The sequence below is a fragment of the Rhinichthys klamathensis genome, unplaced genomic scaffold, assembly GCF_029890125.1.
Source record: "Rhinichthys klamathensis goyatoka isolate OS25496 unplaced genomic scaffold, OSU_Roscu_1.1 h1tg000107l_1, whole genome shotgun sequence".
Lineage (NCBI taxonomy): Eukaryota > Metazoa > Chordata > Actinopteri > Cypriniformes > Leuciscidae > Rhinichthys > Rhinichthys klamathensis.
The window spans coordinates 1,396,114-1,520,000 of NW_026606645.1; the positions used below are offsets into that span (position 1 = coordinate 1,396,114).

Sequence of the window (123,887 nt, forward strand, 5' to 3'; positions counted from 1 at the left end):
AGGTTGCTGAACAGCATTAAATGTGACTGGCACCGCAAGTAAGATATCTAGAAGTGATCTGCATTAGTGTGATATAAAGTTAAGACAAAAAGAAAGAAATAAAGATAAAGGCAGGTGTAAAAATCAGGACAAGGGCCTTACCATTCCTTTCCAAAGCTCAATTAAGAGCTTCTGTCCGCAAGCTTCTTTTCAAAGTGGTGAATTATTTATCTTTGAATTGTTAATAAATAATAACAGAGGACTCGGGGGATCCTGCCCGGTCAATTAGACGATGAAGAGGGTGAGTCAGAGCAACGGGAGGTCGTCTTCATTATATCTGTCTTCTTCATCTTCATTATATCGCTCGCCGTCAGACACAATAACGCCTCGATACAATGCCCGACTTCAAACAGCCTGCGGATCCACTCCTTATTTTCAACTCACCTTCTTCTTTTGTATATTCATAATTTTAGCTGTCTTTACACCAAGGTTTTTCTTTTTCTCTTCCAGGTCTGCTCCCAGTTTGAGAGCTTTCTTTGGTGTTCATCATTAGATTGGGGATTACACATTTCTGTGGAAAATCGAAGGAAGTGCTTGAATCATACTAGAATAAAAGTGTGAAGATAGTATCTATATGTAGTGCGGTTTTGCATTGTTATACAGGTGTATGGGTATAGAAGATCTGGCACACCTGGTGCTTGGTCATTAGCATGATTATTAGACATTTGCACGATTATATATAAATTGTAGGCCTTAAAATCGGTAAATCCATGAGCATGAATCAGATTCGTAAAAAGGTAATCCGGGTACTTTTTGCCTACTCTTTTTTTATAATTTTTTTTATAATGGGAGTAGGCTATACTTCTTTTGTCACAAAGCGTTTTTCGGCTAGTATACAGTATGGAAGTATGCTATTTCAGATGCAGCATAGGTGGCAATTAAAGCTTTTACTACCCCTTTAAAAAACGTATTTGTGGCATGCTTGCGCATATTTTGCTTACCGGGGTTTTCCAGAGCACTTATGTTTTTAAAAACGTCAGAATAAGAGTTGGTGAGATGTGGAAAAATGGATGATAATCACTAATTATCTATATTCACTATAACTAATTGCCACGTGTTATCCTAATTTGAATGGAATATGAACATGCCATGGATCATTTATATTTTACACTTTTGTAGTCAGGGTATGTTGTATCCACCAGAGGGCAGTGTAACCATCATGTTGTAAGTTTGTATTGATGTAATATTGCATTTTATAAATGCCACTTTGATATATTGTTATATAATGCAATACCATTGACTCATTGTATAAGCATAGTAGTCACTGTTTAAGTTTATTATCACTGTATCGGGAATCAGCAGTTTTAATGTAACATAGCCTACTATAAAAACGCTGATAATAAACTATAGATATACATGTTCTTCATTCATAATTACTATGTAAATAACAATCAATCTGTTGAGTAACATCTTACTAATGCAAATTAATTATAATTCTACAATATATTAGCATACAAGAGATAATAATTTATCACTCACTCACTCACTCAATCTCACACACACAGCATTACATTCATTCGCTGTAACATTGGGTATTGCACCACTTCATAAGTCCATCACTGAATGTCTCTGGTCGATTGTCTCATCTTCATTCTAAAGTTTTGTCACTCCATGCTAAAGACTTTCTCTTGGCAAGCTCCATCCAGGACGGCTGAGCTCCATCTGACCGTGGCTGTTGCTGCTGAGAGACGTCCGGTGGCGATGATGATGCTGATGTTGCTGGAAGCTCAGATGTGACGGTAAGTGCTATTGCAGAGGAACACGGACATGCACATCAACGTCTATATCAAATGATTAAGCTTTGAAGAACAGCAGAAAAATTGCAAACATTTGAAAATGACAGTCAAAGCAGTGGCTTACTTTCTGTGTTAGATGGGACGTGTTTTGCATTTCCATCCATCTTGTTGGAGGCTGCTGCTCTCTTTGTTGTGTAATCTTCTGGTGTACAGTTCCTACCATTGTCCTGCAAAGAGTAAAGACATAATTAAATTATATTGGATGCATCTTAATGACCTTAAATTAATGACTTAATAATTTTGAATATATATGTATTTCATATATACACATTATATATACGTATCTAGCATCTATATAGATGTGTAGATATATATTTAATATTATATATCTACATAAAATATATATATATATATATATATATATATGAAAAATTATATACATGTAAAAGATCATATTAAATATTCTGTGTAGTCTCTCGGTTAATCTATATAATATTTTCTTTCAGTTAGTATTTATAAAGGATAGATAGATATATTTGTATTTGTGCATTGCATTGTGTTCTAGGTTTAAATGAATAGTTTGTAAACTCAATGGAATATGTCCTATCAGAATATTACCAATACATTTAACTTTTTTCCTTAATTTGTCTCTGTTTTTTTGTGTGTTATATATATATATAATATATATACAGTAGAGTAGCCTTTTATTGTGGCCAGCCTAAGGCACACCTGTGCAATAATCATGCTGTCTAATCAGCATCTTGATATGCCACACCTGTGAGGTGGATGGATTATCTCGGCGAAGGAGAAGTGCTCACTAACACAGATTTAGACAGATTTGTGAACAATATTTGAGAGAAATAGGCCTTTTGTGTACATAGAAAAAGTCTTAGATCTTTGAGTTCAGCTCATGAAAAATGGGGGCAAAAACAAAAGTGTTGCGTTTATAACTTGGTTCATAAAGTGTGTTCTGTGCTCTCCAGCCATGTTACCTGCTTGTCTTTTGTTCCACTAGGTGCTGGTTTAGTAGTAGGTCTCTGTGAGGCCGGCTGAATTGGTGTGTTCAGTGTGTGCTGTGTTTTCAGAGGATGAAGCGCGGCGGTGGTCAGTGGCTGTGTTTTAGGCTGTACGGATGGTTTGGGAGGCTGTGCAGGAGGTGCTGTTGGAGGTGACGGGTGGACTGGTGAGTGATTTGTGGCCAGTCTGTTCAAGAATGGCTGGTAAGCTCTGGTCTTCTCTCTGGGTAGATTCTTCCAGCCTGGCTCAGACACAGATTCTTTAGTTGCTCCTGATGTATTCTGGATAGGTGGTCTTCCATCTGTAAAAAAAACAAACAAAAAAAAACCTTTATTAAGGCAGACATGTCAACTAGAAAGAATTGTACATTTAAATTTGTTTTCTGTGTTATGAAATGACACAATAATAATAATTATTACTTTTGGGCACATTTCAATAAAACAGACTCTTCTTGTGTAAGTCGGCCATTGTTGCCCAGAATATCAAATAGTTAAAAGTTGAGCAACTTTTCTAAGACTCTCAAAGTAAAAATAAAATAAAATTAGCTCAGCAAAACCGGCACTTTTGAATGATTTTATGTTACTTTCAGATTACAAATAACATAATTTTTCTTATTTTATGTTTTTATTTTTATTTTAGTCAATTTTTGTAATTTTTTGTGTGTTTTTGTCATTTTAGTATATCAAGTCAAACTAAATGAAAATGAGAAATGTTGCCTTGGCAGCTAGGTGAATTTTTTTATATAATTTACAACATTTATTTTTGTAAATAACATTTTTGTTTAATTGTATTATTTAATGTGCCACTATTATGCTATTTTAAAGGTTCCTAATTTTGGTTTGGAGGTTTCCTACAATTGGTTTACATGTAACCAAGGTACATCATTCCAAACAATAATTTCTCTCAGAGTCTGAAAACAGTTTGTTCTAGGATTCAGTCTCTGTATAAAGCCCTCCTTTCTGAGAACCTACTCTGCTCTGATTGGTCAGATGACCCAGTCTGTTGTGATTGGTCTACTCTGCTCTGATTGGTCAGATGGCCCAGTCTGTTGTGATTGGTCTACTCTGCTCAGATTGGTCAGATGACCCAGTCTGTTGTGATTGGTCTACTCTGCTCTGATTGGTCAGATGACCCAGTCTGTTGTGATTGGTCTACTCTGCTCTGATTGGTCAGATGACCCAGTCTGTTGTGATTGGTCTACTCTGCTCTGATTGGTCAGATGACCCAGTCTGTTGTGATTGGTCTACTCTGCTCTGATTGGTCAGATGGCCCAGTCTGTTGTGCCTCAGACATTGTTTGCGGGCAGCCAATGAAGACCATAAGCAGGCCTTATTAAAATTTGTTTCATTATTACTTAGGTATTTAACAGGAAGTGAAATTGGAATTGCTGACGACTCGTTTCAGCAGTTCAGAATGGATTCTTTTTTTAAGAGACAATAACTGAGTGCACTTTAATCTTTAAAACTTTACAGACATTTTACATTCACAAACAACTGTACTACACACTACATGAAAGGTAATAGGCCTATTCGAAAAAGCATAATAGGGGCACTTTAACTATAATAAATAACCCTGGTTCAAATATCCAGTTCCTTAAATATTTGGTTTAATTTTATGACCATTTTCTTGAGGGGAAAAAACCCCGATTGAACCAATTCAACGAACAGATACCAAATATGATATAGTTTAACAAAGAAAAAAGACATTTACACTCACTGTCTTGGGCAGCAAGCTGAAACTCCAAGCTCTGTGAATCTTGTTTTTTGGGAACACTGTGTTTATTCTTGGAATTGCCATCGCACATATTTCTGAAGGTTTCTGTTTTCCCAGCATGCTCTTCTGAGTCAGCTAGCACTGTATTAGACTCTAAACTGTACCGTTTGGTTTCATCTTTAATTTTGGAAACCTCAGAGCGATATTTCAGCGACAGAGAGGTTGTGCGAAGCTGCACCCCAAAAGTATTCTTCTGTTTTCTGTCTTCAGGTTCCTCTAGTTTCTCTGTTTCCTCGTGTTCTGTAGCAATATCAGTCTTAAGATTGGTTTCTGTTGTTGGTTTGGACATCATAGGAGGCGCTACTTCTCTGCGAAAACTCTTTGTGTCTTGTGTTTGATGGAGGAGATTCTGAAACTCTGTTGGTTTCGTTTCTCTTGCTTCATCTTTCTGCGGCTCTAGGTTGGGTTTGTTGGATTGAGTCTTGATTCCTGGAGTACCTTTCAAATGTCCCTCATTCTGCTTTGTCACAGTCTCACTTGTTGTTTTGGAGTGATGCTTTGCAGATGCAATGAAAGGTTTTGTTGAGGCCTCCATGGCTCCTTTTGGAGACATAGGGCTTCTTATTTCCATTTTCAGATTTTTGATGCGAGGCAGAGGTACAGGAAATTGTCTAAAGGATGCTTCCTCCTGTGGGCTTTCCTTTGTATTTGTTCCACACACAAGATTCTCACTCATCTGAATCTGGATATCATTTGGATCATGTCTCTGGATAGGTGAATGGGCTCTTAATGACACTATTGCTCTTGATGGTTGTGTAGATTCTGGAAGTCCTGATGGTGAAGGTGGACCCGATGAGCTTGAGGTCAAGCCAAAGGACATGGGCTGCAAATAAAGAGGATTTGTGGTGACTTTGCCCTCAGATTCAGGAGGCTCTTCCGACTTAAGGATGTCAAAACCCAGAGATGGGAAATTAATTTCAGTTCTGTTGGGGTTCTCTTCCTGGTTCTGCACTGACTTTGCAGGAGATATCTCTGTAGGTTCTGTAGAGATGGGCTTCTCTTTTAGGTCCGAAGACGGAGAGGAAGACAAACGACGTTGCTCTGTCTCTGTGGACGTCATGGTGCCATCATCATCATCATCATCTTCCTCAGACAGAACGTTGTCCAGATCACTGATGCTTTCTGACCGATACCTTGGAGAAAGAGATACCTGGAAAAGAGAGATCGAAATGCCTTCACTTTTTTTTTTGTTTAAACCAACTGTTTAGTAATGATTAATAGGCCGTTAGACAGAGGGTTGATTGGTACCATTTTGAGGGATTAAACCGCATGGTGATTTTTGTGTAGGTATATGACCCTGTATTCGAAAAATGTGTGATAGCATTAGATTCAAGGTAGTTTTTGGTTACGGAGGACGATTTTCAAACATATGTCAAGAAAAAGGATAAATTAATTTGTCTTTAAATAAAATTTTTATAAAATTTTATAATTTTTTATAATAAAAAAATATATAATTTTTTTAAATAAATTTTTAAAATTATAAAAGGATAAATTTTTCTCTCTTTGTAGTCACTGAACACCTTACCTTGAGGTAGGATGATATAAGTGTTGATTTCTAATTAAAGCTACCATGGATCGGATGCTATCACACATTTTCCAACACTAGAGATGTGTACCTTCATGACAATCAAAAATAAATGTAATCCCTCAAAATGGTACCGGTAGCCCAAATTTGGGGTCCCGTCTCATGGCCTATAAGTATTCATAACTTTTGGCAGATTTCAGTTTTCAGTGATTTTCATCTACTATTTATATTTGATTTCAATTTAATGAAAACCTTTAGTAGTTTTAGTTAATATCCTTTGAAAATAAAATCCTACTTTGAATGGGACTTTAAAGTTATTTTGCCATTTTAAAATAACTAATTTAGTTACATAAATAATAAAATAAACACATATTTGTAAATAAAATAATTCTAAATGAATAAAATAAGCACTTCCAGTGTCCACACTGCCGTTGATTACAATGAGAGGGATCTAGTTTTTTAACACATCCAGTGTAACGTTGTCACATTTATCCAATTTAAACTACTTAATGCTCCCTAAATCCATTTATACACAGCTTGATGTGAAGTAGCTGAGGCATATGCATTTTATCACCCTCACTGTCTTACCGTTGGCACTCTGTTTCCCCTTGTGCTGGCTCTTTGTTTCCTCGGTTTGACTGACATGCGATGACGGGCAGCCGAGTTATCCAAACTGGCCATGTAACATGCAGGGCTGCTGAAGTCAACTCCTGAAGGGGGTGTGGTCGAGGCGGAGGTGGGGGAGATGATTGGCTGAGGGGACGCTTTGGAGACTGGGGATAGAGGCCTTGATGATGGCTGGAAAGGATCACCCTGAGTGAGACAATATTTACCATCAAAAAATGTATATATGCCAAATTTTTCTTTGTCAATGTTTATTCGCACAGATTGTTTTTGAATAATGCGGTGTGCTAATATTACGTATTATTATACATGAATATTACCTGTTCTTCTTCCTCACTTCCCGTTCCTGCTAAACTCAGAGAGCTCAGATGTTTCTGAGATCCGGGATACTGAAAGAAGAATGCCATTTGGATTCCATGAATAAGGTCGAAGTTAAAGTAGTAGCAAATGTCTCTGTTATGTTTTAACTTTCTATCTCTATTGTTCTGTTACCTTGTAAACGTCTGTATGCTTCACTCGCTCGTGGAAGGACGTCTCAGGTGGGCTGCACGGTAAACCATCATCCTCTGAAGTGGTTCCTGAGTCCTCTGTGCGTTTGCCAGGAATCAACATTGGCGGAGGACCTAGATGTAAGTTCTGTTGCTGTAGTTTCAACTGCCGGAACAAAATATAAACCACTTGCTATTTAGTGAAAACCGGCCTTACTCAAATTAAAGTTGAACAAAGCACACTGCTGTAGCATTATAAGAGTAGTTCAAATAATCTGCTGTCTTTTTCTAACAAAAACATTTGCAAGCTGTTGGTTTCTCCACAAAGAAGGCCTTACTTGTAAGGCCTTAATTTTGCCATGAACGTTCTCTTGTGAAAGAACGCATGTTGGTTCTGTGGACTGGGTCTGATCGGTAAAGAAGATGCTATCGTGAGACAGCGCCCTGGAGCTCAGACACTGCGGGTACCTGCGGATCAGATTCAGTGGGTTCATTTTTTTGTTTCAGTAGGATATCTGTACTAAAACATCAGTACAATATCTGTATAATAACATAGACATTGTACTAAATATGTTTATTGGTTATATGAAATAGTATATATTCAATATATTGTACCATTGTTTTACTATATTTTAGGTTTTATACATGCATACACCCCCACACACTACAATGCAATATAGTGTACAAATAACCAATTTAATTTGATATCTGATTAGTTAACAAGCTGGACAGCTCTTTGATGTTAAAGTGCCCTTATTGTGCTATTTTGAAGGTTCCTAATTCTGTTTTGAATGTCTTTTACAATAGATTTGCATGCATCCAAGGTTGAAAAAAATTAATAAAAACTGTCTGAAGCTTACTCTGCTCTGATTGGTCAGATGGTTCAGTCTGTTGTGATTGGTCTACTCTGCTCTGATTGATCAGATGCTTCAGTCTGTTGTGATTGGTCTACTGTGCACTGATTGGTCAGATGGTTCAGTCTGTTGTGATTGGTCTACTGTGCTCTGAATGGTCAGATGGTCCAGTCTGTTGTGATTGGTCTACTCTGCTCTGATTGGTCAGATGGTTCAGTCTGTTGTGATTGGTCTACTCTGCTCTGATTGGTCAGATGGCCCAGTCTGTTGTGATTGGTCTACTCTGCTCTGATTGGTCAGATGGTTCATTCTGTTGTGATTGGTCTACTCTGCTCTGATTGGTCAGATGGTTCAGTCTGTTGTGATTGGTCTACTCTGCTCTGATTGGTCAGATGGCTCAGTCTGTTGTGATTGGTCTACTCTGCTCTGATTGGTCAGATGGCCCAGTCTGTTGTGATTGGTCTACTGTGCTCTGATTGGTCAGATGGCCCAGTCTGTTGTGATTGGTCTACTCTGCTCTGATTGGTCAAATGGCCCAGTCTGTTGTGATTGGCCTACTGCTTACAACGTGTCATAAATGAAACGCCCATTACCATGTCTGAATTTTAGCCCCTGATCTTCCTCAGCACTTGATACGATCAGTAACAATGGCGTCAGTTCTACTGTATCAATTCCAGTCTGAGTCCTCATTCTTTGGAAGTGCATGCAATGTGGATTTGCTTTGGCAGCACAGAAAACAGTGTCTTTTCGACATGTGAATAACATGAACCAAACTTATCAGACTCAGCTACAAACTAGTGTTTGAGGGTCAAAGTAGATGATGTTCTAGGGCAGCCAATACAGACCATAGGCTGGCATTATGCAATTTTTTTTTTTAAACCTACGTAAGTTCGTGTAGGAAATAAGACTGGAATTACTGATGACTCGATGTAGGCAATAACTTACACATTAACATTTATCGTGACCTTTGCAGACCTTTTACATTCACAAACAGCTATATTATACACAACATGAAAGAATAAGCATAATAGGGCCACTTTAATTTATTGACATATCAGCGACTTACGAAAACTCCTCTTCAGAGTCGTAGCCTTCCCTTATGGCCTCTGGAGCAGTGATGTCACTAGCGGACTGGCTTTGCTTAATCAGCCCTTCGCTTTCCTTTTTCTTCAGTTTTCCAAAGAGACGCGTCTTCAGCTGCTTAAACCGTGACTTCTTCCTTCCTGTTGAAGAGACCAGGAATAAGAAAGATTGATTTGCATGGATCTCCAGAAATAGAGATTAATGACGTCATAAGAAGATCTGTTTGTAAAGTAAGGTCAGATTTTTTTATATTTTTTTTATAATAATTTTTTATTCAATATTGGTGTCTTATATCATAAGGCTACTGGGTTACAGTGATTTAACTATGGTTAAGGGAGTTTTAGACAATATTTCTTAATGTTGTGTCTAAAAATAGCCCTTAAGCGTAGTAAAATCACTAACGCATGTATTTCTCATTAATAAATCCTTAAAAAGAAAATGTGTGAATGTATATAAATCAGGAATTCGAACACAAACCTGTGAGTTCCTCTCCATTTTTGTCCATTTCTCCAGGGCCGGATTCCATGTTTTTATCTGTTGATCCACAATAGAAGAGAAAATCATTTAATGACTCTAAAAAAAAGAAAAGCGTATAAATCTCAGTGTGTGCAGACTGGAGTAATGGAATTACGAACAAGACTTTAAATAGAAACTGTGTGGAGGAGTGTCTGCTGCATGTCTTGTTTATATCAGTAAAGATCAGCTGATGCACTCTGTTTGCACTTTACTACATCATTTCCTGTGTTCAAAGGTGATGAGCCCTGTTCTAAGCATTTGTTAGAATGCTCAATGTCCTAATAAGGAAAGAGCTGCTCCTTTTTTCATTTTAAAAGCTCTTTATACAGAGTCAATAGCTGAATCTACTACTTTTAAAATGTAAGGTAAATGTAATTGTGCACTACTAAATCATATAACCCAGATTATTTCTCACAAGTTTGATGACGTACATGTAAAGACAGAGAGTCATATGCTGGTCTCTTTGCTTTTATATTGGCAAACAGGATGACGCACAGCATCTGCTTTCATCCTCTTTGGCGTGTCTTACTGTGCCACATGCAGTTTGTGCAAACATCTCCTGTGTCTTTCTATTGGCTTTGTGTTGTGATACAATCACTGGCCACTTGTAATACAGTGACTTCTAAGGGGAGAGAATAGTAGTTCACTTTGGCCAGGACACCAGTTGCTTAGTAATGCACAAGGCGGGTGACGCAATTTTTAGTAAATACTAGATTGTGTCTACCTGCAACCTGGGAAACCAAGCCCTTGTCCAAGCTCTTACAATTCATTAACCACACACTCTCTCACACACACATGCCCTCATATTTATTCTTTGGAGTGTCTGTAGAACAGCAGAGCATTAACATTTACTGTTCATTACACTTACAGTATTTCATTCACAGATTAGAATAAGATCAATAAACTTATCAGGTGTTGATACAGTATAGCGCTAGCAAAGTAGTTCTTTAGTGCATTGTTGTGCAGTTCCAACTCGCCCCTAATACCCTATTTGAGCACTATTTGAGGGGACAGCCATTTGTAGCGGTGTCCGAAACCAAAGTGGATGTTATCGAGTGCACTCATGCTATCCCATAATGCACCGTAATAACAAGTGTACAACCAATGTACGCTAAATGGCTAGAGAATACCCAGCCCGATCTCACGGCAATTCGTACGAATTTTACGAGGTGGCTAATTCGTACTAATTCATACGACCTCTCGTACAAATTCGTACGATTTTTGCTAATTCGTACATATTTTACGAGTTACCAAATTCGTATGAATTCGTACGAATGACCTACCCCTGACCCCGCCCCTAAACCTACCCATCACGTGGTTTTAGACAAATCGTACAAATTCGTACGAGTGAGGTCGTATGAATTAGTACGAATTAGCCACCTTTTAATCACTCGTACGAATTCGTACGAATTAGTCGTGAGATAGCGTTGGAATACCCATAATGGACTATGAGGGTCGCACCAAATGAATTCCCGCCTCCATCCATTTTCCAAACCGCTGGTCCAATGTGGCTACAGCGTAATATCATGCAGATAAGCACCTTTTTAATTGATTATTAAATTGTTTATTTAAGGTTTCTACATAGTTTCCATAACCGAGTTCTTTTTTTATTTTTTTATTTTTTTGTTTTTTTATTTATTTCAACAGGGACAATGTGCAAAAAAACATTAATTAAAGATGCTTTGCACCAGATTTAGCTTAAGCTAGTTTCCATCTGCAGTCCCCGAGCAGGTAAGTTGCAATACAAAATATACAATATAAAATGTAATAATTAATCACTCAAATACAGCTATTAGTTAATGCATTCAACCATTCCCCATTACAATCATCAGTCTAACTAAATCAGACCAATATTACTACAATAAGTTCCAGATCAATCTTTTCATCTTACTACTGGAGCTGCCTAAGTTTGCTGAGTTTCAAATGATTATTAAACGGCAAGCACAAACTATGCAAAAGCGGCACACTCAGTGTCTTTTTTTATTATCCATCAGGTGGAGATTTTAAATTGTATCTCTTAAAAGTAATAGCACATCTCTCCTCAACAAGCATGTGAATAATTATGCCAAATTTGAATACTTGGCATTAGTGCTTTGTTGAAATAGGTCCCTAATCTTAAGTATGAGTAATAATAATAGCATGATAACCATGCTAATAAAAACAATCATCAGTTTGTTATCATGGCTGTAACTTTATCCTGTTGTGCTCTCTGGGGTGTGTGTCTGAAACGTAGCATGAGATGGTTCTATAAAAAAATTAAGCAATCAATTTATGTAAATGTCTGTGTTCGCATATGCACACACACCTGCTACTACTGTCCTCAGGCCTTAACCAAACAATCTAATGACAGAAATACCAATAAACCCTGTTGTCCTTGCTGTCTAATATAAAATCTTTATGCCATGTGCTTCTGAGCGTGCAGAGGATGACAAAAGTGCTATACATTCTCTTTATGCATTATAGTCAGGATTAGGATCAACACAATGGCAGATAATAGACTTTTGTTTAACCAAAAGATCAAAAATCAATGTTATGTAATAGAGGAAGGCTAGAACATCAAGGGTCGGCTTTCTTCCCGCAGGTCATATTCATAAATATCAATGTGTTTTGCATATTAAGAGCCAAATTTATGGCTGTATTGGCTGTATCACAGGAATAAATTATATTTTAAAATATATATATTTAAAAATAATTAATATTGTAATAATATTTCACAATGTTACTATTTTTACGGTGTTTTTGATCAAATAAATTGTTTATTGAGGAACACTAAAAAATATTCCCCTAATTCAACTTAAAAACTTAAGTTCAGTTGCTGCCTTAAAGGTGCAGTAAACAATTTCTGAGAAGAACTTGATATTTGAAATCGACACCCAAAAGAAACATTGCCCCACCCCCAAATTAATGAACATGCTATGCAAGCGCAGGGAACTAGGAAATATTCACAAAATATTTGTTTAGGTGTTAATGTCAACAGCGTTTTCTCAACTCTCATTTCAACTCTTCTTTTTTTTATTCAATATTTCCTAGTTGGAAAGTAGTTTTTTGTATAACTTAAAAATGGAATTGGTTAAATTATTAAGAGTTAAAGTAATGGAAAAACATGTTGTCATAACTTGATCATATACATTTTCTTATAGTAAAGCACCCTGAATTGGTTGTAAAAATGAAAACGAACAAAAACATTAAATAGTAACTTATTCTAAACTTGCCAGCAGCTTTACGTTGAGGCAGAATGTTCTCCCTCGTCTGAGAGCTTCCTTTGTTTTCTTCTGTAGCTTTTTCCGCTGTGGTCTCCAGTCCTTAGTTTTAGATTACTGACATCTGCAAATGAAGTTGAAGAGGTGGTTATAGCCAGGCAGAAAGGCTAGGTTAGGGAAAGAGAGAGAGAGAGAGAGAGCGAGAGAGAGAGAGAGAGAGGGTGGGAACAAAGAGTTTGGTAGTAACAGGATGTGAGGGCAATAAATTAGATGTGTTTTAAAACTGCCAGGGATCTTCTCATTGGTTATTATTGTAGATATGGTGATATAGATTTTCAGAGCCTGACGAGATCCATCGTCATTCATTTCTTTCAATGTACTGCTAAATTATTTTCTTCACCTTCTCTATATTTGCTCAACTCTTGCATTGCAATGATCTCAGGGAAAGTCCCTCAACGATCTTTAGTAAAAGCCCTTACTAAAGCATATTTTGTCCTCTGTAGGAGTTAATAATTACAGTAGGCAGGTGGCTTTTCCCCTAAAATATTAAAGTGATCATTTGCTTAATAATTGCCGGGGAAAAATAAAATTCCAGTTTATTTTCTGATCTGAATACCATAAAGCATTCATAGTGGTTTATAATACGAATAGGTTGAATGAAAACCATAGGCCATTGCTTTTACAAATGTCTCCTGGAGACAAACACCTGAATCTTTAACCACTGGTAAACACCACATGACAAACTGTTCATTTGTTTTACAGAATGAAAAATTAAAGGACATTTGCATCACCCATTTCATTTACATATTTGCTAAAGTACTTTAAAATGTGTATACTGTATGTTTATTATGCTATAATGTTGGTATCCTGTATTATGTGTATACTTTTTTACAGTGAATATATTCTAGATTCTGTGCATCATGTACATCTTTTACATCTCGTGACTGTGATGTTGCCAGAGCCAAGATTTTAACTCACTTTTACACTGATTTGAAAACTCCAGTGTAGTTACTCGTTCTTACCACTGACTAGGCCACGGTAAATTTGATTAAAAATGTAGTTTAGTTCTTTGACCTGTCACATTTAGCTCTGTGTTGACATTGAAAACTGCTGGTTTAAGTACGCCAGGTGTGTTTTTCTGTATTTGCATATCTCTGTGGCCAACTATGTTTTGTGCACTACAACTGATTTAAAACTAGGCTGAGATGCTTGAGTAAAGTCCCACAAAGTGCACTCAACACATTTATATCAAGTCTAATATGTAAATACGAGTTGTAAATTTGTCTCTCGAGTCCTATTCATGACTGGGAAAGATCATTTTGCTACCCGAGTTTCAGAGTTGGGCGGGCTAAACACTTTAAATATATTTGAGGAAAGTTTAGTTTAGTTTTATTTGTTTTTCCCACAACATATCAACTCATGCGTTATATAGCCTATTTATTACCATAACCATTGGATGTATTATACATATCGGAAATTAGCATTTATTTGACGCTGGGATCATTAGCAACCTATCTAGATCTAGCGAAAGCAATTTTTAAACGGTTGCCAACAAATGGAGCGCTACATTTTTTCGTATGTTGACTAAATATGTGCGGTACATTTTGGCTTTAATAAGATTTCCCTAAGAAATAGACAAAAATGAACCTTGCGTCCTCCATGATTCCTATTCTTTCCGACAACAAGGCAAAGCGAGAATCTCGTAATTACGACTTCAGAAGTGGAAGTGTTCGGGTCAGAGGATTTTCTTTTCCCCGAAAATGTTAGTAAGTTAATATTATCGCATTGGACTCAAATTTACTGACTTTTTACACTAAGTATAAATACTTCCCAAAATGTTTTGGATATTTTTTCCCCACCTCGTTACACTTGTGGGGTTCCCGGTCAAAAATGACCGGCCGACAAAAAAATTGCTTATAAATCTCTCGTTGTGCAATATTATCACCAAATATTGGATTCAATCTTTTTGTCAGCTTATTTTCTTTTAAATTAGGACATGTTTTGTGTTTATATTTCAAACTGACTGATTGTAGGCTTCATGATTTGAGCTTATATTGGTCAAAAATGACCATCGTTTAGTGTTCAGGACCGGGTACATGTGTGCTTGCAAAGATAAAGGCCTCTGACTTGTGCACGTGTGGATACACACACACACACACACATTCTATTTTTGAGTATTACAGGCTTTCTTTTTCACAGAGATGAACTTTATCCTCAGATCCATGAAGCCATGAGGCTTTGCGTCGCGTTGTGTCTAACAACGCCGTTCAGCCGTGACTTGTTCACCATAAAGCACAGCCTCTCGCACATTATTGCTTACATAGAGACTGTTAAGCTTTGTGTGATATCATTTCCTTTCCATCTTGTTTGTCTCCCAGAAGGTTAGCTTACGTTCAAACAGTGCAGGTGACACCCGAGGAGTTTCCCAGAAGACCTTTCCAAAAATAAGCTCTGAATCAACAGCTTACACAATTAATGAATGTCAACAAGTTTTAATCGACCTTTCAGCCTGCTCATAAAGATGCTAAATGAATCCTTTAAGAGGAACCAAAGAAGGAGACAACATTATGTAGTTGGCAACCGGTTGTTTTGACCTAATGTAACCCAACACCCTGAGACTCGACCAGAAATGTCATCTCTCGCACTCTGGCGCACTCTCTCTAGGTTTTTTTTTCTTCTTTCTTTCAGATTTGACCTTTCCTTTTCTTTTGGTATGAATGCGTCAATTCAAGGACTGCGTTACCCAGGTGAAATGCAATCTACGCAGGCAAGCCCATCTTTGTACACTGTACAGCATGCGATACATTCAGTTAATTCATTAACATCCCGTAACAAACTTTTCTTATGTTTTTTTTAGGTTGGCTATGAGAAATATATACCCAGCTAACAACAATGTTTTGAGAATTTTCTGCTAACCTACAGTTCTCTGAACATTCAAAACGTCCAGGTTTTTTTAAATTTATTTAAGCATTTGTTATGCAACGGTAATGTTCCATTTTATCACTTTGCAAACATTATGGAAACATTACTTTTTGAATGTTCTCTGAACTGAAGCAAGCAGTAAGTAATAATGTTTTAATTAATTTACCATGAAATCAAGTTGGACAATTCTTATTTTTTTATGGAATATTGCAGTATTTATTATGAATGATTTCTCTGAGCACATCATTCATTTTAAATTAATTTGCCCCTCATAATCTTTAATCAAAATAACTTCCCCTCCCTCTTGCAGCTCTTCCCTGATGACGTGTTTACTGGCGAGAGGGCGGAGCAACCTGTCACTCACAAGAGATCCACCAATAGAAAACCACAAATATCCAATTAATTCCCCATGGACAAAATCAAGTCCCGCCCTACATTTATTCTTGTTCGAGAAGCTGTTTCACTCGGATAAACGTCACACTGTAGAGAAGAAAAGACTATCACATTTTCCGTTTCATGACGACTTTACAAAACGTTAGATAGATCAAAATGTCCAACTTCAACGTTTCAATGTTTTTGTGCTAAGAACATAAGCCAGTTCTGAGAATGTTCCCTGGGTATCCTGTAGAAGTTTAAAAAAAGTAACAAGTAGGGCACTACTGCTTTTGTGGTCACTCTATATCAGCACTTTTTTATTATTTATTATTATTTATAGCCTAATATAATACTAGACCTGTAAAACCTGTATGCTGCTATATTCACTCACTTTTATCCTTGAAGCTCTGCATTCAAATTTTTTCCCTTTCAGGACAGTTTAGTTCTCGTTCTGCAAACATTAACTTCTCAACAGATAGAGTGACTAATCTGCTTGAACATTAACTGTGTTTTGAAGATATACCTGACCCCTCCTAAACGCTGCATTTATCCTAAACGAACTGACCTTTGGATTATAATTACTTTAACGTGAGCTAGACAGACTATATCAAACATCACACACCTGTTTTAATACAAGTGTAGGAGGTCAATCACAACATGATCCCTTGATAAACAGCAGTACGGGAACAATTAAAGCATCTGAAATGATATACGGTAAATATCTCTGACTGTAGGATACTAGTGATAAGATATACAATGTAGGAAACATATAAACATAGATTAGAAAGTGGAATCACTAAAGTTGAAGCCATTTACAGTAACCATGTGTCTTACAGTATAATGATCTACTATCTAATGTACCCATGCTTAACTGAACACACTGCCCTAATAACAAGTGCATCACATGAACATGAGTCTGACGCACCGAAAGTTATTCATGCAAAACCTCTTTTTCAGAATCAAATAATCAGCTGAGGAACAGTGTGCACTCAGAATCAGAACTGGGCATCTTTATTTGGGCTTTTGAAATATCTCATCACCTATTTCAAAGATTGTTTTTTTAACCTCTGATGGTGGCCTTCTTAGACTTTACATCCTCTAAAAGGTTTTATCCTATCATTTACCTTGCTTAGAGAAAGACATCTACTTTGAGAACAACATTTGCACAAAATTAAAGTTGTTTTGAAAGTTCCTAATGTTTTTACAATAGGCTACATTCAACAGTCCTTAAGGATAGATAGATAGATAGATAGATAGATAGATAGATAGATAGATAGATAGATAGATAGATAGATAGATAGATAGATAGATAGATAGATAGATAGATAGATAGATAGATACTTTTAAAGTTCAGCATCTCATGGTTGGAAATCGCCGTCGCAAAGATGTAAGACTGCGTCTATTTATTTATCAATTTTAAAAACAACCCACCAAAAACTATCATGCCTATTAGCCGCGAAGAGGATGGATATGAACAGAAAAATAACCACAGCAGACTCATAAATGGATGTCTTACCTCTGTAGAATGGAGATGCAGAAGCGCGCACCTGCGCTAAGATCATCAACAACACTCGCGCAGCTCACGAGACTGAACGACACTAGTGAGCTCACCTGATTGGCCACACCCACATCATGACGACACATGACGCGCTGAAGCGTACAGGTGCGCTTCTTCTAATGAGCTTTTTTTTCTTGCTTGTTATTTATTTATGTTTTAATTGCAGGGATTATAAAGACGAAGACTAGCATTGCCACTACTCTAACAAATAACACAAAAATAGAGATAATGGACTTTTTTAAGATCGGTTTTATTATTCTAGAGGTCGTCTGGCAACACTGAATAAATAAATAAAAATCAATCAAGCAGAATCACATTTTTGTAGAAATATGCGTAAACATGGAAAATCCATTATCATCAAACCACTCGAAAACTATTTACATCATTAACTATGTGTGCATCAATGTCAGTTTCAGCAAAACAGTAAAAATGATAGTAAGAAAAGTCTGATTTATTAAAAACATGACATCACAGTAAATCTTATAAGATCAAAGTCTGTTGATTGTCTTCAGAGAGAATCCAAGACATAAGCAGATGAAGTTAGTGAATCCAGCCAAAATACGGATGATTAGAGGATTCAGATCTTCTCAGTCATAAAGGTCCCTGAAAGTCAGATTCCTGTTAAAGCATAAACATATCACAATAAACTGAATATAACAACCAGTGGTTCATTTACTTAAACCTAGAATGACAAATCTGCCACTGGAGCGCACCTGTCAGGGTAGTGGGACATAAGCAGTGGGTCAGGTGTGCCGTGATGAGAGCGTTCTGGAGACCATGATCTTTGAGGACTCAGAGACCGATGGCGGGAAGGGGATGAGGAGCGCATAGTGGAGGAGAGGACGGGAGAAACAGCTGAGAGACCCTGCCTGCGCAGCTCCTGTACTGCTCGCTCCCTGATAGAAAGAGAGAGAGAGAGACAAACATAGACTGGATATTCAAATCCTTAGTCTTCATGGTTCAAACCACAAAGAAATAAAAACATTCAATACTGGAACTGGAAAAACATGAGGATGAGTAAAAAATGACAGAATTTTCACAATCCCTTTAAAGAGGTCCTATTATGCTTTAGTGTGTAAGGTTGCTGTTTGAGCATGAAAAAGGTCTGCAAAGTTACAAAGCACAAAGTCGCTTCAAAGGGAGTTATTCCCTATATCAGTGCGCACTGTTTCTGAACTCCCTGAAACGCCTCCATTGTAGTCTTGAGTTTTCTTCAGAGAACAAACACGTCACAATATCCCTCATTTAAATAATTCCCATCCAAAGGCATACGCAAAAAAGGTGGCGAGGCCTGGTTGCATAGTGTGCTGAAACTCGTGGTTGTGGTAAGGAGCGTGACATTTCACAAACATGCTCAAAATGGTTGACCAATCACAACACACTGGTCCAGCCGCCCAATCAGAGCACAATGTCCTTTTCAGAAGGAGGAGCTTCATAGAGACAGGAACTAAACAGAGCGTTACTGACAGACTGAGAAGAGAGGTGCTGCAACAATGTCAAATAGCATTCTCATCTAAACCGAAAGATGATTCACATGGAGGAAGATCTGCGTCAGGCCCAGACTGAGCGCACACAGTGAAAGATAATGTGTTTTTGAACATTCAAGCATGATCAAGACTTTGTAAAAAGGCACAATAGGTCCCCTTTAGGTGTGCGCCTCACCTTTCAAAGCGCTCAGTAGACAGGTGTCTCTTCGTCATCTCAAGATCTGCCTCCAGCTGAGCGGACCGTGTCCTCAGCTGAGCCATTTCCCTACTCTGAGAACTCCTAGAGACAGCAAAAAAGACAGTAAGTGGACATGAGGATAGAGAGAAAGACAAGAAACCACTGCTGGGCTCTATGAAACGTCGTATGTGCACTCACACTTTGCTGTCAGCCATGCTGAGTTTGTCCTTGAGAATTTGTATATCTGTGTGTCTTTCCTGAGAGGTGAGCTGCCTCTGTAAGCCCTTTTCTCGCGAGGACACCAGCAGGCTCTCCAAAGTCTGAACAGACAGACGTTCACCGGTCAGCTGCTTCTGTAACAGCTCCGCCTCAGAGCGGCTTGATTCCAGCTCACGCTGCACCTGTGTGGATGAGAACATTTACATTATTTACATCTCACTTCAATTTCAGTTTTTGTTTCTCAAAGGCAATTTGGTTGCAGCATTTAAACAATACATAGATACACATTTAAGAAATTAAATATCTAATTTAAATTAAGGTTAAGAAGATCAGAAACAGTAATAGTGCAGGCATGTCTAGAAGAATATGTAGGGTGACAGAGCTCTTTGCATTCTACCAGCACGATTTGTAATCGTGCAGTGCCGAACCAAGCTCAAGGGGAAACATAACTTTAACCTTTCCTTACCATTCTTAGAACCGGAAAAGTGGCTTAAGATGCTGAATAACATTTGTTCTAATCCTGCTTGTGTTGCAGTTGTTGGCCTGACATCAAGTAGGTAGTATTGTTTTACTGGCAGACTGATATAAACTCACATTCTCTTTGCCTGCATCCAGTTTGACGCAGAGCTCTCGTGTTTTTTCCAGGTCAGTCTGCAACTGTGTGCGCTCAGTCTGGGCCTGACGCAGATCTTCCTCCATGTGAATCATCTTTCGGTTCAGCTGAGACAGCTGACTGTTACAACTTCGCTCTGAAATCAGTGCCTGGACACGGGAACAAATCACAATCTATGAGAGATCACCCTTGTTCACCTCACCAAGTTGTTCCAAACCTGTATGCATTTCTTTCTTCTGCTGAACACAAAAGAAGATATTTTGAAGAATGTCGGTAACCAAACAGTTAATGGGCCCTATTGACTTCTACACTCACCTAAAGGATTATTAGGAACACCTGTTCAATTTCTCATTAATGCAATGATCTAATAAAGATGATAAAATAAAAATGATAATAATAATCATTTAGGGGTGTGGTCCTGGTCAAGACAATCTCCTGAACTCCAAACTGAATGTCAGAATGGGAAAGAAAGGTGATTTAAGCAATTTTGAGCGTGGCATGGTTGTTGGTGCCAGACGGGCCGGTCTGAGTATTTCACAATCTGCTCAGTTACTGGGATTTTCACACACAACCATTTCTAGGGTTTACAAAGAATGGTGTGAAAAGGGAAAAACATCCAGTATGCGGCAGTCCTGTGGGCGAAAATGCCTTGTTGATGCTAGAGGTCAGAGGAGAATGGGCCGACTGATTCAAGCTGATAGAAGATCAACTTTGACTGAAATAACCACTCGTTACAACCGAGGTATGCAGCAAAGCATTTGTGAAGCCACAACACGCACAACCTTGAGGCGGATGGGCTACAACAGCAGAAGACCCCACCGGGTACCACTCATCTCCACTACAAATAGGAAAAAGAGGCTACAATTTGCAAGAGCTCACCAAAATTGGACAGTTGAAGACTGGAAAAATGTTGCCTGGTCTGATGAGTCTCGATTTCTGTTGAGACATTCAGATGGTAGAGTCAGAATTTGGCGTGAACAGAATGAGAACATGGATCCATCATGCCTTGTTACCACTGTGCAGGCTGGTGGTGGTGTAATGGTGTGGGGGATGTTTTCTTGGCACACTTTAGGCCCCTTAGTGCCAATTGGGCATCGTTTAAATGCCACGGCCTACCTGAGCATTGTTTCTGACCATGCATCCCTTTATGGCCACCATACCCATCCTCTGATGGCTACTTCCAGCAGGATAATGCACCATGTCACAAAGCTCGAATCATTTCAAATTGGTTTCTTGAACATAACAATGAGTTCACTGTACTAAAATGGCCCCCACAGTCACCAGATCTCAACCCAATAGAGCATCTTTGGGATGTGGTGGAACGGGAGCTTCGTGCCCTGGATGTGCATCCCACAAATCTCCATCAACTGCAAGATGCTATCCTATCAATATGGGCCAACATTTCTAAAGAATGCTTTCAGCACCTTGTTGAATCAATGCCACGTAGAATTAAGGCAGTTCTGAAGGCGAAAGGGGGTCAAACACAGTATTAGTATGGTGTTCCTAATAATCCTTTGCAACAACATGAGGGTGAGTAAATGACGACAAAAGTTTCATTTTTGGGCGAATTATCCTTTTAACCACCAACATCATGATGACCAAGTGACCTGTTGCAAGCTGCTCTCCAGGCTATCTGCTCTTTCTTTGAGTCGAAGTATCTCTATGTTAGAGTTGTGAAGCTCAAGACGGAGTTCGATGACAGTGGTTTCAGCATGCCGGGCCTGTTCCTCCCAGCTTTCCACCTGAAGAGACGCTTTCCTTCGAGACTCTTGCAGTTCCCTACACTCGCGCTCCTTAAGGGCGGAAAACAAGAACAAACAAAACAGATTATAATGACAACATAATACTCGAATTCACCTTTAGCCATAGAACATGCTTGTCATCCATTTAGCTTTTTAGTTTGAGTGACTTTACCTTAGCAGACAAAAGATCTTCAGTGCGGGAAATGTCAGAAACGTGATCTTGTACTTTTCTCTGCAAGTCTTCTAATTCCTCATTAGCTTCATCCAGCTTGAGCTGTAGAGTCTGAAAGAAAGACAGAAAGAAAGAAAGAAAGTTGGACGTCTTGTTACCTCATTTATTGGAATGCCCTTGAGTAAAAGTTTGGTACCTGATTTTCCAGATGTGCTTTGTCAAGGTCATCCTTCAGCTGACCGTTCTCTTGCAACGTGGCATGTTTGACTTTCATCACTGCACCCATTTCTTGTTCAGAGTCTGACAACTTCCTCCTCAGAACATCTAGCTCTCTTTCTCTGCCAGCTACAGTCTCCTTCAGAGATCTGCGGACAGGAAGTCACATCATTATCATTATTTTTCATAGTCAGTCATATATCATCATAATCATAAATCTTTTCCTATACTAATATTCACATATTCATATACTCATATACCCAAATATCCACAGAGGAAACAACACTACGGTTCAAAAGTTTGGGGTCAGTAAGATTATTTTTTCTTTTGAAAGGAATTAATTAGCAAGGATGCATTAAATTGCATTAAAGACATTTATAATTTTAGAAAATATTTTCTATTTTATTATTTTAAATATTAAGCAGCACAATGGTTTTCAACATTGATAATAAAAAGAAAGGAAATAGGATCATGTGACACTGCTGGAGTAATGATGCTGAAAACTCAGCTTTGAATCACATTACATTTTGAAATATATTAAAATGGAAAACAGTTTTTTATTGTAATAATATTTCACAATATTACTGTTTTACTGTGTTTTTCATCAAATAAACAAAGCCTTGGTGAGCATAAGAGACTTTTTTTTTTTTAAAGTTAATCTTACCAACCCCAAACATTTCAATGTACTGTATATAAAGGAGAAACTACACAAAAACATTCTAGGAAATGATACATTTTGTGCCCAGGTGACTATGTAAGGGATAATGTACAGCCACTGGTCATTATTGCAAAATAAACCCTGACAGGGTGAAGCTTTTCATGATATTAAAGTAGCATTGATATGTTGCCATGGACAATGGCATGTCAAATATTTAGCATCAGTAACAACACAATGTTGAAACTGACCAACCAGAATCAAGTATTCCAGAGAGCTGCGTAATAATAAGCATGAGGCACAGTCAAGAACAGCTATGGCTATAGACTATAGTCTAATTATGATACATTAGCATTAAGCTTATACCTGGATGGTGAACATAACACACTGTGATGTGAAATTAAAAGAAAATGATACAGTAAGGTTATACAGAACTTTGGCATCATTTTAATCATTAAGGTCTCAAAATCAATACACATGACTGTCTGCTAATCTGTGAAAATGAACAGAGAACTTACATTAGAGTCGTCTCAAGATCCTCGGTTCTCAGCTTCAAAATCCTAATGGTTTTCTCCTGCAAATAAATAACGATATCAACAAACGTACTAACTAACTGGAAAATCAGCAACCTAAAACCAACCAAAAACATGTGAGTTTAACTATGTGTAAGTATGGCAAACCAACTGCAGTATCTATATAAATGGACTCAACAACAGACACATTCCAACCCATGGCTTGATCTTGAGCAATACCTGTGCTCCCCCAATTCAATCGCAGACCTCCCCTTTTTACCACAGTCAATCAAAAAACTGGACTTCTATCATAACATCACAATAGCAACAACTCTGGCAGCCTGGTGGAAAACCAACAAAATCACCAAATCACTCCCAGCACCATGTAGGTATACCCCCATCTGGCAAACCCTGACTTTCGTCTTCACAATGAACCGATTTATTTCCCCAAATGGCAACAAAATGGCATCACCCACCTTCACCACGTATTTGAAAATCACAAATTTATGCCTTTCACCTCAATTATCCAGAAATTCGGGATCGGGAGAGACCAATTTCTCCACTATCAACAGCTTAAATTTTTAATTCAAAATAAAATAACTTTAACTAACACCCTACAGCCTTCTAAAATCAGTGAACAGTTATTAGAAATAGTCAATCACCCAATAAAACTTATATCCAAACTCTATAGTTTCATCGTTACATCTAACCCCACAATAACCCTGCCAAAGGGGAAGTGGGAAAGCGATCTCACGTTACATCCCGACTCGGATTTCTGGACACAGATCTGCAGAAATACCTTCATTATGACCACCAACACCAATTTACAACTCATACAATATAAAACTATTCACAGAACCCACACTCAGAGCAAACTATTCGGGCAAAAAAAAAACAAAAAAAAAAACTATGTGTAGTAGGATGGTACCTTGTCATCTAGCTGGTCATTCGCTGTGCTGAGCAGATCAGATTTTTTCTCCAGCTGTTCCTGCAGTGCGTCTCTATGCTGGTCCAGCTCCGAGACTGTACCTCTCAGTGTGTTCACTTCCTCTCGCAGAGCCGTCACCTGCCTCAGGAGAGAGTCTGAAACACACAGGAAGAGGAGGAATGATGCTGTGACACACATACACTGTAAAACACTAACATTTTTGCAAGTATCCAACTGATTAATTCAAAACATTGATCCAAAAACACGATACACCACCATTCAAAAGTGTGGAGTCAGTAAGATTAATGTTTTGTAAAAGAGACTCTTCTGCTCAACAAGGCTGCATTTATTTAATTAAAAATACAGTAAAAACTGTAACATTGTGAAATATTATTACAACTTAAAATAACTATTTTCTATGTGAATATATTATAAAATGTAATTCATTCCTGTGATCAAAGCTGAATTATCAGCATCATTACTCCAGTCTTCAGTGTCACGTGATCCTTCAGAAATCATTCTAATATGAAGATTTGCTGCTCAAGAAACATTTATTATAACTGTATCAATGTAAAAAAATATATATATATTTTGATGATTAACATTTTTGTAAAAACGGTAATATTGTTTTCCGCCGGATTCTTTGACGAATAGAAACTTCAGACTAACGGCATTTATTTAAAACAGAAATATTTTGCAACATTATAAATGTTTTGATTTTTGAACAGTAGTATATAAATATTCTTCCCACAACTTTGCATTTGATCTATCTATCTATCTATCTATCTATCTATCTATCTATCTATCTATCTATCTATCTATCTATCTATCTATCTATCTATCTATCTATCTATCTATCTATCTATCTATCTATCTATCTATCTATCTATCTATCTATCTATCTATCTATCTATCTATCTATCTATCTATCTATCTATCTACAGTATCTATCTACAGTATCTATATATTTATATATATATATATATATACAGTATATACTGTATACTGATAAATAAACGCAACTGTTTAATAAAAGCACAGATTAAATGTATTGTCTGGTTTTCTCACTGTTCTTCTCATCCATTATTTGATTTCTCTCCTGAGCGTTTTGTAGATCTCCAATCCTGCTGGTCAGTCTCCGCTGATTCTCACTCAGAGAACTTTCCACCTGAGTATTTTCCAGTCTGGTACACACACACACACACACACACACACACAAATGAATTAATATTCAAAGTACTAAACTAACAAAACCTTTAAGTCTACTTTTTACGGACACATCTACGCTAGTTGTTTTTGCTTGTACCTGAGGCTGCTGCACTCATTTCTGAAGTGGCCGAGTTCGTCCTCACTGGCACTGAGTTTTCGCCCGAGCGTGTGAACTTCCTCCTCCAGACCCATCATGGTCTCCCTCATCTGAGCTTGCCTGCTTCTCTGTTCACCCCGCTCCTGCTCCAGCTGGGACACACACAGAACTATGACACCAGTCCTTAACAATAACTGTCAATGACAATAACTACACTTTATAGTATAGTATAGTATAGTATAGTATAGTATAGTATAGTATAGTATACGTAGTATAGTATAGTATAGTATAGTATAGTATAGTGAAACAATATAGGACTGTGCAGTATTGTACTATATGTTATACTATGGTACTTTTTGATATTGTGTAGTATGGTATAGCCCAGAGGAAAATTATATTGCTTAGAGATTTCATAATGCACATAATGCACGTAGGTTTGAATTCAAGTATCCATTTTGACTCAATATTACCTAAAATGTCTTAGAAATAAAGAAATAAACATAGAAACAAATGAGACAATTGTTGTCAGACAGAAAGGGTAAAAGTTTACAATTAGGTCCAATTAGCTAACATGAACTAAAAAGTGAATACATTAATTACAGAATGTATCTTAGCTGACGTTAATAAAAGTTAATAAAGATACAACTGTTCAATGTTAGTTCATGTTAACTCAGGTCTATTATTTGTTAACATTGGCTAACTGCATTATTAACATGAACTAACAATGAAAACACTTCTAAAGCATTTATGAATCGCATGTTAATTTCACAATTTACTAATACTTTAGTCAACTCAAAAGTTGTATCTGTTAATATTATTTAATGGACTTGAGCTAACAAGAACTAACAATAAATAGTTGTAGTATTATTAACTAACGTTAACATTGTAACAAATGTATTGTTCATTGTTAGTTAATGCATTATTAACGTCACCCAATGAAACCTTCTTGTAAACTGTTACAAATAATAACCGTACAACTTTTGATTTGAATGGACTTGATGGACTTGATTTAATGGCTCAAGTGTGTATTAATAAATGTAAAACTTAACATTAACTAAGATTAGAAGTATTTGTCATTATTGTTAGTTCGTGCCAATTAATGTAGTTATCTAATATTAACAAATGGAATCTTATTTTAAGTGTTACAACAGAAAGAATAAAGAGCCATAAACAAGTGTGGATAGCAGTTCAGACATATACTTTGGTTTTGATAGAATTTGATGAAAATGTTGAGTTCAAATCTGAGTGAAGTTCAAAAACAGATCTCACTAGACTTAAAAGGTCCGTGTATCATCCGATCATTTGATTTCCAATTTGAAATGAAATAAGCAGAAATGAGAAAACAGCACCTTTATTCGTTTTTTAGTTTTTTAGTTCACAGGCAAAAAAAAAACCGAATACATGACTTCAAAATTCGTTTTCCACATGTGGGCGGTCATGAGACGCCCCCTTCCACTGATTGGTCAAGTAAATCTGAGCATGTGACGTCATCAGTCGTCGCTCAGGTCTGGTCAACAAAATAATAGTCCTCAACGGTAATCTACTCATTAAAGCTGCCGTCGGCAAATTATTTTTGATCATATTCAGTGAAATCGACACTATAATCCGACAGAACAACATAAATAAAGTGGTTTTAGAAAAAAAAAACGAGCTTCTAACTCCACCTGGAGCGTGTTATTTGTTTTGCAAAAATCAACCACTCCCGGATCATCGGGTCCAATCAGCGCAGGGGGGTGTGAGATCTGACTGTCAATCACAGATCGGGCACACGCCACCCCTCGCGCACGTTACAATCACATGCACACGCCTGAAGTTCGCGCAGCAACGAAGAGTGATGGCGGAACACTAACAAATCAAGTAAGCTCATTTAGAGTATAAATGACGTTAGCAATTGCAATTGCAATCAACTTGATTTTGAACAATTTAAATTGAGTTGGGCCAACTCAATTTTGGAAAATTTTAATTCTAAATATTAATTATTGAGTTGGGCCAACTTAATTTTGAACAATTTAAATTGAGTTGGGCCGACTCAATTTTGGAAAATTTTAATTCTAAATATTAATTATTGAGTTTGGCCAACTTAATTTTCGAAAATATTAATTCTAAATATTAATTATTGAGTTGGGCCAACTTAATTTTCGAAAATTTTAATTCTAAATATTAATTATTCAGTTGAGCCAACTTCATTTTGAACAATATAAATTGATTTGGGCCAACTCAATTTTGCAAAATTTTAATTCAAAATATTAATTATTGAGTTGAGCCAACTTAATTTTGAACAATTTAAATTGAGTTGGGCCATCTCAATTTTAGAAAATTTAAATTCTAAATATGAATTATTGAGTTGAGCCAACTTAAATTTGAACAATTTAAATTGAGTTGGGCCAACTCAATTTTGGAAAATTTAAATTCTAAATATTAATTATTGAGTTGGGCCAACTTAATTTTGAACAATTTAAATTGAGTTGGGCCAACTTAATTTTGAACATTTTAAATTAAATTGGGGCAACTTAATTTTGGAAAATTTAAATTTTATATAAGAATTATTGAGTTGGGCAAACTTAATTTTGAACAATTTAAATTGAGTTGAGCCAACTTAATTTTGAACAATTTAAATTGAGTTGGGGCAACTTAATTTTGGAAAATTTAAATTCTAAATATTAATTATTGAGTTGGGCCAACTTAATTTTGAACAATTTAAATTGAGTTGGGCTAACTCAATTTTGGTAATTTTTAATTCTAAATATTAATTATTGAGTTGGGCCAACTTAATTTAATTTACTGTAACATGTAGCCAACATTAAGTAGGCCTATAGGGTTATGCCGGTGAGGAAATTTTCCCACTGATTAACTTATGACAACACCAGTGTTATCTGTTAATGTCTTCTGTAGATTTTGATCTTTATAAGTTGTTATGATAGGCCTATATTTTTAAAACACAATAAAAAAAAAAAAAACTTTTTATTACCAAATATACTATTAATAAGACGGGTGACCCAAAATACTCATATTATAACAAATAAATAAAAGATATTTGGAATTTCCCTTTAAAACGAAGGCTCAGTTTGTGGTCAATCGTTCACTATTATTTTATTTAAAAACAATAAAACAAAGACAAAGTCACTTATATTAAACACTTTTTTGTTGTTGTTTGTTAACAGAAGTTAGCTTGCCCCTTTAATTGCCTCCGCTATCATCCTGTCAATCATCTGTCTCATTCTCGCGGGTCGCAGCTATGATTACAGTTTCAGTAAAATTTTATTTCACCATCATCGGTACCCACCCTCAGCCGATTGGCATAATTACAGTATTTGCAATGACCATCCCGTGTCCAAAACGGAGCTTATACTGTCCAAAAGAAAAGTTGTGACTGCTGACTGAACACTGGTCTGTGCCTCACCCGTTCGGCGCCGTCTAGCGCAGCACCACACAGATTTAACTCCGCACAGCTAAATAAAACAGGCTGGTGGCAGACTAATATTTAATATTTCTGATGTAAATATTTCTGTGAAACACGTTAAGTTGCACAGAAGAAAGCCCAATCTAGGACCTGCCCTGTACAGTTTAAGAAGCGGTAGTAGAAGACTATTATTATTATTATTATTTTTTTTTATTTTTTTTTAAATTACAATAGTGCAAACACACATCTTTTAGAAATCTAAAACATTTCCAACAATGTATATATTAAACAAGTAAACTCATTCGTGCACAATCATAGCACAAAAATGGAAAGAGCTAAACAAAGAAGAAGAAAAAAAGGGAAAAAAAGAAACAGCAAACAGATATTAATCATGGTACATAAACTATCTCTATATTTCTTCAAAAAAGAAGTACATTTTCTATTATCAATTATTCTTAGTGATTTGATTCAATATTTTACTTCACATAAGAAATCTTTAAAAGTAGGAATTTTCTTAAGAAACCTTTGTTTGTGAAAGTAAGAGTTTGCCACAAGGATAAGGAAGTTACCAGTAGATTCTAAAGATTTGTTTGGGTTTTCAAAAAGACAAATTACATCCTTAATGGGTAGATTACCGTTGAGGACTATTATTTTGTTGAACAGACCTGAGCGACGACTGATGATGTCACATGCTCAGATTTACTTGACCAATCAGCGGAAGGGGGCGTCTCATGACCGCCCACATGTGGAAAACGAATTTTGAAGTCATGTATTCGATTTTTGCCTGTGAACTAAACAACGAAAAAACGAATAAAGGTGCCCTTTTCTCATTTCTGCTTATTTCATTTCAAATTGGAAATCAAATGATCGGATGATACACTGACCTTAAAAAGGTCTCCATTTGTTCTCCATTTAATCATATTGCTGTCTAAAAGAAACAATTGAGATCTGATTGGTGATTTTGCTTTCCTCTGAACTATAGTGAGTACATTAGCTGTCGTGCCGGGTCTGTTAACACAGAGCTCTTACTGTGAGTACAGCAGCCTGCAGGTCCTCCACCCTCTGCTCCAGGTGAGCTCTCTCGCTGATGGCTGTCTCCTGAGAGATCTGAGGCACGTGCAGTTCAAAGGGAACACACATACACTCAGCAGGCTAAAAAAAGCACACCTCTCTCCTGGTATCATCCCCAGTGAGATGACTCAATTTATTACTGTACTCTAGTGCGTAAGTGATTTTCCTTTAGTGTTCCTAAATAACATCTTCATAAGGCGGATGTGCATGAATGTGCTACACAGCACATATCATGCCAGGCTGGAGATCCTACCTTGAGTCTCTCTCTCAGGCTGTCTCTCTCTGTGGTCATGCGGTTGAGGTCTGTTGTGGCCTCGTCCCGTTCGGCCTCCACTCGCTTCAGGATGCTCTGAGGGGTCACGCTGCTCTTGGGCCCTCGCGCTGCCTTTGACTTCATCACCTCCCGCCGTAGAGCTGCTATCTCCTCTTGAGCCTGCAGGGGGAGTTAGTGGGATCATGAGTGAGATACTGGATATACAATTGGGGAGTGCTTTCTTTCTGTGTTAGAAAGAATATTATGAGTGAAAATATGTTGTTTCCAAAATAGTTTTTTTTATTGTATATTGTCATTGTAGTGAAGTCAAAACAAATTGTTAAAATATACTGTATATCTGGCAAATAATATCCCCAATATTACAACTATACATATAATGTGTATTTATATATTATATACAGTATATATATGTCAAAACAAATTGTTAAATATACTATATATATATATATATATAACATATACATTTTTACAATAATTGAATCAAACTAAATTTGATGCATGTGCTAAAAATATTGCTCTAAAATATGAAATGAATATTGTTTTAATAATTTAATATTATAAATAATATAAAATTAAATAATTGTTTGTACAGTGTATTGTTATTGTAGTAAAGCCAAAACAAATTATCATAATATTATCTGGCAAATTATATATATATATATATATATACACACTGTAAAACTAATTTGATGCATTTGCAAGAAAAAATGTCAAGTAATACTACTATTATACTATATGCTATATATATATATATATATATATATACACAGTATATATATATATATATATATACTATATATGTGTGTGTGTGTGTGTGTGTATATATATATATATATATAATTTGATCAAAACAAATTTGATACATGTGCTAAAAAGTATAGCGCTGTACGAATATTGTTAAATTAATTAATTTAATATTTTAATCAGTATAAAAATTATTAATTGTTTTTGCTCTGTAGTGAAGCCAAAACAAATTATTAAAATATTGTAATACTAATAATGACTATTATGCTGCTAATAAATATATAATAAATATACTGAAAAAATAACATTGATGTAAAATCTTTTACTGTCTATACCTCAGTGACATCATTTAAAGTTAGAAACATAGTGTCATGATTCTGCCCTCGTGTCCTTGATTTTCTCTAGTCTTGAGGCAGGATCATGACAGAATCATGTTTTGTGTGCAAGCACATGGTCTTGTGTTTTGAGCCATGTGCTTGTGTTGTCTCGTTACGTTACCCCGCCCCCGTGTTATCCTCGTCTCGTCATTATTGTCTAGTCAGCTTCACCTGTCTTTGTCATTAGTGTTCCCCTATTTCATCCCCTTGTGTTTGCTGTCCTGTGTCGGTACATTGTCAAACATTGTGAGTTATTCTTTGTGAGTATTTTGTCTGAAACCTGTTTATTGAGAATTGTGAGTTTGTTTCCTGTCAAGTCAGAGTCTTCGTTTGTCATCGTGTCTTAGTTTACCTCCAGTCCTGTTTTGCCCCATCGTGGGTTTTGTTTTCTGTTTTGCCTTCATTAAACCCCTTTTGAGTTATTTGCAGTCTGCTTTTGGGTTCGTCTATCCTGCAACTTCATGACAGAATGTACCGACCATAACTAGCTAACAGAAGAACGGGCCAAGAGTATGTTAGGACGTTCGTTTGAGGGAACCCGTCTGGCCATATTTCGTGGGACCCGTGGAGGCCGCAGTAGGGGCGGTGGTCGTTATGAGTCATCGTCTTCACCTTCTGCTCGACTGCCGGTTATCCCTGAGGGTCTCCGGATAGGGGTCGCGATGTTTGGAAGCCCGGTGGACTCTTCCATGACTCCTAGAGCTCCGTCCACCCCTTTTGATCTTCGTGGTAAACGAGGAAGACGGCTGTCGTGGGAGTCGGCGTCAGAGTCCTCCTCCGCAGAGCCTGCTGTACCTGCGGTGGTTTCCGCTGAGCTTCCCCAACCCGTCTCAGCTTCTCGACCTAGGAGGAAGAGGGGAGCCTCCCGTTCTTCGCCCGCTGCAGTAGACACAGAGCCCGCTGCAGTAGACACAGAGCCCGCTGCAGTAGACACAGAGCCCGCTGCAGTCACAGAGCCCGCCGCTGTGAAGGCGGTCCCAGCACCCGCTGCTGAGAGAACAGTTCCTGAGCTAACTTCTGAGAGAGCTGTTTCCGAGCTCGCTGCTCCAGCTCCTGAGAGTACTGCACAGGAGAGCGCTTCCGAGTTTAATATGAGCACTACATCTGAGTCTGAGTCGATTACTTCTCACCCTGTCTCCTGTCCTGTCTCCTGTCCCGCTTCTCCACGTGTCACCCTGTCTCAGTCTAGTTCCCCTATGGCTTCTCCTCGAGTGCCTCCACCCAAGTCCGCCCGGAATCCTCGTCCCAAGCCCTCATCCCGTGGACCTAAGACCCCCAGCACACCCATCCACCCTGGACCACCCCCCATGAACTCTGTGCTTCCTCCGCCACCTCTTCCTTGTTTATTATTTTTAATGTTTCATCCTAACCCTGTTGTTGTGTTTTCGTGTTTGCCGTTACTGTTATTTGTCATGTTTTGTTGGTTTGTGTCGATGTCTCAGTCTGTCATGTCCCGTGTTTGATGTCCCCTTGAGGAGCGTCTGGTAGCCGCTCCTTAAGGTGGGGGTTCTGTCATGATTCTGCCCTCGTGTCCTTGATTTTCTCTAGTCTTGAGGCAGGATCATGACAGAATCATGTTTTGTGTGCAAGCACATGGTCTTGTGTTTTGAGCCATGTGCTTGTGTTGTTACGTTACCCCGCCCCCTTGTTATCCTCGTCTCGTCATTATTGTCTAGTCAGCTTCACCTGTCTTTGTCATTAGTGTTCCCCTATTTCATCCCCTTGTGTTTGCTGTCCTGTGCCGGTTCATTGTGTCACACTTTGTGAGAGTCTACCTGTGAGTACCTTGTCTTTGGAGAACGTCTTGATCTTGTATTTGCTGTTTTATAGTCTAGTGTTTGTCTAGTGTTATCTAGTTTAGTTATCCCTCGTTTGTATTGCCTCTGTTTTGCCCCCTCGTGGGCTTTATTTTCCCCTGTTTTTCTGTTATAATAAACGTTGTGTAATTGTCTACCGTCTGCGCTTGGGTTCTTCTGCTATCATCATAACACATAGTTACATAATTTAAGTTAAACATCCGCCACTAAGAATCATCTATGTGGTTTTCATTGTTTTATAATACGTGTGTGTGTGTCATGGCCAATTTGAGCACATCAACCTGATTCAAGAATTCTGGGAAGTTTGGAGTTGTGTACCTGCTGGTAGTGCATTCTGGTCTTGTCCCGTTCGGCTGTGAGCACTTTAATATTGGCCTGGATCTCTGAAAGATGCCGCTCGTGTTTCTCCAACATGTTTTGTAGTTCATCTCTTTCCCGCAACACCCTCATTAGCTCTGAATCATACGTGCCACCCTTTAAAGGAGAGAGAGAGAGTTTCTTTTAGCATTAAAATAAACTAATCACTAATATTACAGCAGTGATGGATTATTAGTACTTTAACAGGAGAGTGTCTGGTGGGACTGCGACGGGTAGATGCCCCTTTGACGGGGCTGGTAGAGCGACGGGCCCTCAGCATCCTTCCCACTGCCTCGGCCCTCCTTAGCTGGATCAGAAGTTTAAGAAACAAAGAAATAATATTTCAACAGGAGAGGTGCATTTGGAGAGCATTAATTTAAAACATTAGTCTTTCATTGCTGGCCTAAAGCAACATCTCAACATCATGTTCTTAGTTCACTTCAGTCTCTCTGATCCAGTTTTGACTATTTCTGGCGCCACCTGATGGGACTACATTGTTACTACAACATATAAACATGAAAATTCCAATACAACAAAGTAAAAATAGCATACATTTAGAATCCTATGCCTCACAAATGATTTTCAGTAAATTTAATGTTTTACCAGTCATTCGTTTATTCGTTTATAATTTGGTTCCTGGCTGTATATGAATACATTTTATTTACTTAAACTTCACAAAGAAACACAAACATTTCGATGGAGATTGAAAGCTATTACATCTCAATAGAGCTTATTCAGACTTACAAAAAGAAAGTTTTCTCAAGCAAAACTGATCAAATTAAACTACAACGAGGTTGGCATGGCAACTGAGATACTACGGGTGCACGTCACTGAAAATGCGTCTCGTGCAACAATAAAACATAAGTATGGTGTATTTAAGTATTTTATTATTTACTGATAATAGTTGAAAACTTCAACATGCACTAAAAGTAGTATGTTTTGCATTGACACCAATGTTATACTGGCACACAAATCATTCATACGTAAAAGTTACAGTAAATATGAACCTCGCTCTATAAAACCTGCAAATAGATTCTGCATTCAATAAAGACAATGCAGAAGACAACGTATTAGTTGTGTAAGTGAGCTCGTGTTACCTCTTGTAGTGGTTCTGGCAAATAAAAACGAGTGAGTTAAATTAAATCTCAACACGCTAAAGCTCTTTACCCCGAGGGATAAAACAGTCACACTGACCAATCACGGCACAGCATTCAACTGTCAGTCAAGACAACAGAGAGGCGACGACCAATCAGAAGACTAGATCTGCCTCCGTTTGCGTCCGTTGCCTTGACTACAAGTTGTGAACGCTCACGTTCAAACTACAAAAGTAGTTTTGAAGTTGAGATAAAGCAATGAAGCGGAGCTAGGCTAAATAGATATAAAATCAAATAAATAAATAAATAAATATCTTGCTAATATAAAATATAAATATGATGTTTCAAATGGTTCACGAATAAAAACATACATTGTAAATATTTATATATATTTTACATTCTATGAATTGATAAACTCGGCATATAACGTGAACATTATAGTCACATCATGTATTTGCAGACTTATAGTATGTAATTTAACGCTGAGAAATCTGTGTTTACATCATCCACGACGGCAGGCGACAGTAAAGCGCAGGCGAAGAACGCGTGAACCAGGAGAAGAACGCGCCGCTCCTCGTGAACGCGCACAGCGACAACAAATCCGCTAGATTAGAGGAGGCGCGCGGATCACGCACACGCAGGAGGTGCATAGTTTCTTCAAACAAAAACTATTGTGCCTTTTATCATGCGTTTGGAGCAGTTTCGCTATTAATCAAGGACCGGAGGATGTGCGATCTATAGAACTGGATATGTAAACATTTTGTAAGCCTCTTGTCAGACTTTATTTAAAGAAAAAAAGAAAAAAAAAGATGTTTTTACGGATTAGATCCATGAAACTCCGAAGAACAACACAACCTCATGACTAAGACAGAGCTAGACGGAGGATTTCTTCAACTCGAGATCGCCTCACACTATTGCACACCGTAGATTTTAATGATTTATTTTTATTTTGAAAATATGATTCACTTGACCTCCAAGAATAGCTAGAATCAAGACTCAGTTTTTCTTTGTCTGAGCATTATTGCATTGACATGATGATCCCTATATGACTGCTAGTTATATCAAGTTCTTCAATTATCCAGTGCAAAGACAAACATGTCAACACTCAGACTATTTCCTAATTAGACAAGAGATTGAACAATGGGAATGCAATAAGAATTGCATTGCTTTACGCCTGTTAAGACATTAATTGAAAGAAATCCTTTGTCAACCAACCAGAGAGAAGCGCGTGTGGGATCTGACTATGTCCTTCTTTAATTTCCGAAAAATCTTTAAATTGGGCGCAGAGAAGAAGAAAAAACAATATGAGCACGTGCACAGGGACACAAATCCGGAGGAAATATGGGAGATTGTGGGAGAACTGGGGGATGGAGCCTTTGGAAAGGTGTTCAAGGTAAAATAAACACATTGAAATTGTCTGATCTTATCTTGCTGCAAAAGTTTATATGGTATTATTATACTATTATTATTATATGGTATTATTATTTGCCTTAGTACTTTCTTATAATGGAATATATCTATCGGTCTGTCTGTCTGTCTGTGTATGTCTAATATCTGTCTGTCTGTCTGTATATATATGTCTAATATATGTCTGTCTAATATCTGTCTGTTTATCTATCTGTCTGTTCAATCTTGTACACAAATTAAAATGCAAAACGTTTCTGAACTCTTTAAGGTCACCACGCACATGACATCATCAAGCACACACCCCTGTCATTGGCTAATTCCAAAATCGCCCCCTAAACCCTTTAATCACTATTCCCTGTGTTAGTCCATTAATACGGTTTACTTGAAGTGAATGAAAACGAGTGAGCGAATTCGGACAGCTGTTGAGTGTACATCGGCTGTACACTTATTGTTGCAATGCAATGTGGGATTGATTGAGTGCACTCAATAATGTCCACTATGGTTTCGGACACCACTACAAATGGTTGTCCCATCAAATAATGCCCTATTTGGGGGCATAGCGGGTGATTTTGGATTCAGCCATTGTCATTCACATGACCTCGGCCTGTAGTGTCCAGTCTGCTTGATTATTCCACTTCTTTGCTCTGTCTAAAGGCTTAATGTTGCTTAGTTTGTTAGTGGGATAGGGTGATTTGGAGATTAAGTTTAAGGCCATTTCCTCTATACAGTCAAAACAATGACATTAGAACTTTCTCATGGTTTCAGCAAGTTTGATGGTTTGGAAATGGTCTAATGATCTGTTGGGTTTTCAAGACATTGGTATTTGATTTTCATCACAGTTTGGCTTTGTGTTCTGTCGGGAGCTTCTATGAGCACTGAACAGAATTACAAAATAATGACTGTTTTCAAGCATGTTTCCTGTGGCTGTAATCATTCGAGTACTCTTAAAAACTGTCTGACTTTTCTTAACATAATATTTGCTTAAATTATAAACACTTTTTATTAGAATTTATACTAATTTTGTGTAGTTGTATTAATTAACATTGTATTTTTATTTTATTTGTAAGGCTAATCGGTAACACTTTATTTAAACATTACATGTACTTACTATAGTTATAACAGTAAATTGTGCATAATTACATGTAACTAACCCTAACCGTAACTCTAACGTAAGTACATGTAGTTAATTAATAGTAAAATGTAAAGTGCAATGCAACTGTCACCTTAAAATAAAGGGTTACACTTTAAGGTGTCCGTGTCACAGTGTAATTGTACATTTGAGTGCTGAGTAATACTTACAATAGGGTTAGTAGGAATAGAGGTTGGTTACTTGTAATTATTATGCATAATTTATAGTTATTACTACAGTAACTCTACATGTAACAAGGACACTGTAAAATAAAGTGTTACAAAACAAAGTGTAACCTAATGATTTTATTTAAATCTAAGCTAAAAGTTTTCAAATGAAAAGTTTGAATTATAAAATGTCAAATACAACTGGAACCGCATCACACTTAGTGACCAAATACAATAAAAACCACTGCAGATTTTATTATTCCAGATTGTCCTGCAATAAACCAGCAGTCTTTGACCTGGTTAATTTTTCACTTCTGAATCACGCTGGATTCTAAATACCGTAATTACCGCCGTTTACAAAAGCTGTGTGTTGGGTGGAATTGTTCTGTGACCTTCGGTGCTCTCTTTTTATTCTTATCACTAACAACATGTTAGCCAAAGTGTCTGCCAACCAGTCTTGCTTTGTTGAAAGTTATAGCATGGGTACCCTAAAATGATTCATTAGACTCATTTTATTTACTGTGTAAATGCATTTATTTATTTATTTTTACTTTAATTTCCTTTTTATTCAGGCTCAGAACAAGCAGACAGGCATTTGTGCCGCTGCAAAAGTGATTGACACCAAAACTGAAGATGAGCTGGAGGACTACATGGTGGAGATCGACATCTTGGCGTCATGTGATCATCACAATATCGTCAAGCTGCTCGACGCGTTTTACTATGAGACCAAACTGTGGGTGAGTGGATTTAGTTTCATTTTTCATGGTTTTATATGTTTACTTTGTACACAGATTTTATTCCTATTCTCTTTTCCACAGCACAATTTTGGAATCTGACTTTAAAAAAAAATATTTGACTTGTTTAATTATGTTAATATGCCTCATAATTCACCCTTCGCTGGGAGTTTAATTGACGGGCTATCTGACTAATCATATCGCCGAATCCACAATTTTGTCTGACAAACGAACCAGACAGGAGAGTTGGTAGATTAATGTCGGTGGAATTAAAAAACGGTGTGTATTGATGTCTTCCCGCTGTTGAAACATACTTTCTGATGATCATTCATGTTTATTTGGTGCTAATGAGTAGGAAGAGATTATCGGTTCACGTGCCGCTTGAACTGTGGCACTACAGCGATCTGTCACAACACATTAAAGAGTCACAAAACGGTATTTATTGATTTATTTGAGTTTTTTTAATTACAACATTTGAAACTTTGTTTCATACCAAAAGTAACCTGCTTTGTCTTGTCTGTTGGCGTGTTGTCAGTGTCCTCTTTTTGCTCCACAATGTATTTTTCACTGCGTTGACTCAAACCATTTCCTTCCTGCACAAGGTTGAGGTGGACTCAGCTACCAGGTCACTTCAGTCCAGCTTCACTTTAGTACGGACATTAGAAACTTACGAGAGGTTCTTCAAATCCTAGAGGCTTTATGAAATTCAAACAGTACATGACGCTCTTTTATATTTCACATTAAATTAGAAAGACAAAAAATAGAAGGAATTTTACAATCCCAGTAATGCGCCCGGACATTTTTTTTGTTGTTGTTATAATTTTTCGGGGATTAATCCATATTTATTCTGAAAGGTGATTCTCATTGCTTGAGGAGTACAACTTTTTTTACTGTATTGTTGTAATAAAGTTATTTTATTTCAAATTTAAATCATTATAAATGTAGGGCTGTACAAAAACACAACCAGGATGTACAGAATGTATACACTACCATTCAAAAGTTTTATTTGTATTTTTTTTGTCTCATGCTCCACTTTTTTTTTCCATCAAAAATACAGTAATAGAAAGTCCAAATGAACAGCATTTATTTGAAAAATCTACATTTTGTAACATAAATGTCTTTACTGTCACATTTGATCCATTTAATGCATCCTTGCTTAATAAAATTATAAATTTGTTTCAAAAACTTGTTTATTTACTGACCTCAAACTTTTGAACAGCAATGTACTTAAACTATAATTAAAATATTTTTTTTAGTGCTTATTTGTCAATGTCATACTGCAATGAAATGTTTGTCATATCAGGCCCGTTTTAGGCAAAATATGGTTTATCATTTTTTCCTCCCTTGATTTTGAAATGAATATGACCTAAACATGTTCTTGAAAGTTTTTTTGAGATTAACCAGAAAACCTCTCATCAGAATAATGTCGCATTTTCTCACAGAGAGAACAGAGTTATTTTACCTCTTCTGTTATCTTCTTCTGTCTCATTGTGTACTGTACTGGAAGAGGTGTCCATATTTTACTCTTATCCTGCCATACACCAGGAAATGGACTGATATCGGCCTCACCCATTTCCTTATGTAGATGTAGGAGCGCTTTCATTTGGCTGTGATTCAGGGAATGTTTGAACTGGATTATTCATCAGCCATTTGCAGCTTAAACAGGATAAATAACACATTGGTATCAATAATGTCATTTAGTAGTCCGTGTGAAGTAGTTTCCTCCATGTATTTGTAGAAAAGCTTAGATAACTTAAGTTTCAGATGCCATTTACTTTAATATTTTGCAATATGCATTGCATTCAGACAGTTTTAAAGTTTGTCCAAAACACTTATTAAGGCTTCTATATGGAATATATGAGGATTAATAGTGCATTGTGTTATCCAGACAGTGGGATCAATGGAAATAGACAGAATCCTACACTTTAGAGTTGGAAAGGAAGTCTCATCTTGTGCGTTGTTGAGCTTGGCCATTGTAGTTCTGGGACTGAATGACGGCACTGTGTGGGCTATTGTGTTATCATGGCCACCGGTCAATACCAACATCTCACCCACTGTACAACAGCGTTCAAGAGCATGAATAACAGTGACTGTTCTCAGTGCTGTGTCTGTGTGTACACAATAGCGTAGGGTTCAGACTTTAAAGGCCTGTTCACACCAAGGACGATAACGATAGAGATGTAGTTCTAAAAATCTTTCTGAATATAAAAGAACAGCAGAGTTCACACCACAACTATAACAATAACGGCACAGAGAAACAATATCATTGGAATCACTTTCAGAATGATTTTTTTTTTTCAGCTGATGAACAATAAAAACATTGACAGCCAATCAGAATCCGTCCTGCTTTAAGAACTCGAGCATTTAAAGGGATACTCCACTTTTTTTTGTGGAAATAGGCTCATTTTACAACTCCCCCAGAGTTAAACTGTTGAGTTTTACCGTTTTTGAATCCATTCAGCCGATCTCCGGTTCTGGCGGTACCACTTTTAGCATAGCTTAGCATACATCATTGAAGTGGACAAGACCATTAGCATTTCTAAAAAAAAAAAAATGACCAAAGAGTTTAGATATTTTTCCTATTTAAAACTTGACTCTTCTGTAGTTACATCGTCCACTAAGACCGACGGAAAATGTAAAGTTGCGATTTTCTAGGCTGATATGGCTAGGAACTATACTCTCATTCCTGCGTAGTAATCAAGAAACTTTACTGCCGTACCATGAGAGCAGCAGGCGTAATGATATGACGCAGCGCCTGAAAATAGTTCTGTTGTGTTGGCGGAAGGTGGCCTATTTTCAGTTCCTAGCCATATCAGCCTAGAAAATCGCAACTTTACATTTTCCGTCGGTGTTAGTGCACGATGTAACTACAGAAGAGTCAAGTTTTAAATAGTAAAAATATCCAAACTCTTTGGTCATTTTTTTTTTTTTTAGAAATGCTAATGGTCTTGTCCACTTCAATGATGTATGCTAAGCTATGCTAAAAGTGGTACCGCCAGAACCGGAGATCGGCTGAATGGATTCAAAAACGGTAAAACTAAAAAGTAATCCATATGTCTCCAGGGGGTTAATAAAGGCCTTCTGAAGAGAAGCCATGGGTTTTTGTGTGGAAAAATATCCATATTTATAACTTCATAAACTATACTCAAAGGCTTCTGGTAATGGCCGTACACAAGTCCAGTTCTGATGGAAGAAGTGCTCAGGAAATATTTCTTAGAATTAGCAATGTTGAAAACAGTTGTGTGGAAAAATATCCATATTTTTTGGATGCAAACATTGCCATATGTTTGTGGCAACCGTGATTTTTTTTTTTAGATTTTTTTTTTAGGATTCTTTGATGAATAGAAAGTACAAATGAACAGCATTTATTTAAAATGGAAATATTATGTATTATCAATGTCTTTACTGTCACTTTAGATCACTTTAGAAAATATCCTTGCTGAATAAAATAATTAATATAATTCAAACTAAAAAAATCAGTTTAGTTTATTTTAAACAGTGGTGTATTAAATTTCAGCACCTCTTTTTGTCTCTCAAGTTCTCTCGCCTAAAATATAATCTAGTATTTGTGGCGGCACTCCTGACTACAGGAAACGCTATTGTCGTTCAGTGTTGACTATGTAAACAGTCTCTTCAACACACGTCCACCCTCTCCAGATGACTAGCCCCGGCCGTGACCCCTCCATCCGCCTGGTGTTCACGGAAACTCTAATCCTATTAGCACAGAAAGTACTCAATTCCGACACTGTGCTAATGTGTAGAAAGCCTTCATCCTTCCTCGTGCTCATACAGGCCTCTCTAGCTCGATCCTCTTATGTCAGTCACCATTTTGAGGAGCTAGAAAAGACTTCTTGACCAATCATGGCCCTACAACGCAGCGCCGTTGACTAATCACGGTCCTGCCAAGTGAATTGTTTTGTAAAGTTAATAATGTGGGCAGTATTTCCTGGTTTGGATGTTGTTGTACTGTAATTCTGGTTTTATCCATCGATGTGCAACTGTGTTTGTGGAGTTCTGCTCTAAAACTGAATGAGTGTTCTAGATTGTTTTGAGTGAGTTGAATGAACAGTGGTTTTATGAATGAGCGCAGACTGTTTTTTGTTTTTTTTAAACCAGTGCCTGCAGGTTCATGTAGGTGTGTTTATAACAATAGGATAAACAGATTCGTCTACAGAAACATAATGCCGCCATTGTGCCTGACTGAACATTGAGAAATAAAGGCAGTATATGCCAATCAATGGCTGCTTTTGTAAAACAGTGTGATTGTGTTTTTGTAAAGTTCACCCAGTTTCATGTTCACCATGTTTGTGTGTGCAGATCCTGATCGAGTTCTGCGCCGGCGGGGCCGTCGATGCGGTCATGCTCGGTGAGTTGTTCACACAAAGCATTTGTCATGCAAGGCTGCATTAGGAAAAGGTCACTTACGACGGACAGTTGCTTTCCATTACTCACAAACACATTTCATTCTTAAAGGCGAAGGTGAACTTTAACTGTGCTTTGATTATTCTCACGGGGAAATCAATATTGGTCATGTTATGAGCGACAATATATAGATCTATACAATGTCTCTTAAAAAAAAAGGTGTTTTGTAGCATTATGCCTGGTGAGTCTTCATTTACATACTAGTGTTCAAATGTTTAGGGTCAGTAAAGCCCCGTTCACACCGCCAGCGACACGCAGCGACAAAGCGACATGATCCCATTCATTTCAATGGAGCGCTGGCGACATCCGGCGACACGAGCGACAGCGACCGTTGGCGACAGAATGTGGGCGTGTCAAGCGACAAGAGACAAGCGACAAAAGTTGAGAAATTTCAACTTTATGCAAATGTGAAGCGATTTTCGCGAGCGACAACCAATAGGAAAGTAGACTTTCAGTGGAGCTCACGTCACCGTCTCGAGTGCAGGCAAGACAGAGGAGTTCGAGGGAGATTTCACTGTTTATATGATTTGACTGTAACCACATACATGGATATAATAAAATGAGAAATGGAAAAGAAACTGTCGACAGTCTCAGTGAGTTTAATTCATACATTTAAAGTTCGAGTGTTGTAATTTTGTGATGCAAGTTTAGCACTGCTGCGGTTCATTTTACAGTTTCCCCTGCATTATGTTAACTATTAGGGACAAGAAAATTGATTATTTGTCAAATTCCAATGACGTTTTAGTAATTTATGACGGAATGAGTGAGTTTAATTTGTTGATTCATCGATCGTTAATCTTGTAAATGATTTAATCCACTGAACACTGCTGTGGTAATATAAAAACACTCTCCCAACAGCATACTGTTTCTTTTGAGCCTAATTCCTAGTCAAATTAAAATGATATTGTTGTATATATATCACTTCTGGTGGTATTTTGTATAGATATGGCCAGGCGTGCAGTCAACCAATAACATTAGAGCGACAGCACTACGAACTCCCACAAGCGACTTCACAGTACAGAGACTAGCGACATGTAGCGACAAAATCGCTGGCGGTGTGAACGGGGCTTAAGACTTAAAGGTGCTCTACGTAACTTTTAGCGGCCTCTAGTGGTGATATTTCAGATTTTCCAGTGGTGATATAAACCAAATTTTACAAGAGCGCTCGTGCTCAAACTCATAGACAATACCGTCTATTACGCAAATATCTCGGCGAATACTAGACGGATTCGGCGAGCACCGAGCTCGTTGGGACCATCTAGTCGAGCTGAAAAGAACCATATAAGTTCCATAGTTTTTGGTGGTGTTTTCGCGGAGATATTAGCAGAAAACCATCGGGCGCGCTGCAAAATTGCGGACGCCGGTGACGTCACGATCTCAGAAGAAAATCGCTCGTATCTCTGGAACACAAAGACCCAGAGAGCTTAAATTCGGGGGAGGAGGTCCCAGGGGAACCCTTGCCCGAACGCTAGAGTGGCGGGCCTCGGGGATGCCCCCTACCGGATCGCCGTTCGCTGGGACCCCCGATTTCGAACGGCTATAACTCGGGGAGCCGGGCGAGTTGGACCTCGGGGGTGGGCTCGTTCGAAAGGCCCCGTCCAGCACTATGAACGACTAGAGTCTTGGGAATATTGATCAAAGATTGACTGAGATATAAGCCGAAAAACGTGCGCCTTTAACCGGAGTAACTCCCTGACCGTCTACAATAGACTGTATATAAGGAGAGAGGCTCGGGACCGCGCATGCACGTCACATCCGTTGGATTTCGCGGTAAATCCGACCCGGAGACTTCACATAGAAATAGGAATACTGGCCTTCAGAGGTAATAACAAAACCCGACAAGTGGATCATTGTAATGTGTGATTGCAACCCCTTCACACACAGGCAATAAAAAAAGGATTAATTTTAGAAGGAAAGTTCCATATAGCACCTTTAAAAAAAAAACAATTTAATAATTTTTTTTTTAAGCAAGGATGCATTAAATTGTATAAAATTGACTGTAAAGACACTTGCGTTACAAAAGATTTTTATTTGAACTTTCTATTTATCGAAGAATCCTGAAAAAAAATTTATCAAGGTTTCCACAAAAATATTAGGCAGCACAACTGTTTTTTAACACTGATTATAAATGGAAATGTTTCTTGAGCATCTGCATATTAGAATGATTTCTGAAGGATCATGTGACACTGAAGACTGGAGGAATGATGCTGAAAATTCAGCTTTGATCTCAGGAATAAATCACATTTTCAAGTATATTCAACTAGAAAAAATATTTCACAATAGTACTGTTTTTACTCTATTTTTAATCAAAGAAATGCAGCATTGGTAAGGACTTTTTTTCAAACACCAAACTATTGAACAGTAGTGTAAGCCAAAATCTACATTAATATTCTTTAAAAATTTTGTTGATAATGCTTGTGCAGTATATCACAATATACACATTTTATTGAAACGCCATTTATATATAATGGCCATTAATATGTCAATTTTTTAAGGAATGGTAGACCTATCACATTGAAAGTTTTTTTTTTTTTACAGCCATAAACATTGCAGATTTTCAGCCTGAACTATGAAGCTTTTTTCATTTTAGAAAAAAAAAATGGGCCACTAGGGCTGGGACAACGCGTCGACGTCATCGATGAAGTCGACGCAAAAAATACGTCGACGCAAAATATGCGCGTCGATTCGTCAGACCCAAAACAAAGATGGCGGCACCGGAGAGTAGTAGCTGACTGGATTGTTGACTATACTGCGCGCATAACATACATAGCGCACGCACATCTAGAGGGAGAGAGCGAGAGACACGCAAGGTCTCTCTCTGCCATGCGCGCAGTATGTTCTGTCTCACATGCGCGCTCTAGATTCTGGGAGATTTGAACTAATTTGCGGCCATCAGGGAGACGCTATCAATATGCGGGGGACTCCCGGAAGCGATATTTTTTTTCACAGGATGGTAGGGGAAGACTCATGAATATTCATTAGGGAACTCATCCCTGATTGGTCTTAACCCCAGTGACGGGTAGGTTTAGGGGCGGGGTTAGGGGTAAGTCATCAGACCCCCAGTGACGGGTAGGTTTAGGGGCGGGGTTAGGGGTAGGTCATCAGACCAATCAGGGATGAGTTCCCTAATGAATATTCATGAGTCTTCCCCAACCATCCTGTGAAAAAAAAGATCGCCTCCCGGAACTACCGGGAGACTTGGGATGTCTGATTGCGGGGGGTTTTTTCCCCCGGCGTGCATGTTAATCAATGAGTGCATTCACACCGGGAGCAGGAGCAGCGCGTCAGCAACAGTGAAGCGCGGGTTTCGGCGCAGAGTCTTTGCTGCTGCTCACGCTCAATTAAAGTGAAAGCACACTTTTGATGGACAGAATAAATATGATTTAACCCAAAAAGTGCAGAAAATGCACATAATTTGCATGTCTGGTGTGTTTTAACAAGAACTGGAGTAGGGTATGTATGTCAGAAAAGAAAATGAAGACTCAAAAATATTTATATAATTTTTTTTTATTGAATGCTAGACATCAAGTTATTATTTTCATCTTAAAGAAGAATTACAAGATGCACTTTTTTCAGTAAGCTAGGCCTATGTGTTTTCAAGGCTTCAAAGTTTTATTGAATGCTACCTCTGACTAATTTGCACTTGTATAGTCTTTTATTTTGGAATTTTAAGAGCAATAAACATATATTGCAATGTTAAAGGAGTAGTTCACTTTTTCATCAAAATGAACAAATCTTTTTCCGAGTCAATTCGTTCATTTCGGTCGTTAAATGAATCAAATGACTCGAAAAAAGATTTGTTCATTTTGATGAACGAGTTCGAACAGGAGAGTCATACAGAACAGAGAAAGGCGAGCATGTGAGCTTATAAAACTTAAACGTTGTTATTTATTTTTTAAATGAGCGATCGTTTCGCATGATAAGACCCTTATTCATCGTCTGGTGTCGTTTAAAGACATTTTAAGCTGCATCTGAAACTGTTATTAACTGTATTTTGGACCTTGGACCGTATGGTTCCCATTTAAGTCCATTATATGGAGAAAAATCCTGGAATGTTTTCATCAAAAACCGTAATTTCTTTTCGACTGAAGAAAGAAAGACATAGGCATCTTGGATGACATGGGGGTGAGTAAATTATCAGCAAAAGTTTTTTCAAAAGTGAACTACTCCTTTAAGGAATTCATGTTTTTTCATTCAGATATGTAAATCAACATGTATAAATTGCTATTAGTCAATTAATGGGGAGATAATCGATAACCGAATCGAAATCGAATCGGACTGGAAAAATGAATCGTTAGATTAATCGATGCATCGAAAAAATAATCGCTAGATTAATCGTTTAAAATATAATCGTTTATCCCAGCCCTATGGGCCACTATATAAAATTACTCAATATAAATGCATGTTTAATCCAGATATTGCATAGTAATTCCTGAGGCAGTTCACTCAATGTGATTGCTTCTCGCTCCATGTTTAGCGCAGGAAAAACGTGACAACAGAACTTAGATCACAAATTCAATCAATAAGGACACTGATTTGAGTTTCACGAACTTACAGCACACACAATTTGCTTCATTGCGACTGAAACCGACTTGAAAAGAAATTAGTAGTTCAGTAACCACTCTGATTCAGTGTGTTCATTCAGCATAGGACTCATCAGACTGATTCTGAGCCATTTTGAATTTGTTGCAAGAATCTGCTTATATGAGAAAGTAGTTAACTCATTTTACACAACTCAAAACTCAGATGTTAGAAAGCTGGAGATATTAATGTAACAGGTGAAATTAGCTGGTTCTCTATAAATGACATGAGTGTGTTTGTGAATGTAAGCATTTCCCTCTTCATATGTGTGTAGAGTTGGAAAGGCCTCTGACGGAGCCGCAGATCAGGGTGGTTTGTAAACAGACTCTGGATGCTCTAGTGTATCTGCATGAAAACAAGGTCATCCACAGAGACCTGAAGGCTGGAAACATCCTGCTCACACTGGACGGAGACGTCAAACTGGGTGAGTGGATGTGGGAGAGGGTTCAGAGGATTTTTATGACCCTTTTTTTAAGACCTTCTCAAATGAAATGAATACCATATGGACAGGGTAGAGCAGTGTCTATGGGAACATCCTAAATTGTAAAATGACTGTAAAAACAAAAGTTTTTTAAAATGTCAAATTTATAAATGAAATATAAATGTATTTAAAATATTTATATACAGTCAAACCAAAATGTATTCAGACACCTGCAACATTTTTCACATTATCACAGTTTATCCGCTAAATGGTAATAAAATATGACAAGAACTCAGAGTTATCAAATCAGTTGATATTTCACTGGTTTTGGCCATCCTTCTGTTAGACTGTCTCACAAATGAGTTTGGTTGAATAGCTGTCAGCTGTTAAATTTAAGTACACAATTAGATAATATCAATTTAGGTTAACCAATTACCAGGCAATGCTTCATGTTGTTCAGTCTGTGGTGTAAAATGGTCGCATTAGCAATTAAAGAAAAAAAAAAAAACCGGTCAGGTCAAAGTGTCTGAATAATTTTTGGTCCCAAATTGTTATAAATTTTACTGGTGGTCACTGTATGAAGGATTTTAGGGTATAATATGTCACAGTTTACTTTATTTTGCTATCCTCACTTACATGAATGACTGTCCTGCACCCACTAGTAAAACAATATCAAACATTATATCTGGTGTCTGAATAAGTTTTGTATATATATATATATCATTTCAACAAAAACAGAAAATGGGCTGATTGAAAATGCAAACTCACTCTCTGACTCTCTCTGGTGCTTATGGATCAGTGGTTACCCCGGTGAACCCTGTGTACAAAGCAGCTGAATTATGACAATTTTTACTCCAGAAGATAAACATTGTCATAATTAAGTAATCCCTTGGTACAAATGTGCGGTGTTCACTGAGTGCAAACAGCCTTGAAACTGCGATCCTGTAAAGCGCGCGACAGCGACGCGTTTTTAAACATTTCTTATAACAAGATATTTAAGACTTTTTATGGATTTAAATTTAATAAAACGGAATTCAAGACTTTTTAAGGACCCACGGGGACCATGCTGTGTAATCTTGAATTTATTATCAGAGTAACGGTGGAGTGTTTTTAGTTTTTTGTTGCCGATCGGCTGCATATAATCCAGTGCAGCAGGAGATTTCAGATGCCATGTGCTGATGAGCAGATTCACAGTTACGTAATAACATGGTAAAGAGACAGAGAGGAGCTGAGGAGGGTCATTTACATGTCAGGCTAAACCGCAGCTTGTAGAAACATTACATCATTGACCAGATGTAAATGATTCTGTGATGGTGTATAAAACTATATGGACGCTTAAAGGGATAGTTCACTTTGAAATACATTTTTGGTATGTTTTAGCTTACCTCAAGGGCATCCAAGATGTAGGTGTCTTTGTTTCCGCAGTAGTTTCAATTTTGATATTTTTAGGTCAAGCCGTTCTTGTCTGTCAGTCATATAATGCAGGTCTATGGTCACCACCTCAAAGAGCATGCACAGAGAAGTCCAAATTAAACATGATTTAATGACTCGTAAATGTAAGTACACATTGATGGCCTAAGACACGAAACAAGCGGTTTGTGTGAGAAAACGAACAGTATTTATATCGTTTTTACCTCTTGTAACCACAGCCACGTCCAAGTGATCTGAGAGCGTGGGCGCTTCGGTCTGCGAAAGCGCCGGAAGTGATCTCTCGCGCGTGTACGTCACTCATTGTTTACACAGAGATTTCGGAAGTGTTACCTTTCACTGTGAAGATCTAAACATATTTAGATAACCAGAAATCGCAATGGAAGACGGTTTCGATATATCAACAGACAACGTTGAATTTTTTTCACAACCATATTTAGATCACTTCCGGTGCTTGCGCAGCCCGAAGCGCCCGCGCCCTCAGATCACTTGGACGTGGCTGTGGTTACAAGAGGTAAAAACGATATAAATACTGTTCGTTTTCTCACACAAACCGCTCGTTTCGTGTCTTAGGCCATCAATGTGCACTTACATTTACGAGTCATTAAATCATGTTTAATTTGGACTTCTCTGGTCATGCTCTTTGAGGTGGTGACCATAGACCTGCATTATATGACTGACAGACAAGAACGGTTTGACCTAAAAATATCAAAATTTAAACTACTGCGGAAACAAAGACACCTACATCTTGGATGCCCTTGAGGTAAGCTAAAACATACCAAAAATTAATTTCAAAGTCAACTATCCCTTTAAGCCACTGAATTTCATGGCATTCGATCACAAAATATCAAAGCAAGTGGCATTTATTGTGAAGAAAGATCTTTTTTATGCAGAACCTTTCCCAAAAAGAAAATTTTCTGTATCTTTCAGCGGACTTTGGAGTGTCTGCCAAGAACACAAAGACGGTCCAGCGAAGAGACTCTTTCATTGGAACCCCTTACTGGCAAGTTAGAGTTTCAAAAAAATGAAACCACTTGTACTTGCACACATTGGCATTGCTGACAGTCTCTTTCATTCAGGATGGCTCCAGAGGTTGTGATGTGCGAGACGTCTAAGGACAGGCCGTATGACTATAAGGCCGATATTTGGTCTCTAGGAGTCACTCTGATCGAGCTGGCGCAGATCGAACCGCCCAACCACGAGATGAACCCGATGAGAGTCCTGCTCAAGATCGCCAAAGCTGACCCTCCTACTCTCCTGCAGCCTTCAAAATGGTACAAAACAATGTGATTTGTATATGTATACACTACCATTCAAAAGCTTGGGGTCGGTACGATTTTAAATACTTTTAAAAGAATTCTCTTCTGCTAACCATGGCTGCGCTTATTTGATTAAAAATACAACTAAAATCAGTTATAGTATTAAATATTATTCCAGTGTAAATCAGCTGTTTTCTGTGTGAATATATAGTAAAGTGTAATTTATTCCTGTGATCAAAGCTGAATTTTTTAGCATCACCAGTGTCAGTGTCTTCAGTGTCAAATGATCCTTCACAAATCAGTGTAATATGAGGATTTGATGCTCAAGAAACATTTATTATTATTATCAATGTTGAAACAGTTGTTGGTCTGTCAGTTGTACAGTTTTTTTTTTTTTTTTTTAGGATTCTTTGATGAATAGGAAGTTCAAAAGAACAGCATTTGTTTGAAATAGAATCTTTTGTAACATTATAAATGTCTTTACTGTCCTTGATAAATAAAAGTATTGATTTCTTTCCTCCAAAAAATAAAAATAAAATTCTCACTGACCCCAAACTTTTGAACGGTAGTGTATATGTATAATGTATATACACTACCGTTCAAAAGGTTTAGATCGGCAAGATTTTTTATGTTTTTAAAAGAAGTCTTCTGCTCACCAAGGCTGCATTTATTTGATCCAAAATACAGCAAAAACAGTAATATTGTGAAATATTTTTACCGTTTAAAATAACTGATTTCTATTTGAATATACTGTAAAATGTAATTTATTCCAAAGCTGAATTTTCAGCATCATTACTCCAGTTTTCAGTGTCACATGATCCTTCAGAAATCATTCTAATATTATGATTTGCTGCTCAAGAAACATTTATTATTATTATCAATGTTGAAATTTTTTTTTCAGGATTCTTTGATGAATACAAAGTTCAAAAGAACAGCATTTATCTGAAATCGAAATCTAAAATGTAACATCATACACTACCATTCAAAAGTTTGGTCATTAAAATATTTTTGGAAAGAGATTTTTATTCAGCACGGATGCATTTAAATTGATCAAAAGTGACAGTAAATACATTATAATGTTATTTATCTTTCTAATCATCAAAGAATCCTGAAAAAATAAAAATTTGCACAACTGTTTTCAACATTGATAATAATAATAAATGTTTATTTAGCAGCAAAACAGCAAAATTAATCTAAATGTAAATCTAAATAATCTAAATAAACGATTGGAAAGAAAATCTCGTTTAAAATTGAATATTAAATTATTAATGTTTACAAAGAATAACTTTAAGGGATCGTTAAATTATGGCAAAAAATAATCTAAATGTTAAAATAGGGGAAAGCATCCACAATTGAATATACAAATTAAAATTCCAAAAAATATATATTTTTGGTACAGACTCATTTTAAAATGTATTTTTAATATATAATGAAAAAAAAAAACAGTTGTCTGTGTATATGTGTATATCTCAAAGTGACAATTGAAAATGCATAACAGATTTTTTTTCTCATGATATTATATCATGCCTTATGCTTAAATACCCGAAATTAGATTTGTAAACAAATATAATTATATATTTTTTATTTGTTTATTTACTTATTGCTTTTTGTTCACAATATAACAGGTTTATAGGTTACCAATACGTTTTAATGACCATCTCTTCATCCGTCTGCAGGTCTCCCGAGTTCAGTGACTTCCTGAAACACGCACTGGATAAGAACGTGGACAACAGGTGGAACACAGCACAACTTCTTCAGGTGAATTGACTTTTCCTACCTTTATTTCAACACGTATAATCTAAGGCCATATCCACTGAACCTGGCCCTAAGCTGAGGCAGTATTGCTGCAAAAGGCCCTTGTGTGCCGTCCTCCTGCTGCTCGGCCACCAGCTGGTCCAGGGGTCTTTCTTGCCACATGAATCAGCAGCTGTTCATTCATTTGTCTGTGTCAGGCACTTTCTGCACCAGCCTTCATCCTTTGACGTCAGCAAAGGAGATTTTGTTTCCGAGGCTTTAAGTAGGCCAGCCTAGCACTGACTGCGCACATATGCACACGTGCTAAACACTTCAGGAGAGATTCTGCTCTCTGAAGAGGCAATATGGGGTTGAAAATACAGAGTTCAAGTTTTCCTCCTATTAAGTTGATCATATCAAAGAAGCTGCACATTCTCAGACCAGCCATTGACTGTCTACAGCAGGTTTCAAAGCCAAGAAAGGTAAGAATTGGAGACTGGCATCCTCATGGGCCATTGATGTGCTCATTTTCCTCTTGTCTGTCGCACATTTGGCTTACAGCAATTTTTGTGTACAATGTAAGCAATAAATCTTAAAGGTCCTAAATTATGCTTTATTTTCTCTAAGCCAAATCGTGATGCACAATATATCAGACAGTACCATATCAGTTATCAGTCAGTATTAGAATTTTTTTTTTTTTTTTTTTTTTTTATTGGAAATCTAGTTGTGCAGGCTCATTTCCACTTATGTTTATATTTATATTTTACCTTTATTAAGTTAATCTTTGAAAACTAATAATTTAATCGTGCTGTTGTTTATTGTACTTCCTTCATTCCTTCAAAACAAATTTATTTATGTATTTTCTCATTGTTTTATTTTATTTTACACACTTGACTGAATTTGTTTCTCAAGATCTTTGAAAACACTAATAATTTAATAATACTGTTCAATTTATTCTTATAAGCAAATCTCACATTTATATCCATTTTTTATACTTTACAATATAATGATGTTATTTCACTTGTGGCATTTGCAGTGTTTGATATCTTTTTTTTTAATATAATTTGTTAAGTTTATTTAGTCAGTATAGTGCAGTATTAGTACAATTTTAATATCAACCATGTATTGGTTGTCAGCTTATTGGTATTGGCCAGAATTTAAATATGTTAATTCAAAATATATTAGGGGGAGGGACATTAACATAACACAGACACTTTTTACATATAAGATATACATACATATGTGTGTATATATATGTGTGTATATATATATATGTGTATATATATATGTGTGTGTGTGTAATTATTCTTTTATTGTATTATTAATTTATTATTTTCCTGAAATTGCAAATAACATCAGATTTAAAATGCTACATTTTCCAAGAATTTATCTGGAACAGAGTATTCTGACTGCCTTTTGTGAATGTCAAAATTAATAGTATCTTAATAATATGTGCATGTGTAATTTTAATATGTATATTGCAGTAATAGTTCATCTTCATTTGTGCAGCACCCGTTTGTGAGTAGTGTGACTGACAGCCGACCCCTGCGGGAGCTCATCGCTGAGGCCAAGGCGGAGGTCACAGAGGAGGTAGAGGAGCTGAAGGAGGAAGAGGAGGAAGAAGATCATGAAGGAAACCTGGTAAGAGATTATAAGGACTGCCAACAAACTTAGAACACTTTTCAGAGAAAGATTAAACCTAAAAAAGTCTGGATGAATGTTGGCCAAAAGAATGAATCTATGCTGCATCATCCATTAACTTGTTTCAAATGACCTTACCCTCAGCTTCGCGGACACAAGCGCGCACCATCTGACGCTAGCGTCGGCAGCTCTGAAGACGAGAAGCTTCCCCAGTCGCCGTCCACCTTGGAGTCTGTTCCTGAAAAGATAGAGGACGTCGCTTCCCCTAAGCTACCAGATGATAATCTTACAGCTGGAAAAGAGAAGGAAGAAGAACCTCTGAAGGTGGATGAGAACCACATCCGGGATGTAACGGTACCTGGATCCAAGGAACAAGCTGTGGAAGAGTCTCAAGAACCTAAAGCTGAAGAAAAGGCTGTAGAAGCAGAGGTTGTTTTACCAGAGACTCCTCCTGACACGATAGTCCAGAGGGTGGAGCAACCAGCCAAACCTGATGGAGAGAAACTGGAGGAGAAAAAGGAGGTGGTGGGCAACGGTGAGCTCATAAAGGAAGTGCCTGCTTCAGACATGGCTTCAATAGAGACTCCAACTGAGCCCACTAAACAAGCTGAGCCAGTGAAAGAAGTATCTCCAGTGAAAGAAGTAGAGAAGGCTGAGGAAAAGGAGAAACCTGCAATGGTGGAGAAAGAAAGCCCGGTGAAGCCTAGGTATGTGAAGAAGCAAGACTCTGACTCGGGAATAAGTTCGACAGCTGACAGCAGCAGCATAGACCTGAACTTATCCATCTCCAGCTTTATTAGCAAGTCCAAGGAGCCAGGAACCATCTCTCAACAGGTGAGAAACACCTACTCAAAGCTGTCATTACTTTATACTCGCTAGATACCAGACAATAGAAGATCACAATGAGTGTAGAGTCAGACTAGTCTCTGATTTAAATTCAGAGGAATAATAGAAACAACGTGTCTTTCTAATAATTGAATAGCCCGTAGTCAATTATTACGTGATTGCTACACACCTCAAAACATTGTTCAGATATTCTATTTCAAGACATTTGTCAGGTTTTTGTCTTTATGGGTGTGTTCATACTTGGCATGTTTGGTTGGACTAAAGCGAACCATTTGAACCCTGGTGCGTCAAACAAGCAGAGCGAGACGCTGAAAAGATGGATCTCGATCCGCTTCCAAACCAACTCTGGTGCGGTTTGAAAGATATATGAACGCAACACGGACCAAAGACATGTTAACCAACCAAAACAGGACAGAATCCTCAAGAATACCTGTTTTTTCTCATCATAGTCGCGATGCTGCCCATCACAGATCAGTACAGGCGTCAGAACCGCGTCTCCTCACAGCAGATCTGTGTGTGTGTGTGTGACGGAGGGATTCCTGACGCTGTTTTGACTCATTTTACACATTTGATAAGCTCTTCACTTGTTCTCAGTTGGTCAAAATACCATTATATGTACGCTACGGCTACGCGCATTTATCCCAGAACACAGCATTGTTTTGAATGTTTGGCAATTTCTGTCCCAAAATATACGTAATGAAAGCTGACCAATCAGGTTGTAAATGGATCCCTCCCTATGCCTTTAGGCTTGGTATCTTTAGGTTTGGTGTTAAAATGCCAATGTGAACGATAAGACGACAAAGGCTAAAAAAGATTTTTTGGTCCGAACCAAGCGAACCGAACTACAAGTGTGAACCCACCCTAAAACGCTCTTGTGTGTGGGACTAATTTCTCATCCAAGGCTCAGTTGCTGATTCCAAAATCTCATTTTAGATATGCTGACTTATGTTGACTTGTGCTGTTATTTGAGAGAAAGAGGAAGCATGAGGGAAAGAGATTGATTGATTAAGCAATTGAAATGTTTAAATATTACAAATAAAATAGTTATTGTGAATTATTAATTTAGTGAATATTTCTATAGGCTAAAAATATATTGTGAATTATTAGTGAACATTGTGTGGAAAAATGGCCTGTCTTCATTTTATTTATTTATTTATTTATTTATACTGAGTTTAAGTTTTAACATTTAAATCTATAGGCTGAAATAAATTATAAAATTATAATAATGTATTGTGAATTATTAATTTAACAAAAGTTTGTGAAAAATTACATGCCTTAATTTTATTTATTTATTTACTGGGTTTAAGTTTTAACATTTAAACATTTTGAATCTTTTGGCTACGGGGCTGTTTGGTCAAAAAAAAATATATTTGTATTAATTTGTTCTTTAGTAAAAATAAGTAAGGCCATTTAATCCACAAAGTATCATAAATATTGAGCTATATTTAAAAGGCTAAAAAACATCAGGATTTTTTTTTTTTTTCAGTATTCCCACAGTATTAAAACTAGAATGTTTTGTTGTTGTTGTTGTTCTAGGACAACAAGAGGCAGAAAAAAACTCTGAAAAAGACTCGCAAGTTCATTGTGGATGGAGTGGAAGTCAGCGTGACGACATCAAAGATCATCACAGACAATGACACCAAAAGCGAGGAGATGCGATTCCTCCGGTGAGCCATCAGCTGTTTAACTGCTCTGAGACACTTTGCATGTTTGACTCATGTTTGCATCATATTTGCATTCATTGGTAAAACTTTAGTTCTGCCTGTTTCATGTTGTGGCAGAAATTTTCTAGTACAAGCTTCTGCCTCTTCTCATTCTTAAAGCAATAGTTTTGGTAAATGCACACAGACTGGTAGTTTAAGTGTCCAATCATCTTTCACGGCTGGGTGATATAAAAGTGGTGTTGGGCTGTTTTCATACCTCAAAGCGACAAAAAGTTTCCCGTGCGGTGTTTATTAGCATGTTTTACATATAACGGCCCCATATTTCAACACCAGATATGTGAAAGGGAAAACAAGCTGAGTAATACTTCCTGTTCCTGCCTGGAAAAGCTTCCTGTTGGACTGGATAGTGCCAATTTTTTTTTCAGAAAAGCTCAGCATTTTTCAACTCTAAACAGTTTTCCCTCCATTTCAATTTTAAACAATTTACATATTTGGTTATCCTAAACTTATTGTCATTATAAAGAAGTAATGAAACAATGAAAATACAGTCATAGTCTTTAAAGTAATGATATAAAAAACAATCCTATTTACCTACTTAATGCATGATCCTTGTGCATGATTCGAGTTTATACTTAAAAATGTCACATTTCAGAAGTAAAATGGGTTGTGAATGCTGTTTAATGTTGACTTTGGGGTAAGTAATAAAATACCTTTTTACTCCGTGATGTTTCTAAATTGGCATTTGCTGGTGGATTTAAAGGGTTAATTCACCCAAAAATGAAAATTCTGTCATCAATTACTCGCCCTCATGTCGATCCAAACCCGTAAGATGAACCCGTGAGTTCATCTTCAAAACACAAATGAAGATCTTAATGAAATCTGAGAGAAAACTGGCTTGAAAGTGGTAATTGCGTAAACTGTCAATGGAGAGACAGAAAACACTCATATTTCACTGTGTTCTGAAGATGAACGAAAGTCTTACGACATGAGGGAGAGTAATTAATGACAGAACACAAACCTTTTAGAAATTGGACATTGCTTTACCATAGAGATGGTGCTTTAAAACCTTTTTAGCAGGCTCAAATTATATTAATAGTGAACAACTTAGTTAGAAATATGGCTTTGATTTTCTAGTCCTATATATTTTGTATAAAATAAAAATGTTTAGTTCCGTATATTTGCTAAAACACCATAGGTGGGTCTGTTGTTGGATCAGTGTAAAATGATTGTTAAATGTGTGTGTTTCAGGCGTCAGGAGCTGAGGGAACTGAGACTTCTGCAGAAAGAGGAGCAGAGAGCCCAAACTCAGCTCAGCAACAAACTCCAACAGCAGCGGGAGCAGATCTACAGACGCTTCGAACAGGAAGTCACGGTGAGCCAGAACAAACAAAGACATTAAGATCAGAATCGCTGCTTCATTGATGGAACTGGATCATATCAAGGGTCCAATATCAATCAAATTAAGGGTATAGAAGGAAAGTGCCTGCTGAAATAGTTCCTGATTTCCAGGGCAAAAATGAATACAATCGGACAACTCTTCTCTGGGATCATCTTTAAAATGTCACCTTGAAACCATATAATCTAATAAAAAGCCTGCCAAGATACTCTGCTGATGTGATTATTATTTGAAAGGTTTTTGTTTTTACATTAAAAGCCTTTAGGTGCTTAAAACCTGATTGCTCTCCTGAGAATAGTGGTGTTGCCAATCCCAGAAACACTGGCAGGACTCTGACCGAATTACATCACATGCTTAACAGCTTCATTATTTTTGGAGTGTGTAATCCGTGTCTGACTATTAAGCGTAGGTCAGTTTTAAGCCACCTGAGATTGTGCCAGTTAACCTGGTCAACAATCATTTTTCCTGTTCATTATTTTTATTCTAGTTATTAAAACTAAATTAACTTGAACTAAACTTTGGTTGTCATCAGGAAAGGATCTCTAGATTCTCATGTTTTTTGTTTTTTTTCTTGTCAAGTTATTTTTAATTTCTGGTGTTTAATGTGTGTATATATATATATATATATATATATATATTAGGGCTGTCAGTTAAACGCGTTATTAACGGCATTAACGCAAACCCATTTTAACGGCATTAAGTTTTTTATCGCGCGATTAACGGGCTTTTTGGCCTAGCAAACTTTGTAGTTTTTTTTCACATGCTTTTGCAACAGGACGTGGCAGCTATGAAACCCATTCATTTCAATGGCTTGCGCCGCACGAGGACGTTTTGAAAGCGCAAGCGGATCTAGCTAGACCGGAAACAAAACAACAGGCACGACGCCGCACACACTTGTTTAGTTGACGCCCCCTTTATTGACGCCCCCTCGTCAATATCAGGACCTCGTCAGTATTTCTTTCACCCTTTTATTGATGGACAGTGTTACATTGTGTGAGAGATTATTTGCTCCAAGTGAGAATGTTAGTGTGAAATTGAACACAGTATTGTCAATGTTGTTTTCAATAAAAAAACATTTGCACAAAGCAAGCCGATCCACTTTTCCATGTTGATAAGAGCATTAAAATGAGAAAAAAGAATGGGACAAAAAGAAATCAAGAGACATTTAGAATAGATAAAAATGTGCGATTAATCGCGAGTTAACTATGACATTAAAGCAGCACTAAGTAGGAATTCTGTTTTTGTCAAACAGCGACCCCTAGAGTCGCTGTGGAGTACTTGTACTGTTGTGAATAGCACTCACGCAGAGATGGCTCGCACTCACGGCCGGATCCCCTCCCCCTGTACACCGGTACCTGTTCAGTAGGATGGACGCTGTAACGAGTGGAAATAAGGTATGGCCCCTTTAAGAGCTGCGCGCGCCCTGTTTAACTGTCGGCAGTCTGTATTGTATGTGCGCCTCGAACACCACATGTATACGGCGCCGGGTTATTTCTGTTTGATGCTCATTTTATCGGAATTTGATCAGATCTCTTTTTTGCCGTAAAGCAATTCGTTACCTCGCGAGACCTGATATCACACGATACTTCCTAACACTGAGGCCGGCGGCCCAAAGTTGCAAGGGTGGTTTTGCGGCTCACAGGCACCAGGGGGGTGCGAGACGACCACCATTCAACACGAAATCAGTAATATAAACATTACAATGACTCCAAAGCTGTTCGGTTAAGGTAAAAAAGTTACTTAGTTCACCTTTAATGCGATTAATCGTGATTAAATATTTTAATCGTTTGACAGCACTAATATATATATATATATTTGTTATGCATGTCTATTTCTATTTATCTCAGTATTTTGAATGGGTCTAGAGAGGCGATTCGTGTAGATCTGCTTTATAATTTCCACGTTTTCTTGTCTCGCTAGAGTAAGAAGCGTCAGTATGATACGGAGGTGGAGAATATGGAACGGCAGCAGAAACAGACCATCGAGCGCCTGGAGCAGGAACACACCGATCGTCTCCGAGACGAAGCCAAACGCATTAAAGCTGAGCAGGACAAAGAGCTCTCCAAGTTTCAGAGCACGCTCAAGAACCGCAAGAAAGAGGTATGGAAGAGTTTAGGATCCCTGCTTTCCAGAAGAAGCATTCTGAGGGAAAAAATAACGATTAGATTTTTTTTGGAGATTTTATTTATTTTCACTTACTAAAGTATTCTTATGGTTTAAATACGAATCCGTTTACATGGGATTGAACTGACTGTACCTCACAGGATGTTGCTCATGTGATGATAGACTCACCAGCGCCGCCCTGCAGGACGTAAGCGGCATGTCTGTTGAATGTGTGCTGTGAAACATGAAATCTGCTTTCCTTTGCTTTCTTTCCTTTTTATGATCAGTGTTTAGTCTCAACTGCAGGAGTTTGGCCAGTATTAAACCATACAGATGGTCAAAGCAGTTTCATTCTTCTTTTCAACAGTGCTGTCATTCTGTCAGTAACGTCGGCATGGAATGGAAGTTGCGATAGTCTTTAATTCCCTATTGTGACGTTTATCCAAGTGAAATGGCTTCTCAAACAAGAAAAGATGTAGGGCGGGACTTGATTTTCGCCATGGGGAATTGATTGAATGGTTGTGGTTTGCTATTGGTGGATCTCATGTGAGTGACAGGTTGCCCCGCCCTCACGCCAGTAAACGCATCATCAGAGAAGATCTTGATTCTTTTGTAGACTAAAATAGTTCATTACAGGTTTTCTATTTAGGATACACTGTCAAAAGTGCCCTCTCCCCTTTCAAAATGAACGTGTGTATATATGCTGTTTTATTGCTAGTTGTTAATGTTGTGTTTGTGTGTGTTTAAAGGAGCAGGAGTTTCTTCAGAAGCAGCAGCAGGATCTGGACAGCGCTCTGAAGAAGATCATTCAGCAACACAAACGTGAGCTGGCCACGATCGAGAGAGACTGTCTCAACAACAAGCAGCAGCTCCTGAGAGGTCAGACTGGACATTCCCACTCAATATTACCCTTAAAGGGATACTCCACTTTTTTTGGAAATAGGCTCATTTTACAACTCCCCCAGAGTTAAACTGTTGAGTTTTACCGTTTTTGAATCCATTCAGCCGATCTCCGGTTCTGGCGGTACCACTTTTAGCATAGCTTAGCATACATCATTGAAGTGGACAAGACCATTAGCATTTCTCAACAAAAAAAAAGACCAGTGTTTCGATATTTTTCCTAATTTAAAACTTGACTCTTCTGTAGTTACATCGTGCACTAAGACCGACGGAAAATGTAAAGTTGCGATTTTCTAGGCTGATATGGCTAGGAACTATACTCTCATTCCTGCGTAATAATCAAGAAACTTTACTGCCGTACCATGAGAGCAGCAGGCGTAATGATATGACGCAGCGCCTGAAAATAGGCTACCTTCCGTCAACACAACGGAACTATTTTCAGGAGCTGCGTCATATCATTACGCTAAGCTATGCTAAAAGTGGTACCGCCAGAACCGGAGATCGGCTGAATGGATTCAAAAACGGTAAAACTCAACAGTTTAACTCTGGGGGAGTTGTAAAATGAGCCTATTTCCAAAAAAAGTGGAGTATCCCTTTAAGTCTTATTCTCATCCTCCCTAATGGATTGTTTACAGCTTTTGCTGTGTTAGCAGTTAGCGGCTCTAGTCAGCTGTTTGTGCGGTGAGCACCACAGCATTAGAGATATAATAAATTGCACACTACCGTTTTTTTTATATTAATTTTTGAAAGAAATTACAGTTTTTTCAAATTGCTTACACACTATGTGGAACTGGAGGCTGCCCAGTCCTATTGTTTGAACCGCGAGAGGCGTCAATTGCCGTCATTGCGTTGTGCGTCTGGTTCAAGTTTTACTCTTTTGGCGTAAGTCGTAATCCGTACGTAAGCTAGTTATTTTAGTCGATAAAGTTTTAAATATGGATATTTTTCTTACACAAACGCATCGCTTCGCTTCAGAAGACCTTTATTAACCCCCGGAGAGCCGTGTCGAGCACTTTAATCATGAATTAATGCACTTTAATGGACTTCCAAAGTCATCCAGTCATTCACTGCCTTGGAATTATCAACCTTGGAAGAGCCAGGAAATGTATTAATATAACTCTATATAACATAACAGTATATAACTGAATGTCATATACACCTAGGATGACTTCAGGGTGAGTAATCATGGGCTAATTTTCATTTTTGGGTGAACTATCCCTTTAAATAGTTTTGAATGATGCGTTTGCTTTTGCAAGAGATGTCTGATGTTTTGCATGTTGTGTGTGTGTGTTTTGTGTGTAGAGTTTCAAGAAATTGAGCCATAGTTTCAGAAATTGTGTGTTAGCAATTTGAAAAACTGTAACACTTTTACTCTGCAAGGAATTAAATTGATCAAAAGTGACAGTAAATATATGTATAATGTTACAAAAGATTTCTATTTCAAGTAAATGCTGTTCTTTTGAACTTTCTATTCATTAACATATCCTGAAAAAAATGTATTACGGCTTCCACAGAAATATTCAGAAGCACAACTGTTTGATGATAATCAGAAATGTTTATTGAGCATCAAATCATCATATTAGAATGATTTCTGAAGGATCATGTGACACTGAAGACTGGAGGAATGATGCTGACAAAGAGAGCAAAAGAGGCTTCTTTAACAAACATCAAAACATCTTACCAACCCCAAACTTTTGAACGTTAGTATATATCGGTACCATATTGGTTGTCAGACAGTATTAGAGATTTTTTCTCGTGTTATTTATAGCTATCATTTGATTTTGAATATTTAATTGTGCATGCTCATTCCCATGTATGTTTACCTTGGCCATAATCTAACTCTTACGTAAAGTTAATGTTAAAGTTTATTACATAACACGGTTACATTTTCATCAATAATGTTGTGATGCATAAATTTATAGCGCTTGCAGCATTTTAAAGTACTGCTTGTATTATTATTATTTTTTTTTTGTAACTTTAGACAGAGAATTTTAATATCAGCCATAACATGAAAATAATAATCAGCTCATATCCGATAATTTAAAGTAGTTTTAATATCGACATCCACCTATTTTAATGCAAATTTTCAGATATCACATAAAAACATGATAAGAAGACATAAGCATAAACTACATTTACCAAATAAATCCCTTGAGGCGCAACAGATAAATCATGTGCCTCAACAGAGGATGTGATTGGATAACTAGACTAACCAGCGGACCGATTTCATTGCACGGCATCTCAAATGTTGGTTTGGTTGTTCTGAAATCCCTGAGCCAAAGTCTGTCATCAGAATGATTTGATATATGACTTCCCAGAAGCGTCTCAAACGACTTGTTAAATTCACAACTTTGGGCGGGAAAAACTTAGCTATAGTTACCTTACCGTGTGCTCTGGTACTGGGCTAGCTTTTGTCACACGGGGTGCCATTTGAACTTTGAAAACAAAGTTCAGTTGATTTAACTTAGTTCTTCCTGATTCTTGCAGCCAGAGAAGCCGCCATGTGGGAGCTGGAAGAGCGCCACCTACAGGAGAAACACCAGCTGCACAAGCAGCAGCTGAAAGACCAGTACTTCATGCAAAGACACCAGCTGCTCAAAAGACACGAGAAGGTTACTTCCCACATCAGCCTTATACAGTCTGTGCACTTCTGGTTGCTATTGTTGTGATTTTAAACTCTGAGTGTGTTTGTCTACAGGAAATGGAGCAGATGCACAGGTATAACCAGCGTCTGATGGAGGAGATGAAGAGCAAACAGACTCAAGAGAGAACCAGACTGCCTAAGATCCAGCGCAGTGATGCTAAGACCCGCATGGCCATGTTCAAGAAGAGTCTGCGCATCACAACCACAGGGGTCACGCCGGAACTGGAACGTGAGAGGGTCAAACAGGTCAGAGGTCATATCAGGTTCAGGCTTAAAGGTGCAGTAAGCGATTTCTGATTCATGCTGTTGAAAGTGGATCGGACCAACACGGTTGTAGCCAATCCGCAGTAGGGGGCGTGTCCACTCATGATGGGGGAGGAAGGAGAGTGAGATTTGAAGACTGTTGAAAGAGAAATGGCTGAACGACTTTACAAACGAGAAAGGTTTAGAGGAATAACACTGGAAAAAAGAAGGGTTATGATAAGGCATGAGCTTTAGGACGCACGTCTGTATCAGGAAAGCGTTGCTGCTAGGGGTGTAACAATACATCGATATGGATCGATGCATCGATCAAACGTCTAACGATACGATGCATCGATACCACACATAAAATATCGATGTACAGTACCTTTATTTTGACACGCTCCACATCTTCACGTAAACTTTCTCCGCTGAAATAGACGCCTGACAAGATTGACTGAACCCTTTGTCACAAAAGACAGTATTTTCCACTGTCATCGAGAGTTCACAGCAGAAACAACAAGCCCCGAAAAGTTTGTTTTAGCAAATCAGTGCGCAGTATTCAGGTCAGGTGACAAGGCTGCTTGTCACTTTGAAAAGACGCGCTAGCTGAGAGGAGTTTCGTCAAGCTGACTAAAAGTGATCGAGGATGGATTTCAGCGAACTTGATGAACTCGTGATATCTTCTTCGGGGCGTAAAAGTAAAATAAAAGCTGAAACTTTGTCACGGAATCTTGCTAAAACAGCACGTTTAGTGGTGAGTGAACAGCTCTCTGTATTGCGTGTACGTTAATCACAACAACAAAGTTTGACAGGCGTCTATATCAGCTGAGGAGATTAGCGTTACAAAGATTAACCAAGTGTTTTATTATGTATCATAGCAAATACTTGGCTTTGTTTAACTCTGAAACATGAAATGTGGAGTTATCTGCTTTTGCCATAGAAATATATATATATATATATAAAATATATAAATCCTTTCAATGAACTTTAATATAACAGAAGAGTTCATTTGCAAAAAGAGATAACTGCGTTCTTGTTTATTTTCATATATCATTTTTTTTTACTTGTAACAAACTACTTGTAAATGTCCCAATTGGGAGAGGGTGTGCAATTTTCAAAGAGTTTAATTAAACTTTCATGTTATATATATTTGGATGTATTGTGAGTTAATAAACGTAACCGGTTGTGTACACTTAGCACATAATATCTAAATATCGATTAATCGATCGATATAGCCCTGAATCGAATCGAATCGTAATCGAATGGTAGAATTTTTTGAGGTATCGGCAAATATCGTATCGCTGGCTGAGAGAATCGATATCGTATCGTATCGTGATTAACTGTCCGATTTACACCCCTAGTTGCTGCGCTGGATAGAGTTAAGCGGGTAGGCCTGAAAACGGACGCAGAGGTTGCGTTGTTTCTGCTCCATACGCGAGTAACATTGGTTTGCCATGTTTCACAGAACCAAGATATGCTTTATATGCAAGTGTCATTGTTTGTCTGGAGCTGCTGGCGACTAATGGTGTGTTCACACCGAACGCGAATACAGCGTCAAATACGCGTCTATCGCGTCTAGTTAGACGCTTGAACATTCGCTCGAGTTCAAATTTTTCAACTTGCGCGGAAGACATTCGCGGCAAACGCGTCGCCCAATTCGCGTCATTCGCAACGCCCGGCGCGAATGATGCGTCTATTCGCGTCTTTGCATTGACTTTGTATGTAATCTACTCGCGCAAATAATTAAATTCGCGTTCGGTGTGAACACACCGTAACAACCAACTTTAGCTTGTTTGCCATTTGTTCGTTATCTTCGCTTTATTTTCCGCGAAGCATTATTTTGCTTCTACTATGATAAAGTGTGTCTTGCATTGTGTGTTCGTGCATTTTGGGGGCAGAGACATGAAGGGAAGGGTGTGTTTCTTGGGTTGATTTTAAATGTCAGTGGTGTTTCTCAGAAATCACTTACTGCACCTTTAAATGGTTAGTTCACCCAAAAATGAAAATTATGTCATTAATGACTCGCCCTCATGTCGTTCCAAGCCCGTGAGACCTCCGTTCATCTTCGGAACACAGTTTAAGATATTTTAGATTTAGTCCGAGAGCTTTCTGTCCCTCCATTGAAAATGTGTGTACGGTGTACTGTCCTTGTCCAGAAAGGAAATAAAGACATCATCAAAGTAGTCCATGTGACATCAGTGGGTTAGTTAGAATGTTTTGAAGCATCGAAAATACATTTTGGTCCAAAAATAACAAAAACTACGACTTTATTCAGCATTGTGATGTCTTCCGGTTCTGTTGTGGATCCGCGTTCAGTGACGCCGCTGACGTAAGACGCCGCTGACGTGTGTCTGGTGCGTCCGAGCTTCGTTTACAGTCTGAGGGAGACGCACGCTGGAAACAAAACAATCTTCGCACACATGTCTAAGAATTTCGACACAGAGGAAGACTTGCCTTTTTTTTGCCCAGCCATATTTATTTGAACCCGAATACACGGACGCACCAGACACACGTCAGCAGCGTCTTACGTCAGCAGCGGCACTGAACGCGGATCCACAACAGAACCGGAAGACAATACAATGCTGAATAAAGTCGTAGTTTTTGTTATTTTTGGACCAAAATGTATTTTCGATGCTTCAAAACATTCTAACTAACCCACTGGTGTCACATGGACTACTTTGATGATGTCTTTATTTCCTTCATGGACAAGGACAGTACACCGTACACACATTTTCAATGGAGGGACAGAAAGCTCTCGAACTAAATCTAAAAGATCTTAAACTGTGCTCCGAAGATGAACGGAGGTCTTACGGGCTTGGGACGACATGAGGGCGAGTCATTAATGACATAATTTTCATTTTTGGGTGAACTAACCCTTTAACTTACAAGAATTTTAACATTGCTGCCTGATTCTGCAGAAATAATCAACTTTGTATTTATCATGATATTACATTTTGAGATCTGCTAAAATGACATTTTAAGGTCATGTATATAAAAAATAGTGGAAATTAACATGCTCAAATAAATATGGATATGATATGGATCTAATATCGATGGATACCACTTCATATCAATATGGTACATGGTATTGTGCATCCTTAAATATTTCAACTTGTTGCACAGATCATTTTCTTCTTGGAGTTAGTGTTTGTGTAGTAATTCTTATATATTTGTGTGGCCGATGAACAGTTTGCAGCACAGGAGGAGAAGAGACAAAAGAACGAGCGTCTCCATCAACTCCAGAAACATGAGAATCAGATGAGAGACCTGCAGACGCAGTGCGACGCCAACGCCAGGGAACTCCAGCAGCTGCAGGTACACCTGAGCATTCACCGCCAGACGAACAACACAGCCCTTACTCCGTCGTAAAAAACAAATGGTAACGTGCCTTGTGTGTGTTGTAGAATGAGAAGTGTCACCTGTTGATCGAGCATGAGACTCAGAAGCTGAAGGAGCTGGACGAGGAGCACAGCGCAGAGCTCAAGGACTGGAGAGAGAAACTCAGACCCCGCAAGAAGGTACGACACTAGTATTCAACCTCAATCACAGTTCTGAAGGGCCTATCACTCTTTTAGCAATGTTGCACATGAAACCTGAAATGCTAATTTATATAGACTACCATTCGGAAGTTTGGGGTCGGTAAGATTTTTTTAAAATGTTTTTGAAAGAAGTCTCTTATGCTCACTAAAATGAAATATTATTACAATTTGAAATAACTGTTATCTATTTTATTATATTTTTAAATGTAATTTATTCCTGTGATCAAAGCTGAATTTTCAGCATCATTACTCCAGTCTTCGGTGTCACATGATCCTTCAGAAATCATTCTAATATGATGATTTGATGCTGAATAAACATTTCTTATTATTATCAGTTTTGAAAACCGTTATGCTGCTTAATATTGTTGTGGAAAAAAATATACTTTTTTTCATCTTTGATTACTAGAAAGTTCAAAAGAACAGCATTTATTTGAAATAGAAATCTTTTGCTGCGTTATACATGTATTGACTGTCACTTTTGATCAATTTAATGCGTCTTTGCTGAATAAGATATGAATTAATTTCTTACTGACCCCAAACGGTTGTGTATTTAATTTTCACTTTTTTATTGGTTATTTTTTATCTTAATTAAACCAATATGTTGTAATGTTCAGCAATTAAACTTCATCATAATAATTCAAAGAAATTTGAACTTTCAATGTAAATTACTGAGACCTTTCAAAACTGCACTCATTCATTTTTCCCTTATTAAAGGGATACTTCACCTCTGGAAAGATGAATGTGTATTTAAAATGGGTCATTTATGTAGAAGAAATGTGAAATTATTTCTGAATTTGGAGCTTTCTAGATTAGATATTTTTGGCTTATGTGTATGAAAGACTACAACTCCCACAATGCACTTGCTTCGCTCCCCTAGGAGGCCACGCCTACCGGTAACAGAGCAGTAGTTAAACAACAAGTCTAGGCTACTAGTGAGTCTCCCGTGATGAGTCTGCCCGAAAATGTGTTTCGAGATCGCCCAAAATGTCCGGGATTCGGCTTTTGCGTTCTACAGTCGCCATTCATTATGTTTACTGTGGCGAGCAGGACGAGACTGAGGAACAGCCCCTACTACTGACTGTAGTCTTTAGACTCTGGCCAAAAAATCCTCCGATGACTCAAAATGACGATTTTTGCGTCATCTGAGGATTTTTTCCAGACAAAAAATACATAAATCTCTCGTCTCAGGGGGATATGAGGGTGGAAAGCATAGGTTAAATTGGGGCGGAGCGCACCGGAGCGCAGCTCCGCCTCCTCGGGTCCACAACACACCCTGCCGGAGCTCAGCTCCGTCTCCTTCAGCACCAAATATATAATTTTTGTTGAGTGTATATAATGAAAGTTATGAAATAGCTGCAATGATTCGCCCATCGCAACGATGACCTTCTCGTCTGAGGTGCTTCAGCACTCACCCGCTCGTCAATGTCAAAATGTTTGAGTCCAATCAAAGCAAGTGGGATTTATGTTCACAGAAGCGCAAGCCGAGCGCGAATTCCAACGCGACGCTTCACGCTTCAGTTAACGGGCATACCGTGCGAGATAAGATGCAAGTAATCTAAACAGCTGTTTGTCGATAGCAGTTTTAAATGATCGACAGAAATACTCAGTTTGATCAAAGACAGTGGATAGCCTACTATAAGCTCAATTTAACAACACAAGCGCCCAATTAAATATATTGCCATTATTATTGTAATATATTTGTATAACGTTACCTCGAATGTGTTCGACTTTTCACTGTTTGTATCACTCCACTTGTTCGTGTTTGCGCAACTTGCATCATTAAGCCAGAAGGCGGCGACAAGTGACTGTCTTTATGAGTGAACAATTGAACCATTGATTAAATGAACAGATTAGCTAGCCCAAAAATATTGATTAATTTAGGAAAGAAAAGTAGCTGAAACTGATGCTCATACTAATTGCTCATATGCCTCTGGGCACAAAATGATTGCATTGGCGTTTGTTTGAAATGTAACATCTACAAAATAATCCTCGAATCATTTCTTATTTAAGGACATTCCCGTTTCGAATATGTGATTGTGTATTGTCAACAATATGCATAAACATTCTGCATTTCTATTTTATAGTGTGGTGGATCACTCATTGCGACATTTAAACTGATTCTCATGTTAAAGAATCTGTTATCTGATCAAATAGGCCTAGGCTACTTCATGCTGACCACTGACATGCTTTTAAAGCTACTGTTGTCCTTTTTTTTTTTTGCCTCCCAAAACACCCCCAAGCAAGATAATTTTTGGAAACTTTTATTTAAACCCCCGTACGGCCCTGCGTGTCGGTGTGATTAAAACAAACAACAAATTGCCAAAGAAATTGGCCCTGATTCTTTTAAATCAACATTTTTTCTTGTTTTAAAAAGATATTTGCCAAACAATATTTTCAAACATGTTCAATTTCATACATTTCCCGAGGGTGAAATCCGTTGCTGTCTGTTAACATAAGTAAAAAAAAAAAAAAAAAAAAGGGAATTGTAAAGTATTTCTCTTTGTTTAAATACACACTCAACCCTACCTTACACATTAATACTGGAAAAGGAGCCTCTTTGGTGTAGAAACACATTAAGTCATTTTACGGCGCGATTTTGAATGATGACCATTCACCGTAAATACGGGCTCCCCCTCCCTATAAAAGCCAATTTAACCACTGGTGGAAAGCATGGTAATTCGAAAATACTACAGGTTTTCTACTAATACAAAGCTTAATGCTAAATCCTGAAGTATCCCTTTAAAGATGCCATGTTGAGATCACATGACCAGCCAAATTTACTTAAAATTCTTGGTAAAACCCCCTATTACAGGACTTTCTCACCATGGCTGTCTATGAAAAGCTTTTGTGTGATGCTTCATCCGCACCACTAGATGTCAGCAAAACATTATTGAGTCCATCTTTAATATTGAACACTTCCACCATGTTTGATTAGTGCTTTACTAAGAACATGAAATCTCTCTGTCCAGGCCCTGGAAGATGAGTTTGCCCGTAAGCTTCAAGAGCAGGAAGTGTTCTTCAAAATGACCGGGGAGTCTGCATGCCTTAACCCCTCCACCCAGAGCCGAATCTCTAAGTTCTACCCCGTCCCGAGCGTCCACTCCACCGGGTTTTAAAGCACAGAGATGCTGAACTGCTATGACTGAACCTCTGCTGCCTCCTTCCCTCTGATCGCTGCTGTCAGTCAGAACGGAGGGCCGGATTCTTCTAGTATGATTTTGATTTTATTCTTTTTTTAGTTTTATTTAAGCTTTAAATGTGGATTTTCAGTGTGGTTGGTTTTCCAAAACATTTCAGTGATGGTTTCGGAAAGATAATGTGATTTAATTCTATATGCCACTTAGTGAATCTTTTTTTCCCATTTTCTTCTTTTTTTAAATTTATTGAAAAAATGTCATAATTTTACCTCTTTTTTCTTTTTTTGGTCTCAGAGTATTAATCGTGGTTTACTGTGGTATTTTTAGGACTATATTTGCAAACATGGAATGACTGTTCAACTTCGGGGCTGATTTGCTTGAGTAAAGACTGAGTCAATGCTTGATGTCAGTGGTTATGAGAACCGAACGAATGATTTAAATATCAAAATAAAGCCATTGATTCTGCCAAGCGACATTCTAATGAAGTTTAATCGCACATTATTTAGAGAAATACATTATCAGGACATAATGTTAAATGTTAATTCATGATTTCTTGGTTATTTCCTGTATGAATTACAGGATATATTTGAACTTCCATCATCTCGAATCACTTTTTGTGAGCTTTGTTTATTATCATAACATGGATTTATACTTTAAGCAGCAGCCATAGTCATTTCTTTGAAGCATTTTAGCATATCAACCACACTGTGTGCAAATATTCTGACATCACTGTGGAAAGAAGTGCATTTGCACTTGCTCTGCTATGCAATGTGAACATGTAGCTGCATTAATCATCTCAACTTTACAATTCATCGACAAACTTTAAAGCAAAACACCTCAATCTTTTCATATTGTCGATACTGTTCATATTGATTTTTCCCCGATAACATGCGTAACTGGAGATTCATCCAGACATCTCTACTCTACATTTGTGTACTTTTCGGGTAAGACTGTATAGAGGATGATGTTTCCTGTAAACCAATTTAATTTAATTAGACATGTTGTTTTTTAGCATTTTTTAGTAAAAGATTTTTTCTTCATCTAAGTTCACTTTTTTAACATGCAGTTCTAAATGTGTTTACTGCATTTACATTTGTGGTGTAGTCTGTAAAAACCGCACAAAACGACTGTGAAATCTGTGTGTGGGGGGGAAAGACAGAAAACATGAAGTTCTTGTCATTGATATAACCTCAGAGCAATGTTCATGTTTTACTGTAAAGAGAGTGCTGTGCGCCTTCTGATACAGGAATTCCTGCAGGTAGTCGCATAATCAGTACTTTTTCTTGATTTTTTTTTTTTTTGTACACATTTTCTTTCACAAAAATAACAGTTGTAAGATGTATTGTGTTTGTGTCAAATATCAAATCATTGTGATTATAGGAAGCTACTGTAATTAAAGCATGTGTGGTGAATCGTTCAGTTGTGTGGGTCTCTGTATTCAAGTGTCTCTCTGTTTATTATGAATACGAGGAAAATACTTTAGTAGAAAGACTGCGCGCTCATATTACAATGAATGGGAGAAAGTGTAACGCGTGATATGGCGAAATAAGTCCCGCCTTCTAAGTAAAATAACCTTTTGCCAGAGAATGTCTAATAGGGATTCGAAAATAGTCTTTGTTAAAGCGATTTGAAGCTTTTGAAAATCTGACAAATATTCAAAGGTACTAGACTGTGTACTTTAGGGAGGGAAAGAACTACAATCCCATGAAGCATTGCAAACAGCGTAATCGAATTAAAAACAACAGAGAAATATAAAACTACTCATTTACGGATTACATTTATAAAAAGAATGTATTTTTTAAAGTTTATTCCAAAATTATAGTGTATATACACAAACATTTCAGTATTTTGAGAGCCTAGGGAGATCGATTCGATTACATCATTCGCAGTGCTTCAAGGGAGTGGGCGGAGCTAACAAGATCTTTTTGACTCTGATTGGTGTAACAACAGCTGCCGTTAGAAGCTCCAGTTTCTATGGAAAGTCTCAGTTGCATGTAATGACTGCTGCTGCATGTATTGCCTGAAAAAGGCTGTTTTGATTTGAGTTTTTATGAGACAGTTGTTTTCAGATAGTCAACAGCTTTGGAATATTTGATGTTTCAAAGATGGCCGCCGAGTGAAATGACTTGCCTTTAAATGACTTAAAGGGACTTTGATATGAGGTCTTCAGAAGTCTCAGATTAAAAACAAAGCAAATATCTTTATTTCTCCATTTAAAAGTCAAGCCACATTTGATGCTATTGAAAGTCTGTAATAATGAAAGCATTTTAGCACATCAATTGACAAAAAGCTAATTTTAAACATCCATATCCCCGGATTATGTTAAATCTCATTTTGCAGTCATGCACACATATTTATGACGAGGAAAAAAATACAATATTTTTTAAAAACTGAATACGTCATAGCTGTCAACCTTCCCGTTTTTTCCGGGTTTCTCACGTATTTTAGCTCTTTTCCCGCTGTCTTCCCGTTTTAGTATTTTCCCGTAAAATATCCCGTATTTTTACGCTCTGATTGTGTTAACTCAGACCACGCAACTATCTGTGTGGCTTGCACTTGGGTTGCTGGACTTGCGCACCCAACGTCATTTTTGCCGCGCGCACCTTCGCGCTCGTGCGGAGCGTCGAGTATAAACAAGGCTTTCCGTGTCAGCGGCGCGCGCGCTCAGATTCGGTAAAGGAGCACAGATCTCTCCCAAATCATCTCCAGCAGTAGCAGCCTCTGAAGCACCACCTCCGTTTCCCTCGTAAGCTGATATTATATTTAAACAGATCTCTATGATAAAAAAATGTTTGTAAAAAATATTTTAATAACACGGTTTTGGCGGTTATAGTGTTCTAATGACGGTGTTCAACTATAACCATCGGTCTCACGGTTATATAATAACCGTCACACCCCTAAAGCCCCGTTCACACCGCCAGCGATTTTGTCGCTACATGTCGCTAGTCTCTGTACTGTGAAGTCGCTTGTGGGCGTTCGTAGTGCTGTCGCTCTAATGTTATTGGTTGACTGCACGCCTGGCCATATCTATACAAAATACCACCAGAAGTGATATATATACAACAATATCATTTTAATTTGACTAGGAATTAGGCTCAAAAGAAACAGTATGCTGTTGGGAGAGTGTTTTTATATTACCACAGCAGTGTTCAGTGGATTAAATCATTTACCAAATTAACGATCGATCAATCAACAAATTAAACTCACTCATTCCGTCATAAATGACTAAAACGTCATTCGAATTTGACAAATAATCAATTTTCTTGTCCCTAATAGTTAACATAATGCAGGGGAAACTGTAAAATGAACCGCAGCAGTGCTAAACTTGCATCACAAAATTACAACACTCGAACTTTAAATGTATGAATTAAACTCACTGAGACTGTCGACAGTTTCTTTTCCATGCCTCATTTTATTATATCCATGTATGTGGTTACAGTCAAATCATATAAACAGTGAAATCTCCCTCGAACTCCTCTGTCTTGCCTGCACTCGAGACGTGACGTGAGCTCCACTGAAAGTCTACTTTCCTATTGGTTGTCGCTCGCGAAAATCGCTTCACATTTGCATAAAGTTGAAATTTCTCAACTTTTGTCGCTTGTCTCTTGTCGCTTGACACGCCCACATTCTGTCGCCAACGGTCGCTGTCGCTCGTGTCGCCGGATGTCGCCAGCGCTCCATTGAAATGAATGGGATCATGTCGCTTTGTCGCTGCGTGTCGCTGGCGGTGTGAACGGGGCTTAACACACACACACACACTGTCTTTCTCTCTCTCTCACACACACACACACACACACACACACACACACACACACACACACACACACACACACACACACACACTGTCTCTTTCTCTCTCTCACACACACACACACACACACACACACTGTCTCTTTCTCTCTCACACACATAGTTATAAACTATTTAGACTGTTAATGATTAGTGCTTTTTAAAAAAAGTTTGTGGGTAAGAATCATGTAAAAAAAAATCCCTTATTTTGGGGATGGATTCCGGGAAATCTCCCTTATTTTCAATGTTCAATGTTGACAGCTATGGAATACGTTTTAATTTGTTCTTGTAATTTAGTGTGAATATGTTTATATTTTGGGAACAAATCATTGACAAAAAAATAGAAAAGTCTAAATTAAGATATGTACATTTCATTTTTACAGCATTGGCTGCACTGACATCTGTCTAAATTCCTGTGCTCCTCCTCCGACGAGTGGCATATAAAGCCTCACCTGTGGGGAAAAAAGGTTTGTCATGACATTATCATGAAGAAATATACTGTATGATCAATTATATATTTTGTAAACTGGCTCATACCCTTTTCTCCTTTCATTCCTGGGAGGCCTGGGTGGCCACTGGGGCCTGTATTGTACAATAGTAAAATTACAAGTTGAAACAAATATTGATAAATGATATCTGAACACTTGTCCATGCAAACAGACAATTTCAAGGAATACTCTGGATTAACCCTGTAAAGCCTGACATACTGTATTAAATAATAGTAAAAAAAATGGATTGGTTAATTGAATCTTTTTGACAATAAAACAAATGCATGTTTTGTTGAGCATCACATTTGATACTGTACATCAGCACTTTATGGCTCATATAGTATGATATAGTGAGAATATGGAGCTTAGAGGAGGAAGAAAAACACTGAGCAAAAATATGCAATTTGGTTCTTTTACTGATATTAATGTGGCCTAAAAGATAGCTTGTATAGTACATCAATGAGATCTTTATGAAAGTATAGCAGACGACTTGTATCAATGTCAGTTGTCACTTTATGTCTCCCATTAATATGTCTTAAGATATTTAAATGATCAAAGCTCTGTGGTTTTATTGGGGTGGGGCAAAACTTAATGCAATGCAATACAATGATGATATGATATAATGATGATGTATCATATTTGATACTCACAATTTCTAAAAATGATCAAGCTAACATAAGTTGCTTCAGTCCCTTGAAATATTAGTAACACTATAGAAGCTATTCTTATGTTTACCTTATAAAAATCAGTAAATATTTCACAGCAAAAAGGCATGTGAACCTCGACCTGAAGGTGGACATTTTTGTATAATTATACTAAAAAACCTTTTTACTTGTCAAAAAGGTGTGAAATAAGATGAAAGAAGGCACATTGTAGGTTATTCGGCAAAGTTTTGTTGATCATTTATGGTACGTTAATATACGACAACGATAGAAAAACACAAAAAACGACTAAAACACTGTTTATGCATGCCAGGCCAGTAATTAGCAATGTCACTTTGTAAAGAAAGACGGTAACACTTTACTTGAAGGGGTGTGCATAAGACTGACATGACACATGTCATGAATATGAAGGTTTTATGCAACTGTCATTAAGTGTCATTCGCTCAATTATGACATTTTTAATGCAAATATGACATTGTTTGAGATGTCTTTGTAATGACACCTTGACATAAACCAATACATCATAACCTGTCAGTGTCTTTGTCATGACAACTTGACATTACCAAGACAACACAACCTGTCATAAATATGTCATAAACATGACATAGCAGATTAATTATCAAACTTAAGAAACCACTTAGCTTCGTGGGTTAACATTACATTAAACTGTCAGGTGGTTGGTTTTGACATTGGCTGTCATGAGGCCATTATAACATTTTAATGACAAATTCAATTTGTTCCACTGTAGTTGAGGTCAAGAAAAATATTCATGACACGGTTATAATGGCCTCACGACAGCCAATGTCAAAACCAACCGCATGACAGTTTAATGTAATGTTAACCCATAAAGCTAAGTGGTTTCTTAAGTTTGATAATTAACTTGTTTATGACATATTTATGAAAATTTATGTTGTCTTGGTAATGTCAAGTTATCATTACCAAGACACTGCAGGTTATAATGTATTGGTTTATCTCAAGTTGTCATAACAAAGACATCTCAAACAATGTCATATTTGCATTAAAAATGTCATAATTGAGCGAATGACACTTAATGACAGTTGTCATAAACATGTATGAAACCTCCTTCATATTCATGACATGTCATGTCATGATTATGAAGGTGTCATATCAGTCTTATGCACACCCCTTGAAGTAAAGTGTTACCAGAAAGACTAACCGCCTGACATATTGTTAATACATTTTGTATATTGTATACAAAGTTGTATGTCATAAACATGTCATCTCTGTATGTTTTGCAACAACAAAATAAGCATGTCCCAGCCGGGTTCGTCACTTATTGGGGTCCCCTGGAAACATTTCGGTTGTGGTCTGTGTTATTTGCAGCATTTCTGTATTTGGTTGTGTTGTGAGTATTTGGAGCACACGTGTGTTGTAAAACTGATGAAGATGGTTTCTTAATTGCGTGTGTTTTTTCTTTTTGCATGTGTTTTCTTCAGTTGCAGCGCGTTGAGCTCTCTCGGCCATCGTAAAAACATCCTTGTCGTGTAAACGAACAGCCAAAACGCATAAAAAGTTTTCCGTTTTTAGTCGAAAACGGTGTTGTGTGAACGACCCCAGATGCCTTAGAATTTTTTTGGAATAAAACAATTTGAATATGTTTTCATTTATTTTAAATTTTAATATATTTGAAACCTACCAGATGCAGACATTTTGGTTATTTTGGTTAAAAATACGCAACGTTTGTTACTGAAGATCATCTTTTTGAGTAACTTTTCAACTTTTTCAACTTCTGTTTATGCATTACTGACGTAGTTTTTATGGATATGTTTCTTTGTGAACAGGTCAAGTCAATTCACTTCCTAGTATCTTCACACAGATACCAAATGAAGGTAACTAGGTTTAATTGCTTTGCTGAGTAATTTCATAAAGTCCGTGTGATAAATAGAACTTGTACCTCTCAGTCCTACGGCTCCTGGGGGTCCTGCGGGTCCTCGATGTCCCATCTCCCCTTTCTGCCCTTGTGGTCCAATCATATGGTTATCTGTAGAAATGATGCATTTGTAATTATATTTGTAAATTAATTATTCATATTAAATGCATACAATTATTTCTTTTGAACAAGTTCCTTCTTGCCTCTGATATAGTCCATGATTTCAGTCATGTTGGTCAGTTCTACGCTGATTCCTGGAGGCCCTGTTTCTCCTTTAGCCCCTGGTAGTCCTCTAGCCCCATGACGCCCTTCTGCTCCTGGTGCTCCTGGCATACCTTGGCCCTGTAACAGGCCATTAGCTGTGGAAAAATGCAAACACATAAAACTCATTAATTCCTTGTTCACATTTACCTTTATGCATTTAGCAGACGCTTTTATACAAAGCGACTTACAAAAGACAAACGAAAGCAATTTGTCAAAGAGCCAACAATATTCGTAATGCAAAATGTATTAAACTACTATTAGGAAGCAAGCTAGAGAAGAGAAGAAATGCAGATAAGAAAGTTTTCTGATATGCGTATGTGTGTAAGTGTATTTTAGGTCGCCACATGTAGCGTAACTCACACTTAATGTAATCTGCAACCTGTTTAGCGATGGCTGGATAATCCAAATTCTCGTCACCACTTGGGTGCCCTGCAGAAGTAAACAAACTGCCATTAAACTGCTGAAAAAAACACTTAAATACGAAATAGAGTTAGTAAACACTGTTCTTACTCTTGATGTACTCCTGACGCTCTGCACGGATTTGCTGTTGGTTTTCATTCACCGCGTAAGACACTATTCCTCCAGAGCTTCCTGGTGGTCCTTGAGGTCCCGGGGGGCCCGGGGGTCCTGGTAGACCTCTGAAACCAGCATCTGCAAATGTGATATAAAATCATTTTAATAATTGTAGCTATATAAATATAACCTTGATAATATTTCAAAGTGTGCAGCTGTGGTCGCCAACTCTTGAAGGGGGCGTTTCCCAAAGCCAGCTATGGTCGCAAGTTCTGTCCTTACTAATAGAGTTCTAGGGAACTTGCTAACGATGCTTTTGGGAAACGCACCCCAGAATAGTAGTTGTTGACAAATATTTTTAATGGCCAATCCCTAAACTATTACATTTGGTCCACCATATCCTGAAATGATTAGTCTTCAAACAACCCACAGCTTAAATCTGAACTGTTTCATATACACTAGCATTCAAAAGGTTGGCGTCGTAAAGAAAGAAATTAATATTAAGTACCACAACTGTTTTCAACATTGATATTTAATCTCGTTCTGTTTTGCCTGAGTTCTGTTTGCTAGTTAGTTTCTATGGTTTCTGATTGGTTTACGTTCACCTGTTGTTTCATTTTGTTAACTGTGTATTTAAGCCCTTAGTTTCCTCTGTTCATTTTCAGTCTTGTTTATATTGGAAGTGGTTTGATTCCTGTATTCTCCTGCATATTTTCCAAGTAAAGACTTTTGTTATTATTATATTTCCTGTGCCATGAGATTATTACAGCCACCAGCCCCATGTAACATGATAATCAGAAATGTTTTTTGAGCAGCAAGTCAGCAAATTAGAATGACTTCTGAAGGATCATGTGACAATGAAGACTGGAGGAATGATGCTGAAAATTCAGCTTTGATCAGAGGAAAAAATTATAATTTTAAAGAAAAGAGAAAATTAATAATGTTTCACAATATTATCAAATAAATGCAGCTTTGTTGAGCATTAAAGACTTATTTCAAAAACATTTAGAAAATCTTTTAAACTTTTGAATGGTAGTATATGTAACAGGTAACTCTGAAAGTGATCTAGGGCTAGGCGCTGTGACACAGGTGCGGATGATCCAGGACGTCCAGCATCTTTCCTACCGTTGATCAGATTCAGAACTCGTCCAGCAACTTCCTGAGTGTTAAAGCCATATCCACCTGGCACACCTGGGGGTCCTGGGGGCCCTGGAGGACCAATCAGGTACTGTCTCACCTCATCTCCTATATATGCACCAAAGAATGTGTGGATCCATCAAAATGTGTCATAAAGCACATTAGTTTTGAGTTACATGTTTATTAAAAACAAAAAGCAAGTAGAAAACAGAAAGGTTACACTTTATTTTCGATGGTCCACTTTAGACATTCTACTAACTATAAGTAACTGCAGTAACTACTTAATGACTCCTATATTGCAAAGTTACTTATAGTTATTAAAATATCTAAAGTGGACCATCGAAATAAAGTGTTAGCGACAAAAAAATAATGCCTGTAAAAGTTGCATCACCTGTGTCGTTGAACATTTCACACTTACTTTGAAGGTAATCAATGACACGGTTAGCCAGTGTATCATCAGAGGCTGATCCGGAAGGTCCCGGTGGCCCAGGTGGGCCTGGAGGTCCAGCCAGGTATTCTCTGATGGGTTCACCTACAAAAGACACATTAAATATTACTGTCATGGAGCTTATTTGCCCATTTATCTCTATGATTAGTTAAATGTGTAATTTGTAGTGGCTTTAAACCGAACTGGGACTTCTAAAGATCCTTTTCCACCCAAAAGTTTCCCTCACAATGCTAGCATGTTGGTAGCTGCTATGCAGTTGTTAAATGGATAGTTCAACCAAAATTCCAGACCTGTATTACTTTCTTTCTTCTGTGGGACACAAAATAAGATATTTTAAAAACTGTTGATAACCAAACCATTTCGGTTCTCATTGACTTCTATAGACATTAGTCAGGGTAGATATTTCATTTTTGACAGGAAAGAAAACAAGGCTGTGAGGGATATAAGTACAGTCCGTTCAATGGATTGTACAGTTGTTTAACAAAATAATGATTGTTCAGCTGATGAAACGTCTTTCCAAAAAAGTTTCAGAAGAGAAAAAAATCTGCAAAACAGTTGTGAAAACTATTTGATCTAGGACCATTAGCAAGCCATTAAATACTGTAAATGTATCCCTCACAGCCTCATTTCTTTCTGCTTTAAATACAATATGCCATCTAACCTGACCAAAAATTCAATGGAAGTAAATGGGAACCGAAACTGTTTGGACACCAACATTCTTCAAAATATCTTCTGTGTTTCGCAGAAGAAAGTCATTCAGGTTTGGAACAACATGAACTTGAACATCTCCATGAATTTCTTTCTAAATTATGAACATTTTGGGGTGAACAATCCCTTTAAGGTGTTCAGGGTAGTTTAAGAGAGTTGCTAGGTCGCATAAAATCTTTTTAAACATACTTCTGAGGTAGTCCGAAATCTGCTGAGCAACATCTGGTGAGCCGCCACTAGGGGAACCGGGTGCTCCAGGAGGCCCTGGGGGTCCAGGTGAACCTGGTGGTCCTGGAGCGCTTCTGGATCCTCCACCTTCACAAAACAATCACATGAAACTCTCTTTCTTTTACTAACGAAATGGTATGTGGTTTAAAACATTTCAAGTCAAAGCAAATATTCAAGCAATACACCAATTTGCCTACCGTAGGAATAACCTGGAATGCCAGGGGCCCCTGGGACTCCAGCATCACCTATATTTAAATAAAAAAATTAAAAAAATTGGTGCACGGATGTAGAAAAACTAACCATATTTAATTCCATTGTAATGGTTTCACTGTAACTGGAGGATTTTTTTTCCACATAGATATATGAAGTGAAGGCCAAATATGGCAACCCATACTTAAAATGTGTCCTCTGCATTTAACCCATCCAGTCTGGCTCTCTAACCATTAAGCCACAACTGCCCTGTGTGTATGTGTATTGTTTTATGTAAAAACTGTTTAAAAAGCCCTAACATAGAAATATTTTGTTCCATTGTACCTTTTGGACCTTCTAGCCCCATGGAACCCATTGGTCCTTGAGGTCCCTGCGGTCCTTGTGGACCCTCTGTACCCTGTTCTCCACGTGGTCCTGGTGGCCCTGGCTGTCCTGGAAAACCTGGATTCGGGGTAAAATAACGTGAACTGTGCAGCTATTGAAGAATGTAGAAACGTGTATGTTCTGTCTTATACAAATCTGAATCACTAACCGATTCCAGGTTCTCCAGGTAATCCAGGTTGGCCTTTAGAAAAAAAAAAGATGAAACAGAAGTATGCATGTAATCCACAAACGTCAGAATGTCATATTTATATATGTGTGATGGAATGTGTCAAGCTTACCAGGGAATCCTTGAGGGCCAATATCACCTGAACAAGAAACAAACATTAAAATTCATAGGATCTTAAGGAAAACCCAATGTTGTATATTGTCTCTATTGTATATTTAATCTACCTTGTGATCCAATGGGTCCAGGAGGGCCAGGCGGTCCAGCAAAGAAGGTTTCTGATTAACCACAAAAAACACAATCAGATCATTTTAAATACATAATGTAATAGGTCTCATTCACTAATAATCCTAATAATTGTGTGGATTTATTTACTGTATATGCACACGAGAACTTCTCTCAATTCAAACACACACATATAAGTGTGTGTGTGCGTGTGTTTGTGTATATATATATATATATATATATATATATATATATATATATATATATATATACACACACACACACACACACACACACACACATTTGCGTGTAGTTAGTGAATGAGACCCAAAATCTCAAAGAACCAAGTGTAAATTAACTCTAAAGCATTAGCATACCTGAAGTGGGTACAAAGCTTCCTGGTTCACCTTTTTCACCAGGAGGACCAGGTTGACCAACACCTGTGGAAAAACAAAATTAAACATTTATATAGTAACATAACAGAAATGTAACAAAACTGAATTAGGGACTATGTACCTGGTTTCCCATCGTCACCAGGAGGTCCAGGTGGTCCCGGTGGGCCAGGAGGACCACGTTCAGCAGCAGCTTCCTCTGTTCAATTTAGATTAAGAGCAAATGAATGATATAAAAGCACTTACAATGTACATTTTCAAAGTGAGCACACTTACTCCCTGCTCTCTCGGAGACTCCAGGCTTCCCATCATCTCCTTTGTCTCCTTTATCTCCCTTTGAACCTGTAGAGATTCAAATGTCAGTAAAAAAAAAAAAGAAAAAAAAACTTTTTTGTTTTATAGAACAAAAGTAATCTTACCAGGTGAACCAGGAAGACCAGCAGGACCAATAGGACCTTAAATAAAATAAAATAAAAACTCAATATTAGCAGGAACATACCACTGTTTAACTGATTCTTTTAATTTCATATTAAATGCATCTGAGATAATCCGTGATGAACTTCATGATACCTGATAGTCCAGGTGGTCCAGCAGGACCTGCAGTCCCAGGAGGTCCAGGTGGTCCAGGTATAGCCACAGTGTTTGTATTAGCGCCTACGAGGAGTGACCAGATGATGATGATGTCACCATCAATCGGCCAGATTAATAGACCAGAAGCTAACTAAATAAGCACCACTAACTCATTTTCATTTGAGTTCCCTTACCTGCAGAAATGACTCTTCCGGGCTCACCGGCATCACCTAAAGAGAGAGAACAGCACGTAAGATGTGGCAAGAGTATGTCTGTATATTTATATTTAATAAAAAGTAGAATAATGTATATATAAAATACACAATGTGATTAATATTATGGTTTTAAGGCCTGTTTATACCAAGAACGATTACTATAAAGATAACTATTAGGGTATCATTCTGTGTATTATAAGCACGCGCTGCAGTTTTGTCGTCTGCCGCTTTAAATGCCCGAGCTCTTTAAATAAGGACGGATTCTGATTGGATGTCAATGTTGTTATTGTTCATCATCTGGAAAAAATCGTTCTGAAAGTGATTCCAACTATGTCGTTTCTTATTTCCGTTATAGTTGTGGTGTGGACTCTGCTATTATTTTATATATAGAATGATTTAAAACATTTATTTTAGAGCTATATCTTTATAGTTATCTTCCTTGGTGTGAACGAGCCGTTAGAATTGAATTAAAAACATCTCACAAGAAATATTACCTTTGGAGCCTGGCTGGCCTGGGATACCTGGCAAACCTTTAGTTATATAAGGTACAAATAAATATCATTATCATTGTCTGTTTTGTGTCTGCAATTACTGTTGACAGTTTTTTCAGAAATACTAATAGATCTGTTGTGTTTAATATATTCAGCGCAGGAGAAGTGAAATCAAACCTGGTGGGCCTTGGAGTCCTGGTGTACCTGTGCAGGAAACCAGAAAAAGGTCTCCTTTACATGGTTTGCATTATTGATAAGTGTTAAAAAAAGTATGAAAAGCATCATCTATTCAGCCGTGGTGTGATTTTCTCTTCAGTTATACCTGGTATTCCTGCGTCTCCAGGAGGCCCCTGTGGCCCCCGAGCTCCAGGCAACCCAATCGGACCTTGGTCCCCTTGAATTTAAAAGAAAGAGAAAAAAAAAAATACATGATTGTATTTTTGTAGACACAGGCTAATGTTTTACCAAGTCTAAGTTTCAAAATTACCTCGAATTCCTTTAACACCATCTGGCCCAGGAGCACCTGTGGAAAATGAAATATGATATGTTATAAAATATATGATTTTTATATGATACATCACATACTGTACAGTCATTTTCAATCCAGATGTTCTTGTACACTACCATCCAAAAGTTTAGGGTCAGTGTTTTTGAAAGAAGTCTCTTCTGCTCACCAAGGCCGCATTTATTTGATCAAAAAGTACAGTAAAATACAGTAATATTGTGAAATATTTTTACAATTTAAAATCACTGAATTCTATCTTAATATATTTTAAAATGTAATGTATTACTGTGATGCAAAGCTGAATTTTCAGCATCATTACTGCAGTCTTCAGTGTCACATGATCCTTCAGAAATCACTCAAATATGATTAATCTGCTTAATATTTTTGTGGAAACCATGAAACATTTATTTTCAGGATTCTTCAATGAGAAGAACGTTCAGCATTTATTTGAAATAGAAATCTTTTGTACATTATAAATGTCTTTACTGTCACTTTTGATCAATTGAATGCATCCTTGCTGAATAAAAGTTTAAAAAATGAATGATTTATGAACAGAAGTGTATATTTATTTCTTATAGAATAGAATAAATCTTAATTGCATTGCTCAAGTTTCTCTTTCTGTGATGAGACCCACCTGCTGATCCTTTAAGACCTTTCTCTCCAGGAGGCCCTGCTGGTCCCACCAGACCTGGCTCACCTGTCAAAATAATATTATCATATTTTTGGAGATACCAATAATAACAAATGCTATATAGTTGTATGTTGTAAGATACTGTAACTTACCAGTGGTACCACGTGGTCCTCTCTCTCCTTGATCACCTAATTTAGTAATAGAAAAATCATTTCAATATAATTATCAGCATAAAAACTTAATAAGTATCTTAAAAACTGCTTTACTATTTGCAATATGTATCTCTGGCTTCTACCAACCTTTGACCCCAGATGGCCCAGCAGGTCCTTTATCACCTGAAAATATAAAAGATGATGAAAACAAATTGTTCGCATTAAATTCTCGATTGGGAAACTGTTGAGAAAAGGTAGATTTACCCTTGGGTCCAGGATCACCAGAATCTCCACGGAAGCCTTGGGGTCCAGGAGCTCCTGTCAGACCCGGTATGCCTTGAGCACCTGCATCCCCTGCAGAGACAAAACACATTTTTACCCTCAAAATGCAAAATGTATTCCCATCTTTACTAGCAAAGGCAGGATAAATATGAAGGAATTATTCGTCTGCCTCCTGAACCGGGATCATTTGTACTGGACTGCCATTTCTCTGCTTGTTTCTCACTTGTGTCTGTGAACAGATGGTCTCACCTTTGGGTCCCACGGGACCTCCTGGTCCTGCTAGCCCAGGTGCACCAACATCGCCAGAAGAGCCTGGGGAGCAAACGCAAAACAATTATCAAGTCATTTTTTTAAGCTGGTTGTGCAGAACGTGTTTAATTGCTTATAATTTAAAGCAGCACTAGGTTACTTTTCAACCTTCATAATATATTTCCAAGTCTCTTGTGATGGTACATCGACTTACAATAGGTTGAATGACACGTCTGCCATAGCCTGACGGGGTCTGTAGCGTTTTTAATCGTACTTTTAAACTTCGGGTTTCGGGTAGTAACCGGCGAACAAAGAGAACTACAAAATTCGACTGCTTTACGGCATATACGTCACTTCCACCACCACCCCCACTTCCTTAAAATTGGACGTGCGAGCCAAATGTTATAGTCATGGCCGAAGCAGCACAGAAAAACAAGAAACCAAAGGTTTTATCGGAGCAAAGCAAAAAGAGAAAAAGAGAAAGTGATCGCGTTAAAGGCAGAACGAGGATCAACATTGGGCCAGCATTTTCTCGCTGGCGTGAGCTGAAGGAGGAGGAGGGGTGCCCGACCGATGCGGACTTGGCAAAAAAAAAAAATAATCAAATGAAAGCCTGTGTCTAAACGGCGTGCACAAGTTTGGTAAGGGGCTACATTCTTGCAAGTAAATATATAAGATGTACAAAAATCATATTTTAGGATACCTAACATGTCTGTGATATTTCTTTATTTGTCTTGCCTCAAGCTATAATGCAAAACGATTTGTAAAATTTGCAGATTCATTTATGGTAGCTTGATATTATAATATAGACGATATATGGTTATTATCTACCACTCAAACATTGCATTGAAGTATCATATAGATCCAGTAAAACGGTAACCAATAGACTAGGCTACTATAATGACGCTGGCTTTTAAACGTGATAATCGCGATCATTTGTCGTTAGAAAAAAAATAAAACCCATGAAATTATATTCATATGACATGCTGAAATATATGCCACTGTACCTGGGATGAAGACATTTCACACGCGACGCAAGCAGAACACCTGCATGTGACCTCCTCCTACAGTGTTCAGGGCTATCCTGGTTGTCAACAATTGCACGTGCATGTAGGATGACAGAGTTTATGACAGTAGTAGAGGTCTAGAGGACAATACTGTTTCCCAACTGTAGGGGGACCCCACCTCGAGAGCAAAAGTTCCCTGGTGTTACTTTAACAGTAGCAATAATGTCAGTGGTATCACCTTTTTCTCCTTTCTCTCCAATTCCTGGAGGTCCCGGTGCTCCTCTGGGACCCGCTGGCCCCTCCCGCCCCCTCGGCCCTGGTAAACCATCAGTTCCGGATTCACCTATAAACAGTACAAAGAGATGTTTTAGGTCACCTTTGTCACATGTGAGCATCGCAAAATCAGTCTTAAGTTGTAATTGACTGGTAGAAGTTTAGTGTCTCTGGCTCTGTATCATACCTGAACTTCCTTTGGGCCCTCGAGGGCCTTCCTGTCCAGGGTGACCAATGAGACCATGAGGACCTGAAAAGGACACCCTTGAAGTTTATTTATTTATGCTCTTCTGGTAAGTACTTACCAAATCAATATTTCAATAATCATTTATTTAATACGTGTAAAATGTGAGATACTGATCCACGATCAGCCAGTCCGTTTCTTAGCTTTTTTGTTTGTTTATTTGTTGTTTTTTCTAGTAGAAATGTTGTTTCCTAAAGTGTATCGAATATCGTAGTTGTAGACTTTAATGTTTTGTATTCTTCATTTCACTAAGTTAAAGTGCAAAGGATGTGATGTTTGTCATAAAAAATAAAATATAAAACATTACCTGGAATTCCGGGAAATCCTGGTTCACCTGTAAAATGATTCGATATAAATTTGATATTTTCATAATATTAAATGATATAACTGTAATGTATATTAGTGATACATTTGTGATATTAGGCTATGTGACTGTTGTGATAATGTGTGACATTCTTGTGATATAATCGTGATACTGTTGTGATGTGATATAATTGTGCTACATTTGTGATATTGATATATTTGTGATATTTTTGTGATACTGTTTTAATAATCTTGTTATATTTGTAATTTTTGATATATAAAACTTGAGATAATGAGTGACATATTTAAATACATTTTTGATGTGATGTATTTGTGATATTGTTGTGATAATATGATGATATACTTATGATTGTACGTGATAATGCGCCATTATTGTGATATATCTGTGATATAACATTTAAGATGTTATGTGATACTGTAGTGATGTGTGACATTGTAATATATGTGTGACATTTATATATTTATGCTATTTTATGTGATACTGTTTTGATAATATTGCTATAATTGTGATACGTTTGTGATGTTATGTGAAACGGTTGTGATAACGTGTGACATTGTAAATATTTAGATACATTTCTGATGTTTTGATATGATATATTTGTGATTTTATGTGATAATGTGTGGCATTATTGTGATATGTCTGTGATACATTTCTAACATCACTGTGCTATATTTGTGATATATCTGTGATACATTTATGATATTATTGTGATATACATGTTATAATGTGCATGTGCAATTATGAAATTGTACTTCAGAATGTCACAATAGTGTGTTTTTTGTTTTGTTTTGAATACCTTTAACTCCAGGAGGTCCTTGGTCTCCTAAAATTAAATGTACATTAAATGTACGTATTAGCAAATCTGCATTCACACTTTTCACAGTATACTATCTACGTATTAATCTGTAAATATTACCTTTAGGGCCAGTTTCTCCTCTCTCACCCCTAAGTGAAGTTGCCAGTGAAGCTATAATGAAATCATTAAAAAAATGAATGATTAATAAATGTTAACTGATTAAATGTATGTTCAGAGTGTATGTATGGTAAACACCTCTAACGGTGTCTGACTGCAGTTCAGATCTGAGGATCTGTTGAATGGTCCTCTGCAGGACCAGAGGGTCTTGTGCAGCAGGTTCTGAACCCAGGTTTATAGTGTTATCGGCACGGACACCGGAGATGCGCTCGCCGTATGAAGACTCCAGTGGATCCACGATGTTGACAGCCGAGGAGGAGGACAAGCGACTGGTTCGAGCAGAGCCTACGCTTCCTCCACCATCAAGAGCGTCCACACGAGCCTTCAGCTTCCTGACCTCCTCGCCTACACAGAGAGAAACAGGATTCATGATGAAGGAATCTAAAGTACAAGCTAAATCAGTTGGTCTAGACGTCTTGAGACGTAATGTACCCAGTGCGATGAGACCACAGAGGAGTCCCAGCAGAAGGAGAAGACCAATAATCAACGCCAGAAGCCACTTCCACCACGAGCAGCAGGAACAGAATCCCAGTCCTGTGTCGTCCGACTCATCTTTACGGATCTCTGTTGTGACATCAGAACATGAGTAATATGAGCAAAACCAGATCCATAATGTCTGCTTATTCATTGCTGAATTTGATATATTGATTTTCAAATTTCGGTAACACTTTATTTTAAGGTGCTTGTAATAAGCAGTAATTAACAGTTAATAAGACACTTATAAGACCTTATAAGATGCATATAAGATGCATATAAGCATTAACTACTTCATATAAGGGTTAATTAAAGGTCCAGGCTCTGAAGAGATCAGGGAAACTACTCCCTCTTGGGAAGGTCAATTTTTAAGGGACTGGGAGTTTGTGTTACCACTTATGTTTGTTCGGCTGTTCTAAAAGTGCAATGTATTGATACTTGAGAAATGTATTATTTAATTTAATTTATTTATTATCATTAGTTAATGCTTATATGCATCTTATAAGGTCTTATAAGTGTCTTATTAACTCTTAATTACTGCTTATTACAAGCACCTTAAAATAAAGTGTTACCCAAATTTCTATAAGACATATACCTGCATAGGTTGCCTTGTCTTTCGTTGAGGCTTTGGAAGCTGGAAGCACATTACATGTCGGTTTTATTGGATGTAAATTAAGTGAGGATTGATTTATTAATGAAATAATATCCAGTGAGTGACTTTATCTGAATGTACCAGTGGTGGTTTGCATGGTGCTCGAGATCATCTTTTTCTCCCTCTTGAGTGAATCTTCAGAAAATGTATCTGTAATATAAGAAAAACATTTATTGTCATTTGTTATAAAAATGTGATTTGCCAATCATAATATATTTCTTTTTTGTTCATTTTAAGAATATACGCTACAGCTGAAAAGAGTCTGTAACACAACATTTTTGAAGGAAATCTCTTATGCTCACCAAGGCTGCATTTATTTAATCAACAATACAGTAATATTGTGAATGTACAAATTGAAGATAACTGTTTTTAATTTGAATATTTTCAAATGTAATTTATTCCTGTGATGCAAAGCTGAATTTTTAGCATCATTACTCCAGTCTTCAGTGTCACACCATCCTTCAGAAATCATTTAATAAGCAGATTTGATGTTCAAGAAACGTTTATTTTTATTATCAATGTTGAAAACAGTTGTGCTGCTTAATATTTTTGTGGAAACCGTGAGACATTTGTAAGGTTGATGAATAGAAATGTAAAAAAAATAAAAAAAAAACATTATAAAAAAACATTATAAATGTCTTTACAGTCACTTCTAATAAATGTAATGTGTCCTTGCGGAATAAAAGTATTTCTTTCAAAAATGTTTGAATGGTAGTGTATATTTAACTATTTTACCCAATCCAACTGGAACAATTACACTTTTTACTAATTAAATGACTGATTTAATCTAATTAATAACTATAATTAAGCTGAGTTCAAATACTGTATCTAGTGTGAGCTGTCTACCTGCTCCAGCACTGGTGGTGGAACTGACGAACTGTTTGCCAGTGTTTTTGGACATGATCAGTCTCTCAGTCTCTTTCTTAGCCGCTACATTATCTTTCCCAATCGCAATAAACTTGCCATCTTTCACAAACACATCATCAGAGGTGATAGGGCTGCTGGGAACAGCTGTAAATGTCATATAAAACAAAAAAGAACAAATTTAATTTGGTAATACTGTATTGTTTTAATCTTTTAAACATTGTTAAGTCATTTTTTAAAATCATTATTACCAGTAAAATTGGTGCCCAATCCAGTGCTGCCAACATTCTTCGGTGACCCATACACTGGAAGTACAAACAGGCATAATGAATCTCTTACTGTAGTTATTGTGTATGCATTACGTCAGTGTATAACAGTTAGCAAGGTTCGGTTTACCATGGCCAACACTCATTCCATTAGCCATGAGAGCACCGCCAGATGTTGACAGGTTATTCTGCATCCCATACACTGAGAAGAACAGAAACACAGAGGGAAGCCATCAGGATCAGGTACTTATTCATTTTCATGAGCTCAAAATTAGAGTTTGTTTTTAGTGCATGAATCGATGAATGTAATGACCTGCACTACCAAGGGGAGATGAGCTGAGGGTCCGATTATTCTGCATGCCACCTGAAACAAACAACACAGTGGCAATCTCTCTCTTTCTTCCTCCTATTATTTTTCATTTATCTTTTAATTTAACTGATCCTTTCAACTTTGACACACAGAAATACATGCACACAGACACTCTTGTTTTCTCTGTGTTTAACCTGTGAGTGATGGTTGTTGCAGTGTGGTGTAACTGAGATTGTTTGGGTTGGTGTAATATCCACTGAATCCAGCATCCAGGACTGAGCCGTCACAACCTGAAAGACATGTATTAGTGTCGAAGGACTATGGCAAGCCGTTTTAACTTTTATTCATTTCCAGGATATGAATTGTTGATATCAAGAATTACATTTTTTGATATCAACAATTCAATTTTTGATATCAACAATTGTGTTTTCACTAGTGAAATGTCACCATAGGCTGCCATTCAAAATCAATTGTTGATATCAAGAATTGATTTCTTACTAGTAGAAATATAATTTTTGATATCAATAATTACATTGTTACTAGTAAAAATGCGAATTCCTGATATCAATAATGAAATTGTCACTAGTCTAAATGTCTATTTTTGATATCAACAACTGAATTGCTACTAGTAAAAATGTTCATTTTTGATATCTGAAAATGTATTTCTGATATCAATATTATTTCAGATATCTAAAATGGCTTTCTTACTAGTAACAATCACATTCATGATATCAGAAATTAACATTGTCACTAGTAAAAATTGAATTATTGATATAAAAAATGAACATTGTTACTAGTAGCAATTCAATTGTTGATATCAAGAATAGACATTTCAGCTAGTGACAATTTAATTCTTGATATCAAAAATAAAGGTTTTTACTAGTAAGAATTGTATTTCTGATATGTGAAATTGGAATTTAAACTAGTAAGAAATCAATTCTTGATATCAAGAGTTGATTTTGAATGGCAGCCTATGGTGACATTTCACTAGTGAAAATACAATTACAGATATCAAGAATTATAGTTTTAACTAGTGAAAATGTAAATGTTGATATCAAGAATTACCATTGTTACTAGTGAAAATGTCATTCCTGATATCCAAAATTGCCATTGTTACTAGTAGAAATATTATTCCTGATATAAATAATTATCATTTTAACTAGTGAAAATGTAATTGTTGATATCAAGGATTCATATCCTGGAAATGAATAAAAGTTAAAACGGCTTGCCATAGGCTATGCGGTGTGTGTATCACAGAATATCTGTACGCGTGAGTGGGTGTGTGTTACCTGACTGGCTGTCGTGGCGGGTGTCCACGCTGGCTTTTTTCGGGATAGGCAGAGTGTTGGTGGGAGAGCGAGGTGGACTGATGCTCCCGGAGCGACTTCCCTTCAGTAATCTCTTTACATCATCCAGCTCTGTCCCTAAACACATAAAACTATCATTCATTTTCTGAAACTAAAGGCAACAAAAACTTTTGAACGTGTAATTATATCCTCATATATAATCAATATATAATTCAAAAAAGATTAAATGAAAAATATATATTGAACTGTACATATGTGGTGCAACTGAAAACATTTAGCAATTTCAAAGTATTTGCGTAGTAAAGCAGATCCTGTGTTACACTATTGAACATAAGCAACACTGACATCTAGTGGAGGGTGAAGCACTCTGCAATCTGGCTCTGATCTCACTCTCTGGAAAAGACAGCATCACAACAATAACATTAAGATTTTAAAATGAGAATTAAATTGAGGATAAGTTCTTTTTACATTTGAAGTTCAAGTTTAAGACTGTTGTTGGGAAGTTTGTGAAACTACGTTTTATTTTATAAATACCTCGTGTCTGAGTGCGCCCTCTGGTGGCAACGCTTGACGAACCTGCAAATAAAAAAGAACCAAACGCTGAAGCAGAATTTTGATGAACGCAAATTTCAAGGATGAAACAATAAATTAATAATAATAATAATAATAATAATAATAACTAGATTTTAAAGTCCGTCGAGACAAACTTAACTTTTTAACATTTAAGTAGGCTATAGCGTAGGCTACATATTAACATTTGTCTTGCTTGATTTTTGAAAAATGTCTAGGCTACAGTACAGAGGTAAGAAAACTGCACTAGAAGGCCTATGTGATTTCATATATCTTTTCGATAGATTCCCCAGACAGCAACATAGTGTCGATCCACACGGTTTTTGTTTGGTTAACTGAAATTCTGATTAATCATGAATTTCTTTCATTTTGTATTTTAAATTACAAATGGTGTTTTTTTTTCTCTCCTGAAATTCACACCAGCCCCAAAACAAAATACTAAATGGACGTACCGTACTCTTTCTTTGTGTATTCAGGGGAGGAATTGCCACTGGAGCCCCCTGTTTAATATAACATACAGTACATACAATATATTAATTCTGTTTCTGTTGACTATAATGTATACTTAAACTAATATCAACAATTAAACATACTGTGTGAGAGTCCTCTCATTTTAAATCAATATAAGGTCAGAGGTCATGGTCTCTAACTTACCCTCATATCCTCCAGTGTAAAGGTGCAAACTGGTTTTCCTCTCAGCAGGAACTGTGCTGTAACTCAAACCTTTCCTTGTTCCACTAGGAGACGAGGAGCTGAACTTGGTGACAGTCATGGTGGAAGCTCCTCCGGCAGACATGACTGCAGAAGAGCCAGCACCACCTCCTCCACCCCTGGATGTGTTCATACTACCCCCAGAAGCACTAACAGAACCGCCCGAAGAACCAGACGCAAACTCAGAGGACGAGATGGACCCGAATCCAGAAGAAAGACCTCCACCCGTTGCTGAGGAACTGCCACCTGTCGTGATGGAGCTAGAGACGCCGCTAGAGCTTTTAACCACAGAACTAGAGCTTTTAACCATTGAGCTACTAATCGGACCGGTTACACTGATTTCACGAGATAATCCGTCAAATCCACCAATCACAGATCCAGCTCCTGAACTGCTACTTCCAGAGGAAGAGGCTGGAGAGAAGAAAGAACAACTCAATAAATACTACAGATATTTCATATATATGAGGAGAAACCAAATAATGGAGAATATTGTGCTGATGATAACCAAAACCTTTATGTCGGTTCCAAAATATTTCAGATGAAAAAATGATTGGTTTAAAGTTTCTTTCATGAATTTTGAGTAAATATTGCTGAAAATAAGTGTTAATTGAACCAATTTCCTTTACATTTCCTGCATAGATTGTTGAAACCATAGATATCCATAATAAAGGCTAGATGTCTTACGGCGGAGTCTCTATCGTCATCACCGGCGGCCATCTTGTCACAGGCAAGCTTTCTGGCGATCTCTGTGGTACGTAAGATGAGTGATCAGCACAAACACAAATACTCTTATCTCGTTGAAATCTTGACGGATTTACAAACGGTTTGGTTTCTTACAAACGTTATTAACGTGGCTATAATTCTGGATGATTATTTATTTATACACTTATTATTCATAAGTATGCAGTGTCATAACTACATCTCTGACGTTTATAACAAACCAAACCGTTTGAAAATCGGTAGGAAATTGATCAAGTTATGGTTATTTAAAAAGTACATGCACCATTAAAATACAATGTTACGAGTGAGCGAGCTGCCTGTGACAAGATGGCCGCCAGGTGAGGACGTCGACCTCCATTGGCCAGCAGCGCGGACGAGACATCTAGCCTTTATTATGGATATCTATGGTTGAAACTGGATGATTTCTGGACTCACAGGATATGACATAGCTTCTGGAAGCGCCGCCTTCAGCACTGGTCTGAGAGATGATCTTCTTCTCCAGCAGGACAGCTGAAGCTCCTCCAGAGCCGGAGCTGTTCACTATGGAGGTCACTACCTGTTGGCCGCTCAGGGAGCTGCTGTTCCCCTCTAGTGGGAGAGACACCAAATAACACTCAGCAGGGACGGAGATTGAACTGTTCTACAATAAAGAGAATGACACAATCAATGGTTTTTAATGTGATGCAATTTTAAATTGCAGTTTAAACATACTTGGCGGTAGAGATGTCAGTCTTGTGGTCGTCACAGTTTCGGTATGTTTCTGGATGTCTGTAATTTTTAACATCATTCAAATTAAGGGAGTTATAGCCAGTACATCATATTTCCATGTACGTTTTACTACGGTTGTGTCGAATTACTGTTGTAAGAATGCTACATGTAAGGATTTTCAACGCATTCTCATCCCAAGGCGTCATATACTGACGCTTTTGCCAAAGCGTCTACATCCGACGCACATGGAAGCCTACCCTTTAGCGTCAATATAACACGCTTCGGTTATGGGTAGGTTTAGGTCTGGGGTAGTAGTAGGGTTAGACCACTAGGAGGCGCCATATATCTGCGTCTCATATTGACGCTAAAGGGTGCCATGTGCGTTGGATATAGACGCTATGGCAAAAGCGTCAGTATATGACGCCTTGGGATGAGAACGGGCTGGGATTTTCGGTTACACCTTATTTTAAGGTGACGTAGTTACATTGTACTTACTCAAATACTACTGAGTAATATTAAAATATCTACTTTCTATAGAGTTGCGGTTAGGGTTAGTTACTTGTAATTATGCACTTTACTGTTATTGCTATAGTATAGTAAGTACATAGTAACTCTTTTGGGGGGCATGGCCCACGAATGCCCTCCCCTGGCGCCAGCCCTGAGATTAAACGCACAGAACATTTTTACACATTCACCTAAGCAGCAAACTTAATGGCCACCGGTGTCGCTAATAATAAGAGTTTCTGAATTCTACATATAGCTCTTGTAATTCTATGAGAGGAAAAAGTGTTTTCCACATTACCTTTTACAGATCCTCCAGATCCCCCCTCTACTTTGACAATCTTGGTTGTGGTTAGCTTGTCCATTCCATGTTAAATACTGTAAAGCAAAGACTGACTATTATCAATAAAATAAGATCCTTTTTTTTTTTTTTTTTTTTTTTTTAAGCATGTTATTGGTGCTATAGATTAGCATTATTAACACAAAATGCTTTTCAAAGAATACAAGCATAAGAAAAAACGAACAACGAAGGACTGATCACCTCATCAAGATTTCAGACATAAGCATATCCTTAGAAATTGATTTACAGCCCTGTTAGAGTATAATTTTAGCTTCCAGTAAATATCTGTATCTTTCTTTAAACCTTTAAACTTCTGGTCTGGCTTTTTACAATATGCAACACTTTCGCTTCAGAACCACAAAGAGTTTAATGCCTATTATTTATTTTTCTTTGTCTTCTAGCTCACACTTAAACACTGATTTAGCAACTTATAATGTAACCATGCAGAGAAAAAAACAAATAACAACTCAACTCAACCCTATACAGCCAAAATGTTTTTTTTGCTGAACCGAAGTTGCTCTACAAATGCACAAATTGGTATTGAAATAACATATAAAAGCAAATTTGTGAAACCAAAAAAAAAACAAAAGCATCAGAAAACAGACTGACAGAAAATGACACTTACCACTTTATGTCTCATTTACCGTCTCATGTCAAATAGTCTAGTATCAACACACTGATGTTTTGCAGTTCAAGTTCAATCACAGAAAGATTTTTCAGCTTGGATTTCAAGCCTTCTTAACACATCTGGAGCCAACAAGTTTAAACCTGAAGTTTTCCTGAAGGCAGTATGTACAACTGACACATAATACCGTACTGTATGTAGGATTTGAATTCAATTATTTCTGCGTTTTCTGTGAAAGGTCACCTTTATGATCAGCTCTTTCATTTCTTAAATACATTAGAAGTCTTGCTTATACTTCAAAGTTACAAAGTCAGTCTCCTTAAGTTCTAGCTTATGCTTTAGGAGCATCCCAATAACTTTTAAATAATAACAACAAAAAAATAGATTTAATTTAGTGTCAGTTCGTTTTTTGTTAGTAAAGTGAGTTTAAATTGATATTTTTGTAAGTTTTTTAAATATAGTTTATTAAATAAAAAGTAAACGATGCAAAGGATGGATTATAAAACTAATTGATTCAATGAATGAGTAAATAAAAAAACAACAAAAAAATACATTCAATAAATGTATATGGCTTGAATCAATCAGTTTTATAATCCTTATATATATATATATATATTATTTTTTTAAAGATATATATACACAGTATATTCTTATAATATAAAGGGTATGAATAAAATATGAAAAAATCTATCTATTTTCGATTGCAATATGGCAATACACCATGGTATATCACTCATAGGTGAATAGACATGGCCATGTTAAATGAGACCACATAACAAACAGCATATTTTAGTTTGTACACTGTAAAACCCAACAAGTTAAGCTAACTCATTTCATTTGAGGAAACCGATTGCCTCAATTCATTTAAGTTTATAAAAAACAATAGCTATGAGTACTCTGAACTTATTTCAGTTGAGTTCACTAAAAGTAGATATTGCAGTCAAGAAATTAAGTGATTGTTGAGCATTAATGATGAACACCTGCTGTTAACATCACTGAAGGAAAGAGAAACACAAGAACTACAACTGACTTCCAACCACAACATTAGATTTAATCAACTGAAGATAAAATATGTTTAAATCTCTCAAGATCTCAGCAGAGGAGGATTGAACAACTCCACAAACAGCATTACCACACTCTAAAAAACGATTCGTTGGCTGAACAACCATTACTTATAAAAGTTATTAGATTTAACACAAAAAATTAAGTATTCATAACTTTTCAACCTCTACTTAACATATTTAGTGTGTGTAACACAAAAATATAAGTAACTAGGTGAACTTAAATGTATGCATAAATAAAATGAAAAAACATAAGTCATGTCAACTACTATAATAATTGCTTCAAAATTAAGTAAATCGAGCATAACATTTTAAGTAACTATACGAGCCACGTGATATGCAATTTCCCGTGATGCCTTTCCAGCCAAAAATTGGAGCCATTTTGTGAAGCACATATGTGAAGACGCTGAAAAGAGGTAAGCTTAACTTTTTTAACTCAAGGTACACTCAATCGTTTATTGCATTTTTGGTCAAGAAACTAACTTTTAAACTGAATTTCAGAATTGCTACGAATTTTGCATCAACAATTAGAAACGTGTTACGAACACCTATGTTGCCTATAGTCTACAAGTTAATGTATGAAATGAGTGACTTTGCACGAGAGTATATTTGAATTATTAAGCAAGTGTGCTTCCATCGAATAGGCTATCAAGTGTCAAGTGTTTATAGTAGTCAGAGTATTTATTGTGTTTTTCGAAATATATGACCATGACGGCACGTATGCATTAATGGTGTGTTCACAATAATTTGCGCGAGTAGATTACAAAGTCAATCCACGAATAGACGCACGAAGACACGAATAGACGCATCATTCGCGCCGGGCGTCGCGAATGACGCGAATTGGGTGACGCGTTTGCCGCGAACGTCTTCCACGCAAGTTGAAAAATTTGAACTCGAGCAGATTCAAGCGTCTAACTAGACGCGATAGACGCGTATTTGACGGTCTATTCGCGTTCGGTTTGAACACACCAGGACAATTCGGACGGCGCTTTCCCCCACGGATAAATTCGTAGGCCTACTTTATTAACGAAATGTAGTTGTCATTTATTATATGCAGGCTATGAGTTTTCGGATTAAAAAAAATTCACTTTGCATATTTACAAATTCCCATATATTCTATTCTCTAATATCTATAAATGGATCGCGGGAAAGGGGGGCGGCCAGGCCTTGGGCTCGGGTTAGCCTACTGGTAACGTTCGTTAACATACAAATATTAAATTCGAAAACACATTGGCTACAGCTCCGTGTGCACGATTTATCATTAAATAATGGCGATCTTGATTCAAACACAATATTATTCCTAAATGACAGCTACAACCCTGTCTATTAAACCTTCAAAATTATTATCAAAATAAGTAAATACCCTTTAAGCAAAAGTTTGGCTTCAAACAAAGATTGTAGATCTTTATTTACTGTTTGGCTATTCCAGTAGTGACTGTTAAAATGTTTTGAAGAGATTCGTTCAAAACCTCTGTACCAAAGTCTTTACTTAACTTGTTTTGTTTAAATTAATAGATATTATTTAATAGACTCATTTTTATATTTATAGGCATTTAATAATGGACTAATTTGTAACATTTAATTATTGTTTTTTTCTTTTTAGATATATTTTTGATAACCAGAAAAAAATGTGTGTATATATATATATATATATATACACACACACACACACAACCAGTAAGATTGTTTAATGTTTTTAAAAGAAGTCTCTTCTGCCCACCAAGCCTTCATTTATTTGATCCAAAATACAGCAAAAACTGTAATATTGTGATTATTATTATTATTATTTTTACAATTTAAAACAACTGTTTTCTATTTGAATATATTTTAAGATGCAATTTAAAAGTTTTGGGTCAATTAGAACTTTAAAAAAAAAAAAAAAAAAAAAAAAAAACTTTTATCCAGCAAGTATGCATTAAATTGATAAAAACGTGACAGTATAGACATTTATAATGTTGCAAATGTAAGAGGCTGTAAGAGATTTATTTTATTTTAAAATATAAAGGTACATTTCTTTCTCATTCTGTGTTTCAATGCAATTGATTTTTTGCAACAGTCTGAACAATAACAAGTGATGTTGCAAGTAAATGCAGATTTCCTGTTTTTTTTTTTTGATGTTTTTTTTTTTTTATACTCATAGGAACGAAGAGGAACTGGAACATCTCACATTGAGGATCATCACGAAAGGTGGCTCAGCAGATGATCCTTTACAGACTGGGGTAACGCTGGAAGGCATAGAGGTGATGAGTCACGAACGCTGTGCTAAGTGAGCTGGTCGATAGGAATTATGTTTGTGAAACTAATTACATGGAAATGCACGAATTATATCTGTTTATTAAAATAGTTTCTTCCGGAAACAACGGACCATATTATGAGATTCCAAGTCACAGTTCATCTCACTTAGCACGGCGTTCGTGGCTCGACTGGTCGAGACTGTTTTCCAAGATGGCTCCTGCCTGTATACGCGTAATGTACTGTCTTTATAAAGTATCTTCTTATTAAACTGTCTGTACACTTACAAAGTTCTCAATGCTTCGGTTTGCATGTAGGGAGGGACCCTCATTATGTTACCGTGTTAGTGTGGGGCTATTTTGAGCCTTGTTATTGGTATTAACTAGCGATTTACTTTTGCTTATTCCATGCCCCATATACTAGCGTTATAAGCTAAATAGTTTTTAGAGATAAAACTCTACGTACATTCGATTATCATGAAAACGCATCCCAGAGAACGATCAACTCGGTAACCATGTGTTAATTACCCCTAGGTTCATTTTTCACCGGAATTGTCCTTTAAGAGGTTTTTTGTATGTTGCAAAAGTAAATATTGGAAAAATGTAAATCTTTTGAGAACTGTTGCAAAGGTGAAAAAGTGACCTGTTAAAAGTGATTTTCCATTTGTCGATTTGTCACATTTTGTTACATTTCATGTGTGGTTTCAGGCTTTCAAGCCTTTGGCAAAAAAATAAAAAATAATAAAGTTAAATGCTTTATTGTGTGTGATTTGCATGTTTAATTTATTTTAAGACATTGAATGTACTGGAGCAGTGCAGTTAGCAGACCAATAGCTGAAGATCTAAAATAAGTTAAAATGGTTGGTTCAGCTCATTTAATTGTCTTATTTTTATATACAAATGGGCTTAAATGTTAAGTTAACAGAACTAAGATTTGTTTTGATCTCACATGGCCTGCACTGTGTTTGATTTACTTAAAATGTATATGCACCATTTTTGCATCATACTTTTTAAGTAATCCCAACTTGGAATTATTTTACATAAAATAAACAAGAAAACCTTTGTTATATGTACTTAAATATTTGAGTTCACATAACATTCTTTACTTAAAAATATATGTAACGTGATGCATATATTTTTAAGTAAAGAATGTTGCGTGAACTCAAATATTTAAGTACATATAACAACAGTTTTCTTGTTAATTTTAAGTAAAATTATTCCAAGTTGGGATTACTTAAAAAGTATGATGCAAAAATGGTGCATATATATTTTAAGTAAATCCAACACATCATTTTTTAGAGTGCAGCTTCACTTATTACTAACCAGTTTGACTTTTATCATGCGTCTACAGAAGGTGTTATTGTGAATGAACAGAGGTTTAGATGAAGATGATTTATTGAGTTTCATTTAAAGACACCATGATAGTGGTCAGTGTTTGCTTTAGTTGGGCTCTTGACCCTTGACTTTACAACAACAGGTTTTCCTCTGCCTGCTGTAACTGAGTGTTTATATAACACATTTGTTATGGCACAAAAGCCAAAAGAAAATTTTATTTTTGATGATGATTTATGGAATGATGAATCATCATTTGGTGTCTTGATTCTCTGATCTTTTCTAGAGAATAATCTCTGATTAAACAGGTGATATAACTTGTATTATTCATTATATAAGAACTGTGATTCTGCTGTAAGGCCCATTGTTGTTACAATCAGATTTTAAAAACCTCTATGGTATCATGCTGACTTACACAGACATCAATAATCAGTATATGAATCTCAACAATGGTGACCATTACAAAATAATTCATGCTGCAATGCATGCTGGGAGCCATGGATAAGGTTTGTATTATGGTAGTACCCAGCATGCATTGCAGTAAGAATCGCTTTTAATGGTCACCATTGTTGAGATTCATATGCTGAATCTTGATATCTGTGTTAGCTTTGGTAAGGAATTACATGTTCTGAAAAATCCTTTATACTATCTGATAATCATAACATTGCTAGTTCTTATGTTGTAGAATCTTTGTTTCGAAAACAACTAATAATATAATCAAACGTCAAGGGTCAAGAGCCCAACTAAAGCAAACGCTGATCTCCATCATGGTGACCTTAAACGTTTTATTTCTTGTGTTTCTCTTTCCTTCAGTGATTCTGCTTTTTAACAGCAGGTGTATACAATTATTATTCAATTAACATTCTGGGATCTAGAAATGTTCTATAACTCATTCAGTTTGAGTTATGTTTCAGTCATTCAAGACACTTCAAGTTTCGGTATTATTTGAGTGCAGTGAACTCAGTTTAATTGAGTGAATATTACTGTTAGGTTTTACAGTGTATGTATAAATAAATTCAATATTATAATTATGTAAATAATATAAGTATAAAATAAAAAAAGAAAACCTTTGAATTAAATACAAAATTAAATATTTTGAATGTGAAAGACATATTTTCCGGAAGTGAGCATATACCAATCCATCCATAGATATGTTCATCCATCCATCCATGCATTCATCTATCCCCAATCATCTAGACCTTTAGCACCTGCTAATGCCATGTTTATCACCATCATGATAATAGTCATCATTACAGCCGCGAAACAGTGATGATTCGTCCTGATTTTCCTTTGGATAATGAGTCATTTATGAATGGCAGTGAAAGACACACTGAGCTGCAGTTATGAATCTGTTATACAACTAAATTACAGCTACTAAACCCATGTTAATTAGTGTTTATGTATGTGTGTGTGTGTGTGTGTGTGTGTGTGTGTGTGTGTGTGTGTGTGTGTGTGTGTGTGTGTGTGTGTGTGTGTGTGTGTGTGTGTGTGTGTGTGTGTGTGTGTGTGTGTGTGTGTGTGTGTGTAGCTTGTTCTATAATGCATTTGTGGTTGCCTGACATTTTTTCTGTCATCATGGTTGATCAAAATTATACATCTAAACACAATAAGCTCATGACCACAAATGAATACTTACAAGAGCTTTTTCTTTAGCCTACAGATATACTTTGAGTGTTTAATGATGTAAGCTCTCTTAAAAATAACGGTTGCAAAAAGGGGTTTTCGAACGATGCCATAGAAGAACGATTTTGGGTTCCCGAAAGAACCTTTCGGTGAAAACAAAAGTTCTTAAAGTTCTTAGTGTAAAGGGCATTTTAATAATCTGAAGAACACTTTTTACTATAAAGAACATTTTGTGAAATGGAAAGATTCCATGGATGCTAAAGGTTCTTCATGGACTGGAGCCAATAAAGTAGGCTATTTGCATAATTGGTTCTGAGAGGATTCATTTAAGCTGAAAAGAAGTAATTCTTATACATATTAAAACAAACAGATACCATTTTAGAAATAGATTCTTCTAAATGGATTATATAGCCTAATAGTTTTATTTTTCCTCTTTGAATATTTCTGTCTAAAGCCTGACAATGTGCCAAAGATTTCACCCCTTCATTGCCAGTTCATTGATGATTGAGCAGCTTGACTGTTCCTAGAACAGCTGAATAACGGAGAACACCAACCTGACAGACTTTTCCCGCCCGTGAACACATAACCTTAAACTTGCACTTCGAAACAGTTCAGGTTCAGTTATAAAACTAAAGAATGCAGATCTGCGAAGTCCCTCAGTAGGCCTATAGCATAACAACAACAACAACAACATTTCGTTTAAAAGACCAAGTTGAAACTCACCTTGACTCTCGTTTAGGAGAAATGAGTGTAAGGTTCTGGTTGTGCCCGTTCTTCTGTGTAAAGATGTGCTCCAAAAAGCGATTATAGGAGCTGGCACGTTCAGATGTGATGAGTAATCCAGGACCCCTTTACATTCACTGTATCATTTCTTATGACCTACAGCCACTTACAGGCGAGTTTTGACAAGACGAGGGGGGCTGTCACGTCATGAGACCCCTTGAGGCACTTTTATTTGTGAAAAAAGAATATTAAAATCATTAGAAAATAATCGCCTGGGAGAAAGTTATTTAAGAGGAATTTTGATGGTAAAGTTATGGCTTGAGGATAGATCACAACCTGTTCCATAAGTCTTGCTTCCACTGCATATGTCATGGCTATATAAGATGTGTACAGTATATTGGCTGGGGTCATGGGAATTATCCCTTGCCATAGTAAAATCACGAAGTCCCTACAAATTCCTCATTGAGCATCCAACCACTTGACAGTAATGATGACCATTTGCACTGCCGCAAACTGGAGTAAAAATGCCAAACCATAAAAAATGATGTCTAAAATGATTTTTGGCTGGATACTATGGACAATTGGATGTTGATGCTGGAGAGGATGTTCAGCATTAGAAATTTGTGCTTGTCCCTGAGGCTCTCTCTCTCTCTCTCTCTCTCTCTCTCTCTCTCTCTCTCGAACAGGTGCGAGGGAATACACACCTCAGTGATTCACCATGGAGTCATTTTATCAGTCGCTCATATCTGTCATTACATATTTGACATGCTCTGATGATGTGACTGATGGTTGTTGATTTACAGATTAAATATTCAGATTAAACTGATTGAATAAGTAAATCTTAGATTAAAGCATATTAAGAAATTTTACATTGTGTGTTGACCTTAGAATTGATTTATTTTATTTATTTATTAATTTTACCCATTTGTAACCCATACGAAAACTGCTCACTCTGAAGGATCTACTAATTTTTTTTTTTTTTTTTTAACTCACAGAAATATGGAAATTTCAATGTGTTTCTGGAAAAGTTTAATTTTGACAATTTTTACCAAAGAATAAAAAGAAAAACACTGAGTTTACTCAGGGTCTGTCTTGCAGGCCTATATGAAACTTGTATAATATCTCTCAATATTAATGGTAAGGCATGATCTTTAGACATCATTGACCATGCATTTAATTGTGTTTCTTTCAGTGAACAGAAATACACATTTTATAAATACACTGTGTAAGGAATGTATTTGAAAGGTTTCCATGCAAGTGCTGAATCAACAGTGTGTTTGAACATGTCCTAGACAGGTAAAAATGTCAGTTTTCTTCAATGCCTAAAGGTCTAAGTAAGCAAACTTTATTGGAAGCTTCAATCAAAAATTCTTCAGACAGCATTGTAAAAGCACCAGTAACTTATTAAAGAGCCAAGGAAAGTTAGTCGCTTTTCTTCTTTTACGTCTTCTTAGTGCTTAACATCCATTTGACCTTTATTTTTACCAACTCGTTGTACAGTACTTGATTTACTGTAAAGGAACGACAAGCAAAATTCCCTCAAGCCACAGGGTAGAAAATTTCACAGAAACAGTCAAGTTAAGGCAAAGCACCAACCCTGACCAGAGGCCTACACAATTTCACTGAAACTGGACGAAATCAGAGATGAACATAAAACACGAAAGAGTCATCAGACTCATCACATATTTGACATGTTAGGGTCTGTGCGATGCCATTTCTAAATGTGACCTGATACTGTAACTTTTCTTGACACTCAAAACTTTTTAACAATTAAAAAACCCAATATAAAAAATGATTGCTCAATAATGCTTAGGGTGATATCAGGTAAAATGGGCCATTTGAGGTTTGGGGGTGCCAGCCCCTCTGGAATTTAGAGCCAATGACTGCAAAGGATTTCAAACTGTTGTCATAACTGTGCTTGAGAAGTAACAGGTGATTTGATTGGTTAATGGTTGCTGTGGTGGGCGGGGGGATAATTCAAATCAAGACTACACCAGAAAGCTGCATGCTAAGTAGCCTGGCATACCAAATCTAACTAAACTATTATAGTTTTTCTTGGCGGCCCAATTTACCTTAACCCACTGAGGTAAAATGGCCAACATGGTTTCAGCTAAAATGGGCAATCATCTGTGTCACTCACAAACACACAAATATTTGTTTTTAAATGGCACATATGAATAATATGTATTTGTTTAAGGCAGTTTAAATGTTATCTGTATAAGAAATTGTGTTTTAAAATTAAAATTGATGATAAATTGCTATTTCAATTTGCAGTTTGACTGGCCCATTTTACCTGAACAGCTGGCCCATTTTACCTGAAACGGCTCATGCAAAAAAAGTTGGCACATCTGATGTTTCAAGAACTGTAGGGCCTAAATAATTATATTTCATTACATAATTTCAACACAAAATTATCAAAAAAAAAGTTAATTATTAATCATGAAAACATATGGAAAATGCATATATGGTGTATTATTGTCCCAAACGATTTACCAAAGAGTGGCCCAATTCAGCTGATATTACCCTACATAAATAGCAGTATTGACAACTTAATGTTCAAGCCCACCAGAAAGAAATGATATACGAAAAAGCAGCAAATAAATATATACTGTAGGAAAAACTATAAAATATACAAAGGGATTATACAGTTGTATTCACACATTTTGTATGCAAATCTTTCAAATTATATAAAAGTGAAGAAAAAAAATTGGGATTATTATTTAGTAGCACAGAACATAATCAGTGCCAGAGCAGGTGATATTTATTGGTTTATTCCAATGCTGAGGTTATAAAACAAACATGCAGAGTAGAGTATGATGCCAATATCACTCATCACTTTATCAGCCAAACACTGCAAACATCATCAAGTGGTTTTGCATGGGCAAACATAACTCAAAATAGCTATATAGTTGCAATACTGATAGACTTTTATTCTTATACTAAAACTCTAATTTGTCTTTCTTTCTAAACATGTTGCATGTAACTGTGGATCTCAGTTGAACGGTCAGTGTTAAGTGTGTAGTCACACCTGTGGTCTCGCTGGTTGACAAGAAATGTTTTTGAAGGCTTGCATGTTAGCATTCCAAAGAATACTTTCAAGAATGTTTCTAAAATTTAGGAGATTTTTTTTTTTTTTTTTTTACCTGTCAGGATATATAAAAAAATGCTTTTCAAATAATTCCCTTTCCAGTGAAGACCTTATCATTCCGCACAAGACCGCACCTGTTGTGTTATATCATTCCTGACACCAGATAGACGCTGAAGAGTCATCACTGATGAATCAGGGTACATGTGGTTCCAGGGGAAGTTAAAGTTGTGGATTGTAAATGCGTCTCTATAGCACGCATCGTGTTTTATCGTGCAATTTATACGCGAAAATGAATTTTTACGTGCATATGATACGCAGTTTTCGCGTGCATTTGATATGCAGTTCATTTGCGTGTAATACACACGCACCCCACCACTAATTCTACCCAAACGTATAATACACACGCACCCCACCACTACTAAACCTACCCTAACCAACCCATGCGTATCCCATGCACGTAAAAACTCATTTTGGCGTATAAATTGCACGATAAACACACTGCGTGCTATAGAGACGTGTTTAATGTGATCGGGTTGAAATACAGCATGTTGTTTTTCTGCCAAACGCAGTAGGCCTATGCAAATAAGTGCCTCTAGGTCTTTTAAATAGTGTTGCAATTAAATGGAATTTTTAATGGCAGCCTTGGATAAACATTTCTGTAAATCAAATTTGTCAGTGTTGAGTGAGGTATGAGGCAAGGACTCAAGATGCAAGAAACAATGGGCTTTTTATTAATAACAAAATTACCCTGTGTGGAAAACATGACCAGCAGCTTGACAATAATAACTAAGACAATAAACAATAAAAATGCACAAATACCTTCAGTAAACAACATATAGGCTAATACAACTTTACAACACTTTAGAATAAGTATAAAGTAACAAAGCACTTATAAATAATTCGCAAACTATTAGTTTACAGTTAATTAATAGTTTATAAACACATAATTGGGTTTCCGTGTTTTACGGAGACTTTCCATAAAAATAATGATTTTTATATTGTTAACAACATGACTAAATGAGTATTTTGTATGTATTCATTTCATATTGACAACATTATGTTATTTTTTTAAGTGGTTATGTTTAGCTTTGGAGATAGACTTGTATAGACTTGAGATAGAATGTATTTGTAAACATTTTAAGGAACTCTTAATACTAATTCATGTCCAATAAAGGTGTCCAATAAAGTGTCCTACTGTAATCCAAAGTGAGAACAATTTACGGTTAATAAGTTGTTAACAAAGCATTATCTAACTCTTTACATATGAGCTAATTAAACAATAATAATTTGTTAAATACACTGACAATGAATGAAGAACTCACTGTTTATATAGAGTCTGTTAATATATTAACCGTTTGCAACTGATTTGTAAATGCGTTATTACTGTATACTTATTATAAAGTGTTACCAGTTATTTAAGCATCTGAAAGTTAATAGTCACTGTTAATGAGGTCCAGGAGGACTAGATTAAATGCAAATTAAAAATAAAAAGTTTTAAAAATTAAAATTTGCCATAATAGATCTACAGATGTAGATTTCATGAATGCATACTTCTAAACCTAAAACATATTAGGCCTATATGTGTCTGGGCTTGATCCACAAGCTTTTTGCATAGTTGTACAGGCTAGTAAATGCCATACAGAGGGGAAGTATTAATCATAGCTGACAGACTGAAGCATTAATCACTCTAATCAACCTTATAGCTTATAGTTATCGAGTGACATGAGAAATACAGGTGTTTTCACTAAGGAAAATTGTTGCACTTGCGTTACCCCCCTGATTAGAGATGTTGATGTGCTGGCTTAAAATAAGTTGATTCTATGATGTATGATGATGAGCTTAACCAGCACCAGTTTGATAAATATTACAACTTACATTTGTAAGAAAAAAGAGGGGAACAGAATCCTGTGTCTAGCAATCGATATGTCGGAATGCGTTCCCCGAACCCCTAGAGGTACTAATGTTTATCAAACTGATGCTGGATAAGCTTCATCCACACATAGAATCAGCTTCTTTTAAGCCACTACTACGTCAACATCTCTCATCATGGGATAGTGATAATGTTTAATGAACCTGAAACATGATATTCTCATGAGTTTGCGGAACATCCTGACTACAGTGATGATGTTAAGGAAATAACTTCACGGTTAGTTTCTAATGTTATCTCATGTTCCATGATTATAAGGTTACTGCACTAAAATACATTTTATAGACATTATTTCTTTAAAAAATAACACAATTCCTCACCTTTTATCTTTTTGCATAATGGGATGGAACCGAAGTAGAACGCAGGTTACTGGTGTAACCTTGGTTCTATGAATAGTGGAAGACCGCCAGAGACGGTCGAACATAGTGGAAGGAGTCGCGTCTCGCGAGCCATATCGAGAATCTCGCATTGATTTGTCACCTGTGACCCTGACCGATGACGTGTCAGCAGCTATATCCGCTCCGTTCACGTCACGGTCGTTCTCTGCAGTCATTCTCAGTCCGAGTGACCAGAGACTCTGGCGGTCTTCCACTATTCATAGAACCAAGGTTACACCAGTAACCGGCGTTCTATTTCACTGTTACAGACCGCCAGAGACGGTCGAACATAGTGGAAGACGAATACAACCAAGTCACGAGGGCCGCTTACCTAGATACTGTCCGCTAACACAGCAGAACTGACCAAAGGAATAGGTGCCACATTAATCCTGTAGAATCTTGTGAACGTGCAAGGTGACGACCATGTAGCCGCTGCACATATATCAGAAAGGGGCACTCCCCGTAGTGCTGCCCAAGAAGTAGCCACTGATCGGGTTGAATGGCATTTAATAGATGCTGGAACTGTCTGACCAGCCGAATCATATGCCTGTATAATGGTATCCACCACCCAATGAGACAACCTTTGCTTCGACAAGGGTGAGCCCCTCTGACAGGCATCAAAACGGACAAACAGCTGATCAGTGGTGCGCCATGAAGCAGTCTTTAACACATACTGTCGCAATACTCTCACTGGACGCACAGCTGTCTGGGAAGCCTCTTGATTAACCCCCCCAAGGGGTTCCGATGTGCTGACAAGGCTGCCACGAATACCCTTAGAGTCGCTGGGGACCGCCCAGTGTCCAATAAATGTTGTAAGAATTCCAACACTGAACTGATGGAACAAGTGACTGGGTTAACAGACCGATCTGTACACCATGAAACAAAGATCCTCCATTTACTGGCATAAGTGCGACGTGTTGATGGGGCTCTTGCATTCATGACAGTGTTCCTCACATCTGCGGAACACTGTGAGAGCTCCTGCTCAACCCCAGGGGCCATACACATAGACTCAACCTGCCCAGTGAGGGGTGCCAAAGCTCCCCGTTCATTTTTGACAGTAGGTCCCTCCGAACTGGCAATGGTTGTGGTGGACCGGTCGTAAGGGCCACCAGCAGACTGAACCATGGTCTCGCTGGCCAGCAGGGTGCCACTAGAATAAGCCTGTGTCATCTCATCTGCACACGCCTCAGCACAGGCCAGAGAAGTGGAATTGGAGGGAAAGCATAGAGGAGGAGGTCTGGCCAGTCGTGGGCCAGGGCATCCTGGCCTAGTGATCCCTGCTCCTCCTGCTCCGCAAACCACAGCGGACAATGTGTTGTATTCCTGCTGGCAAAGAGGTCGACTGCTGCGGTCCCATAAAGTCCCCAAACTGACTGAACTACCGCCTTGTGCAGACACCAGTCCCCTGGCTTCGGACCCGATCGAGAGAGTGAGTCTGCCACACTGTTGCAGTGACCGGGAATGTGTGCCGCTCTGATCGACAGGAAGTGCTGGTTTGCCCACAACAACAGCACTCGTGAAAGTCGAAGGCAAGGTAGAGACCTCGTGCCCCCTTGGTGATTGATTAAAAACACCACTGTGGTGTTGTCGGTCCGCACTAGGATGTGCCTCCCCGATAACTCCTGTCTGAAGTGTCTTAGGGTGAAAAGCACTGCCCATAGCTCTAGGATGTTGATGTGAGATGTCGCCTGCTGCAAGGTCCAACTCCCCTGCACGCCCTGGTGTTGCCACAGCCCTCCCCATCCGGAGAGAGAGGCATCTGTTGTCACTACTTCTCTGCGTGCTGGGGGTGGTCCCATTGGTACACCCCCTTGTAGAAATTGTTCCCGTCTTCAAAGCCTCAGGGAGACAGAGCAACTGGTTGTTACCACAACAAGGGTCTGTCGGTTGTGAACTGCTGACAACCGTCTGGCTATCAACCAACGCTGAAAAGGACGAAGGTGTAAAAGTCCTAAGTGAATGGCCGATGAGGCTGCCGTGAGAAGGCCCGCTAGCCGTAAGAAGTGAAGATAAGGTAGCTTGCGTCGAACCTGGAACCTCGCTATGGCTCCTTGTATAGCCTGCCTCCTGCGCGCTGTGAGGGTAGCCCTCATTATTCTGGAGTCCAGATGTAATCCCAGAAAACATATTGACTGGCATGGAGTAAGGCAGCTTTTCTCCAGGTTTACCCTCAGTCCTAAAGCAGTAACATGCTCCAGTAGGCGCTGTGTGTTGTTGGCTACCTGCTGAGGTGATCTGGCACAAAGCAGCCAATCGTCCAGGTAAGGGAGAATCAACATGCCCTCCCGTTGTAGAGGTTCTAGTGCCGCTTGCATACACCGTGTGAATACACGGGGAGAGAGGGAGAGGCCAAATGGTAGGACTCGATATTGGTATGTCCTGCCCTGGAATGTGAACCGAAGAAACCTTCTGTGATGAGGTGCAATGGGGATGTGGAAATATGCATCCTTCAGATCCACAGAGGTAAACCACATGCCGGGTTCGACCGCTTGTAGGACATCCTTGACACGCAGCATGTGGAAAGGAAGGTGTTTGAGACTCCTGTTCAAGCGTCTGAGGTCCAAGATTGGCCTGAAGCTTCCATCCTTCTTGCGAACTAGGAAGTACTTTGAATGAAATCCCCCCGGATGGACCTGGGGGTTTACTAGCTCTACCGAACCTTTTTCCAGTAGCTTCCGGACCTCGAGAGACAGAGCAAGAGCCTGACGAGGGTCCCGAACCACTGTGGGCCGAGTGTGTGTGCATAATTGGGGTCTGTGACGGAACTGAAGACAGTAGCCCCTGTCGAGTGTGTTGAGGAGCCACTTGTTGTTCGTAATCCCTCTCCAAAGTTGTAGTTGAGAGGTTGAAAAGTGTCCCATCACAGACCCTGGACCATCACCGACGATGAGGAGCGGTCTCCCTACCCCTGGGGGGGCGACGATAAGTAGCCACAGGGCGAGCAGGTGGTCTACGAGCACGGGATGCCTCCCTTCTCGAGTCATACCCAGGTCGAGTTGCCTGCTGTACAGACCTGTAAGACGGTCCCTGCCTGCACTGGAATGGATTTGCATGACGAACAGGTATTTGATGTGAGGATGGTCCATAATTCACACTGCGCTCAAAGTGCTGGGACCGAGACTCCACTGAACGAACTCTGCGCTCAAGAGCTTCTTGAGCGGCTGGACCAAAAATCTGCCCAGGTACCAGTGGTAGTTGACGAAGATTGCTACGGCAAGCCTCTGGAAGTTTAAACTGTGCTAGCCAAACCTGCCGCCTAGCCTGAGTAGTAAGCCCAAGAGCCTTTCCGCTAGAGAATGCGATTGAACCCAAGGCTTGTAAGGAAGCCTCAAGTAACTCAGATGTGGTATTATCTGGTGGGTTAGTACTCAAAGCAGAATGAAGTGCTAGCAGAAGATGAGCCATGGAATTCCCCACACGACTCAAGCCTGAGACAGTATTATAAATCCTGACCAACAGATCATCTGTGCGTCTACACTCTGGGTTGGGACAGCGAAGATTGTGTCTAAGAGCCTCATCTGGTGACACTACCAGTGAAGAAATGCATGGCTCCACTGGGGGCATGTTACCAAGGCCCTTTTCGTCTGCATCAGCCATTGCCGCTAGCGTACGAGCCACACGATCAGGTCTGGATAAGGGAGCTGACTGAAACGCCGAAGAAACCACATCTGTGAAGTCAGGACAACTCGGCATTAGGAAATCCTCCTGCTGGGAAACTGGGCGACGCAAGAGGTTTGACTGGCCTGATAGGGGAGGAGGTGGATCCAAATTCCGCTTAGCGAGCGCCATCCTGAGTGTGTCCTGCAGAGAGAAAACCACTGAAGGCGGCGCATCCTGAAGGCCAAAACCGTCGTCGCTATGGGAACATTGGAACTGGGAATGTGAGGGTCTCGTCTCCTCCATTGGCGTATAATACTCCTGTTCCTCCCGGTCTAAGGAGTCAGAAGCCACAATAGATAAAGTGTCTGGTTCTCTCCTGGACAACCTGGATGCCAGCTCACACCTGGGCAAGGGAGGAGCTAAAACAACCCCCCCCCCCCCCCCCCCCCTGTCCCCACACTCACATTCTGACGAGTAGGGGGGAACAGATAATAAGTCTCTAATACCCTGAACTGCGTTCGCAAGTTCAGCTACTTGCTGGGTCAATGTACTTGACTCCATGTGACTCTGTCCCAGCTGATGGAGCAGAATTCTCAAACTCAGGGTCTAATTCAGCCAGTCGATGCTGTCTCATCTCCAAGGACATCAAACCACATTCAGGACATGGGTCTACTAAAGCCTCTCTGAGGTGATCAATGCCTAGGCAAGTAGGACATTGAATATGAGCATCCATGAGATCCATTGGACCGAAGCAGAGGGAACATGAAGCTGCCATCACTTCCAGCCCAGTTAGTTGAAAAAAACCCTGGTCAACCAATGGGGTTATCCACAATAAGGTTTATCAATGTATCACTCTGGTTAACCAATGACCATAACATAAAGTAGCAGTTTCTGACAATATACAATACCACACGCAGTATAACAGAACCCTGGTTAACCACTGAGTTCACATGAGTACTCACCTCAACACTGCTAGTAGCGATCGGTTCCAAACAAACCCTGGACAACCAGTGGGTATATGGTCCGATGCACGTTCAATTATAATCCAAATATATCCAAATATATCCAAATATTTCTCCCGAGACACAGCTGTAGCGGGGAGCAGTTGCTCACCAAAAACGCTGTGCACGCTCGAGCGAGATCTCTTCGCGAGAATGACAAAGAGAACGACCGCGACGTGAACGGAGCGGATATAGCTGCTGACACGTCATCGGTCAGGGTCACAGGTGACAAATCAATGCGAGATTCTCGATATGGCTCGGGAGACGCGACTCCTATGTTCGACCGTCTCTGGCGGTCTGTAACAGTGAAATAGAACTATCCAGTTGAGCCAGAAAACATTTTCACCAATTATAACAGGTCAGAGTTTTGAGGGTTTATTTATTTATTTTGTTGGTAACATTTTCTAAAGAGTATGATATTTAAAATATTTTATGATGTTATATAATTTCTGCAACAGAAAAAAATTTGTGGACAAGTATGTGGATTATATCCTGAATAAATCAGTAGAGGAAGTGTTTGAAGAATTCAAGAATTCTTCAGTGCGTGTGACCGATGCTTGGTGGAGATGTTTGAGCCAGAGGAGCTGAGAGCAGGAGCTTCTGGTGGGCAATGAGGAATGACCACAAAGGTCCACGTTAACACATATGTCAAACAGAAATGCCATAACTATTATGCTCTTGACACTGTGAACAAGTAAATACTGACATATACGTATTCTGATCATTAGAACACCACATATGAAGAATCATTTTATGCTGAGCATCCAAACATCATCTCATTCTGGGATGTGTTTGATGAACTGAATGAGAAGAAGGGCTATATTTAAGTTCACTAGTAATTATCCTGAATGGTGCTGTGATTGTCTAGTAATTAGTGAAAATGACATTTGTCAAAATGAGATCTAATTTAATAAAAATAAATTGTTTCTAGCTGCTCTTACGATTTTCAGGTTGTGACTTTGTATGTCAAAACACATCTGTAGAGTGCTTAAATCTTCCCCCCTCTCTTAAGTGTTATTTACAGGGTTTGAGAAAGTGCCCATTCTGGGTATGATGAGTATGAAGATGAGAGTGAAAACCTGTTGTATCTTCCTGTTTATCAGAACAAGGAAACACTCAGGGCTAAAGTCATTGTCTGAAGCCATCAACCGCTAAGAGAGGGGGGGTTCTGGGAAGAAGACTGGAGTTCTGGGCTCACTTGTTGTAAAAACTCTACTTCAGCAATCATTTGGGAAGAAAGTTGACATTTAGCTATAAAAGAACATATCAAGTTTAGGCCTAATTTAACAAAGAGTAACAAGTCATTCAATTTAAATATTTATTGTAAAAAGAACATCTACTGGGGCTAAATAAAAAGGTAGGCCTAGTTGATGAATAGCCTACTGGCCTACTGCGTGCATGGCGTCTCGCGTTGAGTATTTTTTTACTGGTCGCCACCATAGACAAAAGGTCGCCACATGCTCGAGCAATTTCCATTTTCATAGTGGAAGAGAAGTGTACAACCATTTACACTTATACCTATGTAATGGTCTCGTCGAATGCAGTCGTGTTTTTGACGAAATTATGTATTCGAGAACATTATTTCGCACAACCTTTTCATAATGACATCAACTATGCTTAGCTTAAAAATGAAGGCATTCAGATTCAGCACGCCACTCTTTTTAATCAGAGCTATTTAGCTGTATTAATATTTAGCTGCACAAAAATAACTAGGAATAAATTAAATATATCCTAGTGGGTCAGGGGATCTCTGGATAATCCGAGATCCCCTGACCCTAGTGTAAAGTGTGGAGGATTTTCACCTCTGATTTTGCTTTCGTTTTCCGATCATCATCAAATAGGCTAATTCGTCTATGATAAACGCGGAAGAATAACAACAAACATCACTTTCTGCGACTGCCAATTAAATTATATAGGCTAATTTATATGTTTATCTCTGTAAAGCTGCTTTGAGACCATCTACATTGTTAAAAGTAAATGAGGATGACTTGACTTGACACTTTCGTTTCGTGGGAACTCGCTATAGTCGAGAACTTGCTTAACAGTTCAGTTTCACTCTCGTTTTCGATTTAGCCTATTCAACGAGAGCGTGTTCCTCTGTCCACGGATGCAGACGCTGCTGGAGTCTGAAGGTTTCATCCATCAGCTGTGAACATGTTCTGCTACTGGGGAGCGCAGGTCAGAGAGGGCTTCGGTCTGATACAGCCTGACAAAGTCAAACATGGCGATTGTGGAATACGATCCGTGTGTCCGAAATCAGCAGTTCAGGACATGTCAGCTGGAAGGAGTTTTGTTGGATTTATCCGGGATGGGCAAGTCTCGGTCCTGAGATTACGCGGTGAAGACTGTGATCAGGATGGAAAACTAAGTATATACTAAATTATTAAACCTTTTTCATTCATAAAGTTGACATCATTAATATAATAGTCTACTTTACAGAAGTCTTGAATCTTTTATTTTCATATATATATATTTGATAGCCTACATGAGTAACTTATACTGTATAATATTTGTGACATAATGTAATTAATTATAATTATTTAAGTGTCTGTTTGTATGCTATACTGTCTGAACAGAAGTTGAACTGATAAAAAATATTTCATTTACTCCAGAGCAATTACAGCTGAAGAATGACAGAATCAGATCGATTGTCTGTGGAGGAGACGGTGCGGTTCTTCTTGCTTATGGAGGAAAAGTTCTCATTATGGACAAATCTACTGTGTGCAGGTATGTTTATGTAAGCATAACAGTATGACCATGAAAGATATTAACAAATATATATCTGACAGATTGTCTTTTCTCTGCAGTCCTCTTAAAGGTCTGGAAAACAAGCAGGTGATTCAGATCGCGTGTGGAGACCAGCATTCAATGGCACTAACCAGGGGTATTCACAACCATTTCATCTAACAGCTGTCTTAATCTTTTGACTTCTTATTATTGACATGAATTGATAGGCATTTGAGTGTAGATATGCAGAGCTGTTGTTGGTCTTTCAGATGGTCAGCTGTTTGTATGGGGTGATAACTCTCACGGTCAGCTGGGTTTGGAGAAAGAACAGCCCAGGTCTCTGTCAGCTCCTCAACGTGTGGAGAGTCTAGATGGGATCCCACTGGCTCAGATCAGCGCTGGAGGAGACCACAGCTTTGCGTTGTCTCTCTCTGGAGTCGTGTTCGGATGGGGAAAGAACTCGGCTGGACAGCTGGGCCTCGGAGACACTACAGGTCTGAATATTTCATCATGTAACTAAATCAGTCATATAAAAGCACATATAAATGCACTATATTTGTGCAATTCTGGGTCAAACTGATATTAAAGAATGATGAATTTACTGTTTTTCCACCACAGACAGACACGTCCCAACGGTTGTAAATAGTCTGAACCGAAAGAAAACTGTGTCCATCTCATGTGGAGGGGAACACACTGCGACTCTATCAAAGGTAGTATTTTGTAATATGTATATAACTATATATATTATAAAACCATATTTAGCATACAACACACTGGACAGAAAATGTAATTAATAGTTTATGTTTCAGGGCGGCACAGTGTTCACATTTGGATCAGGAGGTTTTGGCCAGCTTGGGCACAACTCATTTAAAGACGAACATCATCCGCGGGTCGTTGCTGAACTGTGGGGATCTAAAGTGTCCCAGGTCACATGCGGGAGGTAAACTAGACTTTTCAGAAGCAATCAGTGTTTCAATGCAGTAATGCAGATTTATTTGTATTTCCTCACATGGTTAACATGTCTAATGTTTGAGATCAGCTCAATGATTAGGCATTTGATTCTTTCTTGAATAAAGACGTCACACACTCGTATCAGTCGAATCGTCAAAGCTGATCTATTCATTTGGATGTGGGATGCAAGGGAAGCTGGGAAATGGAGAAATGATCAAGCAGTCTGTGCCTTTCCCTGTGGATCTCTCAACTAGTAATTAAATCATATTTTAGCAATAGGCTATTTCCTTAGGAATATTTTTCTTCTCGTGATGTTGCTAAACTAAGCTAACTAAACTAAATTTTTATTGCACACAGAATGTGGTCATGCATATATGATTGAAAAACTGATTGCTGGGGAGAATCATTCCTTTGCCGTGTTTTTCAAGGTACAGTACACACATTTGTTAACAATTAAATTATTGCTCCACTGTGGTTACTTAGTTTTTTTATGTATATTGTAGAAACTTGGGAATGAGTCTAAACCAAATCCAAGGAGAGGGATTTTGACATTAGATAACAGAATGATTGACCGATGGGTGTCTGGAAGTGATTCATGGAAAGTGATAAAGAAGTGAGTGTTTAAGTCGTTTTAACAACAGTGCTTCCATTGAGATACTAATGCTTAAGGCTCCTGATCTACAGTAGGTCCATGAAATAGTCTTTCTTAACATTATTAAATCAAGAAATATGTGCCAACGAGGTGATGAATTTTAGGCAGGAATTAAAATCAATAGACTATAAAAATATTATTTAAAGTATAGTTGTGTTGTTTACAGGGACATAAACAAAGTGTTCTCCTCGGCTGCCTCTCTGAATGGAAGTTTCCTCAAAACAAGGTAAATATCCTAATCTGAATTAGGCTGTTTTATGTAGTAGTTCCTCCCTTTTGTGCCTAAAATGACTTAATGTAAGTGTCTGTCTTTGTAGTTGTGATGAACATTATCAGATGTCTGAGGAGCATTGTGGGTTGGATTTTGATCTGGTTAAAGCATCCTTTGCAAAGTTATCAAACAATGAAAGGTTGATTTCAGAGGTAATGGTAAATCCAGCATTTACAAAAATGTTCATTACATTTTAAACGGTGAGATGCAGTTGATAATTTTCCGTACCTCAGGTAGTGAAGGTAGTTCAACAGACACTCCTGCCGTCTCTGAATCCAAATCCAGCTGGTGTGGAAGCTCTGAGACTCTACCTTCTCCTCCCTGAGCTCATCAGAGGACTCCAGGAACAACAAAGAACTGAACTCACTAAAGCATTGGCCTCCAAAATCCTTGATCTGAATCCTGCTGTTCTCAAGGAGTTAGGTAAAGCTGGAGGACATTTACATTCTTTCTGTTGTTCTTGTTCTGTTTGTAATTTTGTAATTTTATGTTACATGCATGTTGTATTCTCAGAGATGTACTGGTCCAAACTCCCTGATGATTTGCTCAAAAACTTGGTGGGCTTATTTCAAAAAGAGTCTGCTATGTTAATTGGCAGGATTGCTGTTGTCAAGTTGGACTCTGACAAAGAGAAACACCTACTGAAATTTGTGCAGATCCTTCAGATGGTCTATCAGGTGCTTTTATTAAACATTAGATCAAAAGTAAACATTTAACCATGTTATTGTGATAGTAGTTTCAATAACAGTGTTTCTGTTGGAAAGGTCTGCCGCAGTGCACACAGAGACATCACAAAGAGTGATTTCATCATTCATGAGGTCAATGGTCTCCTAGATGTGGTGAGAACCAAAACATTTTGAAAATCTACTGGTCAACCTATATGGGCTTTCAATGGCCGATGATGTTACTGTATCATCTACTGCAGGGGTGTCCAATCCTACTCCTGGGATGTCCTGCAGAGTTTAGCTCCAACTTGTCCCAACATTCCTGTCTAGAAGGTTCTAGTCATCCTGAAGACCTTGAACACCTTGTTTCAGTTGTGTTTAATTGGGATTGGAGCTAAACTCTGAAGGACAGTGGCCCTGCAAGAGCAGGATTGAACACCCCTGATTTTTGGTATATCTTTTTAATATATAGCTAAAATTAAATATGGCAGCAATCACTGTATTTATCATACAAAAATGACCGAAATCACTCAATTTATATTTAAAAAAAAAAACTATCAATTGACAGGACTGTTGTTAGATTTTAGAAGTGACACAAGAGGGCACTAATACTCCTGATACCCATGGTTGTCTGCTGATAATTTCTGTATTGGTTATGATATATTGATTTTTTTGTAGTTAATTCCCACTATAGAAAAAAAAAACTGATCATTTTGTTTTCCCAAAATCAACAGCTGCAAACCATCAATGAAGATGCGAATAACATGCCGTTATTTTACTTGCCTGAACAAATCCAGGCATTGGTGGCACAGAAAAACTACTATAATGTGAGCTCCACAGTCTTTTGGTCATATCTGATATGCATGCACATTTCAGATCAAGTAAGCATGATGTTACTATTTCTTTTATTACAGAAAATCTTAAAAAATCTTATATCACTTCCATGCATCTTTAACCTGGAGGCCAAATGTAGCTATATGAAGAACAGAGTATGGAAGGTAATTTTGTCTTGACCTAAAAAAATCTCATGTGAATTACTTTTGTGTAAATGTACTTTTTAATCACAGAATGAAATGCTTTAATTGCAGGGTAGTTTTCAGCTGACTCTGAGACGCACAGCTCTGCTGGAGGATTGTTTCTCTCAGCTGACGGCCAATCTGCAATATCTCAGAGGACATTGGCTGGCGGTAAGGAAAACAAAAACTATGTTTTGATTCAGTAACAACAGGTTATTTTTTGCGTGCAGTTTTATTATACAAACTGTTACGAGCTGCAGTATGAATGAATTATTTTGGTTATCTAACAGGTGTTTTACACAGAGGATATGAGAAAAACAGATGTGAACAAGAGAGACTTTTTTCTCAACGTGTTTAAAGAGCTTTGTGCTCCAGAGTCTCAGCTGCTCATGGACAATGACAACAAAACTTTGAGCTGGTTCCCCACAAAGGTAAGGCAAAGACTTTTAATGAGGTCATGCTAAGACGTAAATAGTGGTAACAAAGTTTAGTTAAGTCAGGTTACATATCTAAAGCCGGGTGCACACTGTACGATTTATAATAGTCCTTTACGACTGTTGCTGGTCGGACTGTACGAACATGGTCCCCGCTGTTTCACACTGTGGGATCTCAGTTGTCATTAATGTCAGACTGTACAGCAGTCAAGAAAGACGCGTTAAAAATAGACACAGAAGAAGACTTGTAGGAGCCATTTTAATGCAATTTATATATTTGTCCATTGGGTGACCAAGGTCTCAAGACTTTTTTTTTTTAAAGTTGAATTTCTTTTAACTTGAGCACAGTGTTTTAAAATGCTGTCATGTGCTAAACTCTACAAAAGACATGAGCGTAAGGGTCAAACATGTCCATCTTGTTTACATAGAAAACAATGGAAAGTAGCGCTAAGATACCTAATGTCTCTTTTGTGTTTTCCCATTTATTTACATTTTTTATTATTGTTCTCTTTGGCTTTAACCTCTTATTGTCCCACACCAGCTCCGCGTGGAGAAGGAGAAGTACTTCCTGTTTGGGATTCTGTGTGGCTTGGCCTTCAACAACAACTCTGTAGTGAATCTGCCTTTTCCTTTAGCTTTGTTCAAGAAGCTTCTCGATGTCAAACCATGTCTTGAAGACTTGATAGAGTTCAGTCCGGATCTTGGCAGGTGAGTGTTTTTACAATCAATGTTATCTTGATTCTCTATTGTTGTATAATGACTGCTAAAATGTACTTCCATGTTCTATGTATGTGCTGCTATCTATCATTAGCCTCGTTTCCATTACCCTTCAAATTGCGCAAATTGAAATGGAAACACGTCAATTTCGCAAAAACTCCCATTTATCGCAAAAAAGTTTTTACGCTCGCATGAGGTGGTTTTTCAGGCAATTCGAAAAAGAAATATTTCGCAAAACTGCAATGGAAAGTTTTTGCGCATTTACAGGTCACCTGACATAGATGACGCGGTATGTTTGGACAGAATACGAGACAGAGTTCTTTATTAAATTCATAAAAGACAAAACAATTACAGGAATACTGGATTCTAAACCTCAAAGAAATGCCACAATCAAGACCTCGAAGCAGATATGCCGGAGAAACACCCTATAAGAGCCACTCTCAAGTATAAGGGTCTTTCCTTGCCATTAATGATTGGATAACACGCATACGTCTCCTTCGATTAATGATAATGGCCAGTGCAGTGGTTGGGATATACATAAACCTACCAATGTCCGTTGCCATGAGTTTTGGAGTGACTTATCGCGAGAGGAAAAAATTAAGTTTTAGATTTGCGTCATATCCATTACAGATTTGCGCAAAACTTTTGCGATTTTTTTCGAAATGTCGACAAAAAACGATTGCGAAATTACGCCGAATAACATCGGTTAATGGAAACGGCGTAATTTCGCAATCGTTTTTTGTCGACATTTCGAAAAAAATCGCAAAAGTTTTGCGCAAATCTGTAATGGATATGTGCCTATTGAGTGACATTGTTTAATGAATCTGAAACATGATATTCTCAGGAGTTTGTGGCACATCCTGGACTACAGCGATGACGTGAAGGAAATGGGCCCATTATCGGTTAGTTTGTTTGATTATTGTGTTATCATGTGCTGTAATGTAGCTTTTAAAGACATCAGGTCTCATTCACTAATAATTGTGTGGATTATTAACATTTATACAGTACCCACAGGAGAACTTCTCATGAAAAATGTTCACTTAATTCACACCACATGTGAGTTTATGCATATTTTGCATAAAAATCTCCATATAAGGACTTTCTGCACTCTAAAGGCTAATGATTTCTTAAGATGTGCTCTCGCTCTGCAGTAAGAAACCAGTTCAAAAAATCAGAAACCTCAAAAACCAGTTCAAACACAAGAAACACCTTTTATACACACCCAGATTACAGATCTCTCATTAAACAGCTGTAGCCTACATAAACGTATCTGCATTTTTATGCAGAGGAACCTCGCAGTTCGAGCTATAACTTGCCAATTTTTTTCTCTTTTATGATGCAATATATTTAGGATGAATTATCTATGAAATTTCATTTATGAAATGTTTATAATAACAATTTTTTTGTGTACGCATGGTTACATTTATTTTCTACATTTTCTAATACATTTTTAATATACTTTGAAAAGGAAAATGTTCGTATGCAAATTTTGCACAAAAAATGGTCTGCACACAAGGTTAGTAAATTAGATCCATTATTACTTAAAAAAACACGTTTTTAAAAAAAAAATCTTTCTACATAAGATCACATGGGATGGGACAGAAGTCGAACTGGATCCAGCTGAGCCAGGAAAAGTTGTCACAAATTATAACAGGTCAGGGTTATAGTTTTCTAAAGAAATCTAATTTTGCTGAGATACCCTGTCACTAGAACATCATATTATTTTTGCTTAACCTTAATCTTGAACATAATATTCAATAATTGGTAAGATGCATATTTTAACAAATATAATTTTTGCAACAGAAAAGAATTTGTGGACAAGTATGTGGATTATATCCTGAATAAATCAGTAGAGGAAGTGTTTGGAGAATTCAAGAGAGGCTTCTTCAGTGCGTGTGACCGATGCTTGGTGGAGATGTTTGAGCCAGAGGAGCTGAGAGGAGTTCTGGTGGGCAATGAGGAATATGACTGGGACATCCTCAAAAAGGTCCACCATAACACAAATGTCAAACAAAAGTCAAAACTACTATGCTCTTGACCTTGTGAGCTAGTAAATACTGACTAAATATATCTTTTGATCATTAGAACACTACATATGAAGGATCATTTCATGCTAAGCATCCAACCATCATCTCATTCTGGGAGGTGTTTGATGAACTGACACCAAATGAGAAGAAGGGCTTTCTATGTAAGTTCACTAGTGATTATCCTGAATGGTGCTGTGATTGTGTCTAGAAATTAGTGAAAATGACATTTGCCGAAATGAGTTTAAGAAATCAAACTTTATTTTTTTGCATCTACTCTGGCTGCTCCTATGCTTTTCAGGCTGTGACTTTGTCTTGTTTGCCAGAACACATTCAGAGTGCTTTCAAATAAATCTCTCCTGTTTTCCTCTCTGAAGTGTTCATAACAGGGTTTGAGAAAGTGCCCATTCTGGGTATGAGTGCGGTGAAGATGAGAGTGGGAACTCTGTTCAAGTTTACTCAGGATCATCTACCAGAAGCCCTCACCTGCCATGCTCTGTTGTATCTTCCTGTTTATCAGAACAAGGAAACACTCAGGACTAAAGTCATTGAGGCCATCAACCACAAGAGGGGGTTCTGGAAAGAGTGAGACTGGAGTTCTGAGATCATCCGTGGACACAAGTCACAGATCTAATAACTTGACACTTGATCCTTGATTAAGGCTTTTACCATGTCTTGAACACTGGTGGACCAAACCATTGTTAGGGGGGTATTTAATTAAAGTATTTAATGGGATATAAGGGAATAAAGAAAAATAAGAAGAATTCTAAAAGATTGTAATCAACTTGAAATATTTGCAAATAATATTTTTATTTTAAATTATGCGCACATGCACTCTTAATTGTATGCCTAATATGTGGAAAATAGGTGTGTTAATGTTTCTTGTCTTGTCACATTCAGTTATGAATTACATGAATCACATAAATTATGTAAATGGGGGAGACGTGAGATGGTAGAATCGCTGGGTTTGTAACAGCCCATGTTCAACAATCAGTTCCTGCTGTTATGTGGGGGTTTTTTATATAACAAAGTTTACATTTATATCCGCAAACAGATAAAGATTTCTGTTGGCAAAACATTTCTGTTTACAATACTTTGACACCAGATTGGATTATTTTCCAAATGCTATGTAACGTGTTGTATTTATGAACTTAATTAAAATAAACATGTCTTAATAATAAAATGTTTGTTTGTTTGTTTATGTATTTTTACATTTTTACAAACCAAGATTATAGCAATGAAATGTTAAAAAAATTCCAACACAGATTATTTTCTTGCCTGGTCTGGCTTAAATAATAATAAAAAGGACTAAGCTAAATGTTGGACTCTATAATTTTTTTTTTTATAATCAACTAATTCTTTAAATATAAAATCTTTATAAAGAACATCTAAGACATAACTCTGTTGGAGGGTGACTTTTTGGCAAGTTATCTAAACTTGGCTAGCTATTTGGCTGTAACAGAGATGGTAACTTGTTTGTTGCAGACTAGCTGGCTGTTGGAGAGGTGGTTAGCCCCATGCTGGTCGCTGACTAGCTGGCTGGTAGAAAGGGAATTGGTCACTTGCTGGTGGCTGACTAGCTGGCTGGTAGAAAGGGAATTGGTTACTTGCTGGTGGCTGACTAGCTGGCTGGTAGAAAGGGGATTGGTCACTTGCTGGTGGCTGACTAGCTGGCTGGTAGAAAGGGAATTGGTTACTTGCTGGTGGCTGACTAGCTGGCTGTTAAAGGGGTG

At 37.6% G+C, this 123,887-nt stretch overlaps 5 protein-coding genes across 7 annotated transcripts in view; 2 read left to right on the top strand and 3 right to left on the bottom strand.

Annotated features, from left to right (window-relative positions):
- Positions 1–1,438: 1,438 nt before the first annotated feature.
- Positions 1,439–17,739, bottom strand: cracdlb (cracd like b). Of its 2 annotated transcripts, none has more exons than XM_056253572.1 (12): positions 17,669–17,739; positions 12,868–12,979; positions 9,617–9,673; positions 9,123–9,279; positions 7,541–7,670; positions 7,207–7,368; positions 7,035–7,103; positions 6,679–6,888; positions 4,509–5,715; positions 2,768–3,093; positions 1,900–2,002; positions 1,439–1,785 (listed from the first exon to the last, which is right to left on the bottom strand). In XM_056253572.1, exons 3-12 carry the CDS (start codon positions 9,663–9,665, stop codon positions 1,628–1,630), a joined length of 2,571 nt encoding a protein of 856 aa, XP_056109547.1. In that variant the 5' UTR covers positions 9,666–9,673; positions 12,868–12,979; positions 17,669–17,739; the 3' UTR covers positions 1,439–1,627. The 2 variants fall into 2 exon arrangements, with proteins under 2 accessions (XP_056109547.1, XP_056109546.1); XM_056253571.1 differs by having other exon boundaries at positions 6,679–6,903.
- A 302-nt stretch (positions 17,740–18,041) lies between these two features.
- On the bottom strand, positions 18,042–34,933 carry tsga10 (testis specific, 10). The gene is made up of 16 exons (XM_056253573.1): positions 34,876–34,933; positions 33,978–34,085; positions 33,740–33,895; positions 30,463–30,642; positions 30,168–30,245; positions 25,739–25,890; positions 25,501–25,616; positions 24,433–24,587; positions 23,511–23,566; positions 22,318–22,486; positions 22,122–22,232; positions 21,815–22,000; positions 20,189–20,356; positions 19,574–19,776; positions 19,373–19,477; positions 18,042–18,606 (listed from the first exon to the last, which is right to left on the bottom strand). The coding sequence occupies exons 2-16, from the start codon at positions 34,056–34,058 to the stop codon at positions 18,393–18,395; spliced, it is 2,130 nt and encodes a 709-aa protein (XP_056109548.1). The 5' UTR covers positions 34,059–34,085; positions 34,876–34,933; the 3' UTR covers positions 18,042–18,392.
- Positions 34,934–35,471: 538 nt separating this feature from the next.
- On the top strand, positions 35,472–74,592 carry slkb (STE20-like kinase b). Its single transcript, XM_056253570.1, has 19 exons — positions 35,472–36,265; positions 38,148–38,312; positions 42,627–42,675; positions 47,587–47,736; positions 50,092–50,164; positions 50,241–50,435; positions 52,097–52,178; positions 53,664–53,795; positions 53,940–54,629; positions 56,178–56,308; positions 57,554–57,677; positions 59,622–59,801; positions 60,554–60,683; positions 63,192–63,316; positions 63,403–63,594; positions 66,781–66,906; positions 66,996–67,109; positions 70,100–70,340; positions 74,440–74,592. Exons 1-18 carry the CDS (start codon positions 36,116–36,118, stop codon positions 70,244–70,246), a joined length of 2,955 nt encoding a protein of 984 aa, XP_056109545.1. The 5' UTR covers positions 35,472–36,115; the 3' UTR covers positions 70,247–70,340; positions 74,440–74,592.
- Positions 74,593–77,019: 2,427 nt separating this feature from the next.
- Positions 77,020–102,824, bottom strand: col17a1a (collagen, type XVII, alpha 1a). Its single transcript, XM_056253536.1, has 51 exons — positions 102,705–102,824; positions 95,071–95,147; positions 94,272–94,328; positions 93,996–94,148; positions 92,784–93,251; positions 92,582–92,629; positions 92,094–92,135; positions 91,905–91,952; positions 91,542–91,676; positions 90,447–90,542; positions 90,256–90,306; positions 90,073–90,144; positions 89,928–89,981; positions 89,659–89,823; positions 88,894–88,962; positions 88,756–88,794; positions 88,119–88,250; positions 87,765–88,031; positions 87,630–87,680; positions 87,510–87,536; positions 86,696–86,722; positions 86,332–86,394; positions 86,110–86,214; positions 84,865–84,927; positions 84,598–84,687; positions 84,481–84,516; positions 84,334–84,369; positions 84,185–84,247; positions 83,533–83,568; positions 83,368–83,439; positions 83,223–83,249; positions 83,049–83,084; positions 82,534–82,569; positions 82,340–82,423; positions 82,189–82,224; positions 82,046–82,111; positions 81,894–81,968; positions 81,755–81,817; positions 81,380–81,430; positions 81,268–81,294; positions 81,138–81,170; positions 80,930–81,046; positions 80,593–80,640; positions 80,357–80,482; positions 79,430–79,543; positions 79,000–79,119; positions 77,872–78,012; positions 77,722–77,790; positions 77,301–77,456; positions 77,122–77,208; positions 77,020–77,033 (listed from the first exon to the last, which is right to left on the bottom strand). The coding sequence occupies exons 2-51, from the start codon at positions 95,132–95,134 to the stop codon at positions 77,020–77,022; spliced, it is 4,155 nt and encodes a 1,384-aa protein (XP_056109511.1). The 5' UTR covers positions 95,135–95,147; positions 102,705–102,824.
- An 11,991-nt stretch (positions 102,825–114,815) lies between these two features.
- The window catches only part of herc56.1 (HECT and RLD domain containing E3 ubiquitin protein ligase 56.1), a 39,322-nt gene continuing 30,250 nt past the window's right edge, over positions 114,816–123,887 (top strand). The window contains exons 1-16 of one of the 2 annotated variants that reach the window (XM_056253568.1): positions 114,816–115,065; positions 115,310–115,424; positions 115,505–115,581; positions 115,694–115,918; positions 116,043–116,134; positions 116,234–116,364; positions 116,501–116,628; positions 116,733–116,803; positions 116,879–116,988; positions 117,194–117,253; positions 117,345–117,450; positions 117,532–117,721; positions 117,812–117,975; positions 118,063–118,137; positions 118,698–118,790; positions 118,878–118,961. In XM_056253568.1, the coding sequence (XP_056109543.1) occupies positions 114,852–115,065; positions 115,310–115,424; positions 115,505–115,581; positions 115,694–115,918; positions 116,043–116,134; positions 116,234–116,364; positions 116,501–116,628; positions 116,733–116,803; positions 116,879–116,988; positions 117,194–117,253; positions 117,345–117,450; positions 117,532–117,721; positions 117,812–117,975; positions 118,063–118,137; positions 118,698–118,790; positions 118,878–118,961 (1,935 nt within the window). In that variant the 5' untranslated portion in view covers positions 114,816–114,851. The remainder of the gene's footprint in view (positions 115,066–115,309; positions 115,425–115,504; positions 115,582–115,693; positions 115,919–116,042; positions 116,135–116,233; positions 116,365–116,500; positions 116,629–116,732; positions 116,804–116,878; positions 116,989–117,193; positions 117,254–117,344; positions 117,451–117,531; positions 117,722–117,811; positions 117,976–118,062; positions 118,138–118,697; positions 118,791–118,877; positions 118,962–123,887) is intronic. The other variant, XM_056253569.1, reaches the window with a different exon arrangement.

What these genes read in the sequence shown, in the direction of transcription:
- cracdlb (XM_056253571.1), bottom strand. Translation starts at nt 9,665, where the DNA reads ATGGAATCCGGCCCTGGAGAAATGGACAAAAATGGAGAGGAACTCACA. An exon ending in AAATGGAGAGGAACTCACAG is followed by an intron (nt 9,280 to 9,616) that starts GTTTGTGTTCGA and finishes TCTCTTCAACAG; the next exon opens with GAAGGAAGAAGTCACGGTTT. An exon ending in TCAGCTTGCTGCCCAAGACA is followed by an intron (nt 3,094 to 4,508) that starts GTGAGTGTAAAT and finishes TTTTTTTTACAG; the next exon opens with ATGGAAGACCACCTATCCAG.
- tsga10 (XM_056253573.1), bottom strand. Translation starts at nt 34,058, where the DNA reads ATGCTGAGGGCCCGTCGCTCTACCAGCCCCGTCAAAGGGGCATCTACC. An exon ending in AATGAGTGCAGCAGCCTCAG is followed by an intron (nt 25,617 to 25,738) that starts GTACAAGCAAAA and finishes TGTGTGTACCAG; the next exon opens with ACTGGAAAATACTCAGGTGG. An exon ending in GATCTTGAGACGACTCTAAT is followed by an intron (nt 22,487 to 23,510) that starts GTAAGTTCTCTG and finishes TCCTGTCCGCAG; the next exon opens with ATCTCTGAAGGAGACTGTAG.
- slkb (XM_056253570.1), top strand. Translation starts at nt 36,116, where the DNA reads ATGTCCTTCTTTAATTTCCGAAAAATCTTTAAATTGGGCGCAGAGAAG. An exon ending in CTCCTGCAGCCTTCAAAATG is followed by an intron (nt 50,436 to 52,096) that starts GTACAAAACAAT and finishes ATCCGTCTGCAG; the next exon opens with GTCTCCCGAGTTCAGTGACT. An exon ending in TGCTCAAAAGACACGAGAAG is followed by an intron (nt 63,317 to 63,402) that starts GTTACTTCCCAC and finishes GTTTGTCTACAG; the next exon opens with GAAATGGAGCAGATGCACAG.
- col17a1a (XM_056253536.1), bottom strand. Translation starts at nt 95,134, where the DNA reads ATGGACAAGCTAACCACAACCAAGATTGTCAAAGTAGAGGGGGGATCT. An exon ending in AGGGCCCAAAGGAAGTTCAG is followed by an intron (nt 86,215 to 86,331) that starts GTATGATACAGA and finishes TACTGTTTATAG; the next exon opens with GTGAATCCGGAACTGATGGT. An exon ending in AAGCTTTGTACCCACTTCAG is followed by an intron (nt 81,431 to 81,754) that starts GTATGCTAATGC and finishes GTGGTTAATCAG; the next exon opens with AAACCTTCTTTGCTGGACCG.